General features: G+C 39.9%; 3 protein-coding genes and 1 pseudogene across 13 annotated transcripts; 3 read left to right on the top strand and 1 right to left on the bottom strand.

Annotated features, from left to right (window-relative positions):
- The first annotated feature begins 6,165 nt into the window (after positions 1-6,165).
- On the top strand, positions 6,166-27,408 carry CNOT8 (CCR4-NOT transcription complex subunit 8). Of its 5 annotated transcripts, none has more exons than XM_072824392.1 (7): positions 6,166-6,308; positions 13,997-14,177; positions 15,975-16,168; positions 20,055-20,216; positions 20,761-20,905; positions 21,638-21,748; positions 23,557-25,072. In XM_072824392.1, exons 2-7 carry the CDS (start codon positions 14,061-14,063, stop codon positions 23,704-23,706), a joined length of 879 nt encoding a protein of 292 aa, XP_072680493.1. In that variant the 5' UTR covers positions 6,166-6,308; positions 13,997-14,060; the 3' UTR covers positions 23,707-25,072. The 5 variants fall into 5 exon arrangements, with proteins under 5 accessions (XP_072680493.1, XP_072680495.1, XP_072680491.1 ...); XM_072824394.1 differs by lacking the exons at positions 6,166-6,308; positions 23,557-25,072 and adding exons at positions 7,700-7,838; positions 26,642-27,408; XM_072824390.1 differs by lacking the exon at positions 6,166-6,308 and adding an exon at positions 7,700-7,838.
- Positions 27,409-28,080: 672 nt separating this feature from the next.
- Positions 28,081-68,312, bottom strand: GEMIN5 (gem nuclear organelle associated protein 5). Of its 4 annotated transcripts, none has more exons than XM_072824385.1 (28): positions 68,040-68,312; positions 67,085-67,245; positions 66,200-66,381; positions 63,011-63,162; positions 62,680-62,799; positions 61,172-61,304; positions 60,044-60,209; positions 58,523-58,735; positions 57,341-57,426; positions 54,502-54,584; positions 53,685-53,818; positions 51,412-51,485; positions 50,569-50,750; positions 48,920-49,059; positions 47,548-47,719; positions 45,755-45,982; positions 44,297-44,410; positions 43,730-43,852; positions 41,927-42,022; positions 41,388-41,525; positions 40,036-40,183; positions 37,175-37,294; positions 36,552-36,762; positions 34,726-34,974; positions 32,794-32,956; positions 31,520-32,024; positions 29,676-29,772; positions 28,081-29,028 (listed from the first exon to the last, which is right to left on the bottom strand). In XM_072824385.1, the coding sequence occupies exons 1-28, from the start codon at positions 68,203-68,205 to the stop codon at positions 28,861-28,863; spliced, it is 4,524 nt and encodes a 1,507-aa protein (XP_072680486.1). In that variant the 5' UTR covers positions 68,206-68,312; the 3' UTR covers positions 28,081-28,860. The 4 variants fall into 4 exon arrangements, with proteins under 4 accessions (XP_072680486.1, XP_072680488.1, XP_072680489.1 ...); XM_072824387.1 differs by having other exon boundaries at positions 41,927-42,025; positions 62,680-62,796; XM_072824388.1 differs by having other exon boundaries at positions 62,680-62,796.
- Positions 68,313-68,415: 103 nt separating this feature from the next.
- Positions 68,416-106,951, top strand: MRPL22 (mitochondrial ribosomal protein L22). 4 transcript variants are annotated; one of them, XM_072824397.1, is made up of 7 exons: positions 68,416-68,867; positions 69,727-69,769; positions 87,874-88,009; positions 93,752-93,817; positions 94,640-94,717; positions 99,604-99,673; positions 106,657-106,951. In XM_072824397.1, exons 2-7 carry the CDS (start codon positions 69,738-69,740, stop codon positions 106,866-106,868), a joined length of 594 nt encoding a protein of 197 aa, XP_072680498.1. In that variant the 5' UTR covers positions 68,416-68,867; positions 69,727-69,737; the 3' UTR covers positions 106,869-106,951. The 4 variants fall into 4 exon arrangements, with proteins under 4 accessions (XP_072680498.1, XP_072680496.1, XP_072680499.1 ...); XM_072824395.1 differs by lacking the exon at positions 68,416-68,867 and adding an exon at positions 69,535-69,644; XM_072824398.1 differs by lacking the exons at positions 68,416-68,867; positions 87,874-88,009 and adding an exon at positions 69,589-69,644.
- Positions 81,733-85,059, top strand: LOC140631674 (splicing factor, proline- and glutamine-rich pseudogene; annotated as a pseudogene).
- Positions 106,952-118,556: the final 11,605 nt, after the last annotated feature.

Here is a 118,556-nt window from a genome sequence, read left to right as displayed (position 1 = left end):
TGGAGCCTGCTTCTCCCTCTGCCTGTGTCTCTGCCTCTCTCTCTGCATCTCTCTGTGTCTCTCATGAATAAATAAATAAAATATTTAAAAAATAAATAAAAATAAAAAATGAAAACTTCCTTCGTCTTCCCCAGCTTAAACTGTTGCTCTCCTGTATGAGGCAGGTGCATTCAAAGATGTGGCTTTCAAAAATAAATTAATTAATTAAAAGCGGAGCCCCCGTCTGCCTCAGTGAATGGAGCCTGCGACTCTTGATATCAGGGTGATGAGTTCAAGCCCCACCTTGGGCAAAGATATTAATTTAAAATAAATAAATAAAAGATGTGGATATCAGATACTGTGTAAGGTGGAAGGTGGGCCATCCAAGCGGGTAAAAAGGTTGCAGGGACCAGAGGATCTCATTTTCTCATTTTTAAAATTGCTTCTGTTGCTACTGAGGACAGGCAACCGAGGAAAGTTGCATCAACTATTACTGAGTCTAGGGCAGCCCGGTGGCTCAGCGGTTTAGCAGGCTTTCAGCCCAGGGCCTGATCCTGGGGACCTGGGATCAAGTCCCACGTCAGGCGCCCTGCATGGAGCCTGCTTCTCCCTCTGACGTGTGTCTCTGCTGCACTCTCTCTCTCTCTCTCTCTCTCTGTCTCTCATTAATAAAAACAACCAAAAACTTATTACTGAGTCTAGATACAAGAATCTAGATGGAGGTCAAGTGTACCTGTTGATCGAAGCAGGTAACAGGATACAGGATCCATAACATGAAATGGTGAGCATCTTTGAAATAGAACTGAGCTTTATTTGTAAATTTCTAAAAATTACTATTAGTTTTTTAAAATTTTATTTGTTTGACAGAGAGAGAGAACACTGAGTGGGGCAGAGGGAGAAGCACACTCCCCATTGTGCAGGAAGCCTGACATGAGGCTTGATCCCAGGACCCTGGAATCAGCACCTGAGTCAAAGGCAGACAGACGCTTAACTGACTGAGCCACCCAGGCAGCCCTAAAAATTATTTTTGAAGTTAATATGTGCAACTGACATAAAATACAAAAAAATTTAAAAATGCATGGTAAAAGCCTTTTTTCCCTCTTCCCCAGTCAGCTAATTTTCCCAAGTGACACCCCTGTGACCAGTGTTTTATATGTCCATCCAGAGCTTGTCTATATAAATACAAACAAGCATGTCTCCCCCCTCTTTCTTAGAAATAGCACACTATATATGCTTATTCTGCTCCTTGGTTTTTTTCACTTAGCAGGTAAACAGGGAAATTGTTCTGTATAGTTCCTTTAAGAGATAACACATTCTTCTTAATGGCTGCACACTGTCCCATTACCTATATGTGTCATTATTTGGCAAAAAAAGGACCATGTATTAGTTATCCTTACCTGCCTAATTCCTGGCACAATGCAAGGAATTATGCATTGTGCCAGGAAACATGCTTGCTCACAAAATAATTACATTTTGTAAACCTTGTTCATGTTTTCCCTCCTCTCTCCTTTTGGAAGTACCAGTACTTTTTTTTTTCAATATTCCAGATATTTATATAATATACATATTCCCCAGCAGACCAAGTCTGTCTTGTGCACTGATCAAATCTTGCTCCTTGATCCAATGTCCATCTTAATCTAGTTCCTCTCATATAATATTATTCCCCACTACTTCCTATTTTCTAATGCTCTGAGTATCACTCTCACATATAAACATGTGTCGATCACTTACTATGTGCAAAAACATTTTTTTTAATTTTCTGTTATCCCTACCTCTATGTCATTGCTCATAGACTTTCCCACCCAGATATTCCTTCCTGATCCTGCCCACTATTCTACTTCTGGTTCTTTTTTTTCTGAACATTTTTAGCTTATGTGGTCAGTGCTTCCCCAGAATAGCATGCAATCTTTTTCTGTAATCATTTCAAGTAGGAGCTTTATGCATTTCCATGGTGTAACTCTGGCACATAGCAGGTCCTCAGCACAGCCTGCATAAATGAGAATCTCTTTCTGGTCCTCCTGGGTTTTCTTTCCATCCTGTCTTTGAGGAATTGCTCGGCTTTCTTGTTATCTCAAGGTCATGTAAGACATCTCCCTCCTGGAGGCACCTGCGTGGCTCAGTGGTGGAGCATCTGTCTTCGGCTCAGGGCATGATCCCGTGATCCTGGGATCAAGTCACGCATCAGGCTTCCCGTGGGGAACCTGCTTCTCCCTCTGCCTATGTCTCTGTCTTTCTGTGTCTCTAATGAATAAACAAATTTTAAAAAAATTTTAAAAAAGAAAAAGACATCCCCCTCCTGGCTGTTCTCCTTTAAAGGAAGTGCTCTTGAAGAGAGGTCCAAACATCCTGGAAGAAGGTTCAAACTGAGGACTGCCATCCACGAACTTTATGACCTTGGCTTCTCTGAGTCTGTTTCCGTACCTGTAAAATGAATGAATTGGCTTAGTGGATCTCTGAGGCCCCTCCCAGTTCTAATGTCTGATGATGTGGAGTTGAAACTTAGGAGTGCGTTTACCAATTTTTCTGGAATACATCCTCTATCCCATCCCTCAAATAAGCACATCTAGTTAGAAACTTCAGAGATATTCAAAAGCTTTTGTGTGCCATTTCTCCTAGAACATTACAGAATGTTACAGAAGTTCAAAAGAAGATTCTCAATTCTGGTCATATAAAAAAAGATCACTGAGATTTTTGAGATCTGGCTATAACACCAGGGATACTGGCTTTGTCGCATGAATGCACAGGGAAAGGGAGAGAGACTGAGAGAAAAGAACTTTAGAACTGACTGGAGGGTCCCAAAGGATAAGTTCTACTCTTATCTGCATTAATGTGCTTAACTGCTGTCTTTCATTGGTCTGCATTTCTGTTTGCCTAGCTCTGTATAGGCAGAGATCAACCTCCTTCTTTATAAAGAACTGAATATTCAGTTAGCAGCCTTGAAGAGTTTCACAGTAACAATAATCAATAATCAAAAGGATGTGGTAGCAAATAATTCTCAGAATCACCTAGCAAAATTATCTAAATTGTTAACTAATTCCACAGGTGATACATTCACCATGCCTGGAAGAAGCTTTCTTTTCTTACCAAATTTAGTGTAATTCAAATAAAAAAATTAAAATGTCTCTGACTCCACTCCACTCTCCATCCACAGAAGTCAAAAGTGATCTTTATAGGGGCACCTGGATGGCTCAGTCGGATGAGAGGCTGCCTTGGGCTCAGGTCATGGTCCTAGGGTCCTGGGATTGGGTTCCCTGTTCCACGGGGAGTCTGCTTCTTCCTCTTCCTCTGCTTGCCGCTCCCCCTGCTTGTAGTCCCTGTCAAATAAATGAACAAAATCTTTTTTTAAAAAGGTGATCTTTATATATATATATTATATATATATATTATATTTAAAGATTTATTTATTTATTTGAGAGAGTGAAAGAGTGCTAGTGGGATTGGGGAGGGACAGAGGAAGAGGAGGGAGAGAAGCAGACTCTCCACTCAGTGGGGAGTCCAATCAGGGGCTCAATCCCAGAACCCTGAGATCTTGACTTGAGCTGAAATCTAGAGTCAGACACTTAACCCACTGAGCCACCCAGGTGCCCCTCAAAGTGATCTTTAAAACCTAAATCCAGGGCAGCCCTGGTGGCTCAGTGGTTTAAAACGCACCACCTTCAGCCCAGGGCGTGATCCTGGAGACCCGGGATCGAGTCCCATGTCGGGCTCCCTGCATGGACCCTGCTTCTCCCTCTGCCTGTGTCTCTGCCTTTCTCTCTGTGTCTCTCATGAATAAATAAATAAAATCTTAAAAAAAAAAAAAAAAAACTAAATCCAATCGGGTTGTTCCTGTGAGTTAAAAATCCTCCGGGTTTCCAGGTGCACTTTGAATAAAGTTCAATTTTAAAGTCTCCCAGGCCTTGTTTCACCTGACCTCTGCTCTCCTTTCCAGCCTCCTCTTGGGCCTCACTGCCTCTGGTCCCCCTCTTGGTGGCTGCCCTGGCCTCCTTTTACTGCTTCTAACATGCAAAACTCATTTCTTATCCTCTGCCTGAAATTTATTGTTCCCAACTTTTAAAGCCTGCCTCTGTTTCTCTTTCTCTGATTAGGTCCTTCTTGTCCTGGACCTACATGCTACCTTCTCAAAGAGGCATTCTTTGACCTCTTACTCATTTCCCTTATTTTCCCTCAATCCAATTATTCTCTGTCACTTTACCTCATTAGTTTCTTTCATGATGGCTATCACCAGTTCTCATCATCCTTTTATTTCCTACTTGAATGCTTGTTTACTTGTTTTACTGTCAGTCTCTGCCACCAAATGTTAAGCTCTGCGAGGGCAGCTTCCAACATCAACAAAGGACACTGCACACAGCAAATAGACCACAAAGATAGCCCCCTGGATGAACACCTAATCTCATACTGGACTGGGAATCAAAAGGCTCAAGTCCTGGTCCTATCTCTGGGAAGTGAGTGACCTTATTTAATTATTTTCTGTTAAATTAGGGAAATGGATTAGTTAGAACATCTTTATGGACCTCCACAGATTCGAAAACTTAAAGGTCTATGATTATTATTGGTAGATTTTACAGTTTTGTTACTTTAGTAGACTTTGAGGGAGAAGGAAAATCCAGGAAAATCAAATGAAGTATGAATAAAATAGATTTGATATCTATTTCTAGATAAAAGAGACAACTCTGATCTCTGATGTCTAATCTCATCAAAGAACAGTTTTTTTTTTTTTTAGGTTGAAATCGAAATATCAAAGCAATATAAAATGCTTAGTCATGAAATATGACATTTGCTTTATATTTAGGGGAAGTCTGATGATCTTGATAATTTCCAAGAGTCAGGAGGGTTTTCTATTATGTAAACAAAGTAAGGACAACACACTTCAAAAGCAGGGAGTTAACCCCATCTGTACCAAGGAGAAAAGCCAGCTGGGGGTATTCTTCATTTGAATTTAAAGGTAAATGTATAATCTCCTAAAAGACATTATACAAAGCGTCAGAACTTGGCTAAGCTTGGTGTGTGTTGGTGGCTTTTAACAATGGAATCAACTGACAGGCATCTAGGTATATCAGCACTCTATAACAGGTATAAAGGTTTTTGAGACTTGAGTTTAGAAGGTGTTTATAGTGGAACTAACCTGGAGACATTTACCTTCTTTTCCATTTTCAAAATATTTCAACCCAAAAACAGTTGACCTTGAAACAACATGAGTTTGAATTGTGTGGGTCCACTTATATGTGATTTTTTTTTTCATATGGTACAGTACTACAAATGTATTTTCCTTATGATTTTCTTAACATTTTTTTCTAGCTTACTTTATTGTAAGAATACAGTATATAATACATATAATATATAAGATTATGTGTTAGTTGGTTGTTTATCTTATCATCAAAGCTCCTGGTTAACAGTGGACTATTAATTTTTTGTGGAATAAAAAGTTATACATGAATTTTCAACTGTGCAGGGAGTGGAGGCCCCTAACCCCTGCATTGTTCAAATATATATATTTTATATATATATATATATATATCCCTGTATATATTTAAAATGTTATCTTCCTACATACTTTAAGAAATGCATCCCATTAGATTTAGTATTTAGACTTAAGAACAACAAAGGCTTGGCTGGCCAAGGATTTCACTCTGTCTGCTTCTTAAGGAGACCCATTTTACAGCCAGTGTTTCAATCTATTCAACCTGTACTCTTCTAGCTGAGATTTGTTCAAGCCTTACTTTCTATAGTTTGTAGTCCAAAAATAGGGTTTTTTTTCCCTTCAAATGGTAAATTATATTACTGAATATATTTTTATCCAACTACCCTCTCATTGGTTTGGGTTCTCCTCATTGAGAATTAGTGATTTAACATCATTGTTCTAATTTTGCAATAGCAAAATTACAAAAAAGTACAGCATAAACTCCATTATTTCCAACAAACACTCCGATGCCTCCCGAAGGACAAGCCATCTGCATGTTTTTCATTTCTCTTCAATAACCTGAGAAATGAACACTGAGTTCTGGGTGAGGGCTGGGGGTTGGGGAGATGGAGTCGGTGTGTTTCCTGTTTGATTGTTTCAGGGCTCACCAAGCCCAGCGCTGCAGGAAAAAACAAAAGTCCAAGAAAGGATTGTGGAGGCTGCTCCTCATGTGACTAGCTCCTCATTGGTCTGTCCTCTCCTGACTGTAATTACAAACGGGCCAAAGGACACTAGAAACCCACGAGATGGTGGGGTGTGGGAATGTCGTGCCTGCTTTCTCCTTGCCAGTACTGCTCAACGGACTGATTGTTAAGCCTGCACGGGAGCTGACAAACAATGAAGAGCTCAGAGATAACAACAGAGACAGGCCAGAAACAGTTGTTTATTGAATAGATCTGTTTTTTTTCTCCCTCACTGCGGGGTGGTTTTTCCATTTATTAATACAGCAGCAGCCTTATGAGACAGTTACATCCCTATGGGACAGAAACGGAGATAGACACTCATGGGGGGGCGGGGGGAGAAGGGCGGGGTTCAGAAAGTGCATTTGATGCTCTCCCCTGGGGACTAGGGGTGGGAGTTCACCTCCCCGGGAGAAGGACTTCTGGGAATCCAGTTTGAAACTGCCGCTGACGGCTGATCGGCCTGGAGCCTCGGAAATGGAAGCAGGATTTTGAAGAATCCTCTTAGGAGGAAACGGTGAAACGCAAGAAGGCCCAGTGACTTGGGAGTAAATCTGCTGCCTTCTGTGGCTAGAGCCCAGCTGTGGGCCGTCCGCACCCGCCTCAGGGGCAGACAGGGTGGAGTTGCTGCGGGAGAGGCGAGGGCGGCTCGCGGTGACGGGGGGGGGGGGGGGCGCCGGAGCCAGCGCTTTGTCTCCCCCGAGGCCGGAGGCCGCGACGACAGGCGTTTGCAGGCGGCCCTCCCCGAGCAGCATCCAGAAGATCAGGAGGCAGGTGGAGGCTCGAGCAGCTCCCGCCGGGAGAACTGCGGAGCCGGCCTCGCGTCCGCCGTCGCGGGGCTCCTCGGAGGGCGGGGGACGCCGGCCGCTCCCCCTCGCGGAGCCCAGCCTTAGTGTGACCCGAGCGGGCCCGGCTGGCCGGTTGCTATAGCGACGCGGCTCGCCGACTCGGGGCTGGGAGGGGCGAGGCGGGCCGGGCCCGACGTCACCTGGCCTCGGTCTGGGTGCCGCCCGGGAGGGAAGCCGAGAGATGGGGCTGTGAGGGGTCCAGGGGGCAGCATCGGCCCCCGCCAGCCTCCCCTCAAAGCTCGCTCGGGCCAACGATTTTAAGCGTCTATCAAAGCAGAGCGGAGGCGGCGTTGCCATTTGGAGATTTGATCCGGAGGCCACGCCCCCCGGGCGGGCGCCCGTCCTAGGCCACGCCCCTCCCCGGGCGCGCGGAAGGAGAGCCGAGACGCTGTGGTGCTCGCTAATCGAACTGAGCCGGCGCTACCGACGTTTCAGGCCCGGCTCGGTCGTGTTCCGCATGCGTCCCGCGAGGCCACCCCGCCCCGCTGTCTTCGGGGCGCCCTCTTCGTCTCGCGCCTGCGCATTGCCCCCGGGCTGGGCGGACACGCACGGAGGCGCCGGGGCGCGCAGAAGGGGAGGGGCAGGCACGACCAGGCGCGCGCCCGCGCGCGTCTGCAGTGACGCTAAGGGAGCAGGCGAGTCGGGAGGATCCAGTGGGTAGAGTGGTCCGGCCTGGCGTTTTAGGTGGGCCGTGCGTAAGGCCGCTCTGGGCCCGAAGGAGCCCCTCTCATTGGCCCGCTCGGTTCCCGGAGCAGATCCGGGGCAGGAGGAGAGCGCCGGGTCAGGGGCCGCCGCCGCCGCCGCCGCCGCTCCCGGGGGACTCTGCCCGCCAGCCCGCCAGCCCGCGCTTCGCGGGCCCAGCTGCTCAGGGTAAGCGGGCTCGCGCTTACCAGAGAGGAGCGTGAGGTGAGGGAGGCCATCGAGGACCTGGGGGAGGAAGAGGGCTGGGGGCGTGAGTGAGGGGCAGGGGGTGTGAAAAGGGAACGAGGCCCATCGGATAATGGTAACAGTCCCAGCCACTGCCACGCAGTGATAATATTCTAGTGATATGTGCCAGGACGTTACAGAGCACCTCCTTTGCTTCATTCTGTTAACCTCTGCTACAGTCCTTCGAGGCGTATATTATTAAGCCCATTTTACAAGATAGGAAAACTGAGGCACCAGAGAGGTTTAGTGCCTTATGCAAAGCCACACAGCTAGCTGGTGGCCCGAGTTCGAACGTAGGTCTTTCTGGCCTGAAAGCCTGTAATTTTAATCCCTTTGCTTTGGGGCGGGGGGCGGGGGGTGGGGGGGAGGTGGGTACCAGGGAAGGGGCGGGATGAGTGTTGTTTGGGGATGGAGAGGGATCCAGACGGGGAGAGAATGCTGATGGGAGCCCGTGTAAGGAAGAGGACCTGAGCTTGGAGCCTTGCGGGCCTCCCACTTCTTGGCTCCACAACTTTTCTTTGCCGTTCTGGGTATGAACCATAGCTCTTGCTCTGGAGGCCTGGACCGCATGGCTGGTTTTAAGAACTGGTTGAACTGCGGTCCAGTCCGGGGTAGTTGTGCTCGGACACGGTTTTGGGGGCAGGGGTGATGGAGGACGGTGAGGGCCCCCGCGGCCGTGTGGAGGAGAGAGGACCCTCTTCCAGGCAGCTGCCATTTCTTCTAACTTGCTCCCACTTCCTTTTCCATCTTATCCCTGCGCGGGCAAAGCCTTTGTTCAGTTCTCTAGAACGGGGAAGTGGTGTTTATTGTCTCCTTGCACACTTGGGCTTAAACAAAACAAAACCGGTAACACCAAACGTTCTTTTCCTCAGCAAGACCTAACCCTCTGGATTGGTGGCAGGGAAAGTCTTCGGGTGGCTTTATTCGCCGTTGCTCTTTAGAGCTTTCCTGGGTAAATAGGAGCTTTGTTTTGGAGAAGTTTACACTGTAGGTCAGCAAGAATGATCTGTGCAGACTTTACTGCAGATGAGCACAAGGCAAGGACCTCAGTAATTCCTGTGTGTGACCTTTCCTTCTGGGACAATCCAGTACTGGGACACAGCAGGTATCCGTGCTGGTATTTTGCTTTCATAGAGAGTGGAGTAGCTTAGGTGGTAGTCAGATTCCCATAGAGGGTAGTAGCTCAAGTGGGAGTCAAGTTTTAAAGTCAGCCTGTGAGGGAAACTTTGCATGTGATCATAGTTATCCCTAAAAATTTCTTAGGAAGGTGCAAAGCTGTAGATGGCCATTCTGTGTCTCAGTAAATCTAGCACAGTTTTTCCTTCAGCTTTCAAAACTTGTTGCTGTCTGTCTGATTGCAACCCAGACAAAGTAATTAGCTTACCTGTGGGGCCTGTGTTGCACAAATAAACATATTTGAATGGGATAGAGTCCATCCACACTGTGAGGTGTCCTGTGCCCTGCTGGCAATGAGAGGCTTAAAAGGAGGAAGACCAACCAAACAGAACAGTGTGTGTGTGATTCCCATCTGGAGCATGTGCTCACTGAGTGGAAAGCTACAGGCAACACTGCTGGCATCATTTATTGTTATTTCCCTTCTCTTTGAGTAGCATATTCGGTAATTTATGCTAGGCTAACTGTGCATGATGCAGTTCTGTTTGGATTTTTGAGTGGCACTACATTTTGGGATTTGGAAGCTATTTCCCCAGCGTTCCTAGATAAGGGTTTGGTGTGAGGACATCTTATATATTTTTGCAAGTGGTCTGCACTTGTGTTCTGCATTTATCAGATATGTGTAACAATGGCTAGCTTTTTGAAAGTGGCTTAGCTTTAAAAATTTTTTTTTTTGAAATCGAATTCATGATAGTGTCTTTTACAACTAATGTCTGGGGCACCTGAGTGGCTTAGTGGTTGAGTGTGTCTGCCTTTGTATCAGGTTGTGATCCCAGGGTGCTGGGATTGATTCTCCCACTGCCTACGTCTCTGTTTCTCTCTCTGTGTCTTTTATGAATAAATAAAATCTTTAAAAAAAATAAAATTAACGTCTCTGAATTTCAGTGTTGTTATCTGTAAAATGTAGCGGATACCTGTACAAAGTTGTTAAGAGGTTTCTCCACTGTTAACTTTGAAGCAGAACCCCACATTTTTTTATCATGTTACCTATATCTATTTCAAATTAAAAGATAAGGACTCTTTTTTAAAAAAACATGACAATATAACGCCTAAAAAAAGCAAAAACAAAACAAAACAAAACAACCAAACCAAAACAAAAAAAAACCCCAAACCAGCCATGTTTAGGCTTTGTCTAGTTTAAAAAAATTTTTTCTAACCGTTTGTTTAAAGATCTAATTAAGGTCTATAAATTTTGATTGGTTGATATGTCTCTTGAGAGTCTTTTACTTTTATTTATTGCAATTTATTGAAGAAGCTGGGTTGTTCTGTAGTTTCCCACAGTAGTTTGTGGATTTTGCGGATTGTTTTTCTGTGGTGTCATTTAACATGTTCCTCTGTCCTCTTTATTTCCTGTAAATTGGTCTAGAGGTTTGGCCAGATTCAAGTTAGATTTTTTTTTTAATACATTTATTTTAGAGAGAGCAAGCAGGCACACACAGTGTGAAGGGGCGGGAGAGTGGACAGAGGGAGAGGCTGAGACTCCCAAGCCGACTCCCACTGAGCATGGATCCTGCTGCTGGGTTGGATCCCAGGATCCTGAGATCATGACCTAAACGGAAAGCAAGAGTGGGACGCTTAGCTGACTGAGCCATCCACTTGTCCCTCAAGTTAATTTTTTTTTTTTTTTTGGCAAAAGTAATTATTCATAGTGGTAATGTATTCTGTCAGGAGGCACATAATACCTGATTGTCTCTTTTTGTGGTTATTACAGCCATTGTGATACTTTAACAACTTTATTTTATTTTATTTATTTTTTTTACATTTTTTTTTCTTTTTTTAAAATTTATTTATTCATGATAGTCACACGGAGAGAGAGAGAGAGGCAGAGACACAGGCAGAGGGAGAAGCAGGCTCCAAGCACCGGGAGCCCGATGTGGGATTCGATCCCGAGTCTCCAGGATCACGCCCTGGGCCAAAGGCAGGCGCCAAACCGCTGCGCCACTCAGGGATCCCAACAACTTTATTGAAGTATAGTTTAGGTACTATAAAACATCCATTTTAAAAATAATTTATTTTATTTATTTATTTTAAAAAAGATTTTATTTATTCATGAGAGACACACAGAGAGAGGCAGGGACTTAGGCAGAGGGAGAAGCAGGCTCCCTGTAGGGAGCCAGATTCTGGACTCCATCCCAGGATCCTGGGATCACGACCTGAGGCAAAGGCAGATGCTCAACCACTGAGCCACCCAGGTGCCCAAAAACTTATTTTAATGTAATAAGTATTTTAATGTAAAAGCCATTTTAATGTAGAGTTCAGCAGTTTTTAGTAAATTCACAGAGTTGTGTAGTCATCAGGTAGTTGAGTTTGGTAACCTTTCCATCACCTCAATAAGATACCTCTTGCTATTTATAATTAATTCCCATGCCCATCCCACTGTTATAGTCTGCTTTCTGCCTTTATAAATTTACCTTTTCTGGATATTCCATATAGATGCCATTATGATTATTTCCCAGATCTATGAATTCTTTAGGAGCTACAAAACAGTAATACTCTATCATTCCAGATTTGTTAGCTTTGTAACTTCTATTAAAAGTAACTTTCCCTCAACTCTTTAGTACATTTTATATAGGAAAGACAAGATACATATTTTAAAAAATAAATTAACTAGGATTCTCCATTGGTAACCAAGAAAGTTTATTTTCTTAGGTTTAAATCAATGAGTTCATTGTGAACTGTCTTAGGAAATTTGAAGACATTGTAGTGAATATTCATAATGGTGTTTATGTTACCTTTTCTTTGACCGGAGGGAGCCTCTTCAGATTGTTTCCTGAGTTCTTTTGACACAACCTTAAAAGCTTAGCTGGGGAGCCTGGTTCTAGGGTTTAGTGTAAATACCTAATTTGTCTTCTTTATAAACCTGTTCTTTTCTGCATGCAGACCAAAGGCATGTTTTTTGCTTGGGTCCCTTTTGCTGCTGCTTTTATGGAAATGTCTTCACAGTCATAACCACTTCCCCTAAAGTAGTTTATGGTTGTGTTTGAAATGACACCAAAAAGGAAGTGTATTGTTTAAGTTAGGAAAATGAGGAAGTGAAGTGGTACTGATTTAACATTAATGGACATAGAAATGGCTTTGTGCTGTTTTTTCAGGGGAAAACCTTAAACACAGTTTAGAATCTAATCAGAGTCCTAACATTTGCTTAATTATGGTCGTATTGTGGAATTCACTCCACACTCATTTTGAACTTCTCCTTTTGGATGTTCTTTATTTGTTCATTGAATTCATGCTCGTCATGTACAAGACTGAAACAAGAAGAAATGGTTTCTGCCTTGAAGAACTGTCCACCCATAATTTGTTAGGAAGTTACCACAGTCTACCTAAATTTTAGAGTAATTATAGTCAGTCTATTATAATTTCAGAGAAATGTCTGTTGAAGTGTAGGGTACCTTGAATAAATGGAATCTTTCAGGTTTGCCGACAAACCAACAAATCAGTTTCTGAGAAGTTTCTCAGAGAAATGACATTTGAGAGCGACAATTTTGTTTTGATCTAGATTCTTATTTTTGTATCTGCCTATCTTGAAAGTAGGAAGCGAAGATTCATTTTACTGTTTCTAGGAATTTTCCTCTAAATATATATCTATATAATAGAGCCACTCTTATACTGTGTTGATCCATGTGGTAGGGTCCCCTTTTTAAATAAAGGCTATTATGATAAGCTCCTTTTGGTCTTTTTATAACTAAGCATCTCATTATTATAATAAAAACATTACTCTGCAGCTGAATCATGATGAGTTTTATCTTGAAGAATACTGTTCCCCTCCACAATTCTTCCCAGAATATGTACTATATCTCATGCTGTCTGGTTGAATTATTTATACTTGCCATTTTCTCTATTCCTATTGTTGAATTGCTTAGTTTCTTTGTATTATTATGTGTTTAAAAGTAGACATTAATAATCCCAATTCTTATTTTCATTGTGGTGGTTAAAGGTCCAAATTAGCATCACTTCATGATGTATTTGTACAAATCTAACGAGGCACTATATTAAGTTAGTTAGTTGCTTCTAGTTATATATGACTTTTGGACTATAGAGAAAAAGAATTTCCCCTTTTATAGGGGCAGAGGGAGGAGTCCCATGACTGTATTCACTCTATAGTTGTTAAAACTTAATGTGTGAAAGTTCAGATCTGCATTCTTTCAGGCTTTCAGAGATCCAGGTACATTTAAACTGGCTAAAGTGATTCCTTTAAAAATGTTTCCATGATTTAGTCTGGGGAAGGTGATGTGAAAGTCACAGATAAGGGAATATTTGTGGTTACTGGGACATATTTTAGTCTTTAGGTAGTCTGAAAAGGGCTCAAATACTGGTTTAGGGTAGTACTTTCACTTTTGTGCTAATGGGCAGCTTGGGCAAAGGTTTCTTTCTTTTTTTTTTTTTCTTTAAAGATATTATTTATTTGAGAGGGAGAGAGAACACAAATAGGAGGAGCGCAGAGGGAAAAGGAGACCCCTGCTGAGCAGGGAGCAATTGTGGGTTGTTCCTAGGACCCTGGGATCCTGACCTGAGCTGAAGGCAGACTTTTAATTGATTGAGCCACCCAGGCACTCCATTAAAGATTTTGTTTTTAAGTACTCTCTACACCCAACATGGATCTCAAACTTATAACCCTGAGATCAGGAGTCATATGTGTACCAACTGAGCCAGCCAGGAACCCCAGTTTCTTCAGATTTCTGAAGTAAAATTTTAGTTTCTTAGGGTTAACGAATTGTGTGTGTGTGTGTGTGTGTGTGTGTGTGTGTGTGTGTATCTCTGTCTTGACAAAGGCAGGTTTCCCCACTGTATAAAATGGAGAATGAATGTAAGTGTAATAGTCTTAATGTTTTAGCTTAAACTGATAAAGTAATTTTTTTGATATCTTTGTTTTGTTGACATTATGCAAGTGTGTACATTTATGTGATTTCAAAATATGTTTCTGAATCTAGATCAGATCAAGCATTGACTTGCCCTCTAACAGAGTCAGCTGAAAGAGGCTGAAGTTTCTTCAAGATGCCTGCAGCACTTGTGGAGAATAGCCAAGTTATCTGTGAAGTCTGGGCCAGCAATCTAGAAGAAGAGATGAGGAAGATCCGAGAAATTGTGCTCAGTTACAGTTATATTGCCATGGTAAAGAGCTCAACTCTGTTTGACTCAACCTTCTGCTATGGACTTAGGGAATGTTCAATGTGAGATTTTGAAAGAAAGGATAACACTAAAGCCATGGTAAATTCAACTTGGTGGAAGGTTGTAATGCTTTTATGAAACATCAAGGTAGCCAGTGTGTCTGAGAAGGATGTAACCTCTAGTGTCTTAGATTTTTTTGTAATGTTATTTTGTGTTTAATAGTGTTTAAGGCAGGAGTTATATCAGCCCATCAGGCACATCTATTCCACAGATATGGTGAATTTGACAGTGTTTATAAATGGTTTTTAAAAATTATTTATCAGCGTGTAGAAATTAAGAGGTTTATTTTTTTAATTTTTAAATTTTTAAAAAAGATTTTATTTATTCATGAGAGATACAGATAGAGAGAGAGAGAGAGGTAGAGACATAGGCAGAAGGAGAAGCAGGCTCCCCGCAGGGAGCCCGATGTGGGATGTGGGACTGGATCCTGGGACTCCAGGATCATGCCCTGGGCCTGGTCCGAAGGCAGGTGCTCAACCGCTGAGCCACCCGGGTGTCCCAAGAGATCTCTTTTAAAGATCCAGATTTCTGGCATCTCTGGAAAAAAAAAGGGAAGATCTGGCATTAAAGGATCCACATTCCTGCCTGACATTGAGTGGCCAGAGAGGCAGATATGTGTCATGGTATTAAGAGCCTCTTCTAGAGGAGGCATACACCATCTAGTTTGCTCTAGTCTCCATTATTCATAAGCATTAAGTCTTTAGCTTTGTATTTAAAACTGTCTGTGATCTTGTTCCAGGCTTTTTACCCAAGGTAAATGTAACTATTGTTTTTTTCTGAATGGCTGTTTAATTTCACTCTATTTGTATTTTAATTATGCATTGTTCTCAACCAAGACTTTTTAAATTCACTGTAGGTGCACCTAGAGCATTCTTTTTTTTTTTTTTTTTAAAAGATTTTCTTTATTTATTCATGAGAGAGACAGAGAGAGAGAGAGAGGCAGAGACACAGGCAGAGGGAAAAGCAGGCTCCACGCAGGGAGCCTGATGTGGGACTCAATCCTGGGTCTCTAGGATCACACCCTGGGCCGAAGGCAGGGGCCAAACCACTGAGCCACCTGGGCTGCCCTAGAGCATTCTTTTTTTTTTTTTTTTTTAAATTTTTATTTATTTATGATAGTCACAGAGAGAGAGAGAGGCGCAGAGACACAGGCAGAGGGAGAAGCAGGCTCCATGCACCGGGAGCCCGATGTGGGATTCGATCCCGGGTCTCCAGGATCGCGCCCTGGGCCAAAGGCAGGCACCAAACCGCTGCGCTACCCAGGGATCCCGCCCTAGAGCATTCTTAATTGATCTGTAGTTAGCTACTCTTACTCTTAGATCCTGCCTGTGATCTCCAAGTTGCTATGCAAAACTTCATTATTGTAGTACTCCTTGTATAGACATCAATGAGATCAGTATTTGTTTTTAGAAGATTTTATTTATCAGAGAGAAAGTGCACAAGTAGGCAGAATGGCAGGTAGAGGGAGGAGGAGAGGCAAACTCTTTGTTGAGTGGGGAGCCTGATGTGGGGCTAGGTGATCCTGGGACCCTGGGATCATGACCTGAGCTGAAGGCAGACACTTAACCGACTGAACCACCCAGGTGCCCTGAGATCAGTATTTTAATAAAGATTTTTGCGCCTAAGCTTGGGTCTTGTCATGTAACTTACATAAATTAAGAAAATTTTTATTAATGAATGATCATTTCAGCATCCTCTGTTTTGTGAAACCTTATGATGAGAGACCTTTTCCTTTTCTAGGACACAGAATTTCCAGGTGTTGTGGTACGACCAATTGGTGAATTTCGTAGTTCCATAGATTACCAGTATCAGCTTTTACGGTGCAATGTTGACCTTTTAAAAATTATCCAGCTGGGCCTTACATTCACAAACGAAAAGGGAGAATATCCTTCTGGAATCAATACTTGGCAGTTCAACTTCAAATTTAACCTTACGTAAGTATCTGAGACATTTCTCAGTATTATTCTTAGATCTGCTACCTTTGTGCAGACTGATTTCTAACTGATTTTATTAATATAAAGTTTTGAAAACCAGGTAAGGGTTGGACACAGTAATAAAATAGAGAATGAAATAAGGATCTCAGATAGTAAAGTCCCTCTTAAAGAACTCTTACAGGTCAATAGTAAAAAAAAAAAAAAACCCAGTTGAAAATGGGCATCAGAGCTGAAGACATTTCTCCGAAGAAGATACAGATATGGCTAATAAACTTAGGGAAAGATGGTCACCATTATTAGTCATGAGGGAAATGCAAATCAAAACTACAGTGAGATGCTACTTTATACCAACTAGGTGGCTATAATAAAAAAGATACAAGAACAAATGTTGGCAAGGGTGGAGAAATTAGAACCCTCATACATTGCTATTGGAAAAGTAAAATGGTATAGCCTCTTTGGAAAACAGGCAGTTTCTCAAAAGGTTAAACGTAGAGTTACCATATGACCCAGCAATTCCACTTCTAGGCATATGCCCTAGAGAAATGAAAACATAATATCCATATAAAAACTTGTATGTGAATGTTTGTAACAGCATTATTTGTAAAGGCCCCAAAGGGGAAACAATCCAAATGTCTGTGAACTGGTGATTGGATAAAATAAATATGGTATATCCATGCAATATTATTGGAATGTTATTGGACAGTAAAAAGGAAAGGAGCACTAATATATGTTGTACATTGATGTGCTTTGAAAACATGCTAAGGGAAAGAAGCCAGACACAGAAGACCATGTACTGTAGGATTCTGTTTATATGAAATGTTCAAAATAGGCAAGTTTATAGAGTCAGAATAGCTTAGTTGTTGTTCAGGGCGCTGTTGAGATTATGGGGTATAGTGGGGAGTGATTGCATTATGGATATAGGTTTTCTTTTTGAAGTGATAAAATGGTTTGTAATTGGCTGTGGTGGTGGTTGCACAACTCTGAAAATACTAAAAGTGATTGAATTGTATATTTTTAAGAATTCAAAAAATTATTTGAGAGAGTGTGTGTGTGGTGGTGGGGGGGGTGGAAGGTGGAGGGGCAGAGGAAGAGGGAAGGGAGAGACGCAGATTCCATGCGGAAGGTAGACAGCCAGATGCATCTCATGACCCTGAGATCATGAACCAAGTGGAAATCAAGAGTTGGTCACTTAACTGACAGCCCCCAAGGTGCTCCTGAAGTGTATACTTTAAATGAGTAAATGTTTAGTGTGTGAATTATAGTTTAGAAAGGCTGTTTAAAATGAAAAAGTAAAGTTTTTGTCCACTTAGGAGATGAATTGCAGTTCTGCCCTTTTTCATCTAGGTGATTTGGAGTAGGTAATTTTACCTTCTGTAATTCAGTTTCCTTATCTAAAAAACAGTATTTCATCATAGAAGAAATAAGGAAATAAGGAGTAGATGTTAATTAAAAGTAGTTGAAACTGAAGCCTATTTGATAGTGGGCGAATTTTGATGTTTAAAATGGTGTAGAAAACATGTAAAATTTACCATCTCAACCATTTTTAAGTCTGCAGTTCAGTTGTGCGTTTTTTTTTTTTTTTTTTTTTTAAGATTTCATTTATTTATTCATGAGAGAGACACAGGGAGAGGTAGAGACACAGGCAGATGGAGAAGCAGGCTTCGTGCAGGGAGCCCGATGTGGGACTGAATCCCGGGTCTCCAGGATCACACCCTGGGCCCAAGGCAGGCGCTAAACCGCTGAGCCACCCAGGGATCCCCATGCAGTTCAGTTGTGTTAAATATAGAGTGCTGAGGTGGCTCAGTATTTAAAACTGAGCCTTTGGCTGGGGTTGTGATCCTGGGGTCCTGGGATTGAGTGCCACGTCGGGCTCCCTGATTCACGGGAAACCTGTTCTCTCTGCCTCCCCTCCAACCCCCCCCCCCCATCTTTCATGAATAAATAAATAAAGTCTTAAAAGAAAAATGTTTGCATTGTTGTAAAGCAGACCTCCAGAACTTTCTCATCTTGCAAATCTGACACTCTGTACCCATTAAACAACTCTTCTTTTGCTTCTTCCCCAGATCTTAGTGAACCACCATAATACTACTTTCTATTTCTGTGAATTTGACTGTTTTAGATACCTCTTATAAATGGAATCATACAGTATTTGTTGCTTTGTGGCTGGCGTATTTCACTTAGCATGATATCCTTAAAGTTCATCCATGTTGTAGCATGTTGCAGGATTCCCTTCCTTTTTAGGACTGAATAATAAATATTTCATTGTATATTTAGAGCACATTTTGTTTATCTCTTCATCCATTGATGGACATGTAAGTTGTTTCCATCTCTTGACTGTTGGGAGTAGTATTGCTACTAACATGGATGTGCAAACATCTTCACAACCATGCTTTTAATTCTTCTGGATATATATCCAGAAGTGAGATTGCTGGATCATTTGGTAGTTCTGTTTTTAATTTTTTTGAGGATGATGTAATTGTTTTTTTATTTAAGAGAGAGAGCATGCATGCACACATACATGTGCACACAGGGGAGGGTTAGGGAGGGGCAGAGGGAGAGGGAAAGAGGGAATCTTAAGCAGTCTATTTGTCCAGTGCAGAGCCTGATGTGGGGCTCACTCACATCATGACCTGAGCCAAAATGAAGAGTTGGAGGCTTACCTGACAGCCTCCCAGGCATCCCAGAATGATGTAATTTTTTAAGGGGAAAATTTAGGGTAGACTGTCATTTTGAATTTTGTATGAGGTAGTTTTAGTGTATTTCTTATTGGGCCACAATTTGATTGTTCATGTACATTGGAAATTTCTTTGAGGTTCAGAAATAATTTGGGGAGATGATCTGGATCTTTCCTTTAACAGCATTTTTTTTTTTTTACTCCATTGCCAAAACCTGTTATTTATACCTTGATGGTAATTAATACACAAAAGAAAATAAAGATTGTTTTTATTGTAGAGTTATGTATGTGCTTAAGATAGTGCTTGTTTTAGGTGAAACAAAACAATGTGATTCAACACTGGTTTTAATTTAGTAAGAAAACACTTAAGATTGTGTTTGTTTTCTTTTTTTCCTACTTATCTTTCCTAAGTTTATGTGAAAAACAAATGAAGGGGAAAAAAAAACAGTGAAATCTAGTGGAAAAGGAGTTACATAATTTATTTCTCTCCTTTTGTGATATATAGTATTATAAATATTCTTCTGTTTAAATTGATGGATGTATCTTTGCAGTAGAATATTATGCCAGAGTTGCAAAGGATGTTGTCTATCTATGAGCATTGGTCTGGAAAGATGGGCTGTGCTGTGCTGTGTAGATGTAGGGATGAAGGTGTGTATGTATAGGTAGAGAAAACAGTCTTCAAGGATCTATAAACTGAGTTAACAGTTATTTCTATGATGTAACTATATTACTAAGAACATTTAAAAAAATTTTCTAGTATTTTACATATATTTTTTAAAGATTTTCTATATTTATTTACTCATGAGAGACAGAGAGGGGGGAGGGTGCAGACATAGGCAGAGGGAGAAGCAGGCTCCATGCAGGAAGCCTGATGTGGGACTTGATCCAGGATCACGCCCTGGTCCGAACCACTGAGCCACCCAGGAGTCACTATTTTACATATTTTTGTATTGGTTGATTCTGTTTTTTTGTAAGCAGTGGAGGAAATGTTCATCTTTTATGATTAAGAAACTTATTTTGTGAGGGCAAGTCTCACTTTTCCATCTGCCACAGAGATAAGATTATTTATTTTGAATGCTTGCTGAATACTGGAAAAAATGAATTGGTCCCTTCATTTCAATAATACTTGTTCATTAATAAGGTGATGTTAATATTGCTACCCACTACTCTTAGATTATCCATCAGCTAAGAAGTGAATACCTTCTTTTTTAGAGAGGACATGTACTCCCAGGATTCCATAGATCTCCTTGCTAACTCAGGACTGCAATTTCAGAAGCATGAAGAGGAAGGAATTGACACATTGCACTTTGCAGAGCTGCTTATGACATCAGGGGTGGTTCTCTGTGACAACGTCAAATGGCTTTCATTTCATAGGTTAGTCCCAGAAAATGTGTATTTCTCTTGCTTTGGGAGCAGGGAATTACATTCTTCTGTTATTTCTGCAGTCCTTTTGGCTCTCTTCTTTTGGTCAATTATGAAACAGTTATGAAGTTCAAATGGTAACTTGCCCATGTTTGTTTTTCAAAAAATACTTTGGAGCTCATTCTTGTTTGTTTCACACAGTGGTAGGCTCTGTCATTTGGTTATCAGTGGGTACATTCCAAGTGGAAAGATGGAGGATGGGGTGGGGGATCAAAGCACTTGATCATCTTTTTCTTGTCCTTTAAATGTCTGGCCTGAAGTTTATGATGAATAAAACCCACATTTGTAACCCCTTGGGTTCTCTTATTTGTCTCTCTTATTAGTCTGGTTTTGTTTAAGGGAAACTTCAGATTACAGTAGGATAAACTAGTTTGGAAGACAAAGTTACTCACATGGTGTGGCATCATTAAGTTTTGAGAAGTGAAGCAGTTGAACTCTCTGGGGCCTGGTAACTGCTGCTTTTTTTTTTACCATGTTGCCTCATTCTCTCCTGTAGTGGCTATGATTTTGGCTACATGGTAAAGTTACTTACGGATTCTCGTTTGCCAGAAGAAGAACATGAATTCTTTCATATTCTGAACCTTTTTTTCCCATCCATTTATGATGTGAAATACCTGATGAAGAGTTGCAAAAATCTTAAGGTACACAATATTTTTCTTAATATTGATAACAACAACAAAAAGATCAACTTGTATTTTGCTTTATCACTATTTTTGGAAATAAAATTATTTTTTATTTGTTGCTACTTAGGCATTCTTCAATGCCTGCTAGGTGCCAACATTGTGCTGGAGAAGATGTATATAGAACTGATTGGCACAGGGATTTGTGTGGTGAATGGCTTTAATCTGGGCCTTCTGCCTTTCTTATCCTGAGGGAGGCGTTCTTCATTTTTAGGGCCCACAAAATGAGTGAAACAGTTGGCAACGTGAGGCATGTATACAGTTTGTTAGGGATGGGGTCTGTAGTGTACCAGCCTCTCAGAGGGGTTCTTTTTTTTTTTTTTTTTTCTTAGAGGGGTTCTTAACCCAGATCGTTTGAGAATTTAGCACCCTCATAGATTGTTGACATGAAATTTTCTGTCTAGAATTGCATTAGTAGTTTACTATTTCCTCAGTTTTGTTTTAAAACAGACTTTAAAATAGGGCAGAGGTCTGACACAATTAATGGTATATAAAAGAAAAGAGTGAAAAGTGATATATATCCGTATATTGTTTGGAGGGCTAATAAGGGGATATTGCTAGGATAAGACCTTAGTAAATGACTGGTTCCCACGTGTCTTCACTGAAAGAATTAAACTAAAAAGTGGACTTAGTTTACTCTAGTAGAGGAGTGGTGGGTCTGAAATATTATCTTTGTTTTCTTTATATCTGCAGGGTGGTCTTCAGGAAGTTGCTGATCAATTGGATTTGCAGAGAATTGGAAGGCAGCACCAGGCAGGCTCAGACTCGCTGCTGACAGGAATGGCATTCTTCAGAATGAAAGAGGTAAGGAGGGAGGTGGGTTATCTATGTGGGCTGAGATATGTTGAAAATTTATAGTTCTGATGGAAATTGGTGATCACTTTGAAAGCAGTTGTTTTGTTTGTTTTGATGTTCAGTACTTTAAATGTAGTTTGAGAGGCAAAGACACATCCTGAAATGAAGGCTCCTCAGCACACACAAGTCTAGACATGTACTTGGTGTTCTTAGCAGTTCTCATTCTTGCTTTCCTTCTGGTTTCTCTAATATGAACACATTTGTTTGAACACTCACTTATTTTATGCTTAAGATCTGTGAATTGTCAAATGTCTGGCAGCTAACATACTCAACGGTGATAAGCTGAAAAGTTTTCCTGTAAGATCAGCAACAACACAAGCATGCCCACTCTTGCCACTTTTATTCAACATAGTGTTGGAGGTCCTAGCCAGAGTAATTAGGCAAGAAAAAGGAATACAAGGGATCCAAATTGGAATGGAGGAAGTAAAACTGTCACTATTTTCAGATGACATGATAATATACATAGAAAGCTCTAAAAAGCCCACCAAAAAGCTCTTAGAACTAAGAAATGAATTCAGTAAAATTTCAGGATACAAAATCAATATATAAATACCTTGTGTTTTTGTATATTAATAATGAACTATCAGAAAGAAATTAAGAAACAATCCCATTTACAACTGCATCAAAAAAAATAAACTGCCTAGGAATAAATTTAACCAAGGAGGTAAAAGACCTATATCCTGAAAACTATAAGGTATTGATGAAAGAATTTGAAGAAAGCACAAATAAATGGAAAGATATATGGTGCTCATGGATTAGAAGAATTCATATTCTTTTTTTTTTTTTTTTTTTTTTTTAAAGATTTTATTTATTTATTCATGGAAGACACAGAGAGAGAGGCAGAGACACAGGCAGAGGGAGAAGCAGGCTCCATGCAGGGAACCTGATGTGGGCCTTGATCCCGGGTCTCCAGGATCACATCCTGGGCTGAAGGCGGCGCTAACCCGCTGAGCCACCAGGGCTGCCCAAGAATTCATATTCTTAAAACGCTCATGCTGTTCAAAGCAGTCTGCAGATTCATTGCAATCTCTGTCAAAACTTCAGTGGCATTTTTCAGAAATAGAACAAATAATCTTAAAATTTGTGTGGAACCACAAAAGACATCAAATAGCGAAAACAGTCTTGAGAAAGAACAAAGCTGGTGGCATCATGCTTCCCCGAGGTTCCTTTGGCGATGTCTGGAGACGTTTTTTGGTTGTCACAATCTGGAGCAGCAGAGGGGAGGCCCACTACTGGCCAGGGACACCGTTAAACATTCTACAGTACTACATAGTACACTGGACAGCTCCCCTACATGCCCCCCAACAAGGAATTATCCTACCCAGTAGGGCCAGGGTTGTGATACCCTGCTGAAGTGTGTAATATCCAGTATCTCACTTGTAACAGCCTACTATTATAGCATCCGTATTATAGATAGGGAACTATGGCTGGAAGAGCAGTGAAGGTCACACAATGAGACCCAGGCTCTTAACCACTGCACTGCTTGTTAAAGAGAAGAGAGGAGGTGGAGGTGGCTGTTATAAACAGCTGCAGCACCACCCAGATCCTGGCAGTAAAAGAACTCATGGAGAGTAGAAGTCTGTTCAGAAAGGAGAGCTTATGTATAGGAGAGATTTGGAGCCTTTATGAAGTTAACTTTCTAGTTGGGTAGATTTTCAGGGCTTGAAGACAGCTGGGAGGTGCTGATGGACTAGTGTTGAGCCTTGGCATGACTCTTGGCATAATTCTCACCATGGGTTCTCTGTCCTATCCTGCAGTTGTTTTTTGAGGACAGTATTGATGATGCCAAGTACTGTGGGCGGCTCTATGGCCTAGGCACAGGAGTGGCCCAGAAGCAGAATGAGGATGTGGACTCTGCCCAGGAGAAGATGAGCATCCTGGCTATCATCAACAACATGCAGCAGTGATGGCGGCGAGGCTCTGCCGGGCGGGCCTGATCCCAGAGTGGTGCTTATATGCTGTCTGTGTACTTACCTTCCTCCCCAGGAGAAAATGCTTCTTTTGAGCAGACTGTACCTACCATCTCCGTTGACAGAAAGACTTTTGTTGTATTGAAGACAAAAGATGTCTTTATTTTAGATCCAGAAGAGGGGAGTTTACTCTGAATTTGTAAACAAAGTCTTCCCTATTCCTCATCCCCAAGCCTCTCTCCAGTTGCTTCCTGCCACCAGCATCCATGGCTCATTTGACACTTTTTTAAATATCCAGGACAAGTCAGAAACAAACTAGTAAAAAAAACATAACTCTTACCTGTTGTCATCTTCTTTTGAATCAGTTACTAATCTCTGAGGAGGAAGACTTTTTGATGTGATTCTCAGCTGAGCTGAGGGCTTCCAGGGAAAGTGGAACAAAATGGTGTTTTTGTGAAGTGAGTTATAGATGTCTTTTCCTTCTTTTCTGTGTTTTTTTTTTTTTTTTGACTCTTTTCTAGAACATTTGTTTTTCTCACACTTTGTTACTTTTTCATTATGTGCTATCATGTGGAAATGAATTACTCTGCTGAAATTTTGAAGACCAGATAATGAAAACTTTTATTAAAGATAAAATTCGCCTGAATCTGTCTACCCTTTATTCGTGAGGAACTCCAGAATGGATATTAAGTTAACCACTTTACGCTTCTTTAAGTCTGTGTTCCATTGTGCCACTGAAATTTGGTAAATGTCTATCATTTGAAATCATTTTAAGTTTTAATATAATAAAATATCCTGGATTTGTTCCTGGATGAAAATAAGATCAGAATTTTGGACCATAAGTCTTATATTTTCAGTAATGTGATTTCAGATGGTCATCTGTGTTTTCCCACATCTCTTTGTTCTCCCTGCTTTTCCTTTCAGCAAACCTGAGGAGAAGTTAGGGAGACTTGATTATATGAGTACCAGGAATGTGAGTCTTTAAAAAGTTAATAGTGGTACATGTAAACAGGGCAGTAAGGAAATTGGTTAGTTCTCTTGGAGTAATATCCCACAACTGGGGTAGGAAGCTCAGGACTGATTTTTTTTTTAAACTAGTCATTTAAAAAGTACATTGTATTGTTTTTTGAATGACTACAATATGGACAATTTAGAAAAACCAAAAACTCCTTTGAAATGGTGGAAATGAAAACTGGTAACTCACTGAAGTGAATGATTACTCTTACATTTTAAAAGCTTATGGAAAACTCAATTTCAAATGATTCAAAAATGTCAAGTATTATAAGCTGGTATTTAAGATGCTTGTAAATATTATTTATGTTTTTAATTTTGTAAAATAAAGATTTCTTTTTAACCACTGGCATGAAGGCTTGGTCTTTCATAGCTGTTAGTTGCTGGCTGTAGAAGATGGTCATTGTGGTCAGTGACTAAAAACATCTTGTCCGGTCCCAGACTCTTGTCTCTATTTCCCACAAGTTGGCTTGCATATAAAATGTCTCACTTTGTAGGAAGTTTTTAATGACCAACTGTGTAAATGGAATTGTCTCTTCATAACCCTGATTATCCAGCCTTACTAGGAAAACTAGTTTTAATTCTGTCCTGGGGGGATGCCTGGGTGGCTCAGAGGTTGAGTGTCTGCCTTTGGCTCAGGGTGTGATCCTGGGGTTCCGGGATCGAGTCCCACATTCGGCTTCCTGCATGGAGCCTGCCTCTGCCTATGTCTCTGCCTCTCTGTGTCTCTCATGAATAAATAAAATCTTAAGAAAAGCAATTCTGTCCTGGGACCACTCCATTACATTTGGTGGATTAGCTTTTTAATTAGTGAACTTTTAAGACAAATTGATCTGGTATTGTGGTATTGGCTCCAGACCATTTCACCCTTCCTGTTGGCACAAAACAAGGAGTTTTAAGTCTGGTATAGGAGCAGATCTAGGCTTTTCACTGGGATGTTCACATATAGGAAGAGAGGTTATTTATCACTGATTTGTGGTAAAAGCAGCATAGGTCAAGGTCAGTGGTTCTCAACCAAGTTCTTTAACATACCAGTGACTGTGGGGCCTGCACAGATGTTCTAAATTTATCTATTTAAGATTTTATTTATTTCACAGAGTACAAGCACCGAGGTAGGCAGGAGAGGGCTCTGTTCATCCAGGACCCTGGGATCATGACCTGGCTGAAGGCACACACTTAACCAACTGAGCCACCCAGTCACCCCCAGATGTCCTAAATTTAGATTCAAATAGAGAATTTATCTTTGCCACAGTTGAGGACGGACTTCTGTGTCCAGGAGAAATGCTGAGATGAAGGGTTGAGGAACTCAAGTGTTGGGAGCAGGGGAGGGTCTGATCATTGCATGGGAGACAAAAAGTTTATTAAAGTGTTGCTAAAGAAAGGGCACAAGCCTAGTAGAGTTGGCAAGAACTTTGCCTTGAATGTGTATATATGAGTGCATGTAGGGTGGTTTTGTTCAGTGGTTATGCTCAGAAAGGGATGGTCCCATAGAGAGTAACCAGAGAATGCTAATTATGGGTGAATTCAAGCCCCTCCACATAAACTTCCAATGTTCTTAAATTTGTGTTCTGCTAACCCGTAGGGTTAACTACCAACTACAAGCCTAATTATCAGCTAGTGCTGGTATGAATGAACTCAGAGTCTTTTAAGACTAAGCTGCTAATGAATGTTCTTTCAATTTCCTAATTTATTCAGCCCATAAGTTTCCATTGTGCACCTACTGGATACTAGACACTGTAAATAGGTGCTAGCAATGAAATAGCACATGGAAGACATCATCTCTACCCTCATTGGAATTTACAATCTGTGTTACAAGAATACATAATTCACAAAAATACAGTTTGTGAGCTGTAAAGTATGATACTGATGTCCTTTAGGTGGAGGTTCAGGGACAGTCTTTCTTTTTTTTTTTTTTTTCCAGGGACAGTCTTTCAAGAAGGGACATTTCAGCTGAGATCTAAGAGATGGGTACAGATGGACCAGGCAAAAGAACAACATGGGCAAAACCACTGAAAACTTGGTAGTTCCGACAGCCGAAGAGACCAGTGTGGGTGGAATCTAGAAGAAAGGATGAGAGTCTAAAAACAGGAGGCCAAGGGTAAAAGGTAGGATCAGGCAGGGCCTCCTGAGCCCTGCAAGATGATCTTTTTTCCACTAACAATGGGACAGTACTGAAATAATTTTTAACAGGAAATTGACAAGATTTGGTTTGTAATTTAGACTTGCATTGGTAAATGAAGAATGGAGAATCAGTAATAAGAGCAGATAGAGACAGTGGGAGGTGAGAGCAGTCATCTGGATAACAAGATGGTGGTTTGGATTGGGTAAAGGACCAACACTACTTCTTCAGTTGCTTAGTGAGAACTACTAAGCATGAGTCAACTCCTCAGTGCTTTGGCTCTCTGTGGTTCTGATAATTAGGGAGATAGAAATTATCTAGTATGGGAAAGAGAAGAGGTTGTTTGAAGTGGAATTGTGTCACCTGTTACCTTCTGGGTAGTTTTATTGATTAGCTGTCGCTGTCAAGTAGTAACGCTTGTTCTTACCAAAGCAGTAATCGAGGACTGCAGGATTCCTCTAAGCACAGATGATGGTTCTGGTAAATCACAAAGGAGTTTAGAATGTCTAGTTTAATAATACTGTTCTTTAATTAAATGATAGGGAATAAATATTTTTTTGTCTCTGCAAGTGAAGTGTGTGTTCATTTCAGCAAGGACTGTAGAACTGGTATCTAGTCCTCCACATAGTCATGTCTATGTATAATTTTTTGCAACCAAGATTCTCCATCTCTGGTAACCTGCATCTTCTTCCTCAAGCTCAAGTAACTAAAGAATTAGGAGGATCTAAATTCTACAGTATTTCCTTTTTTGGGTTTAGCATTTTTAAATCTTAAAGCTAGGTCTAATTAAACAAACAAAACTCCTGGTCAGTCAGATCTTTACATAACGGTCTCTTAAAACTTTCTCCTTCCTAGAGTTCCTGCTAGTGAATTTTATTCTTGTTGTCCACAACCATCTCAACTTAGAAAATAACTGAAAAGTAAACTGGACACTCAAGCAGAAAAGCTTTCACAATGAATTCCAAAAGAAAATAGTTACATTATTGGTAAAGAGTGCTCCCTCCGAACCCTACCCCAGACTATTTCTGATTTTTACATTCCAGCAACTGGGATATTACAGAAACATCTGTTCCTGACACTGTTCAACTATTTAACCAGAGAAAAGAAAAGACCTCAAGAGAATGCTCAATAATGGGAGGAGAGGGGGAACGAACAGGTTTTATAATTAAATAGTATGTAGGATCCCATTATGCTGAAGTTGGAGTCAAATGATCCAAAAGTTATATATGCAAAATTACCCATTTTTCTTCAAAGAACATCTGTGGTTTTAATTCTCAAAGGGTCCTGTGATCCAAAAAAGATTAAGAACCACTGAAACAGTAATTTCTTTCTGAGCTGTTCAATCACCATTACATTTTACAAAACTGAAGGGATAAGACACATCTGAATTTCAGTTATTTGTTCTTCTAACACTTTAGTAAATGATTTGTTCAAATAAGCAATTACATGAAACAATAAAACCAAGTTTTTGACCTAAAGTTCAGATGGATGGTAGAGTCAACATGATGGGTAAAGGCCTATTTCACATTCTAAGTGAAGTCTTTGAAAGAATAGAAGGGGGAGAACCCAAATTAACAAATATAAGAAAAATAATACCAAGTCATAAAATGGAGCAATTCTGTCTCCAACAAGAATGACATGTTTACCATTAGGCTAAGTATTTTTAAAGGTAGTTTGTGTTTGAGAACATAATACTTTGGGTAATTAAAAAGTTTCTCCTCTTTGGGTGAAACCTGCATAAGGCTTTAGAGATGACCAACAATCACACTGCAGGTGTTCTGAATACCTACTGCTGGCTTTTCATGATCCTTCCTCCAGTAGGAAACCACAACTGAGTCCAAAGTCCAATTTCACTATGTCTAAGGGTAGAGTCAATTCAAACTTGACCCCCATTTGTGTTATTTGGATCACTGCAAAAACACCCAGGGATCAAAGTGAATGTCTGGCATGGTGTAACTGCAGAGGTGAAAGGTGTCATATGTTCTGAATTTGGCACAGTTTTCTTAAAGTTCCTTGAAAATTCATGTGCAGAAGGTCTGGCAGTATCTTTTGTAAACTTTAGTGTTGCCATATTTCTGAAGGAGCTCTTGGGCCTGTTGCTGCATGTCCTGGGTCACGCTGCCAGGACACTGGGACCCAATGTGAAGCAGGATAAGACAGCACTCCAGCACATCTGGGAAGGGCCAGGTCTGAAAGATGACACAGGGATGAATAAGGAAGCATTTGCAAATGAGCCACATAGACCTGCATAGAGAGAGGCACCAGCACCTTCAAGTCTCATTTAGTGATACTTCTCAGCACAACTTAGCAATTTCTCCTTCAGGGCTTTTCATCAGTTACTCTAAGGATAGGGAATACTCAGAACAGATGGATACTGGGATATCCTCTTCAAATGAAAGAATCTTTTTCTAGAGCCCCACTCAATTCAAAACATGATTCTCCTTTTACTAGCAGTGCCACATTCAAATACACTCATCCATCTGTAACTATCAAATACATGGTACCAACTTTTTTTTTATTGAAGTTCGATTTGCCAACATACAGTAGAACACTCAGTGCTCATCCTGTCAAGTACCAATTTTAATTTTATTTTACCTCCCAATTCCAAAATTTGTTTCATTTCTCTGAAGAATGAGGTATAAAATTGTGTTGTCAATAATCCAGTTCTCCCATTTTAGTTAACCAAAGACCACGGGATCCTAAATTTTTAAGCATATCCAGATGTGTAGAGATTTCAGAAACAGTACAGAGAATCAGATAACCTTAAAGAATTTGGTTTAGTAAATTGATAATATAAAAAACCATGTTTTACCAAATGAACTGCTATAAATCTTACCTTAATACTCTCAGGAAATTTAGCTATTCTCTCATTTGCCTCTGTAAGCCTTTTGGTTAATTCAGGCAGAGAAAGTGGCTGATTTTTTTCTTCTTTACTAGTAATAATAAAAAAAAAAGCATAAGTCATATGCCTTGCCTCACATAACTTTTAACTGTTATCCTATAAATAAAATTCTTTTGTCATCTGGGTCTTACCTCTCATCTTTAATACCAAGGTCAAGAGGAGGGGATTTAATGTGATGTGGTAAAAAGTTTTCAAAATGAAATACCATTCCTCACTATTTTCCAAATCCCCACTTCTTAGACACATAGCTCTAATGAAAAAAAAAAAAAAAAAGTTCTCTAACCCAGAAGCTCTTAACCTTTGGATCACAGGACTTTAGGATCTTTAGGGGATTTAATTCTGCAGCCAAGTGCAAAAAGCCTGGATTTCTTTGGGGAATAGTTAGCACAGCTGTGGCTCCTAACCATAGGTTAGGATGCACATTTTTTTGTGTCTAAAGCTTTTCAAAGGAATCCTGTGATCCAAAAGTTAAGAGCTGCTGGGTTAGAGAATTTTTACTGTTTTTCTTGTTACTAGAACAAGACCTAAAGCTGCCTAGAGTGTGGCGGCTTACTGGAGAAGTGACTCAAAACTCATTCAAGATTGCAATGGGAGGGCAGCCCTGGTGGCTAAGCGGTTTAGCGCCACCTTCACAGGGCATGATCCTGGAGACCCGGATCGAGTCCCATGTCGGGCTCCCTGTATGGAGCCTGCTTCTCCCTCTGCCTGTGTCTCTGCCTCTCTCTCTGTCTGTGTGTCTCTCATGAATAAATAAAATAAATCTTAAAAAAAAAAAAAGGATTGCAATGGGAGTATTTTTATAGCAATAAATATATAAAGGCTTCAAAACTTAATTTTTTTTCAGTTACTAATAATTATCAGTTTATTTTTTCTTTAATTTTTTTTAAAAGACTTTATTTATTCATAGAGACACAGAGAGAGAGAGAGAGAGGGAGAGGGAGAGGCAGAGAGAGAAGCAGGTACCATGCAAAGAGCCTGACATGGGACTCAATCCCAGGTCCCCAGGATCACGCCCTGGGCTGCAGGCGGCGCTAAACCACTGTGCCACCCGGGCTGCCCTAATTATCAGTTTATTGGCGGTACTAGTAACTATGTTTTAGGCCCTATGCTGGGAGACAATCTAGGTAAAAAGCACTCAGCATAATAGCCAAGCAGTAATTGTTAATCACTACAAGTGCCCAAAGCAGAGGGCCCTGTAATAGTGCAAATTAACTTTACAGTGATTGGTGATTGGCTCCTATCATCCACCTGGACCCTGTGGTCAACAGAAGTGATTAGCTATAGCATTCTGATCACTTGGGATTTTCTCAACTCAGCATGCAGTTTTGTACACTACCGTTTTTGTGTATTTTCTGGAAGAGCACAGAATAATTGAAAAACTGGTATTCATTAATGATGCAATAATGCAACTCCTCATTTTACAGGATTAATTTTTTTTGGGGGGGATCTACTTATTGCTCAAAAGTAGTATTTTACTGTTCTATTGTTATTAACATTATTTGTGATTTCATTTAATTCCCCAAACAAGTGAGGTAGGGGTAGATCCTCCCAATTATAGATAAGGTAACAAAAGCTCATAAACATTAAGAATCTTGCCTGAGGTCACTCAGCAAAGCCAGGATTAGAACCCCATGTTGGACTCCAAAGCCTGTGCATACAACAGTATGGTGGTGGCAGGTGATCTGATCAAGCTTATCATGTGCTGATTTTTATCTGATGATGATGTGAGAACTCAGCAGGGTATTTCCAATTCCACCTTAAACAGACTCATTACTTACCACTCCCTCTGAGGACTAGAAAGGGACTGTTCTGCTACTTGTTCAGATTCATTCTCATCAGGACCATTTGTTGTAGATTTACAGACTTGACTCTTCTGGTGTTGGCGGATCATTTCTGCCAAGGTCTCTTGGACTTCAGCAACGGTTCTCTGTGAGTTTTGGAGACTGGCGTGCTTTTCTGAAAAGAGCTCTTTACAAGTGATCAGGATTTGCTTGCTTGCTTCTGTGAGTCTCACATCTAATTCTGGAGGCCTGCTTGGCTCTGGTTCAGACACTTTAGGGTCAGTTTCTTCAGGGCTGGCACTGTTTATCTGCTCACTTTGCTCAATAGAGGTTGTCCTTCTCTGAGCAGCTCTTACCCAGACACTAGATTTAGGGCTAGGCCTGGATAAAGACCACCAGAATTCATACAGATGTCCATAAATAAAAAAGGCCTCCAAACTTTTGAAAGCTGGTATGGTGGGGGACTGATGTTCACCCAGTTTGTCTCTTAGGTGGCCACAGCCTAGAAGAAGAAGACAAGGATTTAGGGTTGTGTGTTCTTTATCTATTAGAAACCTAGCTCCTCCCCTTGTATTTCCTATCTCCCAAGGAGTGGATCTCAAGGATAGCAATAATCCATGGGACAACATGCCCTTCACCAAAAGCCAACCAGAACAAAACATTTCCTGACCTAGGATAGCATTCTTGTTGCTGTAGTCTATGTGTCAATCAAAGCATTACAGAAAAAAATATTCCATCTTCCTATGAAAACTCTCAGGTAAGATCCCACCATATCTCTGAAAAATCAGTGATTTAGTTTAGTGACTATGCAGCTCAAAGAATGTCTTTTTGCTGTGCTTCTCTATTCCTTTTTTTTTTTTTCTTAAAGTTCACTTATTTATTTTAAATGTTTCTCTACACCCAACATGGGGCTTGAACGCACAATCCTGAGATCAGAGTTGCATGCTCTTCTAACTGAGCCAGCCAGGGGCCCCATGTGCTTCTCCATTCTTAACTAACTTGTGAGCACACTGCTATTTTTCTCAAACTATAAGAAAATTTATAGAAGGCAGTAAGGTAGATAAAGTTGGTAGGGCTAGGTAAAGGAAAACAGCTCAGCCATTCTGGCTACCTCTTAGGAGCCTGGGTAAGAGGATTCAAACTTGGTGCTAAATGACACAACTGGCCAGTCTCTATCTTTCGATATTATATATACTCCTGGTACTACACCATTGGTGGTGGTTACATCATCCATTAGTCAGCATGCTCCAACAGAGCTGGGGGGCATTTACCCTCAGGAAGAAAGGCTGAGTGCACTTCCTGCATGATGGTGAAGTTTCCTGAGTCATAGCTCCGGATCACAGCCCGAAGTAGGGCTTCCACAGCCGCGTCCCAGGAGGCCACTTGCTGGCTCAGCACTGCCAAGGTCAGGTCATGGCAAATGTGAAGCAGAAGCTAGAGGGGGAAGCCACAGTTTCAGTTAAACATTCTCCCACAGCAAGCACTGGGATGATACAGAAATATTCCTAATTCCTACTGACTGTACTAGGAAGTAGAGACAGTATACGTTCAAGAAAGGTCCTTCTGTTTCCACCACCCATTTCGTTTCCCTTATCTGAGAAACTTTCCTATTTAGCTGCACAGTAACATGCCTTGTCTGGTGTTAAAGTCTGTTCATGAGAAAAAAAAAAAAAAAAAAAAAAAAAAAAAAAAGCCTTGACATTTGTATTTAATTAAAACAAAAAGGGAGGGCAGCTGGGGTGGGTCAGTGGTTTAGCGCCACCTTCAGCCCAGGGTGTGATCCTGGAGACCTGGAATCGAGTCCCACATTGGGCTCCCTGCATGGAGCCTGCTTCTCCCTCTGCCTGTGTCTCTGCCTCTCTCTCTCTCTCTGTGTCTCTCATGAATAAATAAATAAAATCTTAAAAAAAAAAAAGAAAACCCAAAAAGGGAGTTTTAGAACTAAAAGCTGTAATTCAACCAACCAACCTGCAGTATAATTAAGAAAATTTATCAATTTTAAGTGAATAATTTGATGAGTTTTGATAAAGACATATATCTGTATAGGTATATATGCTATGATCACCACCAAAATCAAGACATGGAACATTTTCATAATTGTAAAATATCTCCATGTGCTCCTTTGCATGCCCTCCCCTCTCTCCACCTGCTGACAACCATTGGCCTGGTTTTTGTAACTATAAATTTGGTCTTTTCTAGAATTTATATAAATAGAACCACAGAGTATACAGTCTTTTGTGTCTTCACTCTTTTATTTATCATAATGCTTTTAGGATTCACTGATATTATCTGGACATCACTAGTTCCTTTTTAATGTTGCATAGCATTCCACTGTATAGCTAAAACATAGTTTGCATATCCATTCACCGGCTGATGGACATTTGGGTTGTTCCTCATTTTTGGTTGTTGTGAACTAAGCTGCAATGAACATTTGTGTGCAAGTCTGTGTGGACATCTGATTTCATTTTTTAAATGAAATATCCAGGCAGTGGTACTGCTGGGTCAGTGGGTGTATCTATGTTTAACTTTATAAGAAACTGCCAAATTGTTTCCGAAAGTGCTGTATATCATTTAAGGAAGTCTTGTTCCTCAAAAATTATGTGCCCTCATTTTCAAAAGTAGATAAATTGATATATATATATAGGATGGGTGTAGTAGCTGTTACAATGAATCAACTTTTTCTCTGTGCATCAATATGGACAGATTTTACACACTGGTCATAAGCAAGGTCCTTGAAATAAGCAAGGTCCAAAATAATATATATAACCTAACTTAGGGGCTGCCTTTGATGAGCTAGGAAAGGGGAATGGAACCAAGGGAAAGGGGTACCAGGGACTTCAACCTTATTGTATTTCTTTTACTAAAATCTAGAAGAATATACAAAACAAAACCAAAAAATTATATGAAACAAAAATGACAAAATGCGAACATTTATTATTTCTGGTTTTTCTATTTTTTTCTGGTTTTTCTATTTTCTATTTTTCTCTTTGCTTTTCTGTATTTTTAGGCTTTTCTTCTTTTAAGAGAAGACTGATCTAAGACTAACTTCAAAGCCAAAGGGCTTTAATTAGTCTGAAGGGATCTTTCCAGGTTGCCTGGGCCTGCCTTTGTCTTTGCTGAAATGCAAACTGGCATTCAGCTTGTTTCCTTATCATACCAGACATAGATTAAGGAAGTCTGACTACAGAGAGCAGACAGGGTACCTGTTTGGAGGGAGTGTTATTTGTAGCGGATGGATACTTGATACTTTGCAGCTGCTGTAGTGCTGCCTGATACTGCTCTGGAGTATCCAGGCTGAAGGCGCTCTTCCATACAGCAGTCACCCTCTCCACAAAGGGGCCTTCGATGCCTGCAGCCCAAGCATTGTAGGAAGAGCTTTTGGCCTCTGAAAGCTGTCTTTCCTCCAGGTGCTTGGACAGTAGCTCAAGAAGGCAAAACACCAGTCTCTGCCCCTGGAACCAACAACAAAGCATAGAAACCGTTATGCGGCGGAAGTCCCTGATTATTGAGAGCTCTCTTCAGTTTCTGAGTGTGTTCCCTAATCCATCTACAGCAACCAAACCCCTTAGTGGGCTGCCTCTGGCCAGTGTGAGTCATGAGTGAGGTGGGAAAAGACATGATCTAACAGACATTTTTCCAGATGCTTTTGCAGAGATCCTGGAGGTAGCCTGGAACCCAAGCAGTTTCATAACAAGGAACCTCAACTGTAGTCCTGTCCACTACAGGACTACAAGACTTGTGGCCCACTTTGAGAAAAGATGGGTGGGCTTATCCAGTTCCTTCCTCTGCCCAAATTTTAGATTAAAGGATACAAAAGTAGGGGATCCCTGGGTGGCTCAGCGGTTTGGTGCCTGCCTTTGGCCCAAGGCGTGATCCTGGAGTCCCAGGATCAAGTCCCACATTGGGCTCCGTGCACGGAGCCTGCTTCTCCCTCTGCCTGTGTCTCTGCCTCTCTCTCTTCTCTCTCTCTCTCTGTGTGACTATCATAAATAAATAAATAAATAAATAAAAAATTAAAAAAAAAAAACTCTCTCTAGGTTTGGTCACTTTATAAATAATACACCAAATGACACTATCTTTGAGGGTGTACTACTTTTATCTCTGTTTTTATTTTGTAGTTCCCAGAAAGCTACAATTTTTCTTGGGCTATGAATATTTAGCTAGGAATGTTTTTAGGCCTAGTTACCCTATTAGGGAAAAAGGATTCACAAAATTCATGTTAGAAGTTAGTATGTGACTAGCAGAGTTGTCTAAAATGGACCAAATGTTTATGTGTTTTGGAAACTGAGTGTTCATGCTTTTAAAGTAATCTCAGTCTTGGTGTGTCAAATAAGGCAGTGGTACATCACTCATTTTTAATCAGAAAGGGATAAATAGGGCAGCCCCGGTGGCGCAGCGGTTTAGCGCCGCCTGCAGCCCAGGGCGTGATCCTGGAGACCCTGGATCGAGTCCCACATCAGGCTCTCTGCATGGAGCCTGCTTCTCCCTCTGCCTGTGTCTCTGCTACTCTCTCTCTCTCTGCATCTCTATGAATGAATAAATAAATAAAAAAAATCTTTAAAAAAAAAAAGAAAAAAAAAGAAAGGGATAAATAAACATTTAACTAAATATTGATTTTCCCATACTTTTTTATGGCTTAAAGCTAAAGAGGGGTGCAGTGGCAGAGGACCATGATTTCTGTCAGAGGCTAATCCCTCTTCCCCTCCCTCTTCAAAGAAGACCTGATGACACCAATAAAGAAACATGAAATTGTTAGCCCCGGGGGCTGAGCTGTTATTCATATATGTTGTACACAAACTAATAAGGAAGGAGAATTATTGTGTGAATGACCACATTAGCTCTTACTCTGAATATGGCAATGGCAAGCCACAGTACTTCCACAGGATAGTGTGGCCAAGGCTTGCTGGACACTTCTAAGGATACCTGCTGAATACACCTTGTTCAACTGGGTTATTCATTTGGAATTCAACTAGAAAAGGACTTGGGGCCCTTCCCTCTTAAATACCAGGAGATAAAACAACAGACTGACCTTTAGACTTCCATGTAGCTTCAGGGCTTCCTGGGCTCCCACCCAGTTCCTGGCCAAAAGCAGTTCCTGGGCACACCGGAGAGCTAGGGAAGAGGACAACTCATCCTCTCCTACAATTGAAGCCAACTCTGCAGCCGTCTTAAGTGATGCTGCATCTCCCTTCTTGGCCAAAACTTTGGCTGCATCATAAGCAGAAGCAGCCCCTAAATAGCTGTAATACAAAAGAAAACCCCAAAGTCTCATAAACAGATCTCCTATTTCCTCTTCCACTGTAGCACAGAGAATGAGTGACCGCATCATACAGGGTAAGGACAGAAAGGAATCTCAACATTTGCTGAACTGAACCCAAACAGAGTTTTCATTCCCTTCCTGTTTCCTTTTCATTATAGTGATGTTAAAGACATCACTAGAAAAAGGGGGACCTCCTGAATCTGCTAGAGGTTTCTTGAATAGTTATGGTGATTCATATAAATACCAAGGAAGTAGGTACTAATGAATCTTAGGAAGTTGGTTTAATACACATATGCCTTTTCATTTTCTAGTCACTTTACCTCCCCCTCTACACTTACAACTCTTATCCTGCTTTTCTATATTCAGATACCTACCTGTTCCCTCAGGCTTACCATTTGGCGGCTACAGCATAATGCCCATCTTTTTCCAGGATGGCTCCCCAGGTGAGGTACAGGTCCTTCAGGATTGGGTCCTCTGGGCGCAGTCGGGCCTTGGCAACTGCAATAGCTTCCCTAGAGGCAAGAACAGATAATCAGCCAATTTGAAAAGGCTAGATGATAGGACAAATTGTCCCTCTTGTATTGTTTATACTGTTCCAATTTCCTATAAGAGATCATCTTCCTGCATTACGTAGGAAGTTAAAACCACACACTGAGCTCATTTCTTCATCTAGGTCGTCAGGTTTTAACGTGTGGTCTGTGGATTCCCAGGGATCCCCAAGTCCTGTCACTTCACAGAAAACAACCAGCAGTACTGTTGCCAATGATAAAATTTGAGCTTTCAAATGAAAACCAGAATTTTAAAAATCTGTGCCTGCAACTTTGTGTCTGACAGCTTCCCAAAAGTTAAAGATTCTTCTGAAAAGATTGACAGTGATATTAAAGAATGTGATCTTTTTTTGAATATTTTGTAATGAAATGTGTTAACACTTGGGGGTATCTGTGTAATTCAGTGAACTAATATTTTTCAAGTGACATACAACTTCTGAGTTGTAGCCAACATAAAGTAGTAGCTGGAATAAAAGTATTTTAGATCAAGTTGATCTGTGTAGAGCAATGTTTAAGAAGATTTTGAGACATCAGTTTCTAGCCATGATGGAGTAACAGGAACCACCTGTCACAAAACTAGGTAAAACATTTATTTTTTAAAGACATTGGACACCAGGCAGCTCAGGACTGTCATCCTGAAAAGAAGAGAACTAATGACGTGAGCCCTGTTAAGGGCCCTCCTGTAGTCATCTTCCTACAGGGAACCCCCAGCAAAGCCTCAGCACTGTTACTGAGTGGAGAAGAGACAGAGCAATTGGAATTTGAGGGCCAGGATGATAGGAAGGAATAATCTATCCAGAGAAGGGTCTATAGAACTCTGGGGAATCTCATGGAATCTTTGGCTAAACACAAAGGCCATACATGTGTAGGCAACTCCTCAAGGCTGATCAAGCTGATACATAGCAACTTTAATATACACTAAAACAGAGCTTAACACTCTCTAAAGGAAGACAGACCAAAATAGAATCAAGAAGGTCTCCCCAAAGCTATCACATCAAATGGCTGAAAATCAGTGATGGAGTAAATACTAAAAACAGAGAAAAATGACATAGTTCCTATAGACCATAGACCAAAGATGAGATTAAATGCAACAGTCAAGTCAAAAACAACGTAAGAGGAAACAATGTGGGATCCCTGGGTGGCGCAGCGGTTTGGCGCCTGCCTTTGGCCCAGGGCGCGATCCTGGAGACCCGGGATCGAATCCCACTTTGGGCTCCCGGTGCATGGAGCCTGCTTCTCCCTCTGCCTATGTCTCTGCCTCTCTCTCTCTCTATGACTATCATAAATAAATAAATAAAAAAAAAAAAAAAAAAAAAAGAGGAAACAATGTCATCTTTGATGCCCCAAAAGACAAAAACTGCCAGAGAAAGATCCTTTAAAATGAAGGCAAAATTAAAGGCTTTTATTAGACAAATAGAAGGTGATAGAATTGGTCACCAGAAGAATCACAGTACAAAAAAGTGAAGATCCTGTTCAGGTGAAGGAAGAGTTGATAGCAATTAGAACTTTGGACCTATATAAGAGAATGAAAAATGCTGGAAATACATATGTGGGCAAATATTAAAAAAACATTTAAAAATTAATTAATAACAAAAATATTTAAAAAGATGACAGGTTAAAGCAAAAATTCTAATAATGTAATGTGGGGCTATAACATGTCAAATATATGACAGTAGCAGAAAGGACACACAGGGAGGGAAAAAAAAACGTTCTATATAAGAATAGGGCAGCCTGGGTGGCTCAGCGGTTTAGCGCCACCTTCAGCCCAGAGATCGAGTCCTACATCAGACTCCTTGCATGGAGCCTGCTTCTCCCTCTGCCTGTGTCTCTGCCTCTCTCCCTCTCTGTGTCTCTCATGAATAAATTAAAAAAAAAAAAAGAAAAAGAAAAAGAAGTAATACAATATTATTTAAAAATAAACTGTGATAAGTTAAAAATGCTAATCCTCACAAGCCCTAAAGCAACTGTAAAATAAATGAACAGGAGTATAGCTAATAAGCCAGTTTTGGTAATAAAATATTCAACTGATTAAAAAGAATGCAGAAAAAGAAAATGAACAAATAACAGGACAAATAGCAAGATGGTAAATTTCATTCACACCAATCTTCTTAATTGTAAATGGCCTAAGCACTACAATTAAAAGACAGAAACCATCAGACTGGATAAAAAAACAAGACCCAATTGTATGCTGTTTTACAAGAAATATTTTGTTCCTTTTGTCTGTCATTACTTAGCAATGTATTAAGTGAAAGTGTATTAACTTGGCTAGGAAAGATTCATACCCATCTCAGGAGAGTGGTTACTTCTAGAGAAGGGATGAGGATAGAAATGGAGAAAAGCAATTCAACCAAATCTGGAATGTTACACTTAAAAAAAAAAAACAAAACTAGGGGTACAGGGAGCTTCTGGCATGGCTGGCAAGATCCTGTCTCTTTTGTCTTATATATACTGTTTTCCCTATTTGTGTTACTTTGGATAAAGAAGTTCTGAAAAAGATCAATGGTAAACACTGATAAAAATTAACATTTGTTAAGCACAAGTAGTGGGTACATTGATGTTTGTTAGGCTGGTGTCCATATATTTCTGTATGTTTGAGATATTTAATTACAACAAAGGTTTATGCTGGTTATCAGTAAGCAGAGCTGTTTAGCAGATTAATTTCATATTATGTCCAACTGTTGGTTCAATTGTAAGGTCATACAAACCTGTAAAAATGGTTTGACTTGAGCAGCTCTACAGCTTCATATACTTTGTGGATAGAAAGTAGATGAGAGGCAGCCTTGACATACTGATCTTGAAAACACAGCTGTTTGGCAAAAGCTTCCACAGCCCACAGCCACACTTGGTAGCCAGCTTTAAAAAAAAAAAGGCGGTGGTTAAATAAGAAGCAAGTTTAAGAAAAAACAAAATAAGCAAATACATTCAGGTTGAAAATGCTTTGGTTTTAGTCAGTATATTAAGTACAACATTTAGATACTAATTCAGTTGCCATTACAGATCATTTGCTTCATCTACTCTCCTTATACCCACATTTTAAAACTTTAGTTTTTTCTTTGATTACACAACACATACAAAATAGTCTAAAATTAAAAATGTACAAACAGTATAGAAGTCAGGACAGTGATTACCCTTGTTGGGGTGTTGTGAAGACTTACGGAAAAGCAGCATGGGAAGCTGGTAGTGTTGGTAGTGTTATACTTCTGATATATGGGTGTGGGTTATAAGGGTGTATTGTGAAATTCACTGTCAGTCAGGACAATGATCTGTGTATACTTCTCTCTATATATAGTATTCTTAAGTACAGTTAAAAAACTGGGCATAGCATAAAAGCTTTCCTTGTTATCCTGGCATCCCTCTACCCAAAACATCCAAATTCCTTTCCCTGGAAAAAACCATTATTACTAGTTTCTTTTGAAACCTTTTTGAAATAGTCTACAAAGACACATTTAAATAAAATGAAAGAGTAGTAAACACTGTTGCACACCTACACCTTGATTCTTTTCACTTACTATACTTTGGAGCTCCATTCCATATTAGAATGCACAGAGCTGCCTCATTCTTTTATGGGAGCTTCTACTGTATAGAGGTACGAGATTTAACCAGTCTCTTATTGATGGACAGAGAGCTTCTTGTGATCCTTTGCTATTACAAATGCTGCTGTAATGACAGTCCATGTATACCTGTCATTTTGTTGAGTACCGTTTAGTCCCAACACTTAGAATTGCTGAGTTAAAGTAATTAGACATGGCCAAACTGTCCTGCAAGAGTCCATCTTTTTTTATTTATTTTTTATATTTTATTTATTTATTTGAAAGTGCATGAGAGAGACCATGAGCCAGCGGGGGGTGGGGGTGGGGTGGGAGGAAGAGGGGGCAGAAGGGGCGGAGGGAGAGGGAAAAGCAGACAACCCCACGCAGGGCTCCATCCCAGGCCCCCAGGATCATGACCTGAGCCAAAGGTAGATGCTTAATCAACTGAGCCACCCAGGGCCCTGAGAGTGTCCATCTGTAGTAGACTCATCCTCAAGGTGATAGCACTTCTGTTGAAAAGAACATACCAACTGGTGCCATAGCTACAAGAGTGTCTGTCAGCTCTCCTCTTTCTGCTGCAGTCTGAAGAACACCTTTGAGATCTCCTTTCCAAAGCATGAGCTGGTGAAATAACTCAGGGTGGCCATTTTCCAAGTGACCCTTTCCTGTTTGGAGGAGATAGAATGTTGGGAAGATGTTCAGAGACCTTTGCACGGACTTCTAGAGAAAGAAAGGCTGGAGGAAAGAGGAACAAACTCCCAGAATATGTTGTTGCCGGGTGATGGGAGAGTCATCTCCCAGTGTTCATAATGTGGTGCGAAGCCCACTCAGTCCCTTAGTCACCCATGCACTCTTACACTCAGAGTGAATACTGTATGTTCAGGGTCCTATGACAGATGCAAGGGGTGTATGCGAATGTACGGTTTGGGGAGCTCAAAACCCAGTTAACCAGCATGCAAAGTGAATCATTATTGATGCCACAGGATGGCAGCCATAAAAGAGTTAAGTACAAAGTGTCAGGGAAGCATAAAGATAGACTGGGTTATGTTGACTGGACTTGCCTCACCTTCAACCTCAATCATTCTGTACAGGGCCGCCCGGTCTGTAAAAAGCCCCAGGTGAAATCTTTCGTCAAGATCAGCAGACATATCCTCATTTAGTTCTGCTAATTAAAAAAGACAAAGTGAAGTTACTGTTCTCTAATCTTCCAAAAATACGTCCAGAACACCCATTTCAGACAGTGAAAAGAAGAGTCTTATGTCCTTGTTTACCCTAACAGAGACCCCTGCTGGTTATAAGGGTAGCAAAATATGTGAGTTTGTTTAGCTCAGCCTTGGCAAAATCCAATGAGACTATTTATTTATTTATTTAAGATTTATTTATTTATTCAGAGAGAGCGAGAGAGAGGCAGAGACACAGGCAGAGAGAGAGGCAGAGACACAGGCAGAGGGAGAAGCAGGCTCCATGCAGGAAGCCCGACGTGGGACTCGATCCCGGATCTCCAGGATCACACCCTGGGCTTCAGGCGGTGCTAAACCGCTGCGCCACTGGGGCTGCCCCAATGAGACAATTTAGTTTGCAGTTTGCTCAAAGATTTTGGAGGGGGAAAAAAGGGAATATAAAAAGTCAACCCCAGGGATCCCTGGGTGGCGCAGCGGTTTGGCGCCTGCCTTTGGCCCAGGGCACGATCCTGGAGACCCGGGATCGAATCCCACGTCGGGCTCCCGGTGCATGGAGCCTGCTTCTCCCTCTGCCTATGTCTCTGCCTCTCTCTCGTTCTGTGACTATCATAAATAAAAAAAAAAAAAAAAAAAAAAGTCAACCCCAGATTCAACATGTATTTTAAATGCAGTAAAAACTAAAAAGACAAAACGAAACTAACAAGAAATGTCCTTGATGTTCACTAGAATCCTCTACAAAAGGGTTCAATATTCATCTGCTTTTTAAAAAGTCAAATGAGGTTGCCTGGGTGGCTCAGTTGGTTAAGCATCTGCCTTTGGCTCAGGTCATAACCCCAGGGTCCTGGGATCGAGCCCTGCATCTCCCTCTCCTGCTCCCCCTGCTTGTGTGCACATGCATGCTCTGTCAAATAAATAAAATCTTTAAAAAGTCAAATGAGTGATTTTCCAGTAAGGTTAATAAAATGTATAACTATCCAACTAGGTGTATAAGTTATAGGAAGTCATCAAAATGTCCCCCCAAAAGGGCTATGTATACAAAAGCATAAAATATTTCTGGAGGACAAGAAATTGGCAATAGTGTGGCACTGAGAGGAAATATAGGTATTAGGGTGAGAATGTAAAAAAGATTTATATTCTTTTGGACTCTTTGAATATCATTTTATCATACGTACCTGGTTTCAACATGTCAAATTCAAAAATAAAAAATATATAGTTGCTCAAATATCAAAATAATAGGCATTCAATTGAGGGCCTTGCAAAAGTAAAATAAAAAAACCTTCTATAATAAAAACTTCTACCAAAATTTTGCCATATTAGGGGTATACTTCCAATAAGCGAATACTTTTTTTCTACATGAAGATACTTTTTTCTAGGGAAAAGAGAGTTGAAGGAGTTGATTCATGGTAAGATTCATTAAGCCATCATACCAATTCTGGCACATAGATGGTTGGTAACAGCTCAATTTATAACAGTAAATCAGAGCACTGCATCTCGAAGTCATTGGGGAGTGCTAACAGTGGATCAGAAAGGGGAGCTTGGCAATGGGGTCTGATGGAAGGGAAGGCTGGAAGATAATGTAGAAATACAAACAATTTTACACATTTGTTTGCTCGTTCAAATATACAAGCACCTCTTAGGTGCTAGTTCCCAGAAGACTATGTATGGACCAAGGAAGCCTATTTTTGTACCTTTGGAGTGTTTTGCAGTTGCTAATACCAAACAGTCCTGATGGAGCTCCTCTTTAGATCTGTGGTCCAGGCTGGTAGTCAATGGAAGCATGGAACGAGCTTTTCGCTTCTTGGTTAAGGATTCTGAAATGTAATAAAAATACAGACTTTCTGAAGAAGATCTGGTCAGAATCATAAAAATGGATGGCCATTGTGTGACTGTAACCTACTGGAGAGATACTGCTGGGCAGAAGAAAAGTTCCTGTTCTTAGAGCTTTAAGTTAAATGAGCTGGCAGCAGTGTTTACCACACAAAATGTTGCTGTGAACACTTTGAACAATTAGTGACAGCTGCAAAAATGATCCTTCATCATTAAAATATTTAAAAATGTTTAAAATTGTATATTAAAACTGTTTAAAAACATGACCCCAAACCGAAACAATCAAAACACAAACACTTAAAACCTAGAAAACAAAGAAAAGCCCCCCCAAAAAAACCAACAATAAAAAACCAAACACTTCAGAGTTTTTGGTGGCACGTAATATTTGAGGATGCTTTCACAATATATTTTACTCATTAGACACTAACCTGGCTTCTCTTTAGGTGGTTCTTTCTTCAGTAAAGTGACTTTGTTATTAATGGTGACTTTTGACTTGTCAAAGCCTGATGAAACTGGAGTGCAGGTAACTGGTTCTCTAGAAGCTGTATCATGGGGGGTGAAGAAAAAAGTTTGGAGAAGAACAATGCAGAATCTAGTTCTTTTTTAAGTAATTAAGAACTCCATCAGGGTTAATAGTGTGATCTTATGTATTCCATAATATGAGATAAAATACTCTGGAGAGGAAATATAGGTAGTCTCTCTTTTCCCACCTCACAAACTGTCTGTATTCCAGGAATCTGTAAGTTTATTACTTAGACCTTTGACTAATTGGTCTATGGAGGCACTGAAGTTTCTAGTCCTCATAGTGTCATATCATAGGCCCAGGAGTTCTGAAACTGCTCAGATGACCAAAGACTTCTTACATATTTAGATGACAGACTACTAATTCCATGTTTAACTGTAATACAGAATATTAAGAGTTCGTGATGTGGACTCACGATCCCGAGCATACACAACCATGAGCTTAAAAAAAATCCATTAAACTTTTAGCTCTTTATTTTCCTAAACTATGGCTCCAACAGCCACCTCTTGAGGTGGACAGGGCCTGGATGTGTCTGTACCATATATTTTGGCCATTTTAATTCTGTCACATCAAAATATTCCATTTTAGGACTAAACATGGGTCATTCCTAATATCTATTTATATTTTTTGCTCTTTAATCATTTTAACAGGTAATAGGCACCACAGCTTAAAGATAAACATTTAAAGGTAAAAAAAGATTAAAGTACTACAATTTTATCCAGTAACACTTTTTTCTCTTCAAAGTAAAAACAGCCTACCTCATTAGAAAGCAGTGACAAAACCCTGAAAAACCGTATTCTGAGAAATCGGAGAATGGCCACTATAGCTTACCAGACTAGAAGAACCAAATTCATACATTTTTATTCCAGAAACAACAACAGCACAAACACACTAGGTACAAACCCAGTTGTGAGGGTGAGAACTCACAAGTTCCCAGAGCAATGGTAGCTTCTAGGCCAGACATTTGTATGGGACAGTGGTTTTTTTCAGTAACTGGCTAGATGTCACACTGTGAAAACTTTCCTGGTTAAGTTTCTATGGATCTACTTCCCTGGTTTCACTTTGCCCTGTAGTCTTGTCCTGCCCAAGTTCGTAAAAAGTGTTCTCTGAACACCTTCACTATTTCCAGCCCAGTCTTCCGTCAGATCCCCTTTCACACTTCAATGGAGTTTAGAGGCTTAAAACAACCTTTTAAGAAACTAGCAATATTTAAGGGCACCAAAGGTACCACCTAAGTTAAACAGATGGGACCATAAGTAGGTCAGAGGCAGAGAAGTTTCAAACTGAGTTAGGACCTGGCTTAGTTTACAGGTTATGCCTACAAAGTCCTAGCATCTGGGAAACACAGGATTTGGTCACATACCCACTGAGGCAACACCACCAGGAAACTCTGGCTCCCGGGCTTCCTCCTCGCCCTCCTGGTCCGACACGCCATTCTCAACAGGTCCCGAGCTCTCCCTGATGCTCTCATCTTCATTCCCATCACATACTTCCTGCTTTATAGGAGCTCTTGAGGTGGGCTTTTTCTTCTTTTTGGGCTTTGGCTTAGGTTGAGAGAGCCTTTTTTTCTCTAATTCAATGCTTTTCTTACCTAGAGGAAACACAGTTAAGAGGAGGACAGATTAAAATGTATATTCTCCCATCCAAGTACTAACCAGGCACAATGCTGCTTATTAGCTTTCCAGATCAGATGAGATCAGGTGCATTCAGGGTGGCATGGCCATAGACTAAAATATATACTTTTAGTTAAAAGCACTCTAGGAGGGATCCCTGGGTGGCGCAGCAGTTTAGCGCCTGCCTTTGGCCCAGGGAGCGATCCTGGAGACCCGGGATCGAATCCCACGTCAGGCTCCCGGTGCATGGAGCCTGCTTCTCCCTCTGCCTATGTCTCTGCCTCTCTCTCTCTCTCTCTGTGACTATCATAAATAAATAAAAATTTAAAAAAAAAAATTAAAAAAAGCACTCTAGGAGATTATCTCCAAAACTTCATCACTCTTCTTTTTGATAGCATTATCACCATTTCCCTTTCCTTCCCAATGAATTTTTAGAGTTGTATTTTCAACATGTTAACCAAACCCTTTTTAGGATTACATTAAAACATGAATATGACACACAATTATCACTGAATACTTATATATTCTATACACAGGACATTCTCCTACATTACTACAGCACAGCCATTAAAATCAGGAAGTTAACATCAATACATTAGTACTGTCTACATACTTTACTCAAGTTCTGCCAGTTGTACCAAGAATATCTTTTATAGCAAAAGGAAACAATCTAGGATTACATGATGTACTTGTTATGTCTCTCTAGTTTCCTTCAGCCTGGAACAGGCTTGTTTTGTTCTTTTAACTTTCATGACTTGAAACTTTTAAAGATCACAGGACAATTATTTTGTTGATTTCCCCCATGACCTGATGTCTGTCATGATTAAATTTAGGTTCTGCATTTTGGGCTGGCATACATAGGAGTGATGTGGTCAATACAACATTCAAAGTAGCACAACATTTCTATCTGTCCCATTATTTGGTTGTTTACTTGTCTTGTGAGTTTCTCCTTGAAAAATCATTTTTTTCTTTGTAATTACTAAGTATTTGCATCCACTAGTTTTATTATCCATTGATGTTTCTTGACCACAAACTGTTAATGTGATGATTGCTGAATGGTAATCTTCTGATTGCATCATTCATTCTACATTGGAATTCTCCTGTTCATTATTTTCATGTTCAGGCTGTGCCAGATTTGGTTAGTGGGAGTCCCTGTGAGCTAGCTTCTTTGTTCTCTTGACAGATCTCAGTTCTTGAGCACTTCCTTCCTTTGTGGCACCAGATGATGTTCCAGGCCCGTTCTGTATTTTTCCTATACCAACCTGGAATTAGCCATTTCTCCAAGAAGCTCTGGTTGGTCTCTTTTAACAGAAAATGATATTTAGAAACCAAGATCTGAGTGCTAGGTATACTTGTTACTATTTGAATGTTGTCCTCAGGCCTCTCATGGTTGTCTTCATTGATTAGGAAGGCAACCCATGCCAGTATATCACTGCCACTCTACATGAATGTCCCCTTTTCTTGACCTTGATCAATTCAGTTACTCTGAGAAACGGAGAAAGGGAATTAGGCTAGCATTTATAGGCTCCTGGTTCTGACTGACCTTGAGGAGGCCGGGAATGTTCTTGCATGGAAGTGAGCCATTTGTACACACAGAAGTCATCTGCCCCTGAGTAGATGCAGTCTGGATCCAGTGGGGACCATGCCACACAAAGCAGTCGACCTCGATGTCCTCGGAAATTGCACAGAGGCTCTTCTCGGAGAGTATCCCACACCTAAAACCACAAGGCACAGGATAGCACAGATAATTTCTGGTTATTCTATTGCTTTGGGGGGAGAGAAGTTAAAAAAGACTTAAAAAGAAACTGTGTACTTTTATTTCCCCTTATGACTTATTATTTCCTCTTACAAGTTTATTTTTTTTTATTTTTATTTTTTATTTATTTATGATAGTCACAGAGAGAGAGAGAGAGAGGCAGAGACACAGGCAGAGGGAGAAGCAGGCTCCATGCACCGGGAGCCTGATGTGGGATTCGATCCCGGGTCTCCAGGATCGCGCCCTGGGCCAAAGGCAGGCGCCAAACCGCTACGCCACCCAGGGATCCCACAAGTTTAAATTTTAGAAATGTTACTTCCTACAAGAGGCTTATGTACTCTGGGATGTAGAGACATTCTTATGGGGATGATTCTGAGTGAGCTTCTAATGGTGCTCTAAGTATTTCACTGTAATGAACCAGTTATTCTATGTTTTTTGGGCTGGGGGTTTGACATCACGAAGAGAATTTTAATTTACAGCCTATATCTGCATGTGTATGGTTCTTATTTCTCACAGGTGATTCTTTTGTCCCCATCTCTGGGAAATGATCAATTTCCTTACTTTCTTGAAATACTCCTGTCTCCATTTCAGAGGGCAGCCCTTCCTGGCTCCTAGCTTAGTTACAACTCTACATTGAGATGGACATCCATCAGAAGTTAGCTCTCCAGTTCTTAATGTCTGTTCTGGTTCTGGTATCTGAAAGTCCTACCTCACAGCTCTGGCTTGGCATCTCCTCTTTATTCTTTCTAACTTGAAGATTTTTGACTTACTAATTTATTATTAAAAACTGTTCATGTTTATAGCCACCGTTTCTGTATTTAAAATAGGAGCTAGTAGTTCTCACATCAGTTTAGTCCATCATATGACAGTAAGAATGAAATGTTAAAAAAATTAGAATTTAGCTAGTTTCTATCAATACTTTCCCTTTCATCTAAGTAAAACAGAAACAAGAAAACAAAAACAAAACCCAAAAACCCAATCTTAGCCTGCCAAGGGCCCAGATATGTGGAATGAACTAAAATGCCTTCTAGAGCTCAGAATATTCCTTTCTGTAGAAGATAACAGTGAGGGAAAGAATGTACACAACTGGGGAAAGGAGGGAAGAGTTCAAGTTAGAGTACATAGTGAAGAACCTACAGAATTAAGCACACAATAGTACCTGAGCTGTACCATCATAGGAAGCAGATACCAGCCTTCCATCATGATGCGGGCTCCAAGCCACACTGGTAATCTTGGCTGTGTGCCCTGACAGGGTCCGGTAGGGCTCTGTAATGGTCACTGGAGATTCAGGATTGCTCTCTAAGAGACAAAGAGAAGATGTCATTTTTACTAATAGCAACAACAAAAAGACACAGCAGAGTTACATCTTGACATGGACAGTCAAGATTTTGCCATATGCTTTCTAGATGACTTTCAGCAGGCAATATTATTTATTGGTTAAGACTATGGGCACATATGCAGTGAGGTATGCAGATAGGTTTACTGCAATAAGTTTTAGTTGTCATTCTGTCTTTCTAAAAGCCACCAAAATGAAAATAGTATCTTTTGCATGTGATATCAAGAAGGCTGTGTCATCAGTTTTATGGTAGCTGAAGACATATAATTCTGAATTTAATCAGGAGAAAATACCACATCAACCCAGACTGAGGGGACATCTACAAAATAATAGAGCAGTAGCCTTCAAAGATTAAAAAAAATAAAAAAGGCTTTGAGACTATTCCAGATATAAAGGACATTACTGGATCAACTGACAAAATGAATATGAATGATCGATTAAACCACTGTATTTATATTATTAAATTAACTGAAGTTCATAATGGAATTGTAGATTGACTGTAAGGTAATATCCTCATTCTTACAAAATACACGAATATTAAGGGTTTGGGTGGGCATGATGTATGCAACACAAACGGTTTGGAAAAAAATATGTATGCACACGCACCCACACACCTACAACCAAATGAATATGACAAAAGGTTAACAGTTGTTGAATATGTGAAAGATTGTATGAGAGTTCTCTGTATTACTCTTGCATCTTTCCTCTAAGTCTGAAATAAAGTAATATTGATTCTGGCCATTTTTTAAAAATCTTTTTCTGTTATTTGGTAGATATGAAATAAAAACCAAACTGAGATGTTAGTATTAAAGTAACACAGATCTGCACTGCTCTGAAGAATTGTTAATGCCTTCTATCAAACTGGATGCTTAATTCGGAATCCCAATAAGACCAGGATAAGCCTTCTAACATATCATGCTCATAAGTTACACACTGTCTGCTATTTATTGCTAGAAAAAACCTGTCTACACTTTGTTTTTCCACATTGCTTTCAACTTGAGGGAGCCACTCCTAGAATAAATTTTTTTTTTTGTTCTTATAGATAAGGATTCTCAAAAAACTATGGGAAATTCTAGAGAAAATAAAACTGTCAACTATTTTCAGTATGGCTGATAGCACATACTTGCAATACTCTGGAAACAGCATTGTGACAGATTATAATATAATTTCTTCATATCAGAAAAAAATAAATCTCACTGCTTCCATATTTTTAAAAAGCGCTCTTTTAACAACCACTTACATGGGGCTCCATCTCATGACCTTGAGATCATGACCTGAGCTGAAACCAAGAGTCGGATATGTAACCGACTGAGCCACCCACGTGCCCATCTTATTTTAAATAAGAAAAATATATTACTTTTGAAAGCAGAAAAAACAAGAATAACAATATCAAAAAGTAAATAAAGGTATAAAACTTGGAATGCAAAGCAGCTGAACAGTTATCACCCTAGTATGTAAGAAACCAAAGTTACCTATCACACTTTTTAGGTTATGCACATAAATGACCGCGTTGTTGGACCCAGAGGCCATCAGATAGCTCAGCTCCGGCTGACTGCCATGCTCATGATGCCAGCTAATGGTATTCACAAGTTTGTGATGCTGCTGGATGGTACATATCAGTTTCAGGTTGGGAACCTGAAATATTTCTATTGATCTGGAATAACAAACACATGCGACAAGAAAGATGGATGATCAAATTACAATCTAATATGCAAACACGTATCTTCCTTATCCCATTACTGAAATAAAGGTGAAATGGAATAGGATAATCCTATCTATCACTGTAAAGGTTATTCTTACAGAGAGCCAGATACAAAAGGCTGTTCTTTCAACAAATATATTCAGCTTTAAAAAAAAAAATCCCACATAATCTCTGGAAAGTTGTGTTTATCAGGCTCTTGTGATAAATGGTGCTATGGAAAAGCTAAAAGAAATAATGAACCAATGACTAAATTAGGATTATGTTGCTATGATCAACATCAGAAAGAACACAGTGAGGTCTAAAAAGCACTGGTGCCCAGGCTTATTTTAAAAAAATGAAGGAAGATTTAGATAGTACAGTGCAATAGATGAACATTTTGTGAAACATAAAACAGCCTAAACACTGAATAGGCGAACATTCCTTTGGACTTAAAATATCCAGCTTATTTTACATTCTTGAAGATGCAGAGAGCTCCTGGGTCTCTGCAGAGAATATCAAGGGCAGATCAGAATATCATCCCAACTAACATTATAGATGGCATGAATCAGCTTTTAATCAAATGTATGTGCAATTACAAAGTCTTTTTTTTTTTTTTAAAGAAACAAACACATACCCATCTTCATTGCCAAGAGCCATGATTTTTCCATCTGCTTTCCAGCTGATCTCTGTGTGTACAGGCAATTTGTACTAGAAAGCAAAACAAACCAATTGACTAAAAGCACTATTCTCTCTGCATATCTTACAAATCAATGATGACAGCATGAGAAAAAAAAATCCCTAGAGCTTAAAATGTTCTAATTACATAGAATTACTACAAGAGTTACTAAAAGCAAGCATTCTGACTGTAATTTCCTTAATTGGGACAAAAAAGAGACCAGTAAACTAAATGTTTATAATATCTAACTCTGTGAAATGAACTTCATTAAAATGATTTTTATCCCACATCAGAGTATGTAACATGTCCACTGGCTTGATAATATGGGGGTCATGTCTCCTTAACAAAAGCTATATACATGCTTTCCCAGTTTTCTTCCTATTTTTTTTCTTTCTCCCAACTGCTGGTGTTTCCCCAAGGCTGCCTGGACCCTCTTGTCTTCTTAATTGTGTCTTTAGATCACCTCATATATTCCCACAGCTTCTACAGCTACCATTCACCTGAAGGAATTCTAAATTTCTTGAGAGAGAGAGAAGAAAGTAATTTGAGTGAGCACTCAAGTGGGTAGTGTGGGGAGCAGAGGGAGAGGGAGAGAGAATCTTAAGCAGGCTCCACACCCAGCAGAGCCTGGTGCAGGATCCTGAGATCATGACCTGAGCCAAAATCAAGAGTGCAGTCCTTAACCGACTGAGCCACCCAGGCACCCTAGGAATTCTAAATTTCTAATTCCAGCCCAAACACCTTGTATGAAGTTTTTTGTTGTTGCTTTTTAAATTTTTAAAATTTTGATTTTTAATTTTTTTATGCCATAGGGAATATTTTTTTTTAAGATTTTATTTATTCATGAGAGACACACACACACACACACACACACAGAGGCAGAGACACAGGCAAAGGGAGAAGCAGGCTCCATGCAGGGAGCCTGATGTGGGACTTGATCTTGGGACTCCAGGATCATGCCCTGGGCTGAAGGCGGTGCTAAACCGCTGAGCCACAGGAGCGGGGCTTGAGACCACAACTCCAAGATCAAGAGTCACATGCCTTACTGCCTTAGCCAGCCAGGTGCTCCTCCTTGTATGAAGTTCTAATCCATATATTCAACTACCACAAAACTGAAAGCTCTTTAGGAATAGGAATTCTTTTTCATTCACTGCTGAATGTTAATGTGGAGATAACATTTAATGAAAGAATATAGTTAATAAAAATAATTCCAGGGCAGCCCCGGTGGCACAGCAGTTTAGCGCTGCCTGCAGCCAAGGGCGTGATCCTGGAGACCCGGGATCGAGTCCCACATCGGGCTCCCTGCATGGTGCCTGCTTCTCCCTCTGCCTGTGTCTCTGCCTCTCTAGCTGTGTCTCTATGAATAAATAAATTAAAAAAAAAACCTTTAAAAAAATAATTCCATTAATGATTATTATTTTTATGCTAGTCATTCAAAAATAATGAGCAATAAAAATGTCCATTTGAAAGAATAAGAACTCTCAACATGGGATCCCTGGGTGGCGAGCGGTTTAGCGCCTGCCTTTGGCTCAGGGCACGATCCTGGAGACCCGGGATCGAATCCCACATCGGGCTCCTGGTGCATGGAGCCTGCTTCTCCCTCTGCCTATGTCTCCGCCTCTCTCTCTCTCTCTGTGTGACTATCATAAATAAAAAAAAAAAAAAATTAAAAAAAAATAAATTATAAAAAAAAAGAACTCTCAACATTTATGGTTTCACTTCAAAAGACAGTTCTGGCATAGACTGATAAAATGGTAAGACAAAAGTGATTAAATGTGGGTATCTAGGTCAAGAATATAAGGGAACTATATGCATTATTTTTGTGCAAATCTGTAGTTATTTCACTAAAAAATTAAAAATAAGATGGTTATTTTGTCTTCAGCAAAATACTTTGCAACCAACCTTGGCTACCACATTATAGTAATTTTTACCAAGGTTTCACTCTGGAGAAAGTGGCTGGCCTGAAAGGGATGCTTTATATCCAAGATCTGAAAGTTTATCATAAATCAGCATGGCAACTGAGACAAAACTGTGTGTGTGTGTGTGTGTGTGTGTTTAAGTTCCTTGCTTTATTCAGGGATAAAGACTTCTAGTTATCTGTAATAAATCACAAATTCACTGAGGCTTTTAGGAACATCTAAGAAATCTGATGAGCATAATGGATATCTCTAATAATGGCATTTATCATATAAGATGGGAAATCAAGATGACTTTAGACCACAAGGACTCACTTTGATTGAGTTGGCGTCCCTGATGAGTTTGTTGATATCATAGGCTTCTCCACCAAGCTTCCAGGGGTTATGCTGTAAGACAATCCCTTCCCCTCCACAGCTATATAAAGTGAGGGAAGGTCTGTCTCCTTCTCCTATATGAGATAAGAAAAGAAAGCTTATCAGTTTTGCATTTCACCAGCTTAACTATTTGTTGCCATAGTACAACTATAGCATACCATGAGTTGTTTTAAAAATATTTCATTAGTACATTGGAATAAAGTCACTGTTCTTTGCATATGAACACAGCTGTTGGGAGAAGTAAAAAGATACACTAACTTTACAGTAATATTTATAAGGCAGAGTATTTGCTTTAAACATTCTCCTGCCATCCAAACAGTATGGGTGCCAAAGCTGGGATCAAAAAACATCTTCTTGGGGATCCCTAGGTGGCTCAGCAGTTTAGCACCTGCCTTCGGCCCAGGGCGTGATCCTGGAGTCCTGAGATTGAGTTCTGCATCGGGCTCCCTGTGTGGAGCCTGCTTCTCCCTCTGCCTGTGTCTCTGCCTCTCTCATCTGCCTCTCAGATGCACAGTGAAAAAATTCAGCTCAAAGAAACCAAATGATGCTTTAGAGTTTGGGGATTCTTATTATAGGTGAATGGTTTCTAACTTATCATTTGCTATGACTGCCCTCATGATCTTTGGGGGGACATAGCAGTCTGCAGAAGCAGTCATTATACTAGAGTATGTATGACTTTCCAGCTTAAATATCTTACAATTAAACTGAAAGAAAGAGAATGCTCTCATGTTTGCTAGAGAATGGCTCAGGTACTTACCGAGTGCAATGGGGGGTAGTGGCGGCCCCCAGGCTAAAGTGTACACAGTCTTCTTATGATATGTGCTAGAAATCTGTGGAGGTCTGGGGGAAAGGGGTATTAAACAAAGATTTAAACAGAAGGCACAGTGGAAATCAGATCCATCTTTTTCTAAAAGGTTCCTACCTATTAGTTGCTAATATTAGAGAAAAGCAATTTAACGGTATCCTCTAAATAGCTGACTGTGGAGAAGCCAACATTTAAATAACATACCATGTAATGATATCTGCCAGCAAAATGATTAAGTCCCAAATGTACTTTATCCAGGAAAAAATGTTATCTGCTATCCCCGCCCCCGCCCTGACCCCCAACTACCACCAATCTGGCCAGTGTGGGATTTTACCTCTCTCCCCCTGCCAGTTGCCCACTTCACATAAATGTCATATATTCTAATGTCACTGTAGTTACAAGCAGTGTAAATGCTATAATAACTAGAGAAAAATAGAACAGGATAGAAAACGTAAACCGTTCAGCCCAGAACTAAGGTTACTGCTAAGCATCTATTATCATCATACAGATGGATCCACCTCACTTTCAAAAGACAAAAAGTAAAAAAAAACAAAAACCAAAAAAAAAAACAAAAACCAAAAACCAAAAGACAAAGAGTCATTTTAGGCTTACTCGGTCATTAACATCACATTCTTAAACTAAGACCAGATTTTAGAGAAGTTTGATTTTAAAATTTTTGACTGTGAAGAAAACTTGCTCTTGAGGGTAATTTGGTGGTTAGTGACATGTGAGGTGTCAATAAAGGCAGGATGGCTGTTACCTTCACTGTAAACCATGTTCTTTGTAGGATTTGAGAATTCCTGGAGTCTAGAACCTACGACTAAACTAGCTGCTGACTTACTTACTTTCATGTTTCTGGCACAGGCATCATTATCATCCTGGGCAATAAACTCCAGTTTCTTTGGACTAAAAGAAATATAAATAGTTCTAGCTGAATACTGCCTAACAGTATCTACAGCAGCACTCTTCCTCCTCCTACATACCATTCTTAGTGTTAGTTTGGATAGTCAGCTTAGAATATCCAGAAGATAGTAATGTAATAGAATTAGTCAACAATTTTGTGACGACATAGAGCTATTTAAACTGCAATACGGTTTTATTTTCTTCAGTGATTCTTTGGAATAGTGCATTATGTTTTGAGAATTAAAAGTGGAGTTAACTAAGTGCAAAACAAAATATGTAGGTAACTAACTGCAGAACAAAATATGTAGGTAACTAACTGCGTGTAGGTTTTACATATGTATAAAAAATTGCATATAAAAAGATTAACTGTGGGCAGCCCCAGTGGCTCAGCGGTTTAGCGCTGCCTTCAGCCCAGGGCGTGATCCTGGAGACCCGGGATCAAGTCCCATGTTGGGCTCCCTGCGTGGAGCCTGCTCCTCCCTCTGCCTGTGTCTGTGCCTCTCTCTCTCTCTGTGTGTCTCTCATGAATAAATAAATAAAATCTTAAAAAAAAAAAAAAAAGCGTTAACTCTGGGATGCCTGGGTGGTTCAGGGGTTGGGTGCCTGCCTTTGGCCCAGGGTGTGATCCCATGATCCTGGAATCCAGGGATGGAGGCCCAAGTCCTGCATTGGGCTTCCTGCATGGGGCCTGCTTTGCCGTCTGCCTAGGTCTCTGCCTCTCTCTGTGTCTCTCATGAATAAATAAAATCTTAAAAAAAAAAAAAAAAAAAAAGGTTAACTCTGCAGTGTAGCAAATAGTTCTTACTTAAAAATGAATGATTTAGAATAGGGGTAGGTAACCATTCTATAAAGGGCCAGACAGTAAATATTTCAGGCTTCTGAGCCATGTGTTCTCTGTCACAACTCCTCTCACTGTGTTCTGGTAGTATGAAAACAGCCTCTGATAAGGTGTAAATAAATGAGTGTGACTGGGTTCCTAATAAAGCTTTATCTATCAATGTTGAAATCTGAACTTTAATTTTCATGTCATGAAATAGTCTGATTTTTTTCCCAATAATTTCAAAAGGTGGAACCGTTAAGTCATGAGCCACGGCTCTCCAATCTTTGGTCTATAATAGTGCTATTCTAAATTCTGGGCCTTGTGCTGATGAGAAACAAGGAACTAAACTTCTAACTTTATTTTAACAATAAATACCTATATGTGGCCACCAAACTGAACAGCACAGTCTGGGATCCAATCAAGCATCTGGGATAGCTGTGTTCAATAGATTCATAATGTGAGCCATATATATGAGCCACACATGCAACTTAAAGCTTTCTTGTAGCCACATTAAAAGAAGCAAAAGAAATAAGTAAAATTCAATTTTAATAGTATATTTTATTAAACTCAGTATACAAAAGTATTATCTTTTAAAATACCAAAATAAAATAATTTTTGAGATATTTTACATTTTTTTGGGGGGGCGCAGACTCTGAACTTTGGAGTGTATTTACACTTACAGCACATCCCAGTAGTCACCTGTGGCTAAAAACTACTGGAATGGACAATGAAGCTCTAGATATAACTTCCAGCTTGTTGAGAATATAGGGAATACTGAAATGAGTTAGAAATCACCAGAAAGAAATAACTAGGTAAGTCCAAAATGTAGAATATTCTCACCAAAAAACTTACCTGGATTCTTCAAACTGAAAAGGCAATGTTATAGAAAGAAATGGGGGTACTGTTCTAGAATAAGAGAGACTAAAAAAACATGATAAGATGCCATGTGTTGAACCCTAATTGAAAGGAATTTGAAAAAAAATAGCTAGGAAAAACATTGGTTTACAAATCAAAATTAATTCCATCACAGACATTTTGGTCAGTGGGCTAAACAATCTTGCTTCTTACTTGTTGGAGTAGGTGTCATACAATCCCACTTTCCCGTCATCAGTTCCAAAAGCTAAGCAGCCTTCCTTGGTTGGGTGCCAGCAGAGCTACAAAACAGAGAAGACAAGGGGCATACTGTTAAGGGAAGTGAGGTTATCTGTCAAGCATTCAAATGAAACTTTCTTGCTCTTGGTATCTTCTAATTTTAAAAGTAATAAATTCTCATTATTTAAAAGAAACAAAGTATTAAAGTAAAAGTCACTGGTATGTTCACCATCCAAAAAACCCCACTGCCAATTTTCTATCTTTGCCGATATTTTTGTGACTAAAGTTAAATATATACAGTTGAAAAAAACAAAAATAGGTTCAAACATTTAAATAATGTGCATTGAGACACTGTTGAGTGGGGATAAAAGATTCCATAACAGTTTAGAAAGTAGAATTCTATTAATAAAACTTGGAAAGATACATTACAAATTGTCATTAGTGGTTCTCTGGATTATGGAAGTGGGAGAATAGAGTGGAGGGTAGGAAAACTTTTTGCTTTCTATACTTCCATACAGTTTGGTTTTCTTTTTTTCTCTTTTTATTATTATTTTTTTAATTTTTAAGATTTATTTATTTGAGAGAGAGAGAAACAGAGCACACGTGCACATGAGCATAAGGAGGGAAGAGGGAGAGGAATCTCAAACAGACTGCTGAGAGTGGATGGAGCTCCATGTGGGCATGGTCGATCTCACAACTCTAAGATCACAACTTGAGCTGAAACCAAGAGTGGGACACTTAACTGACTGTGTCAGCCGGGTGTCCCTGTTATTATTATTATTATTTTTCTTATCGAAATATAGTTGACATACAGTGTTGTATTATTTTCAGGTATATCACATAGTGATTTGACAATCCTGTATGGTATTCCTTTTAACCACAGCATTTATTGCTTTTAGACTAAATAGAGAAAAGAAAATATAAACCTATTGTTGTCTAATCTGCAGTCCCATGTTTTGTAATTTTCATTTTTCATCAATTGTGAACATCTTTCCACATCAAAGAAAAAGCCATATTATAATTTTTAATAGTCTGATACCCTTCAATATATGTTTATCTTATAACTTATATGAATGCACATCCAGGTCATTCCTAATTTCTTACTATAAGAATTATTTGAAAAAAAGTTCAGAGCAAGCTCAAAGAAATCATCCTTACCGCTGTAACCTTGGACTTGACACCCTGCCAAAAATTTTTCACATCATAGTTGTTCTTGATGGAGAGTGTATTCCATATGCGGATCATGCCATCCCCAACACCTATGGCCAAACAGCCCATGTCCACAGGAGAGAAAGCCAGGCTGTAGGCAAACCCACCTAGGGAAGGGAGGGTCCAGCAGCACTCGAGGGTGGCCATATTCCAACATTTTACCTGAAAAGATCAAGGGTGAGGGTCTAAATATTAAAAAAAAAGAGAAACTGGAAAAAGAATGAACATCTCAAATAGGATGAACTTAATGAATAAGAATAATATAATTTAATTATTCCAGTAGGTATTGGAAGAAGTGTCTTTTAGAAAAAAAATTAATAAATTGTAGAGCTCAAAGGGAACTGAAAATACATTTATTCTCAGAGATGTCAAGTGAATTCAGGGTCACACAAGGAATAAACCAGACCAGGGCTTCCCATTTCCTAGAGTCCAGGGGCATTTCCACTCTACTGTATTACAGCACTGGTGATCTCTTCATTTGGCAAGTCCTAAGAATGAAGATGGCCTCAGGACACTAGAAAATGAAAGGAGCTATCTCAAAAAGCGAAATATCTTATACCAGGGAAAGAGGAGTGCTACATATTTAATCTTCACTTGTTTAACAGAGGGGCTTTGGAGAAAACAGTCTATCAAGTAAACCTTAGTTTAACTGCAAAACAATAGCCACAGACTCTTAAAGCCAATACTCCCCTGGAGACTTCACCAAGAGCAGATGTTTCTCTACCTAAACTATAGACAAGGCTATTTTAAAGCCAAAGCATGATGATCTCACACATCCTTCCCTGGACACATCTATAATTCTTTTTTCTTAAATTTAATTTTATTTATTTGTCAAAGAGGAGCACAAGCAAGGGGAGCAGCAGGCAGAGGGAGAAGTAGGCATTTTGCTGAGCAAGGAGGCCGATGCAAGGCTGGATCCCAGGACCTGGGATCATGACCTGAGCTGAAGGTAGATGTTTATTTATTTATTATTATTATTATTATTATTATTATTTTTAATATTTTATTTATTTGTGAGAGACACAGAGAGTGGGCAGGGAGAGAGAGAGAGAGAGAGATAGGCAGAGAGAAGCAGGCTCCATGCAGAAGCCCGATGTGGGACTTGATCCTGGGACTCCAGGATCATGCCCTGGACCGAAGGCAGGGGCTAAACCGCTGAGCCACCCAGGGATCTCCCCTATTATTTTTTTTTCTTAAGGCAGATGTTTAACTGACTGAGCCACCCAGGTACCCTTACAATTCTTTATCATTTATCTCTCTTTAACAAAAAGGTAGTTCCTCATCTTTCCCCTAACTCTCTGCTGTTGGTGTACTTGCTGCTGATGAGTAATTGTAACTCTGAGATTGGTCTGGGCACAAGGGAATAAGGTGAGGCATGGAAACTGGTGGATGGTTTGAAAAGCCCTCTAATTCCATTTAAGTCATAAATCATCAATCTACAATGCTGACTGCAAAATAAGCAGTTCTTACATCTCTATCCATCGACGTGGAAAGCAGCAGCTGTTTGTCATCCTCAGTTTGTAAAGGGCATAAGTTAAACACAATTCTTGAATGATTCTGCCCTTCTGATGAAGCACTAAAGAGGGTAAATTTCCGTCTCCAAGACTGAGTGAGATCCCACAGCAACAGCTCACCTCTGTGAAGGAAAACAAGTACTAGTTCTCTTTCAGAAGCAATCTGAAAACAAGTGATTTGGGGACACAGAGTATGGGCCCTCAGCTGCAAAATGATTTGCTAATTGTTCTTTTAAGGAGAGAAAACTGCATATTCTGAAATATGCACAAAATAGTTCAGAAAGAACACACACAAAAACAAGGAGTCACTGCCTGTGGGGAAGGGAACCTAGTTGCTTGAGAAGACAGGTAGGAAGAGTGCTTCTCTATGTTCTTATGTTCTTTTTGAATGACATGAATATACTGCACTACCTTTGGAACAGTTTCCTAACCGCTTTAACTGTAAAATGCCACCATAATTTGCATAGCCCCAAATCTTGAAGACCTACTGTCTTTTATTGGGATAGTGTGGGGGAGTAGGGCCATGATCAACATTTTTTTGTTGGGGGGGGAGGATTTTTATATGCTTTAACTGTATCAATTCATTTAAAAGCAGGGCCCTTGAAAAAAAAAAAAAAAAAAAAAGGGCAGGGCCCTTGTCTGCTAAATTCACTAATTATCTCAAGCAACTAGAAGCCTAGTGGCTTCTACACAATAAACTTTGTTCGGTGAATGGCTATAATCATCCTAAGAGAAAATTCTATAAAATCTCTCTTGACATATGAACTAACGGAAGCTCAACGTAAAGGGTCATGCTCATGAACACATAGAAGTAAGAGACTGATTCTGAAATTCAGTTCTGCTTGACTTCAGAGTCCATGCTCTTAACCACCAGGCTATACTTATTTGATCTTTTCTCAGCACTGTTATTAGACAGCTTAAGAACACATCCCACGATTTTTCTATTACAAACGGCCCAGCATAATATAAGCCTGAAATGCTGCTTTTTCCATCTTCTGTGTCTGGAAAGAGAAGCCTCGGAATTCCTCAAGCTAGAGTGCAAAACAAAACATGTCAGAGAGAGCATGACCAAAAAAAGACCTACCCAAAACAGCTGGATACCAGCTGTGTTGGTTGATCCTTGGGCCAATGGAGTGTCAACCAAAGGCGTTCTTTAATAGTTGGGTCTATACCCCCTCCTCTTCTCTTCAGAAAGGGCAATTTCAAAATCATCACCCCTGCAGATTAAAAGAAGGTCAATGGGTACTCAAGACAGTGAAACTACACATGTGAAGTCCCTAGCAGTTCATAACACAGTTTGCGGTTTAAGTTTGTTAGTTTGGTTACTTAGAATTCAGAACTCATTTGCTCATGGAAATGTTATTAATACATAGTTTTAATACCACTCTAACTAAAGAATAGGCTGTTCTGGCAACCTAAGCATATTAAGCATACTGTCTGAGAAAATGAGGTTTCAACTGAACTGTGAACCCAGGTGGTAACACAACTTCAGATTCTCCAAAGCTGGAAGGATAGAGAGTGGGATTCCTTCTTCTAGTTGGCAAGAAATCCAACAAAAGGGACAAATTTGGCAGTCAACATATTGTGGCAGACAAGTCCCTCCACCTCTGACATGCTACTCACCAATGGTTCTTAATTCCTATTATGTACCAGAATGACTACAATGAGGGATTGGGGGAGCCTCTAAAAATAAATATATGCCAGGGCCCAACTCCTAGAGATACTGAGTCAGTAGATTTAAGGTGGGGTCCAGGTACCCACATTTTCCAAAAACTCTCCAGGTGATTTTGTTGCATGACTAGAATTGAAAATCATTGTACTAGACATCCATAAGCTTAGAGGTTACCCTTCTGGAGGGATTCTTGGCCTAATGTTGTTCCCACTTGGGAGGATTGGCCATGGTATGTCCAAAAGCAGTCTACAATTCTTTTAAAAAATTTGTTTTCCAGAGTTATACTGTTAGTTACCATTGACTAAGCTATAACTATGATTTGCTTTATATGCACTAATGCATTTAGATAAAGATGACCAAACTTTCATGGTTTTAAATAAAGTGGAGAAAGAAGACTGCTACAAAGAAAAAGGCTAGATTTTTACTATAAAGTAAAATCCACGCCCACTCTGCCTGGAGTGCCTCTCAATTTATAAATTGAACGTAAAAGTTCTATTCACAGAGAGAGGCTTGGGAAAGCTGAATGACTGAGGATCCTTATAGTTTGGATAAACTGAGATATAACATTTAAACATGTACTTCTACATTGTATATATATTATTTATCTAGCATTTGTGCATTAAAACCTCTAGGTCTTTTCTAATCCTCTGATCCACACTTTCCTAAGTTCTAATATTCCTATCCTTATAACAAACATCTTGCCTTCCATGACAGTGCCCCTTTTATGAAGGCACCAGAAACTCTCATCTCCAAAACCAAAGTCAGACTGGGGGGAGCAACTTTCTGGATAGAAAAGTAAAGAACTGCCTTCTGGCAGATACCATAATCTTAGGATAAGAAGACACAATTAAAAAAAGTTTCTACTTCTACCAATCACTATAGGTTACATCACAAAAGAAACATCACATATCAAATCTTACCTCGGCCTCTAGAGCAGCTCCAGATTCGAATGGTCTGATCTTTGCTTCCAGTGGCTAAGTAGCAGCCGTTTGTTACTGGAGTTTGTGCTATAACTTTACCATTGGGGATTTCAGGTTCTTCTAGGGTAGAGAAAGTCATTTTGTTTTTAACTTATTTTAAACATGAACTTGTCAAAGAAAAACTAGTCTGCAAGGTTCCTGAAATTTAGCCATTATGTTTATAGATATGATCTGTAAAACTTAATGTTTTAAATGTAATTCAAATGATTTAGTTTTATCCACATTGTTCTTTAGGTCTGAGAAGTACTCAACCCTCTTAAATCATCTCTACCTGAATTTTCTTCTTGATTAATGGATAAACAGTCTTCACCAGGCAGGGGACACCAGGCTATGGAGTGGATCTCATCATCATGGCCTCGAAGCCTGTGAATAACTTCTCCTTTCTTACTGATGTCAATTATAACCACTATGCCATCCTTGTAGCTAAAGAACAAGAGTTAGGAATATTGAAAAATGAAGACTGAACAGTAAACATTTTGGATTAGGAATTATCATCGTGCACATCTAAAAGTTAAGTGTACTAGGGATGAAGGAGAAGGAAGAAAGCAAGAAATAATCTTGTTTTGTCCTTTTCTCACCACCACTGCTGTTCCAATCAAAGTCTTGGCACTAAGTAATAATGTATTATGTTGCCTGGCATAAAGTTCATAGGGTGAAGCATACTTGTGTTTGAAGGGGAAACTTATAGAAGAACAGTAATTTTTGGGCTCCAGCAATCCTTCTGACTAGAGACAGAATTTGTCCTAACACACTTACACCTCTCCCACTTTTTACAAGTAATCCTTGTAAAATCCTTGTAATTTTTCTAACTGTGAACTCAACAAAAAACTGAGTACTGCAGCTTCTAGACCTGGATATTCCAAGCCTATCATTTTTTTAAAATTCAGAGGACACCGAGAAATTCTAATAGCTTTTTTAAAAAAAAAATAGATGAAGTATTTCATACACATAAAGAAGTATCAAAAAAAAAAAAAAAAGAAGTATCTATCAACCAGCTTAAAGGAAAAAAAAAAAACAAACCCAATTATCAAGATGGTTAAAGTCCTTTATACAACCCACCCCAATCAAACTTCTCTCTCTCTCTTCCCCAGAGGTAAACTGCTATTCGTGAATTTCTGTTCCATCATTCCTAGCCTTTCTTTGTCTATGTTCCTAAAGACAATTGAAAATGATTCTGTGTATTTTAAAACTTCATATAAATGGTATCATGCAGTCTGTTTTTCTGTAACTTGTTTTTTTCCCACTTATTGTTAGCGAGTCATTGATGTGGATGCATGTAACTCTGGTTCCTAGTCAGTCACTTACACTATTGGATGGCACTCCACTGTGTGACTATAACACAAATTTACTCATTTTTCCATTTAGAGGGCTTCCGTTTATTACTATTACAAACAAAACAAAACAAAACAAAAATGCCATTAATAATCTTATGCACACTTAAGACAATTTCAGATTTAATGCATAGTAGTGGAACTGCCAGGATGTAAGATGTATACATCTTTGCTTTGCTAGAAGTACAAACTGCACTCCAAAGTTGGGTGTACCTCCTTACATTTCCTACACACTAGATAGTCCTATAGGGAAAAACACCATTACACTCCTTTAATAAAAGGAGAAACTTTTATTAAAAACATTTTCCCATAACAGCCTTACTTAAAAAAAAAAAAATGAAATCATACATCAATCTTTGCAGACATGGACTTCGAAAACCCAACAAGTTTTGCAACCTAACAGTCAAGTGACCAAGCTGTTCTTCATTTTTAATCAGCCTTTCAGGAAATGATTGCCATTTGGAAGAGCCTCTAAAAACAAATCATTCTGATTCAATCCTCTGTGCAGTTCCCTCTACCTGAAAGATTTCTTCTTTTCTTGTGGATTCTTGCTCATCTTTCAAGGTCAGTTTGATCCTACCTTCTTTGATCCCTGCCTACCACCCATTCTGCTCTTCCTCTAGCGCTCCCACTGTAACGCTGCTCACTTCACCCAGCAGACCACCGATCCACAGACTCCTCCCATTTTCACTATTACGCACACATACCTGTTTTCCTATCCTTCCCCTCATGCTTCGTTATCACTCCTTTAAAAACACCCTTAGCAGCTTTGTCCTGTCTCTTTCAGAAGTATTTACTCCACAAAACTTCAAATCTTGTCAAATCCAACCATACCCTTTCTCAGTTTGAATAGTTTACTTTGAATTCATGATTTTGATTCAGAGCTTGGCCTCAATACGGACCACTGGACCTACAATTTCTCTCAGTAAGCTCATTTTTTTATTCTCTGAGATGACTATTTTTACATCTTCCTGCGTGCTCCCAGCCCCACTTTGAATTTGACTCTACCTTTCTGACTTATGACTCACAGAGAAAATCAGAAGACATCAGAATGAAATACCTTCCTCGGGACAACTGGGTGGCTCAGGGCCTGATCCCAGATTCCCAAGATGGAGTCCCACATCAGGCTCCTTGCATGGAGCCTGCTTCTCCTCTCTCTGCCTGTATCTCTGCCTCTCTTTCTGTGTCTCCCACGAATAATAAATATAATCTTTAAAAAAACCCAAAAACATCTTAAAAAAAAAACCCGACAACAAACACCTTCCTCTTCCAGCCAGATCTACAAACCCACCTGCAACTATTTCCATATTCTCACTTGTCCTTTCTACTTGTGATCTGGATACAATCCCTCTTGACTTCTCATATCACTCCTGTATTTATTACCATTTCTCCATGCAACCAGCTTTTCCTCTTCCATCAGCATAAAAATATGCCCTATTATCTTCCATTTAATATTCCCTTTACTACCATGTACCTCCTCTGGCTTCATGTCTATGCACATTTGTACAAAAAACAAAAGTCTCCATGTGTATCTTGACTACTGTACCCCAGTCTCTTGAATTCACTCCAACCAGACTTCTCCTCTAGCATTCTAGTGCTTATGTCAAATATCCAAACTAGAGTGATAAGACATCTTTGGGAGAGTAGTAGATGGAGCGGTGAGGAAAAGGGTGGTGCCCATTCAGGCAGTTTATGTGAAATAATCCTGGTGATCGAGGCGGAGGCAGCGCCCAATGCCAGACTACTGTCCCAATCCAGAGGGAGAGCTGCGAACAGGGACAGAGTTAAGTCCTCTGACATTCTGAGAGTAAATGTTATCTCCAAGAGCAAATATTGAGAGAGGAAAGGGGAGAAAGAGGGTATTTCCTACATTTGGAGGCTAGCTGAAGAAATCAGATGTGAAGAATGAGGAAAGTACACTATTGTAGAAATTAAAGAAATAAAAACAGAGAGAGTGAGAAGGACAGTAAGGACCTGGAAGTCACAGGAATAAATGATACCATGGGCTCAGGGAATGGTTAATACCTATACATGGCTTCCTCTGAGGAATAAGGAAGAGAAGATAAAGCAAATGCAAAATATGCTCATTAACAAAAACAAATTACCAGTACAGATGACACAGTACTTACCCAATGGCTACTAAATCTTCATGATGAGGTGAGCAAGTAAGACAGAAAATTGTCCTGGGTTCTATAAAGAGGTGCTGGCTGTCATTTCGGTTAAGCCAGTAACAGAAAACTACTCCTTTTTCATCTCCAGATACTATTAAATCCTTTACTTGAGGAGACCAATGCAGTGCTGATATTGTATGCTTTAAAACAAAACAAAAATACATTGCTTTTCATTTGTCAGTGCTGAATTTTTACTTCATTTTTAACTTGTATAATACTAGGCACATTGATACGTACTTAATAAATACCGTTAGTACCACTTGTATACCAAGACTACATTAACCAAATGGTAGAAGAATTTAAGCTCCTAAGGATTAAAGAACTATTTAAAAACATTTCTTCCTTTAGCTTAATTGAAAGTTCTTACTAAGATTGAGTCTTTTTCTTTTCTACATTCTCTCAAAAGGTAGGCTTAGTAAGTAATCATCTGGTTTAGAAACAAATTTCATTCATTTACAGTTTATGTCAGGAGTCTTTTCCATGTTAAAAAACCAGATAGTAGACATTTTAGACTTTGTGTGCCATACTGTCTCTGGTACAACTACTCTGCTGTTGTAGTATGCAAGCAGCCAATACTTAAATGAATGACTGAGGGTGTGTTCCAATAAAACCAATTTGCAAAAACAGGCAGCACAGTAGTTTGCTGACCTCTGGTTTATATGTATCTCCTTCCAAAAAAGTTTTGAGGCATCTTACAATTTATATATAGAATACAGAGCTTCTCATCCAAATAATGGACATTATTATAAAAGTTAACTTGCACAGATGAGTTAGCGTACTTGAAACAAAAGAACCCTCAGCAAATATATAATAATGGTCTGAGAAACCGGTAAGCCACAGTACCTGATGGAGTGCATGTTCTGTCACAACTGTTTTTGTTTCCGCATCCCAGATTTTCACAGTTCCATCATCAGAGCTGGTGGCGCAGAGGTTGTATTGACCCGGATGATGAGAAAATGTGAAGCCAGAGACCCTTTCGGTGTGTCCCACCAACTCCCCTACGACTTCAAGCAAAACCGGACTTCAGGTTAGAGTGCTACCTAAGATTCCTGGGAGGATCATACTGATGTTAGACGAGTGGGACTTCACTTATCCCATGGCATAACAAAAATATCCAGGCACTCACAATCAGAAATCCCAAGTGCTGGTTCTGGCTCTGCCACGGGACTTCAGCCCAGTCATTTTATCTCCTTGAGCCTCACTCTTTTCAGCCGTAAAATGCTGCTGATATCCCTTGATGTTCACAGTTCACAGGCTGAGGAGCGGCTCAAATGAAGAACGTAAAAGTGATTCTTATTTAAACGTGGCCCAGAGGTCATTTGGGAAAGAATAAATAACTGGCTTGCCATGTCCCAAGGCAAAATCTAAACCTAGCTTGGAGCCTGAAAGCATCTGGCTCAACTCATTCATCTTCAAGAAACAGGTATCATCTATTTCCAGGACGTTGTTCAGGGCCTGGAGCTGTAGACAGCCCCGGAACGCAGGGAGGCTCCCAGGGGACAGTGTGCGCTGCGTCGGGGAGGGAGGCCACAGAGGTTATCAACGCCTGGCTCCATAAAGGGGTAACTCGAGGGAGCGAGCGGTTCTACGCGAGAGCGCCAGGAGGCGGGGCCGCGCAGCCACAGCGTGGTATGGTAACTCAATCCTGGAGACGCGGACGCAACTCAGCCCGGTATCCTTCTGCCAACCTGGGCCTCAGTTTCCCCACCTGCAGGGAAGGGTGCCTAGAAACTCTCCCTCGGCGCCTACGACGAACCCAACAAGGGCAGGAGGGCGGGGGCTCAAAGCGGGGAGTTACCTCGAAATGGGGGCGTCCCAGGGATCGCGCCAGCGCTTGGGCCCACGCGCACAAGGAAGACGGAGGTCCGCGCTGCGAAGCCGAAGAGGCCCCCGGGCACCGCATCGCTGCAGCGGGCGCAGTACCAGTTAGGAGAGGGCGGCAGCGTGCGCGGCTCCTGTCCCATGATCACGGCCCAGCAGGGACGAACGAAGGAACCCCAGGAGCAGACCGTTCGCAGCCCCACGCCGCAGCCGGGAAGGGGGCGGGGCTGGCTCGGAGCCCCGCCTCGCCGGGCCCGCCGCTACGGCGCGCGCCGAGGCCCAGGCCGCACCGCGAGCGCCGCTCCCGCCGCCGCCGCCGCCGCCGCCGCCGCCGGGCTGGGAGGGGCGGCCGCGCGCGCGGGGCTCTGCCTGCCGCCGCCGCCGCCCGGGGCCAGGAGTCCCGGTGCTGCCGAGCCCAGCCTGGGGGTCAGGCTTTCTCACCTCCCACAGCAAAGTACTAATTAAAGCGTTAGACTGACTAGTGGAGTCACCTCGACCAGCCGTTTTAATTTTTGAATAGTTCAGCCACTATTCCATCAAGTAGTTGTGAACGCTCTGTGCCAGGGTACTTCGCTAGCTCCGGAGATTCTGCAGAGAGACCTGCAACAAGCCAGTTAACCAAAAGATAAACGTTCGAATCAAATCAAAAAAGACCGGAAGAGTTAGTTTCTGCAACCGCGAGGAAATTCTGGCCCTAGAGTCTTCGGACTCAAAGAGGAGCAGAATCGCGTGACTTGATGGGGTGCCGGCTCCGTGAAGGGCGATGTGTGTGGAGCTGCGGGCTCCGCGCCCCGGCTCTCCTGGGGTATGTGGCAGCCCTGAACGGGGACGAACGACGCCGGAGATCTCTCCTAACGGGGAGAGGCCACGCATGTTTTTGAATGTGGGTAGGGGCACCAGTTTGGGAGGCATCCAGGCCGAGGCTGAATCAGTGGTTTTGCCGGTTGTTGTTGGAGATACCTTAACCTGTCCCAATCTGCTTTCTCACTTGCAGGAAGGTGATAACCCATGCCTGGTCGGATTGCTGTGAGGAATTCACAGATTTAGTGAAACGCCTGCCCGGCATATGAGTATTGATTTATCTCTTGTAGATCAACCTGGAGATTAGCATAGGGATTAGGACATCATACTCTATATTTGAGCTGTTTGTTCTTTGAAAGAGCTTTCCACACGATCTCTAGTGATCTTCACAACAAGCCTGTGCCGCTTTTCTGTTTTGCTGAGGAAACAGGTCCACCCACGTTAGGTGGCTTGTTCACCGTCTCTTGTCCTACTCTTTCTGGCCACGTGTGAGGGGAGGTTTCTCAATTTTTCTGGATCTCCATGAATGTCCGTACACTCTCAGTCTTCGGCCTGTGTTAAAGTCACTCACTCCCAGGCAAAGTTGTCCGGCTCACACCTCAGGCGCGGGCGGCGCGTTCGCGGTCCCCAGGACGGCACCCGGGGCGGGAGTACTGCCGGGTCTCGCGCGGGGGCAGGCAACCTGAGAACTGCGCATGCGCGTGGTCCCGGCAGTGCGTGAACTCGGAGGCTTCCGTAGAGGGAGGGAGGAAGATGGCGGCGGCAACGCTGGAGCGCCTGGGTAGGGATTTCTGAGCGGTTTAGGCGCCGTAGGAGGGAATGGAGGTGGAAATCGGAACTGACTGCTTGTGTTGATGTTTCAGGTGCATCATGGATGCCGAACCTGCGGAGGAAGCTGGCCTTAGGGTAAGTCTTTTCACCCCGGAGTTGCAGAGGACTCAAGGACTCCTTACCGGGTTGTCAGTTAATTCCTGGGCGCCTGTGTGCCACCCTCGGCCCTTAGGTTCTGTGGCTGTGGAAACGAACGGGACAGCCAGTCTACTTGGTCACTCCATCTTTCCGCCGCCGTGCTGCATGGCTCCGACGGAATCAGGATAACCGGTTATTCAAGGGACATTGTGAATCTCTTTTCTGGACAGTCTCTGAGCATGGTTAACGCTTTTCCCAACGGTGTTGGGAGCGTCCGACTTTTCTGGTTCCCTCTCGTTCCTGCTTACCATGAGCAGGGGCTGTATCGGAGACAACCGCGCTTTACAATGTATCTAGCGTCGTGTTAAACGCCTTATATGCTTGATCTCATTCTCATAACATCTTTCATAGTGTAGGTATTGCTACACCCATTTTTCAGACAAGGAAATTGAAGCTCCTCAAAGTAAAATGACTTGCCTAAGGCTGCCCTAGTCATAGGAAATTTTAAAGCTTTATACTATATTCTCCAAAGTATTCTTAGACCTCAGAACAAAAGTTTTTTCGTTAGGGAAATGCAGTTAAGTCAGGAATGGCAAGGAGCCTTTCTCTGTCACCTTCTTCTTGTCTGTCTTCCCCTCTTCTGCAGTACAGCTGTTGATATTTGGAGATTGATAATCTGGCGCATTTGTTGGAACTTATTTTGGCTTAGTTCATAGGCTTTCAGAAACCGATAAGTTGGGTGTGAATCCACTTTTTAAACCGTTTGATTTTGGAAAGATTACTTATCTTTCCTAAGTTTTTGTACTTAAATATGCGAGGAGAGTAATATTGGTACCTATGCCTTGGATTTTTTATGAGGATTAAATGAGGTAATGTATATGAAGTGTTTAGCATAGTGCATAGCATATAACAATCCCACCCTAAATTCTAGCTGCTATTACTGTTTTTTTTTTTTTTTTTTTTTTTTATCATTATAAGCTATTACTGAGTTCCCATTATATTTAGCTGTTTCCAGTTCCTGGGTCAGGGGAATGAACAGGTGGGCTAAAGAAGAAAATGGGAGGCACTGCTCCTTAGGATTTGTCTGCAATTTGCTTTTCAAGATTTTCTTTATCTTTTATCATCCCACCCTAGTATGGGATGACTTACTTACTTTTTCTGAATATGCTGTCTATTTATTTGCTTCTTGGCGTTCATCCTGTGCCTTCACTTCCTGTCTATATAGGAGTTCTAATTATTTAAAACCCTGTTCAGATGTTTCTTCTTTAGGAGATTTCTCAGATCTCACTGAGAAGGAAGGAAATTAATCCCTCCTTCCTTTTAGCATGCTTGTCTTCATAGTGGCTTCATGTTATGTCTCTGTGCTCTTTACTAGCTTGTATACTCTGGATAGGTAGGGATACTTCTTGTTTCTCTTTATAGTTCCAGGATGGAGTTTTGCACAAAGAATATTTTTTAATGATTGTTGACCTAAATTGTCCTGCACTGACTTGTACTTAGAAGCTCTGAGCAAGCAACTTCAGCAGTTTAGTTTTGGTCTTTTCATCTATGTAATACAGGAGAGTTCGATTTTGTTGGATAATCCCTAAGGCTCTTTTTAGTTTTGAAGTTATATAATTTTATGAATCTCTATTTTGGGCTTTATTATTATAATTTTAAAAGATAGATTTATTTTAGAGAGGAGTGGAAGAGGGAGAGGGAGAGTGAATCCCAAGCAGATCCCCACTGAGCAGGGACTGTGAGGCCAGGTTCTATCCCAGGACACTGACATCAAGATCTGAGCCAAAATCAAGAGTCAGACACTTAATTGACTGAGCCACACAGGCTCCCTAAAAATCTGGCTTGCTAACTATCCACATGTTTATGACATGGTAACAGGAACCTTTTGGAACCGGGAAGTCATGTTCTTTAGTCTGCAAAAACCTCTCCCCTCCGCCCCTGCCCCATCACTTTAGCTAATAGTGACTTTCAGCTGGGGCCAGTTTTGCCCCCACTCCCTACCTCAAATCCCCTGAGACATTTGCCAATTTCTGGGGACATTTTTGGTTGTCACAACTCAGGCAGGGGGTGCTGCTGCCATTTAGTGGCTAGAGGTGAGGAATTCTGCTAAACATCCTATAAGATACAGGATAATCCTCACAACAAAGAATGATCTGGCTTAACATGTCAATATTGCAGAGATTGAGGAACTTCTGAGTTTATTAGGGTCGAAAGTTGCTGAAAATTTTTTTTTATTTGTTTGCTAAACTCTTGTTTCCTTGTTTGATTGTCCTTGACTTTCACAAAATGGAATTATATTGAGTTATGACAATATGCACATCACTTCAGCCCTTTTAGATTCTTATTGAGGCAAGGATGTTCTTTTATTCAGTCTCAAGTGTGGGATTAACTTAATGTTAGCAAAAGTAAATTGGGAACAAAGAATTTTTTACCTTGATGTGTATAGTAGCATGATATTCTCATGGTAAGCCAGATGCCGGTATTATCTTCACTTGGGATTTGGGTATATCTTGTACTAAAGTTCAAAATGAACTTTGAATAATAAATGGGAAGTATTATTTCTCAAATTGTGACTTTAGAAACTTTGAAATACTGTTTAATCTGAATTCTTAATCCTAAAATTTGCTTTGTATCTGCTACTCTTTAATGTATCTAATGGCTATGGGAAGAATTTGAAAGGTAATACTTAAACTGAATCCTTAAATGTTGGTAGATGGAAGACATAAGAGTAACAGGAGTAAGAAAATTCATATGCTAGTTTCAGTATACCACCCACTCTCTATTTGAACTCTGTCAGTCTCACCATAATGGGGTACCTGTGTATCTGCTGTGTGTACAGACACTTTGGAGATTTGGTTCAGGCCTACCTTAGTTCATCCACTTTACAGAGATCTAGTGAAGCTAAAGGGATTTGAACTTCCCAATAAAGGAGGATATAGTAAATATTAGTAAGGAAAGTTGATCCTTTGATGCCTTTTAGTTTTTTTTTTAAAGGTTTTAACTAGTTCTAATTCTTTAGAATGCTAGCAATGATCTAAAGTGCTAGACAGACTTAAAATTTAATATTTGTTGGAAAAAAATTTACAGACGGAAATGGATTCTAGCAATAATTCAGGTTCTCATTTGTTAATTTCACAAATTTCCTTTTCTTGAGTTCATTTTCTCTGGTGAGTGTTCACAGTGTTTCTTACATAAAAAGGTCTTAAAAGTTGTAAGTTTCAAATTACATAGTTAAGTTTTGAATGAAAGATTTTCAGTTTACCTTATGATTGCTTCATTTTCTGCTTTATCTCTGTTGTTCCAACAGCTGACCAGGAGAGGGTGAATAAGAACTTTTGATTTAATATACTTTTGAATTAAGTGCTCTGTTTGGAATATTTTAATTTAATTTTATTAAATATAATAATTTTATTATAGTTGTTTAGTATGTGCTTCATAATTCATCTTATGAGCCATTTGAGCCCTGAAAGTATTGTAGGTATTCAGACATCTTTGTCATTATCAATTCAAAATGTGTTTAATTTATTAAGCACCATATTTAATTTATCAAATGTGTATTGCCTTGAGTATAAGACACTGTGCTAGATATCATGGGCCTCACCCTGAAGCATTTTCAGACTGGTTGATAAAACAGTGGTTTCAATCTTTCTTTCTTTTTTTTAAATTGAAGTTTGATTTGCCAACATATAGTATACTACCCAGTGCTCATCTCATCAAGTGCTGCCCTCAGTGCTTGTCATCCAGTCACCCCATCCCCCCGCCCGCCTGCCTTCCACTACCCCTTGTTCGTTTCCCAGAGTTAGGAGTCTCTCATATTTTGTCACCCTCTCTAATTTTTCTCATTTTCCCTCCTTTCCCCTATAATCTCTTTCATTATTTCTTATATTCCCTGTATGACTGAAACCATATAATGACTGTCTTTCTCCGATTGACTTACTTCACTCAGCATAATACCCTCCAGTTCTATCCACTTTGAAACAAATGGTGAATATTCGCCCTTTCTAATGGCTGAGTAATATTACTTTGTATACATATACCACATCTTCTTTATCCATTCATCTTTCAGTGGACACCGAGGCTCCTTCCACAGTTTGGCTATTGTGGACATCGTTGCTATAAACATTGGGGTACAGATGTCCTGGCGTTTCACTGCATCTGTATCTTTGGGGTAAATCCCCAGCAGTGTCATTGCTGGGTCGTAGGGCAGGTCTATTTTTAACTCTTTGAGGAACCTCCACACAGTTTTCCAGAGTGGGCTGCACCAGTTCACATTCTCACCAAGAGTGCAAGAGGGTTCCCCTTTCTCCACATCCTCTCCAACATTTGTTGTTTCCTGTTTTGTTAAGTTTCACCATTCTCACTGGTGAGGGGTGGTATCTCATTGTGTTTTTTTTTTTTTTTTTTCTTTTTTCTCATTGTGGTTTTGATTTGTATTTCCCTGATGGCAAGTGATGTGGAGCATTTTCTCATGTGCTTATTGGCCGTGTCTATGTCTTCCTCTGAAATTTCTGTTCATGTCTTTTGCCCGTTTCATGATTGGATTGTTTGTTTCTTGGATGTTGAGTTTAGTAAGTTCTTTATAGATACTAGCCCTTTATCCAATAGGTCATTTGCAAGTATCTTCTCCCATTCTGTAGGTTGTCTTTTAGTTTTGTTGACTGTTTCTTTGCTGTGCAGAAGCTTTTTACCTTGATGAAGTCCCAATAGTTCATTTTTGCTTTTGTTTCCCTTGCCTTCATAGATGTATCTTGCAAGAAGTTGCTGTGGCCAAGTTCAAAAAGGGTGTTACCTGTGTTCTCTAGGATTTTGATAGATCCTTGTCTCACATTTAGATCTTTCATCCATTTTGAGTTTATCTTTGTGTATGGTGTAAGAGAATGGTCTAGTTTCATTCTTCTGCACGTGGCCGTTCAATTTTCCCAGCACCATTTATTGAAGAGACTGTCCTTTTGCCAGTGGATAGTCTTTCCTGCTTTGTCAAATATTAGCTGACCATAGAGTTGAGGGCCCATTTCTGGGTTCTCTTTTCTGTTCCATTGATCTATGTGTCTGTTTTTGTGCCAGTACCACACTGTCTTGATGATCACAGCTTTGTAGTACAGCTTGAAATCCGGCATTGTGATGCCCCCGACTCTGGTTTTCTTTCTCTCTCTTTTTTTTTTTTAATAATAAATGTATTTTTTATTGGTGTTCAATTTGCCAACATACAGAATAACACCCAGTGCTCATCCCGTCAAGTGCCCCCGCAGTGTCCGTCACCCATTCACCCCCACCCCCCGCCCTCCTCCCCTTCCACCACCCCTAGTTCGTTTCCCAGAGTTAGGAGTCTTCATGTTCTGTCTCCCTTTCTGATATTTCCCACACATTTCTTCTCCCTTCCCTTATATTCCCTTTCACTATTATTTATATTCCCCAAATGAATGAGAACATATAATGTTTGTCCTTCTCTGATTGACTGTTTTCACTCTGTGTAATACCCTCCAGTTCCATCCACGTTGAAGCAAATGGTGGGTATTTGTCATTTCTAATGGCTGAGTAATATTCCATTGTATACATAAACCACATCTTTATCCATTCATTTTTCGATGGACATAGAGGCTCCTTCCACAGTTTGGCTATTGTGGACATTGCTACTATAAACATCAGGGTGCAGGTGTCCCGGCGTTTCATTGCATCTGTGTCTTTGGGGTAAATCCCCAACAGTGCAATTGCTGGGTCGTAGGGCAGGTCTATTTTTAACTCTTTGAGGAACCTCCACACAGTTTTCCAGAGTGGCTGCACCAGATCACATTCCCACCAACAGGGTAAGAGGGTTCCCTTTTCTCCACATCCTCTCTAACATTTGTTGTTTCCTGCCTTGTTAATTTTCCCCATTCTCACTGGTGTGAGGTGGTATCTCATTGTGGTTTTGATTTGTATTTCCCTGATGGCAAGTGATGCAGAGCATTTTCTCATGTGCGTGTTGGCCATGTCTATGTCTTCCTTTGTGAGATTTCTCTTCATGTCTTTTGCCCATTTTATGATTGGATTGTTTGTTTCTTTGGTGTTGAGTTTAATAAGTTCTTTATAGATCTTGGAAACTAGCCCTTTATCTGATACGTCATTTGCAAATATCTTCTCCCATTCTGTAGGTTGTTTTTTAGTTTTGTTGACTGTATCCTTTGCTGTGCAAAAGCTTCTTCTCTTGATGAAGTCCAAATAGTTCATTTTTGCTTTTGTTTCTTTTGCCTTCTTGGATGTATCTTGCAAGAATTTACTGTGGCCGAGTTTAAAAAGGGTGTTGCCTGTGTTCTCCTCTAGGATTTTGATGGACTCTTGTCTCCCATTTAGATCTTTCATCCATTTTGAGTTTATCTTTGTGTATGGTGCAAGAGAGTGGTCTAGTTTCATTCTCCTGCATGTGGATGTCCAATTTTCCCAGCACCATTTATTGAAGAGACTGTCTTTCTTCCAATGGATAGTCTTTCCTCCTTTATCGAATATTAGTTGACCATGAAGTTGAGGGTCCACTTCTGGATTCTCTATTCTGTTCCATTGATCTATGTGTCTGTTTTTGTACCAGTACCAGACTGTCTTGATGACCACAGCTTTGTAGTACAACCTGAAATCTGGCATTGTGATGCCCCCAGATATGGTTTTCTTTTTTAAAATTCCCCTGGCTATTTGGGGTCTTTTCTGATTCTACACAAATCTTAAAATAATTTGTTCTAACTCTCTGAAGAAAGTCCATGGTACTCTGATAAGGATTGCATTGAATGTGTAAATTGCCCTGGGTAGCATAGGCATTTTCACAATGTTAATTCTTCTATGAGCATGGAATATTTTTCCATTTCTTTGTGTCTTCCTCAATTTCTTCCTGAAGTGTTCTGTAGTTTTTAGGGTATAGATCCTTTACCTCTTTGGTTAGGTTTATTCCTAGGTATCTTATACTTTTGGGTGCAATTATAAATGGGATTGACTCCTTAATTTCTCTTTCTTCAGCCTCATTGTTAGTGTATAGAAATGCCTCTGATTTCTGGGCATTGAGTTTGTATCCTTCCTTCCATATTGTTGAATTGCTGTATGAGTTCTAGCAATCTTAGGGTGGAGTCTTTTGGGTTTTCTAGGTACAGTGTCATGTATCTTTGAAGAGGGAGGGTTTGACTTCTTTGCCAATTTGAGTGGTTTCTATTTCTTTTTGTTGTCTGATTGCTGAGGCTAGGACTTCTAGTACTATGTTGAATTGCAGTGGTGAGAGTGGACATCCCTGTCTTGTTCCTGATCTTAGGGGAAAGGCTCTCAGGTTTTCCCCATTGAGAATATTTGCTGTGGGCTTTTCATAGATGGCTTTTATGATGCTGAGGAATGTTCCCTCTATCCCTACACTCTGAAGAGTTTTGATCAGGAATGGATGCTGTATTTTGTCAAATGGTTTCTCTGCATCTATTGAGAGGATCATATGGTTCTTGTTTTTTCTTTTGTTGATGTGATCTATCACGTTGATTGTTTTTTGAGTGTTGAACCAACCTTGCATCCTGGGGATAAATCCCACTTGGTCATGGTGAATGATCTTCTTTATGTATTGTTGGATCCTTTTGGCTAGTATCTTGTTGATAATTTTTGCATCTGTGTTCATCAGGGATATTGGTCTATAATTCTCCTTTTTGGTGGGGTGTTTGTCTGGTTTTGGAATCAGGGTGATGCGGGCCTCATTAAACAGTTTGGAAGTATTCCATCCAAATGGAATTCTCTCCTCTGGAACAGCTTTAGTAGAATAGGTATTGTTTCTTCTTTAAACATTTGATAGAATTCCCCTGGGAAGCCATCTGGCCGTGGACTTTTGTGTCTTGGGAAGTTTTTGATGACTGCTTCAATTTCCTTGCTGGTTATTGGCCTCTTCAGGTTTTGTATTTCTTCTTGTTCCAGTTTTGGTAGTTTGTGGTTTTCCAGAAATGCATCCATTTCTTCTAGATTGCCTAGATTTCTTCTGTGTTGGCATATTGCTGCTCATAATATGTTTTTAAGATCGTTTGTATTTCCTTGGTATTGGTTGTGATCTCTCCTCTTTCATTCATGATTTTATTAATTTGGATCTTTTTTCTTTTTAATAAGGCTGGCTAATGGTTTGTCTATCTTATTAATTCTTTCAAGGAACCCAACTCCTGGTTTTGTTGATCTGTTCTACAGTCTTTTGGTCTCTATTTCACTGAGTTCTGCTAGATTGTTTATTATCTCTCTTCTGTTGGGTGTAGGTTTTACTTGCTGTTCTTTCTCCAGTTCCTTTAGGTGCAGGGTTAGCCTGTGTATTTGAGTTTTTTCAATTTTTTGAGGGGGGCTTGTATTGTGATGTATTTTCCTGCTTTTGCTGGGGATCCCTGGGTGGCTCAGTGGTTTGGCACCTGCCTTTGGCCCAGGGTGTGATCTTGGAGTCCCGGGATCGAGTCCCGCGTCGGGTTCCCGGCATGGAGCCTGCTTCTCCTTCCTCCTGTGTCTCTGCCTCTCTCTTTCTCTCTCTATATCTGTCATGAATAAATAAGAGAATAAATCTTAAAAAAAAAGAAAAAAAAAAAAGGACCGCTTTTGCTGTATCCCAGACATTTTGAATGCTTGTATCTTCATTTTCATTAGTTTCCATGAATCTTTTTTACTTCCTCTCTAATTTACTGGTTGACCCATTCATCTTTTAGTAGGATGCTCTTTAACCTCCATGTGTTTGAGTTTCTTCCATATTTCTTCTTGTGATTGAGTTCTAGTTTCAAAGCATTGTGGTCTGAAAATATGCAGGGAACAATCCCAGTCTTTTGGTATTGGTTGAGACCTGATTCGTGACCCAGTACGTGGTCTAATCTGGAAAAAATTCCATGTACACTTGAGAAGAATGCGTATTCAGTTGCTTTTGGAAAGTTCTGTATGTATCTGCGAAATCCATCTGGTCCAGTATATCATTTAAAGCTCTTGTTTCTTTTGAGATGTTGTGCTTAGAATATCTGTTCATTTGCAGAAAGTGCTGTGTTGAAGTCTTCTACTATTAGTGTATAATTATCTAAGTATCTCTTTACTTTGGTTATTAATTGATTGATATACTTGGCAGCTCCCACATTAGGGGCATAAATATTCATGATTCTTAGGTTCTTGTTGGATAGATCCTTTAAGTATGATACAGTGTTCTCTTCATTTTATACTATAGTCTTTGGTATAAACTTTAATTTATCTGATATGAGGATTGCTACCTCAGCTTTCTTTTGAGGACCATTTCAATGGTAAATGGTTCTCCAACCTTTGATTTTCAGGCTGGAGGTGTCCTTTGATCTAAAATGAATCTCTTGTAGACAGCAAATAGATGGGTCTTGGTTTTTTATCCAGTCCGAAATCCTGCGTCTTTTGATGGGATCATTTAGCCCATTCATGTTCAGAGTAACTATTGAAAGATACAAATTTAGTGTCATCGTAATACCGATTCAATTCCTGTTTGTGGATTATTTCTTTGGGCTTCCTCTTTGTTTTACAGGGTCCTCCTTAATATTTCCTGCAGAGTTGGTTTGGTGGTCACATATTCTTTCAGTTTCTGCCTATCCTGGAAGCTTTTTATCTCTCCTATTCTGAATGACAGCCTTGCTGGATAAAATATTCTTGGCTGCATGTTCTTCTCATTTAGTACCCTGAATATATCCTGCCAGCCCTTTCTGGTCTGCCAGGTCTTTGTGGAGATATCTGCTGTTAATCTGATATTTCTCCCCATATAACTTTAGAATCTCTTGTCTCGAGCTGCCTTTAGGATTTTCTCTTTATCTTTGGAATTTGCAAGTTTCACTATTAAATGTGAGGTGTTGAACAGTTTTTATTGATTTTGCAGTAAAGGGGTCCTCTCTATGTCTTTTTTTTTTAATTTTTATTTATTTATGATAGTCACAGAGAGAGAGAGAGAGAGAGGCAGAGACATAGACAGAGGGAGAAGCAGGCTCCATGCACCGGAAGCCCGACGTGGGATTCGATCCCGGGTCTCTAGGATTGCGCCCTGGGCCAAAGGCAGGCGCTAAAGCACTGCGCCACCCAGGCATCCCCTCTCTATGTCTTGATCTGATTGCCTGTTTTCCTCTCCAAATTAGGGAAGTTCTTTGCTGTGATTTGTTTAAATATACTTTCTGGCCTTCTCTCCATCTTGGCCTCTTCTGGAACCCCAATTATATGTAGATTCTTCCTTCTCAGACTATCATTTATTTCCCTTAGCCTTTCCTCATGGTCTCTTAATTGTTTTTCTCTTTTGAGCAGGGTGAGGCCCGCATCACCCTGATTCCAAAACCAGACAAACACCCCACCAAAAAGGAGAATTATAGACCAATTTTAGACCTCAGACTATCATTTATTTCCCTTAGCCTTTCCTCATGGTCTCTTGTTTTTCTCTTTTTTCATCAGCTTCCTTCCTTACCATCAACTTGTCTTCTATATCACTCACTCTTTCTTCCATCTCATTAACTCTAGCCATTAGGACATCCAGTTTGGATTGCATCTCATTTAATTTATTTTTAATTGGAATGCATGGCTGGCTTAGCGGTTAAGCGGCTGCCTTCGGCACAGGGCGTTTCAGGATTGAGTCCCACTTCGGGCTCCCTGCATGGAGCCTGCTTTCCCTCTGCCTGTGTCTCTGCCTCTCTCTCTCTGTGTGTCTCTCATGGATAAATAAAATAAAACAAATTTACAGTTTATTTTTAATTTTGGCCTGATTAGATCTCAATTCTGTAGTCATGAAGTCCCTAGAGTCCTTTATGCTTTTTTCCACAGCCACCAGTAGCTTTATAATTGTGCTTCTGAATTGGCTTTCTGACATCGAATTGGAATCCATATTCTGTAACTCTGTGGCAGAGAGTGCTGTTTCTGATTATTTTGTTCAGTGCAGAGTGGCTGTATGAGCGGGGTGAGTCAAGAATAACAACCACGACTTAAGTAAATTCCATCCTAGATGATTCTGACGAGGTCAGAGACCAGAAAATGAAAAAGAAGATCAGAATGAAATGAAACAAAAGGACCACTAAAGTGAAAAAAAAATTTAAAAGAAAGTAGTAAAAAAATAAAAGACCGAAAATCCCTAAGAAGGAGGAAAAAAAAAAAAAAAGAAGAAAAAAAATGAAAAGAAGAAAAAGAAAAAAGAAAAAGATGGGACTTGGAGATGGTGGTGGTGAAGTGGTAGTGGAGGGAGAATGTAGTTTACCTGAGGTGTCCTAAAGGGTGATTCTCTTTGTTCTGAGTATATTAAGTTCTGTGTGTTAGAAGATGGTCAATCCCAAATTTATATAAACCAGCAATACTTTTGATAGCCCCAACATTGACCACCAAAATATAAACAAGATAAAAGAGGGGGGCAGAATGGGAACAAAGGGAGAATATAATCTCACAGAATGAACCGGCATGGTATTCCACTTGGTTATGGGTGTATGTTGGTCATGTTTCAGAAGGTATTAACTTCCACCATTTTAGAATAAAACGAGGCAGAGAAAACAAAACCCATATCATATATCTCCCAAAATTAAATTGAATATGTTGAAGGGAATCCAGAAATGAAAAGTATGTCTAAGACATGTAATTGTAGAAATATGGAAGTCAAAAAGAAAGAAACTTAAAAATGAAGAGCTGGTAAAATATTGTAGTTAAGGTGGGAAAAGAGAAAAAACTAAGTTTTTAGTCTGATATAAAAGCAAGTATAATGGAAAAAGGAAAAAAAAATTTTAAAGAGGGGAAACCCTCTCGTTCTATATATTATATTCCCTTGATTTTCCCTTGGTCCTGGAGCTTTCCAGCACTGCTTGGCCAAGAACACTCTTCCCTGTTCTTCCAGCTGGTCTTCTGGGGGAGGGGTGCTATGCTGATTCTCAGGTGTGTGTACCTGGGGGAGATGCAGCGTCCCCTGCCGGGTGCCAGGCTCAGTGGGAGTTGTTTACTCCGTGAGGCCTCTGCTCCCTGGTGGCCCCGTGTCTCCCAGACACAAGATGAAGCAAGAAGGAAAAACAATGGTGGCGGCCGGATTTCCAGCCCTGGAGTCAGTTCCCTGCGAGTAACTAATGCAGTCTCCCAGTCCACACTGGCCTAGATGCTCCCAGGGCCGACGCAGGTGTGCTGTTCTGCACGGCTTGGGGGGGCACCCAGCAGCAGGAGAGTCCTTGCTTCTGTCTGTTCCGGGGGAACGTGGGATCACCAGCTTTGTCCTCTTGGGCGCCCTGGGATCCGGGGCCCTGTGCTGCTGGAATTGGACTCCTGGGGGCTGCAACTCTATTAACAGTGGTTTCATTGAAGAATTAAATAGAAGCCAAGGGGTTTGTGTTTCTGTAATCCTATGTCAACAATGAGATTCAGGATATAATTAAAGTTCAGAAAGCCCCTAAAGATAATGTACTCCAATTCCTGTTTTCATCAAAAAATGGAGGCCCAAAGAGTTGATGAACTTAGAGTGCCTATGAATTATAGCAGGAGAGAGGCAAATGATCATAATTGCAAATATGAGAAGAAGGTTTGAAATTGTGTAATATAAAGTTTATAGTTCACAGTGTTCAGTTTTTTGGAGAATAGGAGAGATGAACTGTTCAGAGGGCCTGATTTAAAATTAATACTAGCCATCAGTGTTTATCATGTGCTAGACATCATACAGGGCAGTACATTAATTATTTATCCACCATTAACAGAATGAAGTGGGTATTATTCTAAAAGTAATAACATCAATTTTATTGAGCCTTTTTAAGTGTCAGGTTAAATATTTTACTTAAAGTATCTTATTTGAGCTCTTCAAAAAGCCTATGAGGTAATTATGGTTATTACTCCATTTACCAATGAGAAAACTGAACTCTGGAAAGTTATGTGATGTCCCCAAGGCCATTTACATTGTATTAGAATTAAGATTAGACTCTGGGTTACTTGACTCCATAATCTCTGCCCTTATCACTTAGCTTACATTTTTTTTTAATGGAAAGTCTGCCCTCCAGCATCATGTATCCTAGTCTTGTGCTTTTCAGTTAAAATAGTGGAACCTAAGCGTGGATGGCAAAGATTTTGTCAAGTATTTTGGTGGTACTGATCTTAATATCGGGATATAAAGTGGTGAACTTGAGGTAGCCTAAGAGAAATGAGCCAGTAGGAAAAGAGATTTTTAAAATCCTTTAGTCTAGGCCTGTGTCCTCCGCCATCTTGTGCGAAGCAAGGTGGCCTCCGCGTTCCCCGAGCGTCTTCTCCGCTTCTGCCTCGACCGCCCCTTGATCACAGACATGTCTCGGGACGGTTCCGGAGCCGCGGCGGCGGCCGCGGTGGCCTCCACGACTTCCGCTCCCCGCCGCCCGGCATGGGCCTCAATCAGAACCGGGGACCCATGGGGCCCGGCCCGGGCCAGGGCGGCCCCAAACCCCCGATCCCGTCACCACCTCCGCACCAAACAGCAACGGCAGCAGCCGCCGCCATCAGCCGCCGCCGCCGCCGCCGCCGCAGGACTCGTCCAAGCCTGTGGGTCCTCAGGGGCCGGGCCCGGCCCGGCCTGCCTCCGGGAGTGGGCAGCGCCCCCCGCCTCCGGCTCGGCACCGCCCGCGACTCCTCCGACCTCGGGGGCCCCTGCGGGCCCGGGCCCCACCCCGCCCCCGCCGCCCGCGGTCACCGGTCACCTCGGCGCCGCCTGGGGCGCCCCCGCCCGCGCCGCCGAGCAGCGGGGTCCCCACCACCCCGCCCCAGGCCGGGGGCCGCCGCCTCCGCCCGCAGGGGGCCCGCAGGGGGCCCGCGCCCGGGGCCTAAACAGGGCCCAGGCCCCGGAGGCCCGAAAGGCGGCAAAATGCCGGGCGGGCCTGAGTACCCCCCGCGGCCACCCCAAGCCGCCGGGGCGGGGGGTGGGGGGGGAGGGAGCCGCGCGGAGGGCCGCAGCACCGCCCGCCCTTCCAGCAGCAGCAGCACCGGGGGCCCCGCCCGGCGGCCGCAGCGAGGAGATGATGTCCGACTCGGAGGGGTTCAAAGCCAACTTGTCTCTCCTGAGGAGGCCCGGAGAGAAAACCTACACGCGGCGCTGCTGGTTGTTTCTGGGGACTCTACCTGCGGACATCATGGAGGATGAATTCAAAAGACTCTGCTAAATTCGGAGAACCAGGAGAAGTTTTTATCAACAAAGGCAAAGGATTTGGGTTTATTAAACTTGAATCTAGGGCACTGGCTGAAATTGCCAAACCTGAACTCGATGATACACCCATGAGGGGTAGGCAGCTTCGGGTTCGCTTTGCCACACATGCTGCTACCCTGTCGGCGCGAAATCTTTCACCTTATGTTTCCAACGAAGTGTTGGAAGAAGCCTTTAGCCACTTTGGGCCTATTGAGAGGGCTGTTGTAATTGTGGATGATCGTGGGAGATCTACAGGGAAAGGCATTGTTGAATTTGCTTCTAAACCAGTGGCAAGAAAAGCATTTGAAAGATGCGGCGAAGGTGTTTTCTTACTGACAACAACGCCTCGTCCAGTCATTGTGGAACCACTTGAACAATTAGATGATGAAGATGGCCTTTCTGAAAAACTTGCACAGAAGAATCCAATGTATCAAAAGGAGAGAGAAACGCCTCCTCGTGTTGCCCAGCATGGCACATTTGAGTATGAATATTCTCAGCGATGGAAGTCCCTGGATGAAATGGAAAAACAGCAAAGGGAACAAGTTGAAAAAAACATGAAAGATGCGAAAGACAAATTGGAAAATGAAATGGAAGATGCCTATCATGAGCATCAGGCAAATCTTTTGCGTCAAGATCTGATGAGATGCCAGGAAGAATTAAGACGCATGGAAGAATTTCATAATCAAGAAATGCAGAAATGTAAAGAAATGCAACTAAGGCAAGAAGAAGAACGGCGTAGAAGGGAAGAAGAGATGATTCGGCAGCGTGAGATGAAAGAACAAATGAGACGCCAAAGAGAGGAAAGTTATAGCCGGATGGGCTACGTGGATCCAAGAGAAAGAGACATGAGAATGGGTGGTGGAGGAGCAATGAACATGGGAGATCCCTATGGTTCAGGAGGCCAGAAATTTCCACCTCTAGGTGGTGGCAGTGGCATAGGTTATGAAGCTAATCCTGGAGTCCCGCCAGCAACCATGAGTGGTTCCATGATGGGAAGCGACATGCGTACTGAGCGCTTTGGGCAGGGAGGTGCGGGACCTGTGGGTGGACAGGGTCCTAGAGGAATGGGGCCTGGAACTCCAGCAGGATATGGTAGAGGGAGAGAAGAGTATGAAGGCCCAAACAAAAAGCCCCGATTTTAGGGGATCCCTGGGTGGCGCAGTGGTTTAGCGCCTGCCTTTGGCCCAGGGCGCGATCCTAGAGACCCGGGATCGAATCCCACGTCAGGCTCCCGGTGCATGGAGCCTGCTTCTCCCTCTGCCTGTGTCTCTGCCTTTCTCTCTCTCTCTCTGTGACTATCATAAATAAATAAAAATTAAAAAAAAAAAAAAAAAAAAAGCCCCGGTTTTAGATGTGATATCTAGGTTTTCATTCCAGTTTGTTTTTGTCTTTTCTTGTTTAGATACCAATCTTTTAAATTCTTGCATTTTAGTAAGAAAGCTACCTTTTTATGGATGTTAGCAGTTTATTGACCTAATATTTGTAAATGGTCTGTTTGGGCAGGTAAAATTATGTAATACAGGGTTTCAAACAGGGGAATTTTTTCCCTTTTTATTTCCTTTTTTTTTTTTAACTGTATAATGTCTGTGTCAAGTTATGACAGTGTACCTTGTGCCACTGAATTTCCAAAGTGTACCAATTTTTTTTTTTACTGTGCTTCAAATACATAGAAAAAATAGTTATAATATGGATCTTCAACTTTGCCATTCATGCTTCTATGCACATTAGGCTAGGTATTCCACTTGAAAGCATGAGCGTGTCTAGGCCTTTGAATGGCACATGCCATTTCTGGGAAATGTATCTATAGGCTAAGTATTGCTTTCTAAAAATAAGTACCCCCTTGTTTTAAAAAGAAGAAATGCATATTGAAGTAGTTTCATGATTTGATTTGTTTGGCATTATAGGAAGCAAGCTGGTGCTAAGTATTTTTAAATGGTTATGTAAGCAAGCTGAACTGTAAATCTTTTTTTTTTTTAAATATTTTTTTTCAATTTTTATTTATTTATGATAGTCACAGAGAGAGAGAGAGAGAGAGAGGCAGAGACACAGGCCGAGGGAGAAGCAGGCTCCATGCACCGGGAGCCCGACGTGGGATTCGATCCCGGGTCTCCAGGATCGCGCCCTGGGCCAAAGGCAGGCGCCAAACCGCTGCGCCACCCAGGGATCCCTGTAAATCTTTCTTCAGGAATGTGTATTAAGATTATGGAATGGGTGAAAGACTATTGATAGGGGAGAAAGTGGGTATGACTAAATGGATCTTTATGGCCCTATGATCTATCCTTTCCTTGAAAGTTTCTGAAGAAAAGTGGAAAAATCATTCTGTCGCATTCCTCCATTCTTGTTTTTAAAAGAACAAGTCCCAAGCCCTACAAATGGCTTGTACTGAACTTTCACATTTGAATTAAAGATTGTTAAACATGAAAAAAAAATAAAATCCTTTAGTCTAAATGGTTTTAAAATTAAAAACAAAGGCCTTGCTAAATGTATTATCCAGTTGCATAAATTGTGTGAACATCTGCCAATTTACAACAACTTTGAATATTTAAGTCTAGGTTAAATATTTACTCTGTATCCATGTGCCAGATATTGTCCTTAGTGCTGGAATACAGAGGATGTTATGCTTGCCCTCAGAAGGCTCAAATCTATACACTTACTACAGGAACTCATTCTATAGCCACCTTACAGTACCATAGTCCCAACTCACTGCTCCATGGCTGGCAAGAACAGAGTACAAAGATAGTGGAGAGAATGGTTGTCTGGGAGAAGGGATCTAGTGATGCCTTGCATTGAGGTGACATTTGAGCTAGAGCTTAAAACAGGATAAGTGTTTCATTCAGGAGACAATGATTAAGGAAGAAACAATATAATCAAAAGTATAAAGATCTGAAAATAGATGGTTTGTTCAGGGAACAATGAATGTCTCTGTGGCCTGGCCATAAGGTTAGATGAGCCAAGATGCCCAGTTTCAAGTTAGATTATAAAAGGCCTTTTGTGTCTTCCTAGGAGTTTAGACTCTATATTCTCTATAGTAGGGAAACACCAAGTTTGTGTGTTATTTGGATATACCTAGATATAAAAAAAGTAGATAATATGATGAACCCTCATGAACCCAACTTCAACAATAACTCATGGCCAGTCTTGTTTTATCATTGGCCCCTATTCTATCATATTTTGAAACAAATCCCATATAGCATACTATTTAATCAGTAAATATTTAACTATATAACTCATTAAGAAGTAACCAATATCCAGTTAATGTTCAGATTTCCAATGGTTAAATAACTGTTGTACTTTTAAAATTATAATAATCTACATATTGAAATTAATCGATATTTCTCTTAAGTCTTAATCAGTAGGTTCTTTATTCAGCTCTTTCTTTTTCCTGTTGTAGTTTATTGAAGGCTGTTTGTCTTGTAGAATTTGTACGGCTTGAATTTTGCTGAGCACATCCATCTCCTATTGCTAAACATGTTCCCCTGTCTCTGTATTTCCTGTATTGAATCTAGAAACTTAATTAATTCAGGTTTGTTTTTTGTAGAGAGACTACTTCATGGACGGTGGGTAGTGAGTTCTTTCCTCAGGAGGCAAATAATGCCACCTTTATCCATTAATTTCTTAGGGATTACAAAATATTGTGATTTGTCTTGCCTACTTACCAAAATTGAGGAATTCTACAGGTCAGGTCAGGGATCCATTGTGTCTTCTTTAAGTCTATTTTAGGACTAAGCTGACTTCTATTAGAGAGTTAGTATTTTCTGGCCAGTCAGGGCAAGAGATCTTGAGTTAATTACTGTTTATTATTTGATTATGCTAGTTATCAACTTTTTATTCTTATTTTGCAGTGAACTAGATTTTTGTGGTATTTTATGTAAAATTGTTCTCTATTAATGAATACATCTAGACTCTACACTTGCAATCCTTAAATAATTTTGATCAAAATAGAGCTGATGTGGTTCAGGAGATACATAAGCTCTGGAAAAAATTCTAAGTGTTTTTTGTTTTATAGGCTTCTCTCATCTCACAATGTTTTACCCCAGTCATATATCCACACGAGTGGGTCTCTGGACATTTCTCGAAAATGGGAAAAGAAGAATAAAATTGTTTATCCTCCACAGTTGCCTGGAGAACCTCGGAGACCAGCAGTAAGTTTGTGGGTAGAAATAATCTCTTGGGGCACCTGGGTGGCTCAGTTGGTTGAGCATCTGACTTTGGTTTTGGCTCAAGTCATGATTTCGTGGTCATGGGAATGAGCCCTGCATTGGACTCTGCACTCCGTGCAGAGTCTGCTTCATATTCTTTCTCCCTCTGCTCCTCCCCACTCATGCACGAGTGCTCTCTCTCAAATATTTTTTTTTTAAAGAAAGAATCTCCTAATTTTGATAAAGAGCTTTTACTCTTACATGACTAGCATTGATATACTGTTCCATGTGAAGGAAGGGAAAAAGTATACCTCAATTTGTGTGATCATTTGATCGATACAGAAGTTGTTCTACATTTATCTTCTTGGTAGTTTTATTTTTATTTATTTATTTTTGTTGTGGATAGGGTTTTTTTTTTTTTTTTTTTGTTTTACATTTTTAAAATTTAAGTTCAGTTTGCCAACATACAGTATAACATCCAGTGCTCATCCCATCAAGTGCCCTCCTCATTGCCTGTCACCCTTCTTGGTAGTTTTAAAAGATTGTCTGTTTTACTTATGTGTTTGCCTTGACCTAGCCTTCTTTTGGGAGCTTTAACTCTAAAACTAAGCTAATAACTTGAGGTATCCTGACAGATTTTTGACTCTTAAGAGGCTTGCTAATGCATTCTTGGTAGTGAAGCACGAGGGGTTGGCAAGAATGACTTAAACTGTAAACCATATTTAAATCATATGTGTGGTTTGCCAACATTTTAAATTTGAACATAGACACACTTAGTTGTGATTTTTTTTGTGTTTGTAATTCACGAAGCTTTGAACTAAGGTTTGAATTTAATCATTGAATTGCTTTCAGAGATACTGAATTTTATCTCATCTTTAGCTGCTTGGAATTCTTTTATCCTCCAAACTGCTTGTGAGAGTTCTAGCCTGAGATACAAGACTAATTTCCAGCTTAATGGGAATTTGCTGTGGAATACATAGGTATCTGTCACAAAGCTTAGACAAGTAATGACGGCATAAACAAGATGGTAACATTTAAATCCTTAAGAAAATAAACTGTGGTAAGTGCTTAGAAATAGAATTAATTATTAATTAATAAATATTAATAGAATCAGTAGTGTTAATTATAAGTCATTCAGTTTAGAAAACATCTTTTAAAGGCCTTTGGGATTTAAGGCTACTGTATAATCAGTATCATCTAAGTAATGTTATTTGCTTAGTTTTTATAGGAATTTGACAGCTTGCCTTTCATTAGGATTCAGTTGCCAAGTATTGGTCTGAGTTAGTACAGTTTTATGTTTTCTTTTTTTTCTTAGAGGAGTTAATTTGTTGATTTAGAGAGCTCCCACTTCTTTGGGGAATAAAAGAGAAAAAGATGCTAATAGTTCAAGTGTATAACTTTCTAACTTCCATATTTTATCTTACCATCAGAACTTAAAAGTTAGATTTGTGGCAGAATCTGTGCTAATTTTATAATTAACAATGTTTAGGAGGAGTGACATATTTTTATGAATATCATAAATAAAAAATTTCCTATTATTAATGAGCTTTGTTGAGCTCTTTGAATTTAGATTTTTTTTTAAAGATTTTATTTATTCATGAGAGACAGAGAGAGAGAGGCAGAGACACAGGCAGAGGGAAAAGCAGGATCCATGCAGGGAGCCCGATGTGGGACTTGATCCCAGGTCTCCAGGATCACGCCCTGGGCTGAAGGCGGCGCTAAACTGCTGAGCCACTTGGGCTGCCCCGAACCTAGATGTTAATTGAGAAAGACATCATGACATTTGTCAGGTCCAGAATCTAAAAGAAAAAATTTGTATTTCATGGTACTAGTCTTTTTGGCATTAAACTAAATGCACTTTAAGATATATCCCAAATGGCGGGATCCCTGGGTGGCGCAGCGGTTTGGCGCCTGCCTTTGGCCCAGGGCGCGATCCTGGAGACCCGGGATCGAATCCCACATCAGGCTCCCAGTGCATGGAGCCTGCTTCTCCCTCTGCCTATGTCTCTGTGCCTCTCTCTCTCTCTCTCTGTGACTATCATAAATAAATAAAAAAAAATTAAAAAAAAAAAAAAAAAAGATATATCCCAAATGGCAAAATTCAAGTAGTTAACAAGTAGATCACAGATTTTGTTTGAGTAATCCTCTTGGGAACAAATTATGACTTTTAGAAAATAACATTTTCCGACTCTAAATAGTGTTTAGTAAATTGACAGTGGTGCGTTTGTACCTGTTATGAGTGAAATATTAATGTCCTTCATTAAATACCTAGCTTAATAATGGAGTAGTTTGCATACCTAGCCACATAGTTCTTATACTGTCATTATGTGCAGCAGTGTGACCTTGTACTTGCCAATCTGCTAACTGCAAACATTTTAAAAACTAGTTTTATCCCTAATTTAAAAGGAGGTCAGATAGGGACACCTGGGTGGCTCAGTCAGTTAGGCGTCCAACTCTTGGTTTTGGCTCAGGTCATGATCTCAGGGACGTGAGATCAAGCCTTGTGTCAGGGTCATCCTAACAGTCTCTCTTCCTCTGTCCCTCCTACCTCCCCAGCCTCATACTCGCTCTCTCTCTTGTGCACTCTGTCTCTCTCTCAAATAAACGGATAAATAAAATCTTAGAAAAAAAATAAAAGGGAGTCAAATAATATTTACTGTTCTCATTCTGATATTCAGCATTGAAATATGAAGTTTTTTTTTTTAAGATTTTATTTATTTATTCATGAAAGACACAGAGAAAGGCAGAGATGTAGGCAGAAAGAGAAGCAGGCTCCATGCAGGGAGCCCTATGTGGAACTCGATCCTGAGACCATGGATCATGCCCTGAGCCAGGGGCAGGTGCTCAACCGCTGAGCCACCCAGGCGTCCCTGAAATATGAAGTTAAATAATAGTGGATCAGTAGTGAATAAATCCTATAGCAATAAATTAAAATGCATGTCACCAATTTAGGCACATTTAGGCCATTCCTATTATTTTTAAGACTTTTTCTAATTTAGCTAACATCAATTTCCAAATAGCGTATACTCCTGTAGACTTTATCTTACTTGTGGCTACATCAGGGTAAAGAAAATGAGCCAGAAAAAAATTAAATGGTTTTCTACATAATAGGCCTTGTTAATTTGGGCTTGAGTTTACTTTTGCACTATCTGTGAAGAAAGCTATATTAAATAAACTAAAAATATAGTGAGACTATATTAAAACTATTTGAACACCCATTTCTATAAGAGGATGTTTTTAATTTATGGATTAATTGACATACTGATAAGTCATACTTAGAAATCATTGTGTGCATCCTGGAAAGCTCTAGTTTGGACTTTTATTAGGCAACACTTCTTTTTTTTTTTTTTTTTTGAGTGAGAGTGTGCATGGATGGGGAGGAAAATTAGGGGAGAGGGGCAGAGAGAAAAGGAGAGAGAGAATCTCAAGCAGGCTCTATGCCCAGCACAGAGCCCAATGCAGGACTCAATTTCAATGACCCTGAGATAATGACTTGAGTCAAAATCAAGAGTTGGATGCTTGAGAGCCACCCATGTGCCCCATTAGGTCATAATTTTTTTTTTTTTAACGATTTTATTTATTTATTCATGAAAGACACAGAGAGAGTGGCAGGGACACAGGCAGAGGGAGAAGCAGGCTCAAGGCAGGGAGCCTGATGCTGGAATCGATCCTGGGACCCCAGGATCACGCCCTGGGCCAAAGGCAAGTGCTAAACCACTGAGCCATCCAGGGATCCCAGACAATTTTTTTTTATCGTTTAGTTATATGCAAAATAAATTAGTTTCTTTGGAAGTTAGTGGTTTAGACATTTTGCAACTTAGGCTTTCATTTCATTTGAATAACTATCTTGCACATTAGATCCTAACTTTATCTAATTTACTGTATAGGTTGGTTAATAGTGACATTTAACTGAGCCTTCTGATCTCTCTTTGCCACTTTATCTATTTGCAATGATAGGTTTGTCTGGCTTGTGTTTAGAAAATGCCTTTAGACATTGCACCTGCCTAAAGGAAATGTTGAGCTTTTTGTTTTAAAAGAAAATGATTGAATAACTTTTCTTTTTTGTTAAATACTTGATTCCTTTTTTCCCCATGCTCTTGCCAGGAGTACAATATCTTTGTTACAAAATTTGAAGATAATCATATACAATTCAGGTTTGGAGATAGCCCACTATGAGAAACCAAGAATTGAAGGGTTTCTTACACAAAAGATTTTATTGAGTGTATTAATTTTCACAGATGAATATTATCAGTCATGACAGTTCTTCTTTCCTCTCCAGTGCTCCCCTGGACACTTTATTGCTGAAAATGTAATTAGGCTATTGCTACAGTTTTCAGTCTGTCAGCTTCTATTGGAACTGAAATGAAATCTGCTACATATTAAAAGATGGCCCCTTGGGAAAACTCTGCTGTTTCTCAGGCATTTGAAAATTTCCAGCAGAAGTCAGAATGTTAGCAAGTTCTGAAGTCTCCCTTGCTATTGTTTGCCTTGACAAATGTTTTCTAATTATTTTAAAGGAGCAATATGGTGTAGTAGTGGAAAGAAGTTGGGTTTTACAGTCATAGGGGAACTTTAAAGATACACTTACCAGACATTGTGTTAGGCACTTCATATACTTCTCTGTATGGCACTTTGACTTCCAGCTTTGTCTCTCACAAGCTTTGCAATCTTGGCTAAGTCACTTGATTTGTCTGATTTTTTTTTTCCTGGTTTTTACCAGGGAAAGGATTATTCTTTTAAAAAATTTTATTTATTTGAGAGAAAGAGAGTGAGTGAGTCGGAGGGGAGAGCAGGGAGAGAGAGAGAATCTCAAGCAGACTCCACACTGAGAAGGGAGCTCAATTCAGGGCTCAATCCCATGATCCTGAGATCATGATCAGAGCCAAAACCAAGAGTATGATGCTTTACCACCTGAGCCATCCAGGCACCCCTGTAAAAGGATTGTAAAGTGTTTTTTCTCCCAACTCATAGAGTTAGGTCAAATGAAATAATGGGTTTAGAAAGTACTTTGTGAACTGTAAATTATGTAATGGATGATTGATTAAACATTTAAATGGGATATATTTACTACTCTAAAGAGAAGATAATAAAAACTGATATTTACTAAGATCTTACCAGGTTCTAGGCACTGCAAAATGCTTTCTTTGCATAGATTATTTTCTTTAATTCTTACTATATTTTTATGAGGCTGGTACTATTATCTTCATTAAAAAAAAGAGGAAGCTTGGGCAGAGAGGTAAAAGAGCTTGGGTTCTGTAGCTTGTAGAGAGTAGAACTAGAATTCAGACCCAGGCAGTCTGAGTCTAGGACCTTTGCTCTTGCTCTTGACCAGACACTTACAATATCCTGTGAAATCTGTTATTTTGTCCATTTCACCCTATTCTCTTATTCTCTCCAATAACAGGAAACTTTTTTTTCTTATTGTACCTTTTCTTTTGTTTCTTTAGCCAGCTAAATGTTTTCATTTAGATCTTTTACTATTCCTTTGGATAGAAATGTTACAAATATTGGCACGATGTGGCCATTCGTAGTTTCTGTTACTGTCTTAATGATCTTTTTAACATAGTGAGACTGGAAAAATACAACTTAGTGTATGTAGAGAAAAAAATCTCCAAATTCTTAATAATGTCATTATTTCTTGTGGCAACATTTTCATTAGGCATAAAAAGTTAAAGCTTTATTAACAGTGTATGTTATTATTTTGATCAATTTGCTAACTTGTTTTTCCTTTTCCCTATTTGTAAGGAAATCTACCATTGTCGAAGGCAAATAAAATACAGCAAAGACAAGATGTGGTATTTGGCAAAATTGGTAAGCTAAAATGACATTACCATATAATACTTAGGAAAAGAAGTATTTGAAATTTCCCCCACAATTTGAATTTTCCTCTGCAATTTGAAAAATTGAAAAAAATCACCCTGATTTTTCCAGAAAGTGAGGAATATAATTACAGTTTCAGACAGTTGTTAGGTAATACACGAATGATTTGCTCAGAAATGAGTGATTCTGCTTAATTTTTACCTTTTTTCTGAGGAACTAAATCACATTGGATACATGGATATTAAGAACAAAAGCACTGTACTCTGTAATCTGTACTCTGAGAGAATGTAGGAAACAAGCTTATTTATCTTAAAAGTTGATTCAAAAAAATAAAGTTGATTCAAATTTCAAAACCATTGCTTTTTAAGATTTTCCCCAGGAGAATGAAATTTATCTATGAGAGAAGACAAAGCCCCAGATATAAACATATAATACACTTATCCTGCAAAAAAGATGGTCTTTCATACCTAGTGTGATGCTCGCCACCCTGTGTTCTCTCATGTCTGCTCTCAATATTACTAAAACATTTATAATCTCGGTTCTCAGTTTTATGGTTAAAACATTTAAGTTTGATTTTGACTTAAAAAGGGTTGCATCTGTTCTCAAACTTTTCTTCTCTGCCTACGTTAGCTATTTTTATTTTTTTAAGTCAGAGCCCCTCCCCCAGTTTTATTGAGATGTAATTGACATATAACTAGTTAGCTATTTTTAGAAGTTATTTGTATTATGTAAGGCTTTTGCTTTTCACTGAAAAGGGAACATTGACTTTGTAAACTAATTTATCTTCTCTTATCTGTTACCCTTTAATTCTAGATACGAGGAATGTCCATTGACCAGGCTTTGGCTCAGTTGGAATTCAGTGACAAAAAGGGGGCCCAAATAATTAAAGAGGTAAACTAAGATTTGTAGGGAGGGAGTGCATAGCTGTTTTGCTGGTGTTAGTAAGCTCAGCCTAAAGCCTGAGTTCCCTGCTGTAAGTACATAGTTCATATAGTACAGATTTAAGGCATTCAGTTTTATTAATGTCCTCCTTATACCTTAGGAATGTTATAGTCTTAAGTATATTTTTTCTCTGGAGATGCTTTTATTGGCACCAGACATTTATTCATTTTTTTTACTATTTGTCTATGAAGTGATAAATCTTTGTTTTAATGATTTGGGACTTGATATGATTTTTTTAGAAGATTGATTTGTTTTTTTTTTTGTTTGTTTGTTTTTGGTGACTGCTGTTTTTTTGGTTAATTCCACAATTGAGAGCTTATGATTTTATAACTAATCGAGTTGGAAAGAGCACTTACCTGGGATTCAGGAGACTTAGAATCTAATCTTTTCTGTGACAGTTTCTATTGTGATGATGGGTAAAACACTTAACCTGTCTGGTACCATTTTTCTTATTTGTAAACTGGATGGAATTGGATTAAATGATTTCTAAAGACCCTTCTAGCTCTGAATGTAGCTAAGTCACTACATACAAATGTGCTAATTGGTACTCATGCTGACTTAATTCTAGGTACATGGTATGTTTTTTTTTTTTTTTAGGTATATCAATTTTATTAATTTTTTCAGAGAGCCAGCTCCTGGTTTCTTTGATCGGTTCTATTGTTTTTAAAGTTTGTATATCATTTATTTCTGCTCTAATCTTATTTACTTCCTTCTGTTGGCTCTAGGCTTTGTTTGTTCTTTTTCTAGCTCCTTTAGGTATAAGATTAAATTGTTTATTGAGTTTTTTCTTCCTTGAGGTAGGCCTATATTGCTATGTACTTCCCTCTTAGGACTGCTTTTGCTGCATCCCAAAGGTTTTGGACTGTTGTGTTTTCATTTCTTTTCCTGTTTTTAAAAATTTCTTCTTTGATTTCCTGGTTGACCTATTCACTGTTTAGGAGCCATGTTGTTTAGCCTCCCTGTATTTGTGGTGTTTCCAAATTTTTTTCTTGTGGTTATAGTCTTTAGAAAAGGTGCATGGTGGGATTTCAGTTTTATTGTGTTTGTTGAGATATGTTTTGTGACATAATATATGATCTATTCTGGAGAATATTCCATGTGTATTTGAAAACAATATATATTCTGTACTTTAAGATGTAGTGTTCTGAATATGTCTGTTAAATCCATCTGTTCTAGTGTGTCATTCAAGGCCATTGTTCCCTTGTTGATTTTCAGTTTAAATGATCTGTCTATTGTTAAGAGGGATTTAAAGTCCCCTATTGTTACTGTAATATTATCCTTTAGTTCCTTTATGTTAGTTATTAATTGTTTTGTATATATGGGTACTCCCATGTTGGGTGCGTAAATAATTACAATTGTTATAGCTTCTTATTGTTATAGCTTCTTATCCCCTTAATGATTATATAATACCCTCGTCTTTTTTTTAACAGTCTTTGTTTTAAAGTCCAGTTTGCCTGATAAAAGTATTGTTACTATGGCTTTCTTTTGAGATTCATTTGTGTGATGAATGTTTTTCCACCTCTCACTTTCAACTGCAGATATCTTTAGGACTAAAATGGGTCTCATATAGGCAGCATGTAGATGGGTGTTGTTTTTTTTGTTCATTCTGACACCCTCTGTCTGTGATTGGAGTGTTTAGTCCATTCATGTTCAAAGTAATTATTTTTTAAAGTAATTATTGATAGATATATATTTATTGTAATTTTACTACTTGTTTTGTTGTTCTGGAGATTTTCTCTGATCCTTTCTTGTCTTTGTCACTTCTGATCTCTCCTTTGTGCTCAAAGAGTTCCCTTTAATATTTCCTGCAGGGCTGGTTTAGTGGTCATGAATTCCTTTAGTTTTTGTTTGTCTGCAAAACTCTACCTCTCCTATTTTGAATTATAGCCTTGCTGGATAGGTATTCTTGGCTACAGATTTTTCTTATGCAGCACAATAAACATACCATGTCATTCCCTTCTGACTTGCCAAGTTTCTGTTGAGAAATCTCAGCTAGCCTTATGGGTTTTTCCTTGTAAGTAAAGGACTTTTTTGTCTTGCTGCTTTTGAAATTTTTTATTTTTCACTATATTTTCCAAATTTAAATATAATATGTGTTGGTGTTGACCTGCTTTTGTTGATTTTGATGGGAGTTCTCAGTGCTTCCTGGGTCTAGATGTCTGTTTCCTTCCCCAGATTAGGGAAGTTTTCTGCTATTGTTTCTGGAAATAAATTTTCTTCCCCCTCTTCTCTCTCTTCTTGGACTCCTATAACACGAATGTTGTTTTGTTTGATGGAGTCACTGAGTTCCCTAACTCAATTCTTGTGTTCCATAATTACTCTTTCTCTCTTTTGTTCAGGTTCATTATTTTTCATTATTTTGTCTTCTAGGTCACTAATTTGTTCCTTTTCTTCTTCCAGCATGCTGTTGATTGGATCAGGCCTATTTCCAATCTCTTTTATTGTATCTTCATCTCTGATTTTTTTTTTTTTAATTCTTCTATCTCTGTGCTAAGGCTGTCACTGATGTGTTCCATTCTTTTCTGAGGTGCAGTGAGTGTCTTATAATCATTGCTTTAAATTCTTCATCAGGCATGTTACTTATATCTGCTTTGTTTAGATCTCTATCCATGGCCTTATCTTGGTCTTTTATTTGGAATAAATTCCTCCATCTTGGCATTCTATGTAAGTCTCTGCCTTCTTCTGTGTTAGAAAAGCCAGTTATGTCTCCTGTTCCTGAAAGTATTGACCTTATAAAGAAGAGACCATGTAGTGCCCAGGGCCTAGTACTTCAGGAAGTGTCTGTGTGCTTTGTGTACTCTGCTGTTGCGTTCTGGCTGTTCTGTCCTTTGAGTCACCTGCAGAGCCTCTCCTTTTCTTTTGTGGGCCATATTTCATCCCTTGCTTGAATGTGGCAAGTTCTAATTAGATATGCTCTGGTCTGCTTGTGAAATGAGACCTGTTACCACCTCTGCTGGAACTAAGGCCCTGCAAAACTCTCTGGTCAGGAGACATGGTATGGGCAGGGGTTTGTGCTGGTCTTCTGGGGGAAGGGCCTGCCAGGCTGGGTCTGAGGCAAGCTTGACTGAGAGGGGCAGTCCCACCAGAGCACAGCGGATTGGGGCTTGATGGAAGCAAATTAGGCAGCCAGTGCTAGTGCTGAGCTGTTTCAAACCCTCAGGTGTCTCTGAGTTCATGCTGAGGGGTAGGGAAGGAAATGGTGCCAGCCATCTCCTTTGTTTCCAGAGGTCTCTATGAACACTGCTTCTCAAGGAAGTGCTCGGAGAAGAGCGAATGATCTTCCCACTGGAGGTCCTAGGTGCTCTTCCAATCACTATTTCCATGATGCCTGCCCCTGGGATGTTTGCCTGCCTTCTCTCCAAGAGTAGTGCAGTTCCCCCGTGGGGTCTATCCCTATCATGCCATGCCTGCTGACCATTAAAACTCCAGGCTTTAAGCCCCCCACGGCTTGTAAGAAGTCACGAAATTCAGCCCCTCTTGTTTTCCAAGCCAGTGGTTATGGGGAAACATTCTTGTTCATTCCTCCATGTGCTCCTCTCTCACTCTTATTTACAACCATGGTTCCCTTTCCTGTGCAGTACCTGAAATCCATTTCTCCCCTAAACCATGTCCCTACACTTCCTATCTTCCTTGATGTGGATACATGATGTCCTTTTCAAAAAGCTGGGTTGAGGACATCTGGGGATATCAGTAGTATTTTCTACATTTCAGTTAATTCTCCCTTAAAGCCAGATATTTTTAGTTTAGTAGTTCACTAGTTGAGATTGATGGGTTCAGGCTTGAAGAGGTTCCATTGTAATGCCTATATTTAATTTAGTTCAGAATGCAGTTACTAAGTATCTTTTGTGTACTCAACTTTGTATTGTATTCTTTATCTTTAAATGAATGAAAGATCTGTTTTTTTTTTTCTTTTTCTTAAAAGATTTTATTTATTTGAGAGAGAGTGTGTGCATGAGCAAGCAAGGGAAGGGGCAGAGATAGAAAGAGGGAGAGAGAATCCCAAGCAGACTCTGCTGAGCACGGAGCCTGATGTGGGGCTTGATCTCATGACTCTGGGATCAATACCTGAGCTGAAATTGAGAGTTTATGCCTACCCAGCTGAGACACCCAGGCTCTCCATGGTTTCTGTTATTTTGACAATTGTGCTGTTTTTAAAAATGTGTTCTGGAGCAGGTTACCTTAATTCAAAATATCTACAGAGAATAGATTTAATAATTATTCAAATTTTCAAGTATGATTTTCTCTACTTGTTTGATGTTTAATGGTTATTTTGGATCCAGAGTTTAAGAATTTTTCAGTAAGATTTAGCTCTTAAGCCTCTTGAACTTTTTAATGAGTCTCTGACTCAAAGACATAATGTTCATCATCAAGGGTACTGTTACTATTAGTGTTGTTTCCTTTTTTTTTTTTTTTTTTTTACACAGAGAGGAAAGAGAGAGGCAGAGACGCAGGCAGAGGGAGAAGCAGGCTCCATTCAGGGAACCCGACGTGGGACTCAATCCCGGGTCTCCAGGGTCACGCCCTGGGCTGAAGGCGGCACTAAACCGCTGAGCCTCCCAGGCTGCCCTGTTGTTTCCTCTTTTACAGCTCATATATCCCATTGTACAGTTAGCAGGATGAGCCATGTTGCCTGCATTTGCAGTTCTTGTCTGAGGGAAGAAAGCTCAGTGCATCCCTTCCCCTCAGTACTGTTATCATTTAATGTTCTCTTTTAAAAATTAACTATAAAACAGAGGCATGTGATTAGCTGTCGTAGTGATAACAAGAAATGAGATATTTAATTCTGTTTTAGCTCAGGGTCAGCCATATCAATGCCTGTCTTTTCTTTGTTTAAGATTCTCTTAGAAGCACAAGATATGGCAGTGAGAGACCACAATGTGGAATTCAGATCCAATTTATATATAGGTAAGATATTTAATATTCTTAGCATTGGAAAATGTCTTCCAATAGTGATGCCAAGTTCATTATCTAACAATAGTCTTTGATATCTAACTACTTAAGACTGGGTTTGCCAGTGAAAATTGCTGATAATAGCTTATTCTTCTGCCTTCAGCATGCTAATGTTAATCTGTTATAAATGGTAATAACCTCACTGCTTTATTGTTACCTGTTCTGTAATGCAAGTGAGATCATGGAACCTATTGCTAATAATTATTTAATAATGGATACCAAAATGATGGTACTTGGAGTAGTCCTTTAATCACAATAAAACTAAGAGGGAACAGAACTGATTTTTTTAAAATGAAGGAGGTAAATGAAGAATCACATGTGGACTTTAAAAAAAATCTGTTTATAATGTGCCAAGCCAGGTGCCTAATCCATAAAGGTGTCCCGAATTTAACCTTCCAATTACCAGAATGGAAAATCTGTTGAGTGGTAAAAGCCAAGACGCAGATGACCCAGATGTGTTTGTTTCCCTTTGTTATTACATTCTGAAGCATTATCTCAGGTTTTCTATGCTTGTTCTATATCAAATTAAATTAATGTAAGTGAAAATGCTTTGGGAAGCATGATGCTCCGTATAAATGTAAAGGATTTTTTTTTTCTAGAAAGAGATCAACGCTTGTTACAAACCTCCCTTACCCCCTCCCAACACCACAGTCAAGTGGAACGGTAGGTGGAGTTACTGTTTTCCTTTCACTTCAGCAGCAATTACTCCTAACCTCAGCAGTTTTGTAATCAAACAAAGATGTTGATGTCGAAGCAAAATTTTCTCAATCTGCCAAACCTATGTATGAGAAGAACTGAAGATCTTTTAAACTCATGATACAGGGGACTGCTGCTTTCCAAATAGAGAAGAGGCCAAATCATTATGGGAGAAATCAGTTGTGCATTATGATTTTTCAACAATTAGAGTAAAAACAAATCATCCAAATTCTACTTTATCATGTCACTTCAGTCCTAACTGGAGATACTTATTTTGGTTAAGTTAAAATCCTACCTCAGCTCACCTGGAATTGATGCTGGCAGCCACACCTACTCCTGAAATTCAAATGAGTTATGATTTTCAATTGAAATATCTTATTTTAAAGCTGAATCTTGTATAACTGATTATATTCTGATACATGCATAGATGCAGAGAGAAATCAAAATGGTATCTCAGAAGATGCAGGGCCATAGTAGTTACTCATAAGCTTTTTCTTCTGAGAGAAGTATGAATAAATAATGCTGGGAGGGCCCAGAATCATTGGAAGAGATGAAGTAGATGAAGAACAAGACCATTTGCTTAAAACCTCTTGGTGACCTTTCCTTTTTTTAAGACTGAATATCAAATCCAATTTAATTAATTTTATTCATTTTCATAAGAATAGGATTTTCTTAGCTGACAGACAAAACTTTGTAATGGAATTCAGATACAAATGAGATAGAATTTGTCTTTAAATCCTTTTCAGTAATTTTAGTAAAGTGAGAACGGGTGAGGAGCTTTATCCTGTCTTCCCAAATGAAGGAGCAAAGTCCAATGTTGCCATTGAGCAAAAATAAAATTAACCAATCCTTATGCACATTTCTGCTGAAAAATCTCTACTGCACCTGCACCCTTTTTTCATCCAGTTCTGTGTAAAAATCTCTTTTCTTGAGTAGGGCTAATAAGTTTGGATTTGTCTTATGATTATAAAAGCTCATTTGCTAAATATTTTGCTGCCAAATTCTTTTATGAAGAGTAAAAAAAAGATGAATACCCTCAGGAAGATGAAGTATCTTACCATCACATGTCAGACATTTATCCCTGTATTTGCCAAAGTTCCCTGATATGGGGTGCCTGGATGGCTCAGTGGTTGAGCGTCTATTTTCTGCCCAGGGCCTGATCCTGGGGTCCCGGGATCGAGTCCCACATCAGGCTCCCTGCATGGAGCCTGCTTCTCTCTCTGCCTGTGTGTCTGCCTCTCTCTGTGTTTCTCATGAATAAATAAATAAAATCTTAAAAAAAAACAACAACAAAAAAAACAAAGTTTCCTGATAATCATTTGAGATTATTAAAAATACAGATTCCCAGAACCCACCACAGACCCACTGGATCTGAAACCTCAAGGGAGAGGCCTGGGGAGCTGTTTAATAAATATCCCAGTGATTCTTACCTATAAAATATGAGAAACTCCTTTTCCTCCTTGTATTCATGGAAAAGACCTAGACTAGACATTTCATTCCGTAGATTAATGTCTTTTAGAGTTTTGAAAGACTAGTCACATGTTGGCTACAATTTTGGCCCAGCAGTGGCTCCTCAGTCTCTTACATAAGTATGGGCATTTCAAGGGAAGTACTTTTTTTGGTAGCATATGTTCTCATTATATGGTAATTCCTTCAAATGCCTGTCATCAGTCTAAAGCTAATACCTGGTGTTGCATGACCACAGATTTTGAAAATTCATTTCCTTTTCAAACTTATAATGATGACTAATGGCACTGTGAATAGACCTTAACAAGTGGACATGGACTAATAAAATGTCACTGCTTAGTGATTCATGGCATCTAAAGTGATTCACTTTAGAGAATGTGATTGACTGACTTTGTAAATCAGTCTTCTGGGCTAAGAGTGATGAAGAGAGAAGAGGGTTTCCAATTTTAAAATATCAGGATTCACATTTCCCTAAATACCAGTAATAGGAAATATTGACAATATTTTTAATATTCTTCATACCTGTTGGGTATCATCTTTAGATGAGCACCATCTTGGGCATACTTTACACTGTTCTCATTTTTGAGATATCTTAATGTTTTTTCTTTGATTCAGAAAGTATTTGAGTACCTTCCATGTGCATACTGCCCACGTAGTTAGGGATGGTATATCTTATTAAAGCAATGTAAAACATTTAGCACACATAGTTTTGTTCTTTGACAGCAGTAGTCCTTTAGAAATATACATAAATTGTTTTTTTCTGAGTGGGAACAAACCATATACATTATTAATACTGTATGTACTTGGAAAACTTTGAAACTTATTTTAGAATTTGAGCAAATTTACGAGGTAGCTATATTGGAAGAAAATGATATTAATTAGTAGAGGTTGTATTTCAAAATCATTTCTGTTCCTTGTTGAACGTAAACTTTGGGGGCAATACAAAAGACCTAATTGGTTGAGGAAATGACTTTTACAGATTAAACGTGAACACTTATACAAGATAGTATATAGTTTGGGACCAAAAAGAGTAATATGTGTAAATAGGAATAGAGAAGAGGATGTTAGTATTGGTTAGAAAAGTCATGTAATTTTTCTAGAACAATTTGGCTTTTGAAGATAGGTGTCTGGGTATCCAAAAGAGTGTCCAGGAAGAAAGGTTTTCAGAGTGGAGTAACCACATGAGCTAGGGCACATAGGTTGGAATGAGCAGTGATTGTGTGGTCCAGTGAGTGAAACAGTTGAAGGAAGCAGAGAGTTGACCTTGAGCAGATAAAACTGAAAGGGTGGATTGGGCCTAGATCCAGAGGGCTGAACAGGACGGGCTGTGGAATTTGGTTTTCATATTGAAGAGGAACCACAGGAAGTTTTGGGGTAAGAGATTTATGTTATTAAGGCAGTGTTTTAAGACTATTAACTATAAAGCAGTGGTTTTGAGATTGTGCTGTGGGGTCTCCAAGGGTGAGGCATAGGGCAAACAGAAGAGCTCCTTGATATCTGGGTCACTGCTGCAGCCTTGGAGTCCAGGATGGAGCCTGGCACCTCACAGGAACTCAGATATAGTTTGTGAGTGAATGAATGGGACAGTTTTGGATCTCTCCCTACTCGTATTTCAATTAGAACAGATGATTCTATACAAAAGCAGTTAAAATCCCTAACATACAGAATTAGTGTGAGAGACTGAGGAGGAGAGACCAGAAACCAGTTTGGAATCTATAATCCTCTAAGTCCTGATTTCATTCAAACCTCATAGTGGCTATGTTGCATATTCCCATTACAGTGTATTAAAGAATTCTGGTGTTTCAGAATAATTAATGTTTTTGTTTTGACATAAAAAATGTGGTATTATGTGCCACAAGATAGGCAGATGGTATTTTATGGCTTTAGGATGAAATCATGACTAGCATTTGGCAGATATTGACATTTGCTCTTACGTGTTTGGGGGAGATGGAAAATGGTAGTTAACATTGACCCTGAGAGGCAGATCATTGTGCTTGGATAGGTTATGTAGTACGGCATAGTTACCTAATTCAGATACTGTTTTCACTGGAGTAGTGTTCCTTTTCCTCAAAGTATTTGGAAATGGGTGCTCAAGTGGAATAGAGTTGCAGTTTTGGATAGAAGCAGCCACTGTGTTTGTAAAATGCCTTTTAGAAGATTTCTCCACTTTTCCTAGTGTCATTGTGTTTATTTGTAGGTTTCCTCCTGACAGATGGATCTAGAGGAATTAGTGGTACTTCATTCTAAAGTGATTTGTGTAATTTGGCTTTCTCTTTGGAAATCTTAAACACATTTCTTTAGTGCCCAATGATGAAGTTGGTATAAGGACAGTAGTTCTTTCCTTATCTCCCGGAGGCCCTAGGCAGTTTTCTTAATCACTTTCATCCTTCACTTTCTCTCTGGCCAAGCTAGGATGTTTATGCTGAAACTCATTTCATGAGAGGACTGTAGTTAGAGGGTTGTCCGCGGTATACTTTGATGCAGTCCTTATATTTATAAAGTTACGTCACAGTAAGAATGCAGTAAGAAGGGTGAGTATTGAAGTGGATTAATTTGATATGTCTTCTGTAGGTTTTGGCTTTTAAAAAAAAATGTATTTATTTTTTTACATTTTTTAAAAATTTAAATTCAATTTGCCAACATATAGTATAACAAACACCCAGTGCTCATCCCATCAATTGCCCTCCTCATTTCCCATCAACCAGTTACCCCATCCCCCACCCACAGGTTTTGGCTTTTTATTTATTTATGTAAATTAAATTAAATTAAATTTTAAAAAGATTTTATTCATTCATGAAAGAGAGAGGCAGAGACATAGGCAGAGAGAGAAGCAGGCTCTGTGTAGGGAGCCCGATGTGGGACTCAATCCCAGGACTCCAGGATCACATGCTGGGCTGAATGGAGGCGCTCAACCACTGAGCTACCCAGGTGTCCCAAGGTTTTGGCTTTTTAAAGGGCTTATTAAATTAACTCAAGGAGTAACTGACTAAAATTCAGAAAATAGTAGAAAGTGGTTACTCCTCTGATTTATTGTGGGTAAAAACTGGTGAAAAGATTTCTTCTTAACTAGTATTTGAAAAATTTCTTTAAATTTACAAAGTCAGACATTGACGTGCAAAAAATTAGGGAGGGGAGATGAGGGAGCTCTTGTGATGTGGGAGTTCCTAAAATTGACCACAAAACAGAATTACTGGGGGAGGGGGATTGGTGTTGGTTCAGAATGTAATTTCCAAGACCCACCCCAAATATAGTAAATTAGAATCTCCAGAGATGGAGTCTTGGCATCTGCATTTAAAATATGTTCCGTGGGTTAGTCTGATGTAGCCAGAGGACCAGCATTTAGGAATCTTTGGTTCCAGGGGCTTCTCACCACAGTTAGAATGAAATGAAAATTCTTTACTTCGGCCTTCAGGACTCTCAGTAACGGTGCCTTCACCACTGGTCTCCTTCCCTGTTTGTACCACTTTTTGCCTTGTTTACTGTGCTTCAGCAGGCTGATCTTTTTTCTGTTTCTAAAACAAGCCAGCACACTGATCAGAACGGCTAAAATTAACAAGTCAGGAAACAACAGATGGTGAGGATGCAGAGAAAGGGGAACCCTCTTACACTCTTCGTGGGAATGTAAGGTGGTGCAGCCACTCTGGAAAGCAGTATGGAGGTTGAAAAGTTGAAAATAGAACTGCCCTATGACCTAAGAATTGCACTACTAGGTGTTTACCCCAAAGTTACGAATGTAATGGTCCGAAGGGGCACATGTACCCCATTGTTTATAGAAGCAATGTCCACAATAGCCAAAATATAGAAAAAGCCCAGATGTCCATTGATAGATAAATGGATAAAGAAGATGTGGTGTACACACACACACATACACACATTACACATATTAATCAGCCATCAAAAAATTGAAATCTTACTATTTGCAATGACATAATGGAACTAGAGTGTATCATGCTAAACAAAACAAATCAGAGAAAGACTAATCCCATATGATTTCACTCATGTGTAATTTAAGGAACAAAACAGATGAACATAGGGGAAGAGAAGGAAAAATAAGATGAAAACAGGGAGGGTAACAGTCCATAAGAGACTCTTAACTCTAGAGAGCAAGCTGAGGGTCATTGGAGGGGAGGTTAGTAGGAGATGGGGTAACTAGGGGATGGGCATTAAGGAGGGCATGTGATGTAATGAGCACTGGGTGTTATATGCAACTGATGAATCACTAAATTCTACCTCTGAAACCAGTGATAACAGTATATGTTAAGTTGAATTTAAATAAAAAATAAAACAAGCCAAGCACATTCCCACCATTGGGTCTTTGCACTTGCTTTTACCTCTCCTTGGAGTACCGTGCCCCTAGATATTTGCATAGATGATTCATTCTGGTCTTGGATCAAATATCTCTTCCTCAATGATGCCTCTTGACACCGTCCAGTCTGAAGTTGCCCCCAACACCCCATCAGTCTCTATCACATCACTGTTTTTATTCATTGTACTTGTCACTAACTGGAATGATCATGTTTATTTTCTTTCTCTAGAATGCTGCATGAAGGCAGGGCCCTTGCTAGTCTTGTTCACTCTTATCCAACACCTAGGATAGAGGTCCTTAATAAGTACTCAAGAGATACCTATTTTGAGACAAATCTCCTCACACCACCAAATGAACTCATGTGGCCTTAGAATCCAGTTAAGGAAAGGACAAAAATTGCCCAGGTGATTGAGCTATAGTCTTGTGGATGTAATCATTTCCTGTAACTCTCTTTGTCTTCCCTGTCTAGCTGAATCGACTTCAGGGCGAGGCCAGTACCTGAAACGCATCCGATACCATGGCAGAGGACGCTTTGGGATCATGGAGAAGGTTTATTGCCATTACTTTGTGAAGTTGGTGGAAGGCCCCCCGCCTCCACCTGAGGCACGGAAGACAGCAGTCACCCATGCCAAAGAGTATATTCAGGAGCTCCGCAACCGGACCATTATTCACACTCTGTGATGGGGGATTCAGACTCTACAGTGTATATATTTTGCCATTTATTTCTTAAAAACAAACAGATTAAAGATAAATGCTTTTTATGACTTGTCATTGAGTTATTGCAATATGAAGTATAATTGCTTGTTTTATATGAATATGTATAAGGCTTTGCCCATCTTTTTTGAGCCTCTGGGTATATTTGTGCATTTGCAACTTGGAAGGGGAAATCAGCTTTAAACAGTAACACTACAATTCAGAAGGCTTTTTTGAATACCTTTGGAAGGGAATGTTAACTTTCCAAAAGCAGGTGGCAGTTTTGATACTGGACTTGAGTAGAATGTTACAGAATAAGAAATACAGAATAAGTTATACAGAATAACACTTATTCTTATGCAGAATAAGTTCTTGTTTTACTTGATCTTCTCGGGACTGGGGAGGAGGTGGTGGAGGAGAGCATAGCTACATGTATTTTAGGGCATTCTGTAGTTCTGTTTCTACTTTCACTGTTGGCATAGGCCGGTGGGCAAGACATTATTATATTTTCCTTTACTGCTTTAGCAGTGACTTGAAATTACAGAAGTTTATTAGATACATTAATCTAGAACTCCAAGAACCCTCTGAGAAAGTTTTCTTCTAGTTAAATAAAGACTGTTTTCATGTCTCCTTCCAACAATGCTTTCTATTGCTTGGTTATCTTGTTGAGGATTGATTCATTTTTCAGAGTAAATTCAATTACCTAGAGAAGAATTGAACCAGTCTGAGCATTGCATTCTAAAATAAGGCAGTAGGTGGCACTCATTTACCTCTTATTAACAGAAAATTGTTAGTATTAAGTTGGAGTGTTCAGCACTACCTGGCTGTCATTGATACAAGTGTTTTCACTTACAAGAAGCCCTTGGTCCACACCCCTAGTCCAATGCTACTCAAACTTTGGTATACAGAGGAGGACCGTGGGGTACTTGCTTATTATTCCAGTCTTCTGGGTCTCTCCCACATGACTCTGATTCACGGGGTCTTGTGAGGGGTGAGTTTCAGAAGTCTATATTTAAAAAAAACAACAACAAGGACTTCTGGATGATTTTGTTTGTATGGAACCGCACTTGAGAATACTCCTCTAGTCTGAAGAATGTGGTTATAGTGCCATGTTTTAAGATGGCATTAATGATTGCTACTATTTACTGGAACCTCATTATTTGCCGAGCTCTGTGCTAGTATTTTTCATAACTCTTCGTAGTATCCTGCAAACCAAAGGTATTATTTTGTCACTTTATAAAGGAAGAAACTAAAGCACACAGAATTCAAATAACTATTTCAGTGTTACACAGAGTATAAAAATATTGGAGTGATGATTTTTTTTTTTTAAAGATTTTATTTATTCATGAGAATACACAGGAGAGAGAGAGAGAGGCAGAGACACAAGCAGGCTCCATGCAGGGGCCCGCCATGGGACTCAATTCTGGGTCTCCAGGATCACACCCTGGGCTGAAGGCAGCAGTAAACTGCTGAGCCACTTGGGCTGCCCTGGAGCAATGATTTAAAGTAGGTTTCTAAAGTACCTGGTTCTGTCTACCTAATGAATATACAGGTGGGTTTTTGTGCTTCTCCAGTTAACCTGTGGCGTGGTTGAGAAGACAAAGGGCTCAGTGGAATAAACCACTAAGGCTTAGGACAGATTCATTCTGGGTCCTAAGGTACTGTGGCATGGATTCATGGAAATAGTATTATTTGGAGTGGTAAAATCTTCATTCTAGTCCTTGAATACTCACTAACCAGTAAGAAGACTATGAGCAGGTCCCTTCCTTCCCTGGCCTCTATTTTGTTCATCTATAAAACAAGAGGTTCATTGTTTCTTTTAGACCACCTTCCGAATCACTTGAAGAGTTGGTTAAAAAATGCAAATTCCTGGGTGGTACTCTCACACTAAGTGAATCTGAATCTGAGGTGAACACTTGAACAAATGCACCAGTGATGTGCATACTGGAGAATCACTGGACTAGAGGGTCTTTGTGCTCTCTCAGTGCAGATGTTCCATGATTCTTAGCCCAGGAGTTCTGAATTCCTCAGGCATGATGCAAGCCAAGTGGTGACGTGGACTCCATAACTATTTTCAAAGAGTTAAGGGCTAAACAGACCTTGGATTCTAATGAAGGAAATTTGCTGTGATCTAAGGTGAAGCTTTCATCTGGAAATGCTTCTGATGTGTTAAAATGTGTAATAGTGAATGTACAGCTCTGTGTATCTAGCACTGTCTTAAGCACTCTATGTACATCATCTCAGTGAATCTTCCCCATTGTGCTGGTGCAGTATATACATCTGATTAGTTTCCATGGTTGAGTGCATTTTCTGACATAAATGAACATTTTGGTTCTTAAAGTTTCACTTTACATGTTCAGAAACAATTATCTGTTAATTATTATTTTTGAAGTAGGCTCTGTGTCCAATGTGTGGCTTGAACTCATGACTCCGAGATCCAAGAGTTGCATGCTCTACAACTGAGACAGCCAGGCACCCCTGTTAATTATTTTTAATGGCAGTTTCTGAATGCTTGTCATTTCCTTCTTCATCAGATAATGATAGACTTAAACTTTTTTTTTTTTTGCTGAAGTGTAGCATATTCAGAAAGTGCACTAATTACTAGTGTATAGCCCAATAAATGATCCGCTGGTGAACATGCTCAAGTAACCCAGTGGATAGCACATGATAGCAGTCCTGAAGTCCCCTTCCTGCCCCCTCCCAGTCACTACCCTCCTTCCTTCCCCCAAGGTAACCATCATCCTGACTTACAGCATGATAGATTTTTAAAAAGTGATTAGCTTTTGGATTTTTTTTTTAATAATTTGTTGAGCAGCCATTATCTGCCTGGTGCTGAGGAATTAAGCAGTGGAAGAGGAAACAGCCCTGCCCTATGGAGCTCACACTGATGGGAAAAGACTGACTGTTAAGTCAGTGATTGCAAGGGTTTACCATGCTGACTGTTAGGGAGGTGGAGGGATGAGGCTATGTAGGCAGACATCAAGGTGCCCTGAAAAACGGGAAGTTTATGTCCTTAAAGAGATACAGTGAGGGGAAAGGGTAAAAACAACAAACATTATACAGAAAGAATTGTGTTAGAATGCCAACTTGGGTTCTATTTTTAACAGTATGAACATGAGGACCATTTCATCCTTCCACAAGTTAAGATGGATGTGGGATGTGGATGGAGAATATGCTGTCTTTGGAGCTGACTCAAATCTACCAAACCTTATAAGGCTCCAGCTAAACTCAAGGGGAAAGGCATGTGAATTGTACTGCAAACATTATAAAACAAAATGGGTGAGTTTTTCCTGTAAGCAATTAAAAATCGTAAACTTTATTCTTTCAATTTTAATACAGAGGTTGTAATAATGATTTTAATTGATTAAGACTAGCTCAGTAACATATATAGGTTTAAAATAGGAAATTTTTTTTTGGAGTAGATGAGCTTCCAGACACATTCCAAAGCAGGAGAAAGTTGCATAGGTGACATTATTAACACTTCTGGATTGGGCTTCTTTTTGTATGTCTCTGTCTCTGATATAACTGTCTGGAGTTAGGTCTCTATAAGAGGTTTCTTATTTTTTTTTTTTAATTTATTTATGATAGTCACAGAGAGAGAGAGAGAGAGGCAGAGACACAGGCAGAGGGAGAAGCAGGCTCCATGCACCGGGAGCCTGATGTGGGATTCGATCCCGGGTCTCCAGGATCGCGCCCTGGACCAAAGGCAGGCGCCAAACCGCTGCGCCACCCAGGGATCCCAGGTTTCTTATTTTTAAGTCAAACCAGCCTATTGTGAATTCTGTTATATATGTAACATCAGAAATATCTGTTAATGGAATTGCAAATACATTGGATGGAAGAGAAGAAATATCTGTAGGTGAATCACTTGTGCACATCAAGTAAAATTTGTTTTTTTTTTTTAGATTTTATTTAAAATCAAGTTAGTTAACGTATAGTATATTATTAGCTTCAGTGGGAATATTTAGTGATTCATCATTGGAATGTAACAGTGTTCATTACATCACATGCCCTCTTTTATGCCAATCACCTAGTTACTCTATTCACCCCATTCTCTCCCTTCCGGCAACCCTCAGTTTGTTCCCTATAGTTCAGAGTCTCTTATAGGTTATCTCCGTCTCTGTTTTTGTCTTATTTTATTTTTCCTTCCCTTCCCCTATGTTCATCTATTTTGTTTCTTAAATTTCACATATGAGTGAAATCATATACTTGTCTTTCTTTGACCGACTTCTTTTACTTAGTGTAATACACTCTAGTTCCATCCACGTGTTTGCAAATGGCAAGATATCATTCCTTTTGATTGTTGAGTAATATTTGTTGTATGTATATATCTCATCTTCTTTATCCATTCATCTGTCAGTGGACATCTGGGTTCTGTCCATAGTTTGGCTATTGTGGACATTACTCCTCTAAACATTGGGGTGCATGTACCCCTTGGAATCACTATTTTTCTGTCTTTTGGGTAAATATGTAGTAGTGCAATTGCTGGGTCATAGGGTAGTTCTATTTTTAAATTTTTGAGGAACCTCCACACTGTTTTCCAGAGTGACTGTACCAGTTTCCTTGCATTCCTACAAACTGTGCAAGGTTCCCCTTTTCTTTGCATCTATGCCAACATCTGTTATTTTCTGAGTTAATTTTAGCCATTTTGAGCAATCTGGTATCTCATTGTGGTTTTGATTTGTATTTACCTGATGCTGAGTAAAGTGGAGCATTTTTCCATGCGACTTTTGGCCATTTGTATATCTTCTTTGGAGAAATGTCTGTTCATGTCTTTTGCCCATTTCTTGACTGGATTATTTGTTTTTTTGGGTGTTGAGTTTGATAAGTTCTTTATAGGTTTTGGACTAGCTCTTTATCTGATAAGTCATCAAATATCTTATCCCGTTCTGTAGGTTGCCTTTTAGTTTTGTGGACTGTTTCCTTTGCCACGGAGAAGCTTTTTATCTTGATGAAGTCCCAATAGTTCATTTTTGCTTTTGTTTCCCTTGCCTCTGGAGATGCGTCTAGTAAGTTGCAGAGGCCAGGGTCAAAGAGGTTGCTGCCTGTGTTCTCTAGGATTTTGATAGATCTTTTCCTTCTTTGGTTAGATTTATTCCTAGAGATCTTATGGATTTGGAGGCAATTATAAATGGGATCAATTCCTTGATTTATCTTTCTGCTTCTTTATTATTGGTGTATAGAAATGCAACAGACTTCTGTGCATTGATTTTATATCCTGCAACTTTGCTGAATTCATGTATCAATTCTGGCAATTTTTTGGTGGAGTCTTTTGGGTTTTCTACCATGATAGAATATCATGCCATCTAGGAAGAGTATAAGTTTGACTTCTTTCTTGCTGGTCTGGATTCCTTTTATTTCTTCTTCTTGTCTGATTGGTGAGGCTAGGACTTTTAGCATTATGCTGAACAACAGTGGTAAGTGTGTACCTCCCTGTCATATTCCTGACCTTGGGGGAAAAGCTGTCAGTTTTTCCCTATTGAGGATGATATTAGCTGTGGGTCTTTTGTATAGGCCTTTATGATGTTGAGGTATGTTCCTTCTATCCCTACTTTTTTGAGAGTTTTTTTTTTCAATCAAGAAAGGATGCTATATTTTATCAAATGCTTTTTCTGCAACTTTCAAGAGGATCATGTGGTTCTTATCATTTCTTCTTTAATGTGGTGTATCACACTGATTGATATGTGGATGTTCAACCACCCCTGAAGCCTAGGAATAAATCCCACTGGATCATGGTGAGTAATCCTTTTAATGTACTGTTGGATGCCATTAGCTAGTATGTTGCTGAGAATTTTTGCATCCATGTTCATTGGGCATATTCATCTGTAATTCTCCTTTTTGATGGGGTCTTTTTTTTTTTTCCATGATACTTAAAAGAAATTTTATTTTATTTTACCTTTTTAAATAATAAATTTATTTTTTATTGGTGTTCAATTTGCCAACATACAGAATAACACCCAGTGCTCATCCGTCATGTGCCCCCCTCATTGCCCATCACCCATTCACCCCCCACCGACCTCCCTCCTCCCCTTCCACCACCTCTAGTTCATTTCCCAGAGTTAGGAGTCTTTAAGTTCTGTCTCCCTTTCTGATATTTCCTACCCATTTCTTCTCCCTTCCCTTCTATTATCTTTCACTATTATTTATATTCCCCAAATGAATGAGAACATATAATGTTTGTCCTTCTCCAATTGACTCATTTCACTCAGCATAATACCTTCCAGTTCCATCCATGTTGAAGCAAATGGTGGGTATTTGGCATTTCTAATGGCTGAGTAATATTCCATTGTATTTGATGGGGTCTTTGTCTGATTTTGGGATCAGGGTATTGCTGGCCTCATAGAATGAGTTTGGAAGTTTTCCATCCATTTCTATTTTTTGGAACAGTTTCAGAGGAATAGGTATAACTTCTTCTTTAAATATTTGATAGAATTCCCCTGGGAAGCTATCTGGCCCTGGACTCTTGTTTGTTGGGAGATTTTTAATTAATGATTCAATTTCTTTGCTGGTTATGGATCTCTTCAGATTTTCTATTTTTTCCTGTTTCAGTTTAAGTGTATATGTTTCTAGAAATTTATCTATATCTTCCAGATTGCTTAATTTATTGGCATACAGTTGCTCATACTGTTCTCTTATAATTGTTTGTATTTCTGCAGTCTTGGTTGTGATCGCTCTTCTTTCATCTATAATTTTGTTTATCTGGGTCCTTTCTCTTTTCTTTTTGATAAGTCTGGCTAGGGGTTTATCAGTCTTATTAATTCTTTCAAAGAACCAGTTCCTAGTTTTGTTGATCTGTTCTATTTTTTTAAAATTTCTATATCATTGATTTTTCCTCTAATCTTTACTATTTCCGTTCTACTGGATTGAGGTTTTATTTGCTGTTATTTTTCCAGCTCCTTTAGGTGTAAGTTTAGGTTGTATATTTGAGACTTTTCTTTTTTCTTGATGAAGGCCTGTATTACTATATACTTCCCTCTTAGAACCACTTTTGCGGCATCCCAAAGGTTTTGGACTGTTGTATTTTCATTTTCATTTTCATTTGCTTCCACGTAAATTTGGAAGGACCACAAACACCTAGAGGTTAAAAAACATCCTACCAAAGAATGAGTGTGGTCCTTCCAAATTTTTTCTTGTGATTGACTTCAGGTTTCATAGCATTGTGGTCTAAAAATATGCATGGTATGATCTCAGTCTTTTTGCACTGTCTGAGGCCTGATTTATGACCCAGTATGTGATCTATTCTAGAGAATGTTGGTGATGTGAACTTGAAAAGAATATGTATTCTGTTGCTTTAGGATGAAATGCTCTAAGTATATCTGCTAAGTCCATCTGTCCAGTGAGCCATTTAAAGCTGTTGTTTCCTTATTGATCTTCTGCTTAGATGATCTCTCCATTGCTATGAGTGGGTTGTTAAAGTCCCTTGCTTTTATTGTATTTTTATCAGTTAGTTTCTTTAAGTTTGTTTTTAATGGATTTATATATTTGGCTGCTTCTAAGTCAGGGGCATAAATATTTACACTTTTTAGATCTTTTCAGTTAGACCCTTTATTTTTTTTAAAAAAAGATTTTATTTATTATTCATGAGAGATACAGAGAAAGAAAGAGAGGCAGAGACACAGGCAGAGGGAGAAGCAGGCTCCATGCAGGAAAGCCCGATGTGGGACTTGATCCTTGGTCTTCAGGATCAGGCCCTGGGCTGAAGGTGGCGCTAAACCACTGAGCCACCCGGGCTGCCCCTAGACCCTTTTTTATGATATAATATCCTTCTTTGTCTCTTATTACAGTCTTTTGTTTAAAATCTAGTTTGTCTGACATAAGGATGGTTACTCCAGCTTTCTTTAGATGTCCATTAGCATGATAAATTGTTCTCCACCCCCTCATTTTCAATCTGGAGGTGTCTCTGTGTCTAAGATGAGTCTCTTGTAAGCAGTCTATCATTGAGTCTTGTTTTTTTAATCCATTCTGATACCTATGTTTTTTGATTGGAGCATTTAGTCCATTTACATTCAGAGTAATTGTTGATAGATATGAATTTAGTGCCATTATATTACATGTAAAGTCACTGTTCCTGTAGATTGTCTCTGTTCTTTTCTAGTCTTTGTTGCTTTGGTCTCTTTTTTCCTGCTCAAAGGGTCCCCTATAGTATTTCTTGCAGAGCTGGTTTAGTGTTCACAAAGTCCTTTAGTTTTTGCTTGTCTTAGAAACTCTTTATCTTGCCTTCTTTTCTGAGTGACAGCCTTGCCAAATAGAATGTCCTTGGCTGCATATTTTCACCATTTAGCACATTGAATATATCATGCCACTTCTTTCTGGCCTGCTAGGTCTCTGTGGACAGGTCTGCTGCCAGCATTGTGTATCTACCCTTGTAGGTTAAGGACTTTCTTTCTCTAGTTGCTTTCAGAATTCTTTCTTTACCTTTGTATTTTGCAAGTTTCACTGTGATATGTTTTGGTATTGACCTGTTTTTGATGATTTTAAGGGAAGTTCTCTGTGCCTTTTGGACTTGAATGCTTATTTCCTTCCTCAGATTAGGAACGTTCTCAGTTATAATTTGTGCAAATAACCCTTGTGCTCTTTTTCCTGTTCCTCTTCTGGGGCTCCTATGATATGGATATATTTTGTTTTATGGATTTGCTGAGTTCCCTACGTCTCTATTCATGATCTAATAGTTTTCTTTCCCTCTTCTCTTCAGCTTCATTATTTTCCATAGTTTAATCTTGTATATTGTGTATTTGATCCTCTGATTCTTCTATACTCATTATGATTACATCCAGTTGGTTTTGCTTCTCAGTTATACATTTTTAAAATTTCAGCCTGACTAGTTTTTAGGTCTTTTATTTCTGTAGCCAGGATTTATCTGCTGTCTTCTATGCTTTATCAAATCCAGCTAGTAGTCTTATGACTGCTGATCTAAATTCTTGTTCAGATATATTGCTTATATCTATTTTCAGGGAGTTCCTGGCTGTGATATCTTCCTGACCTTTCTTTTAGGGAGAATTCCTCCATCTTGTCATTTTGGCTAAGTTTCTATCTTTTGCATGTTATGAAAGCTTGTTATGTTTCCTGCACCTCAGAGTAATGCTATATTAAGAAGAGGTCATACACTGTCCAGGGTATTACACTTCAGGAAGTGTTTCTGGCGTATGTTATGTGGTCTCTGCTGTTGTGTTTTGGCTGCTCTTTCCCATTGGTCTGTCCTCTGCAGAATTCCTCCTTGCCTTGGGTGAGGAGTGCCTGGGCCTTCATCTAGGAGTGGTTTGATTTGTTTGTTGAAGAAGGCTTGGGGGAAAAAAGGCTTGGAAAAAAGGAAAGAAAGAAAGAGAAAAAAGACAGAAAGGGAAGAAAAAGCCTCCAGAAATAAAAAGAAATGAGAGAGAATGAAAAAAACTAAACAATCAAAAACAAAACTATAAGCCTGATTCCAAAGAAAAAGAAAGGAAAAAAAAATAAAAGAAAAAAGCCTGATTTATTTTTTATTTATTTCTTTTTAAAAGCCTGATTTAAAGAGAAAGAAAAAAGGAAATGAAGAAACAAACTAATAAATACACACAAAACTATAACCTTGATTCCAAAGGAAGAAAAAAAAATTACAGCCTGGTCCTATTTCTCCCGGAACCGAAGGGGCTACTGTGGGGGCCACTGTATGATCAGCAGACTTGGCGCATGCAGGGTGCTGCCTTTGCTGCTTTCCTGGGAGAGAGGCTGCTGGCTGAGCAGACTCAGAGTTAGTCCTGCCCCAGTAAAAATGCACTTGCCACGCACAGTGGGGCAGGGTTTGAGGGGCTCCTCCCTCTATTAGGGGCCTCTGTGTTGTACTCTGATATCCCACCCTATTGGTAGCAGGGTAAAATGGTGCCATCCCACACTCTCCTCTCTGGACAGGGTATCTCATACTCCTCGCTGTTCTGGAAGCCCTCATGGAAAAGCAAGGGCTGTTAGGGTGACTGGTGCCCAGCTCTCCTGTGTTTATCTCCAGCAAGGCTGGGATGCAAACCTTTAAATCTTAAAAGAGCTGGCACTACTTGGATCTGCTCCCTCTTCTGGGTTAGAGGCTTGTTGCACTCTGACTAGTGCCCTTTGTCCCAGAAAAAACAGTCCCTCACCTGCAGAATGTGTGGATTCTATGCTGCAGCACCAGGAAAAGCTGCTACCAGGTTATGCCACTTCTGTGTGAGCTTTTGTTCCCTGCCAATGAAAGGCCCTAGGCTGGCTCCTGCATTTGCAGTCTTTCTTCCTACCCTTTTCCAAATGTACTCCAAGGAGAATGATCTCTAGCAGTGCGATCCTGGTGATCCCTACACTACTTTGTGGCAGCTCCCAGGCCAGAGAGCCCTCCTTACAAGTAAAATAAATAAATAAAATTTAAAGATTTTACTTATTTATTTGACAGAGAGAGAGAGAGAGAGAGCAAGAGAGCAGAAGCAGGGAAAGCAGCAGAGGGAGAGGGAGAAGTGGGTTCCCCGCTCAGCAGGACTTGATCTCAGAACCCCAGGATCATGACTGAGTGGAAGGTAGAGGCTTAACTGACTGAGCCACCCAAGTGCCCCCAAGTAAAAAAAAAATATATATATTAATGTTTTTCCAGTAGGGACTTGAATGAATCATTATTTTCACTTATGTCCCATGGAGACTCATAAAAATTTCACTCTGGAAAATAAGGGATGGCAATTTTTTTTGTATATTTTTTATTGGAGTTCAGTTTGCCAACATATAGTATAACACCCAGGGCTCATCCCGTTAAGTGCCCCCCTCAGTGCCCATCACCCAGTCACCCCAACCCCCCCCGCCCACCTCCCTTTCCACTACCCCTTGTCCATTTCCTAAAGTTAGGAGTCTCTCATGTTCTGTACCCTTCTCTGATAATTCCCACTCATTTTTTCTCTTTGCCCCTTTATTCCCTTTCACTATTTTTTATATTCCCCGAATGAGTGAAACCATGTGATGATTGTCCTTCTCCGATTGACTTACTTCACTCAGCAAAATACCCTCCAGTTAGGGATGGCAAAATTTATGTCAAAGAAGGTAAGGAAAAGGCATTAAATAAAAGGGTTGTTGAATACACATATAGATGAACATATTCTGAAGTCAATTTGACCATTAGAAATGACAAATACCCACAATTTGAGAAAATTTCTAAACCTCCTGAAGGTCATCTATAAATTCCAAGTATTTATAGTAGACCCCCAGGATAAGGAATTCTGATTAAACAATTTAAGTTCATTTATCTATCTGGCCACAATTTGCTCTCTGCCCCCTTTTTATTAAATGTTAGCTTATGTATTCATGGATTAGAATTTTGTCACATCTACTTCTTCAAATACATATTGTGTTATCTTAAAATATTTTCTAAGTAGTTGGGGTTTTAGACACACAGGCAAAAAAAGAGAGCAAAGACTTCCATTTTTGTCCATAATGGAGTAACAGGGACTAGATTTATCCTCCTGTCTTAAATAAAAAAAAAAAAAACCCACAGACAGAATATATGAAATAATGGTTTTTAGACTTTGGACAACAGTCACATAGGAAAAGGACTTCTAAAAGAAGGGAAACAAAGCAATCTCTGAATTGAGGACCAGAGTTCAGAGTTTTGGAAGTCCACGTTGGCCAGGCTCTGTGGGGCAGAGTGCTGCAGAGGAGAGAGCTGCATCAACAGACTGCTTCTGAGCCCTCACCTCG

Source organism: Canis lupus, chromosome 4 (assembly GCF_048164855.1).
Source record: "Canis lupus baileyi chromosome 4, mCanLup2.hap1, whole genome shotgun sequence".
NCBI lineage: Eukaryota > Metazoa > Chordata > Mammalia > Carnivora > Canidae > Canis > Canis lupus.
This window is presented reverse-complemented; position numbering and strand designations above follow the sequence as displayed.

What these genes read in the sequence shown, in the direction of transcription:
- CNOT8 (XM_072824392.1), top strand. Translation starts at nt 14,061, where the DNA reads ATGCCTGCAGCACTTGTGGAGAATAGCCAAGTTATCTGTGAAGTCTGG. An exon ending in AGAGTTGCAAAAATCTTAAG is followed by an intron (nt 20,906 to 21,637) that starts GTACACAATATT and finishes TTATATCTGCAG; the next exon opens with GGTGGTCTTCAGGAAGTTGC. An exon ending in CATTCTTCAGAATGAAAGAG is followed by an intron (nt 21,749 to 23,556) that starts GTAAGGAGGGAG and finishes CCTATCCTGCAG; the next exon opens with TTGTTTTTTGAGGACAGTAT.
- GEMIN5 (XM_072824389.1), bottom strand. Translation starts at nt 68,205, where the DNA reads ATGGGACAGGAGCCGCGCACGCTGCCGCCCTCTCCTAACTGGTACTGC. An exon ending in GCTCTTGGCAATGAAGATGG is followed by an intron (nt 50,751 to 51,411) that starts GTATGTGTTTGT and finishes TTGTTATTCCAG; the next exon opens with ATCAATAGAAATATTTCAGG. An exon ending in TAACCTAAAAAGTGTGATAG is followed by an intron (nt 49,060 to 50,568) that starts GTAACTTTGGTT and finishes TTTGTCTCTTAG; the next exon opens with AGAGCAATCCTGAATCTCCA.
- MRPL22 (XM_072824395.1), top strand. Translation starts at nt 69,617, where the DNA reads ATGGCGGCGGCAACGCTGGAGCGCCTGG. An exon ending in CGGAGGAAGCTGGCCTTAGG is followed by an intron (nt 69,770 to 87,873) that starts GTAAGTCTTTTC and finishes TTTGTTTTATAG; the next exon opens with GCTTCTCTCATCTCACAATG. An exon ending in GGGCCCAAATAATTAAAGAG is followed by an intron (nt 94,718 to 99,603) that starts GTAAACTAAGAT and finishes TCTTTGTTTAAG; the next exon opens with ATTCTCTTAGAAGCACAAGA.